This window comes from Cherax quadricarinatus, chromosome 25, assembly GCF_038502225.1.
Source record: "Cherax quadricarinatus isolate ZL_2023a chromosome 25, ASM3850222v1, whole genome shotgun sequence".
NCBI classification, from domain to species: Eukaryota; Metazoa; Arthropoda; class Malacostraca; order Decapoda; family Parastacidae; genus Cherax; species Cherax quadricarinatus.
The window spans coordinates 1,028,522-1,141,021 of NC_091316.1; the positions used below are offsets into that span (position 1 = coordinate 1,028,522).

The window sequence follows — 112,500 nt, forward strand, 5'->3', positions numbered from 1 at the left end:
GATGACCCCGAATCGCGCTGTCTCCCATTGCGACCTGCAAGACTCACGGACATCAACCAAATTTTTGGGGGGGCCAGAAAACAATATGAAGTTCAACATGGAAATTTAAATTACCAGATTTTAAAAACATGGAAATTAAATCTTCATCGGGTACAAAACAAATTCTCACAAAAAAAAAACCCAAACGTAAAGACCTGGGAGTGATCATGTGGGGGATCTCCCCTTCAAGGACCATAACTTTTATCAATCATCTGCTAGAAAAATGACAGGATGGATAATGAGAACCTTCAAAACTAGGAGGCCAACCCTATGACCCCTTGGCCCGTTCATCTGGGCGGGAATTTCCCCCTAACGCCCTTTTGGAGGTGAATGTGCTAGAAAATGGGAAAACCCTTTCCCGGCCCCATAACAATAAAACCCCTCAATTCTGGGCCGGGGTTCCTAAACCTTTTTCCCCGGGAACCCAGGCGGAAGTCATGATTATATACACCTGGAAAATCGAGTGAATGGAGACTAATGGTATTTGGGACCTGACGATCTGTTGGAGTGTGAGCAGGGTACTATTTAGTGAAGGGATCCAGGGAAACCAGTTATTTTTATATAGCCGGACTTGAGTCCTGGAAATGGGAAGTACAATGCCTGCACTTTAAAGGAGGGTTCGGGATATTAGCAGTTTGGAGGGATATGTTGTGTATCTTTACACGTATATGCTTTTAAGCTGTTGTGTTCTGAGCACGTCTGCAAAAACAGTGATTATGTGTGAATGAGGTGAAAGTGTTGAATGATGATGAAAGTATTTTGTTTTTGGGGATTTTCTTTTTGGGTCACCCTGCCTCGGTGTGAGACGGCCGACTTGTTAATATATATATATATATATATATATATATATATATATATATATATATATATATATATATATATATATATATATATATATATATATATATATATATGTCGTGCCGAATAGGCAGAACTTACGATCTTGGCTTAAATAGCAACGCTCATCTTGCCATATAGGACAAGCAAAAATTTGTGTATGCAATAATTTCACAAAAATCATTCTGAACCTAACGAAAAAAATATATTTCATTGTGTTTGTTTAGTATTAAATTATTGTAAAGGTATTTAAAAACTATTTAGTTGGGTTAGGCTAAAATAAATTGCGCTTGTTATAATGAGGTTAAGCGGGGCCAGGAGCTGTGAATCGACCCCTGCAACCACAAATAGGTGAGTACACACACACACACACACACACACACACACAAACAGGGTGATGGTGGACACACTGGCTGAGGTGGCAAGAGCTCACTCGAGCAGAGCAAAGTTACTGGTAATGGGCGATTTCAACCACAGGGAGATCGACTGGGAAAACCTGGAGCCACATGGGGGTCCCGAAACATGGAGAGCCAAGATGATGGATGTGGTACTTGAAAACCTCATGCATCAACATGTCAGGGACACAACCAGAGAGAGAGGGGAGGATGAGCCAGCAAGACTGGATCTTGTGTTCACCCTGAGCAGTTCAGACATTGAGGACATCACTTACGAGAGGCCCCTTGGAGCTAGCGATCATGTGGTTCTGAGTTTTGACTATATAGTAGAGTTACAAGTGGAGAAGGTAACAGGAACTGAAGGGTACAGGCCAAACTATAAAAGGGGGGACTACACAGGTATGAGAAACTTCCTGCAGGAGGTTCAGTGGGACAGAGAAATGGTAGGAAAATCAGTAAACGAGATGATGGAATATGTGGCAACAAAGTGCAAGGAGGCAGAGGAAAGTTTTGTTCCCAAGGGAAACAGAAATAATAGGAAGACCAAAACGAGTCCTTGGTTTACCCGAAGGTGTAGGGAGGCAAAAACTAAGTGCAACAGAGAATGGAAAAGGTACAGGAGGCATAGGACCCAGGAAAACAAGGAGATTAGTAGAAGAGCCAGAAACGAGTATGCGCAGATAAGGAGGGAGGCCCAGCGACAGTATGAAAACGACATAGCATCGAAAGTCAAATCTGACCCGAAACTGCTGTATAGCCACATTAGGAGGAAGACAACAGTCAAGGACCAGGTGATAAGGCTGAGGAAAGAAGGTGGAGAACTCACAAGAAACGATCAAGAGGTATGTGAGGAGCTCAACACGAGATTAAAGGAAGTATTTACAGTAGAGACAGGAAGGACTCTGGGGGGACAGACCAGATGGGGACACCAACAAGGAATACACCAACAAGTGTTGGACGACATACATACAGATGAGGAGGAGGTGAAGAAACTGCTAAGGGACATCGATACCTCAAAGGCAATGGGACCGGACAACATCTCTCCGTGTGTCCTTAGAGAGGGAGCAGATATGTTGTGCGTACCACTTACCACAATCTTCAACACATCCCTGGAAACTGGGCAACTACCTGAGGTATGGAAGACGGCAAATGTAGTTCCCATTTTCAAAAAAAGGAGACAGAAAAGAGGCACTAAACTATAGACCTGTGTCATTGACGTGTATAGTATGCAAAATTATGGAGAAGATTATCAGGAGGAGAGTGGTGGAGCACCTGGAACGGAACAGGAGTATAAATGCCAACCAGCACGGATTCACGGAAGGCAAATCCTGTGTCACAAACCTTCTGGAGTTTTATGATAAAATAACAGAAGTAAGACAAGAGAGAGAGGGGTGGGTTGATTGCATCTTCTTGGACTGCAAGAAGGCCTTTGACACAGTTCCTCACAAGAGATTAGTGCAGAAGCTAGAGCATCAGGCGCATATAACAGGAAGGGCACTGCAATGGATCAGAGAATACCTGACAGGGAGGCAACAACGAGTCATGGTACGTAATGATGTATCACAGTGGGCACCTGTGACGAGCGGGGTCCCACAGGGGTCGGTCCTAGGACCAGTGCTATTTTTGGTATATGTGAACGACATGACGGAAGGGTTAGACTCAGAAGTGTCCCTGTTTGCAGATGATGTGAAGTTAATGAGGAGAATTAAATCTGATGAGGACCAGGCAGGACTTCAAAGAGACCTGGACAGACTGGACACCTGGTCCAGCAAATGGCTTCTCGAATTTAATCCTGCCAAATGCAAAGTCATGAAGATAGGGGAAGGGCACAGAAGACCACAGACAGAGTATAGGCTAGGTGGCCAAAGACTGCAAACCTCACTCAAGGAGAAAGATCTTGGGGTGAGTATAACACCGAGCATGTCTCCGGAAGCACACATCAATCAGATAACTGCTGCAGCATATGGGCGCCTGGCAAACCTGAGAACAGCATTCCGATACCTTAGTAAGGAATCATTCAAGACACTGTACACCGTGTATGTCAGGCCCATACTGGAGTATGCAGCACCTGTTTGGAACCCGCACTTGATAAAGCACGTCAATAAACTAGAGAAAGTACAAAGGTTTGCAACAAGGTTAGTTCCAGAGCTAAGGGGAATGTCCTATGAAGAAAGATTAAGGGAAATCGGCCTGACGACACTGGAGGACAGGAGGGTCAGGGGAGACATGATAACGACATATAAAATACTGCGTGGAATAGACAAGGTGGACAAGGACAGGATGTTCCAGGGAGGGGACACAGAAACAAGAGGCCACAATTGGAAGTTGAAGACACAAATGAGTCAGAGAGATAGTAGGAAGTATTTCTTCAGTCATAGAGTTGTAAGGCAGTGGAATAGCCTAGAAAATGACGTAGTGGAGGCAGGAACCATACACAGTTTTAAGACGAGGTTTGATAAAGCTCATGGAGCGGGGAGAGAGAGGGCCTAGTAGCAACCGGTGAAGAGGCGGGGCCAGGAGCTAGGACTCGACCCCTGCAACCACAAATAGGTGAGTACAAGTAGGTGAGTACACACACACACACACACACACACGTATGTGAGTCACAGTATGGGCTGCTACTATATATTTGTTAGTAATACACTTGGAACTATAATTTATAACTTACTCTAATGAAACATTAATGAAATTGTAAACTACAAGTTATGTCAGCTATTCAGTCGTAATTTAGCTACCTGTTCCTTTAATACTAGTCTGACCAGACACTTATACACATACATACATACATACATACATACATACATACATATACATACATATACATACATATACATACATATACATACATATACATACATACATACATACATACATACATACATACATACATACATACATACATACATACATACATACATACACACATAAATACATACATACATACATACATACATACATACATACATATGTGAACGACATGACGGAAGGGATAGACTCAGAAGTGTCCCTGTTTGCACATGACGTGAAGTTAATGAGGAGAATTAAATCAGACGCGGACCAGACAGGTCTACAAAGAGACCTGGACAGGCTGGATGTGTGGTCCAGAAACTGGCTCCTAGAATTTAACTCCGCCAAATGCAAAGTCATGAAGATCGGAGGAGGGCAAAGAAGACTGCAGACAGAGTATAGGCTAGGTTTACCTGGAGTTTACCTGGAGAGAGTTTCGGGGGTCAACGCCCCCGCGGCCCGGTCTGTGACCAGGCCTCCTGGTGGATCAGCGCCTGATCAACCAGGCTGTTGCTGCTGGCTGCACGCAAACCAACGTACGAGCCACAGCCCGGCTGATCAGGAACTGACTTTAGGTGCTTGTCCAGTGCCAGCTTGAAGACTGCCAGGGGTCTGTTGGTAATCCCCCTTATGTGTGCTTGGAGGCAGTTGAACAGTCTCGGGCCCCTGACACTTATTGTATGGTCTCTTAACGTGCTAGTGACACCCCTGCTTTTCATTGGGGGGATGTTGCATCGTCTGCCAAGTCTTTTGCTTTCGTAGTGAGTGATTTTCGTGTGCAAGTTCGGTACTAGTCCCTCTAGGATTTTCCAGGTGTCTATAATCATGTATCTCTCCCTCCTGCGTTCCAGGGAATACAGGTTTAGAAACCTCAAGCGCTCCCAGTAATTGAGGTGTTTTATCTCCGTTATGCGCGCCGTGAAAGTTCTCTGTACATTTTCTAGGTCAAAGGCTGCAAAACTCACTCAAGGAGAAAGACCTAGGAGTGAGTATAATACCGAGTACATCGCCAGAAGCACACATTAACCAGATAACTGCTGCGCATATGGGCGCTTGGCAAACCTGAGAATAGCGTTCCGGTACCTCAGTAAGGAATCGTTCAAGACTTTATATACTGTGTACGTCAGGCCCATACTGGAGTACGCAGCACCAGTTTGGAACCCACACCTGGTCAAACATGTCAAGAAATTAGAGAAAGTGCAAAAGTTTGCAACAAGGCTAGTTCCAGAGCTAAGGGGAATGTCCTATGAAGAAAGGTTAAGAGAAATCGGTCTGACAACACTGGAGGACAGGAGGGTCAGGGGAGACATGATAACGACATACAAAATACTGCGTGGAATAGACAAGGTGGACAGAGACAGGATGTTCCAGAGATGGGACACGGAAACAAGGGGTCACAGTTGGAAGCTGAAGACTCAGATGAGTCAAAGGGATGTTAGGAAGTATTTCTTCAGTCATAGAGTAGTTAGGAAGTGGAATAGTCTGGCAAGCGATGTAGTGGAGGCAGGAACTATACATAGTTTTAAGACGAGGTATGATAAAGCTCATGGAGCAATGGGAGAGAGGACCTAGTAGCGGTCGGTGAAGAGGCGGGGCCAAGAAATGAGGCTCGACCCCTGCAACCACAATTAGGTGAGTACAATTAGGTGAGTACAATTAGGTGACTACATCCATTCTTACATACATACATACATACATAAATATATACATGCACACAAAGTTGCCAGGAAGTGAAACAGTCTGGAGAGTGGTGTGGAGGCAGGAACCATACAAAGCTTTAAGAAGAGGTACGATAAAGCTCACGGAGAAGGGAGAGAGTGGACCTAGTAACGACCAGTGCAGAGGTGAGTACACAGGAGAAGAGTGGTGGAGCACCTAGAAAGGAATGAGCTCATACACGACAACCAGCATGGCTTCAGGGAAGGAAAATCCTGAGTTGTTCCATAAGCACCTAAAGTCAGTTCCGGATCAGCCGGGCTGTGGCTCGTACGTTGGTTTGCGTGCAGCCAGCAGCAACAGCCTGGTTGATCAGGCTCTGATCCACCAGGAGGCCTGGTCACAGACCGGGCCGCGGGGGCGTTGACCCCCGGAACTCTCTCCAGGTAAACTCCAGGTAAGGTAATAGAAGTAAGTCAAGAGAGAGAGAGAGAGAGAGAGAGAGAGAGAGAGAGAGAGAGAGAGAGAGAGAGAGAGAGAAATGTGCTAGGACCATTGTTATGGAATATCTACTTCAATGCCCTTCTTCATCTCATCCCAGAATTCCATGTATATGCAGACGACTGTACCCTGACATTTACTTATCCAAGAGAAAACAATGCCAGCTGATCTAAGCTACATCAATCACCAGCTAAGAGCTATATCAGCTTGAGGAAACCGATGGCAAGTAACATTTGCACCTGAGAAAACACAAATAATGATGGTCTCTAGATACCATGACGGTAATGCTGGAGCAGTAGTAAGTATGAATGGGAGAGTATTGGTACCTGGGGGAAGAAGTTGATATTCTTGGGGTGAAATTTGACTCCAACCTGGCCATGAAGAACAATGTTGTAAATCTTGCAAACAAGGCAGCCAGGAAGCTTACAGCACTTCGACGTATTTCGCATCTGCTTGACAGTAAGGGTTGCAAGATTCTGCACGAGGCACAAGTACGCTAACACCTTGAGTATGCTCCACTTTCTTGGTTTGCCTCCCCCCTCTCTCTCTCATCAGCGACTGCTTGACTGAGTAGAGAACAGAGCAAGACGTCTCATCTCTCGCCTCTCTCTTCCTTTGCAACAGCACCGTGTCTTCCTTTGCAGATGACACCCGAATCTGCATGACAGTGTCTTCCATTGCAGACACTGCAAGGCTCCAGGCGGACATCAACCAAATCTTTCAGTGGGCTGCAGAAAACAATATGAAGTTCAACGATGAGAAAGTTCAATTACTCAGATATGGTAAACATGAGGAAATTAAATCTTCATCAGAGTACAAAACAAATTCTGGCCACAAAATAGAGCGAAACACCAACGTCAAAGACCTGGGAGTGATCATGTCGGAGGATCTCACCTTCAAGGACCATAACATTGTATCAATCGCATCTGCTAGAAAAATGACAGGATGGATAATGAGAACCTTCAAAACTAGGGAGGCCAAGCCCATGATGACACTCTTCAGGTCACTTGTTCTATCTAGGCTGGAATATTGCTGCACACTAACAGCACCTTTCAAGGCAGGTGAAATTGCCGACCTAGAAAATGTACAGAGAACTTTCACGGCGTGCATAACGGAGATAAAACACCTCAATTACTGGGAGCGCTTGAGGTTCCTAAACCTGTATTCCCTGGAACGCAGGAACGCAGGGACTAGTACCGAACTTGCACACGAAAATCACTCACTACGAAAGCAAAAGACTTGGCAGACGATGCACCATCCCCCCAATGAAAAGCAGGGGTGTCACTAGCACGTTAAGAGACCATACAATAAGTGTCAGGGGCCCGAGACTGTTCAACTGCCTCCCAGCACACATAAGGGGGATTACCAACAGACCCCTGGCAGTCTTCAAGCTGGCACTGGACAAGCACCTAAAGTCAGTTCCTGATCAGCCGGGCTGTGGCTCGTACGTTGGTTTGCGTGCAGCCAGCAGCAACAGCCTGGTTGATCAGGCTCTGATCCACCAGGAGGCCTGGTCACAGACCGGGCCGCGGGGGCGTTGACCCCCGCGGTAAACTCCAGGTAAACTCCAGGACCCATTCTGGATAGACCTGTCATTTCAACAGAGCCTTCAACGCGGGAAGGATGTGGATCTGAGATCATTTATCCCCACGATGACACGAGTCTGGAAGACATTTGTACAACATTATGATGTCAACGAGAAAAAGTCAGTTGGTCATATGGAAATGCTGGCCCACAGATGGCTCCAACATCATCCCGTTCCCTACTTGTATGTTTCAAGACAATATAAATGCTTTCAAATTTTGCTGATGTTAGTAACAGCACTAAGCTTGTCAATAAAGTTAGGAATCCTTAACTTGTAAACAGCCTGTCAATAAAGCTAGGGATCCTTAACCTAACCTTGTCAAACCCTGTGCAAAGAAAAAAAAAGGAGGGATGGGTAGACTGCATCTTCTTGGAGTGTAAGGAGGCTTTCAGTATAGTGCCACACAAGAGACTGGTTGAAAAGCTAGAGGAGCAGGAAGGAACAGCAGGGGAAGTACTGCAATGGATCAGGAATACCTGACGATGGAAACGTCTGCTGGTACGTGATGATGTGTCAGAGTGGGAGCATGTTTCGAGTAGGCTTCCTCAAGGGCCAGTCCTAGGTCTGGTACTGTTTCTAGTATATGTGAATGACATGACAGAAGGGATAAATTCAGAGGTGTGCCTGTTTGTAGGCGATGTGGACGAGGATCAGATAAGCCTGCAAGAAGATTTGGACAGACTGAAAGCCTGGTCCGACAAATGGCTCCTGGAGTTTAACCCCAGCAAGTGCGAAGTCATGAAATTTGGGGAAGGTCAAAAAAGATCGCAGACAGAGTACAGCCTAGGAGGTCAAAGGCTGCAAAACTCACTCAAGGAAAAGGATCTTGGGATGAGCATCATACCGAGCACATCTCCTGAGAAGCACATCAACCAAATACCTGCTGCAGTATATGGACGCCTGGCAAACCTAAGAATAGCGACATCTAAGTAAGGAGTCATTCAAGACACTGTACACTGCGGACGTCAGGCCCATATTGGAGTATGCAGCACTAATATGGAACTCATACCTGATCAAACACGTCGTGAAATTAGAGAAAGTGCAAAGGTTTACAGCAAGACTAGTCCCAGAGCTAAGGGGTATGCCCTACGAGGAGATGTTCAGGAAAATCAACCTGACGACACTGGAGGACAGGAGGGACAGGGGTCACATGATGACGATATATAAAATACTGAGAGGAATGGACAAGGTGGATAGGGACAGAACGTTTCAAAGATGGGACACAGCAACAAGGGGTCACAACTGGAAGTCGAAAACTCAGATGAGTCACAGGGATGTTAGGAAGTATTTCTTCAGTCATAGAGTTGTCAGGAAGTGGAAAAATCTGAAGAGTGATGCAAGATCCATACACAGCGAGTGATTTTCGAACTTGCACACGAAAATCACTCACTACGAAAGCAAAAGACTTGGCAGACGATGCAACATCCCCCCAATTCAAAGTTTTATTCTCTATAAGGATTACAATGCTGAGTTTACAGAATTTGGTTATTGTGTGGTTTACATGTAGTAAAATAATAATTACAGAGTGTACCACTAGAACACCTAGCATGGCTAGGCATTTCGGGCAGACTTATATTAAATCTTAAGTTTAAAATATTACAAAATTATGAGGTAAGCTGGTATTATGGCTAAGTGACTAAATACTAGTTGTGAGTTTAGCAATGTGAATGCTTTTGTTTTGGCACTATACATAGTTTCAGTATTGGAGTATCACAGGCCAACTTATAACTAGTTAAGATTCATTATTTTGAGATTGAGATTGATATTTCTGTTTATGGTCAAATGGGTGAGTGTGTGAACCACCAGGTGGTATTCGTATTATTAGTTGACAGGGTGTATCAGGGAGATAAGATGTTTTCTGATGGTAGTTTTGAAGGTGATAAATGTGTCTGCAGTTTTGGAATTTTCAGTTAGGGTGTTCCAGATTTTAGGGTCTTTGACATACATTGAATTTTTGTAAAGGTTTAGTCGGACACGGGGAATGTCATAGAGATGTTTGTGTCTGGTGTTGTGCCTGTGGGTTCTGTCACAACTATCAAGAAAGCGTTTTAGGTCAAGGCTAATATTGGAATTTAAGGTCCTGTAGATGTAGATTGCACAGTAGTAAGTGTGGATGTACTGAACAGGGAGTAAGTTTAGATCTATGAAGAGTGGGGGGGTGTGTTGCCAGGGATGGGATTTAGTGATTATTCTTACTGCGGCTTTTTGTTGGGTTATTATTGGGTTATTATGAAAAGCAGGGGTGTCACTAGCACGTTAAGAGACCATACAATAAGTGTCAGGGCCCGAGACTGTTCAACTGCCTCCCAGCATACATAAGGGGGATTACCAACAGACCCCTGGCAGTCTTCAAGCTGGCACTGGACAAGCACCTAAAGTCGGTTCCTGACCAGCCGGGCTGTGGCTCGTACGTTGGTTTGCGTGCAGCCAGCAGCAACAGCCTGGTTGATCAGGTTCTGATCCACCAGGAGGCCTGGTCACAGACCGGGCCGCGGGGGCGTTGACCCCCGGAACTCTCTCCAGGTAAAACTCCAGGTAGCTCTAAGAAGAGATTCGATAAAGCTCATGTAGAGGGGAGAGAATGGACGTAGTAGCAACCAGCGAAGAGACGGGGCCAGGAACCACAACTACATGAGTACACACACACACACACTGTGGTTCGTACGTTGGTTTGCGTGCAACCAGCGCAGTAACAGCCTGTTTGATAAGGTCTTGATCTACCGCCAGGCCTGGTCACCGGGTCGCGGGTGCGTTGACCCCCCGGAACACCCTCCAGGAATGCATCAATAAGGTGCACTCTCTGCACCCGGAACACCCTCCAGGTATACATCAATAAGGTGTACTCTCTGCACCCGGAACACCCTCCAGGTATACATCAATAAGGTGTACTCTCTGCACCCGGAACACCCTCCAGGTATACATCAATAAGGTGTACTCTCTGCACCCGGAACACCCTCCAGGTATACATCAATAAGGTGTACTCTCCGCACCCGGAACACCCTCCAGGTATACATCAATAAATTCAAATTCAAATTCAAATTTTATTCTCTATAAGGATTACAATGCTGAGTTTACAGAAATTTGGTTATTGTTTGGTTTAACATGTAGTATAATTGAGATTACAGAGTGTACCACTAGAACGCTTAGCATGGCTAGGCATTTCGGGCATACTTAGTTTTATTCTTAAATGTAAAATATTACAAATTATGAGGTAAGTTGGTATTATGGCTAAGTGACTAAATACTATTTTGTGAGTTTAGCAGTGTGAATGCTTTTGTTTTGGCACAGTATATAGTTTCAGTATTGGAGTATCACAGGATTCATTATATTAAGACTGAGATTAATATTTCTGTTTATGGTCAAATGAGTGAGTGAGTGTAAGTGTGAACCACCAGGTGGTATTCGTGTAGTTAGTTGACGGGGTGTATCAGGGAGATAAGATGTTTTCTAATGGTAGTTTTGAAGGTGATGAATGTGTCTGCAGTTCTAGAGTTCTCAGGTAGGGTATTCCAGATTTTAGGGCCTTTGACATACATTGAATTTTTGTAAAGGTTTAGTCGGACACGGGGAATGTCGTAGAGATGTTTGTGTCTGGTGTTATGCCTGTGGGTTCTGTCACAACTATCAAGAAAGCGTTTAAGGTCAAGGTTGATATTAGAGTTTAAGGCCCTGTAGATATAGATTGCACAGTAGTAAGTGTGGATGTACTGAACTGGGAGTAAGTTTAGATCTTTGAAGAGTGGGGGGGGGGTGCTGCCAGGGATGGGATTTAGTGATTATTCTTACTGCAGCTTTTTGTTGGGTTATTATTGGCTTTAGGTGTGTTGCTGCAGTTGATCCCCAAGCACAAATAGCATAGGTGAGGTATGGATAAATAAGTGAGTGGTATAGTGTGAGAAGGGCATTTTGCGGCACGTAGTATCGTATCTTGGAGAGGATCCCAACCGTTTTGGATACTTTTTTGGATATATGCTGGATATGGGTGCTGAAATTCAGGTTATTGTCAAGGTATAAGCCTAAGAATTTTCCCCCATTATTTCTGGTAATTAGAGTGTTGTCAATCTTAATGTTAATTTGTGCATCTCCTGCTCTGCTACCAAACATAATATAGTAAGTTTTGTCAGTGTTAAGCGTAAGTTTGTTGGCTGTCATCCAAGTCGATATTTTAATCAGCTCCTCATTCACAATGGTGTTAAGGGTGGCAAGATTAGGGTGAGAGATGACATAAGTCGTGTCATCAGCAAAGAGAATGGGTTTTAGGTGTTGGGATACGTTTGGTAGGTCATTGATGTATATGAGGAAGAGCAGGGGACCAAGGACACTTCCCTGCGGAACTCCAGTATCAAGTGGCCGTGTTGCTGATGCTGTCTTTAATGGTGACGTACTGATACCTATTAGTAATGTAAGATTTGAAATAAGCAAGCGCATGGCCTCTTATACCGTAGTGGTCAAGTTTGTGGAGTAGGATTTCGTGGTTTACTGTGTCAAAAACTTTTCTTAGGTCAATAAAAATTCCTAGTGGATATTCCTTATTTTCCAGTGCTGTGTAAAGCAGATCTAGCATTTTTATGATTGCATCATTAGTGCTTTTATTTTTCCTGAATCCAAACTGGCAGGGGTTGAGTATGTTTTGAGCCGTTATAAATGAATACAGTCTCCTGTGCACAAGTTTCTCAAAGATTTTGGATAGCAATGGTAAGTTAGATATTGGCCTATAGTTGTTTAAGTCTGTAGGGTCACCACCTTTATGTATTGGTGTAACCCTTGCCATCTTGAGTAGTTTCGGGAAGGTGCTAGTCTCTATTGACTTGTTAAAAAGTAATGAAATAGCATGCGAAAGGACATGGGCCGCTCGCTTGTACAGTAATGGTGGGACATGAGACAGATTCCCCGAGTTATTTTTAAGTGACTTTATGATCTCAATGACTTCCGTGGGCTCAGTTGGTGCAAGATAGAAGGAATTAGGGAAATTTCCATCTAGGTAGTCCCCAGCATGGGCATTGGTATGTGGGATTTTACTGGCGAGATTAGATCCTATGTTTGAGAAGAAGTCGTTTATCTTGTTAGCTGTGTCAGTGGGATGTAGTGGTGTTTCATTAGGTTTAGTTAGGACAATATTCTTGGTTTTTCTCAGTTTGTGGGTCCCTAGAATCTGAGAGAGTGTTTTCCAGGTCTTTTTTATATCTCCTCTAGTGTCTGTGAATCTACTGGAGTAGTATAGTTGTTTGGCTTTTTTTATTACTTTGGTGAGAGCTGATGAATAGTGTTTAAGAATATCTTTGTGTATTAAGCCCTGTCTATATTGCTTTTCATATTGGTGTTTCTTGTCAATGGATTTCAGAATGGTGCTGGTTAGCCATGGGCAACCAAGCCGTTTGTTTGTGATCTGTTTTGTTTTTATAGGACAATGTTTGTTGTATAGTCTAAGTAATTTGTTAAGAAAGATGTCTGTCCAGTCATCAATACCATTGGCCTTGGAGAATTCTGTAGGCCAATCAACAGTCTCTAGGTCAGCTGTGAACTTCCTTACTGAGGCCTCGTCATGGAGTCTAAATGAGACTTTGTTGTATTCAAGTGGTGGTTTACTAATGTTTGTCAGGAGGAAGGTAGGGTAGTGGTCTGTAGTGCTATCTGTGATTATCCCTGATTTAAGGGGGGCTAGTATATTGGTCCATATGTGGTCTATTATGGTTGCACTTGTCTCAGTGAGCCTGGTTGGTTTAGTTATTGTTGGTATGAGAAGTGTGTTGTTCATATTGTTGATGAAATCAGTTACAGGCTGATCATCTAGTAAGCCAAGGTTGATGTTGAAGTCTCCAGCTAAGAGAAGGTGGTGCTTATTCATTTGTCTGTTTGTTATTAGTGACTTTAATTTCTCACTGAAATTTGGGATGTTTGTGTGAGGTATCCGGTAAATGGCACCAATTGTTATAGGCGTCTTAAGGTTTTTTACAGTAAAATTAGCAAAAATGTATTCCCCATATTCATCACTAAAGCAAGTGGTGCTAAGACAAGATAATTGGTTAGAGTAATAGATTGCAATACCACCCCCAACTTGGTTTGTTCTGCAGTTGTGAATTGCTGTGTATCCTGGTAGAGGGTAGATATCTATTGTGTCCTGCTTAAGCCAGGTCTCAGTAAGAATAATGCAGGAGAAGGGTGTCTTTAGTGATTCAAGGAGTGCTAGGAGGTCATCATAGTGTTTGCTTAAGGACCTGATGTTGTAGTTTAGTACTGATAGACTTTTAGCATTGTTTAGGATAATGGTGGCTTGTGATGCTGTGTAATAAAGGCAGTTACTTTCCAATAGGTTTTGATTGGGTGTCAGATTATGGAGGTTTAGATCAGGGTCAACGTGATCAATCATCTTCTAGGTTTAAAATTATGGTTATTTATATCCTGTGTTGTGTGTTGAGTTCTACTACTGATATCTGTAGTGGTTGGAAGTTTGGACAAGTATATAGCTAGAGTATTTTGGTCATGTAGGGTATAGTCACTACTACACATAATGAAGTTGATGTTGTCTGTGTGTTGTGCTGGAATGAACTAAAGTACAACTAGGTATAAACTAGTAATATAAAAATACAAATTAAAAATAGAACAAGACTCTCACTTGTAATTGCACTAAGGTCTAATAATGACTTTTGTGGAGTCTCTGTTTTTGAGCTAGAGTGAGCTAAAGTACAATAGGTTTAATCTAATAATATAAAAGTACAAATTAAAAATAGCACTATTCTCTTACTAGTAATTGCACTGTGGTCTAATATAGTGAATTTGGTATTGACTATGCCTTGAGGTAGAATAAGGTGTATGTCTAGATGGATTTGTAAGATAAACTTTATTTAGGTTAAATATGAGAAATTTGTAAACACTGCCATTAAGTCTAAAAAGAAAATATAAAGAGTTAATGACCCCGGAAGGGCTACTAACCCCCTGGGAGGGTTACTAACCCCGCGGGAGGGTTACTAACTCCTCAGGAGAGTTACTAATTCCGCGGGAGGGTTACTAAACCTTCAGGAGGGTTACTAACTCCGTGGGAGGGTTACTAACGCCGCGGGAGGATTACTAACCCTATGGGAGGGTTACTAACCCCGCAAGAGGGTTACTAACCAGCAAGAGGGTTACTAACTCTGCAAGAGAGCTATTAGTCCAGCAGGAGGGTTACTAATCCCATGTGAGGGTTGCTAACCCCGTGGAAGGGTTACTAACTCCGCGGGAGGGTTACTAATCCCTTGGGAAGGTTACTAACCCCGTGGGAAGGTTACTGACCTTGCGGGAGTGTTACTAACCCCGTGGGAAGGTAACTGACCCCGTGGGAGTGATACGTAAGTATACACAAATACAGTTACATAGCTTATCAAACATAGTAGCATATGTGTAGAGGACCTAGGATATTCCAAAACAGTCAGAGTGACTTATTTCCATTCGAGTCCTTTACAAACCCTGTGGGAAGGTTACTGACCCCGTACGGGGGTTACTAATCCCACGGGTGAGTTACTCCCCCAGGGAGGGTTGCTGAACCCCTAGGGAGTTACTGATGCTGTGGGAGGGTTACTGAACCTGTGGGAGAATTACTGACCCTGTGGGAAAGTTACTGACACCGTGGGAGGGTTACTGACCCCTGTGGGGGGGGAGGGTTACTGCAAGTGGGAGATTTACTGACCGTGTGGGAGAGTTACTGACCCTGTGAGAGGGTTACTGATTCTATGGGAGGGTAACTGACCCTGTGGGAGGGTTACTGAACCTGTGGGAGGGTTACTGACCCTGTGGGAGAGCTACTGACCTGCGAGAGGATTATTAGTGTGGGTTACCATCTAAGGGTTGGGTTATGAACCTCGAGGGTGGGTTAACCCTTGTGAAGGTTTACTAACCCTGAAGGGTGGATTATTAACCCAAAAGATGGTTATTAACCCCACGGGTACGTTACTAACTCCGGAGAAACTAGAAGGGCTGGTTACTAAACCCACAGGAGGGGTATCAACCACGAGGATGGGTTACTAACCCCACAGGAGGGTTACTAGCCACGAAGATGGGTTACTAACCCCACAGGAGAGTTACCAGCCATGAGGATGGGTACTAACCCCACAGGAGGGTTACCAGCCACGAGAATTCTGAAACAGGCTGGTGTGTGCTGACATCACTGAGGAGATTTAAAACTTCATTGAGTAGCACCACACTTGCTCCTTAGTCAGAGGTTGTAATATCATTGTTGTTAGCCAAGTCCCTGAGTGTTTGGATGTATCTTCTGGGAATGAACGGTCTTGAAAGCTCTTTAGTCGCAGCAGTGATAATTCCTTGAACATAACCTTTATGAAATTCGGAGTCCCCGAAAAGTTGGTCCTTGGTTACCTTGTCCACCAGATGATGTTACTTCAAAGCACCCAACCTTTTCTTCAAAAGGCTCGTAACATCTTATGGAAATCAGAACAAAGCAAGAAACTACTAAAACTTTTACCAGGTCAACCGAAACCAACACACCTCTATGGTCTTCCTAAGACACATATGCCTGGCATCCCACTACGTTCTATCACTTCGGGAATAGGGAGCACACCACACAGATTAGCTGGCCACCTTGGCAAATACCTTTCAGCACTTCTGGGCACCATTAGTCAGCCCACCTCAAACACTCAGGTGACCTCTCTCGAATTTTCAACCTGAATGTTAAAAACAAAATTATTATAATGCAAATAAGAAGTGCTAAACCTACAAGGATCATACAGCGCTGCCTGGCAGGGAAGGATGCAGGGGTATTGGGTAGCAAGAGGGAGAGGGATGATTATTAGGATGATTTCAAGGCAGGTGAAATTGCTGACCTAGAAAATGTAGAGAGAACCTTCACGGCGCGCATAACGGAGATAAAACACCTCAATTACTGGGAGCGCTTGAGGTTCCTAAACCTGTATTCCCTGGAACGCAGGCGGGAGAGATACATGATTATATACACCTGGAAAATCCTAGAGGGACTAGTACCGAACTTGCACACGAAAATCACTCACTATGAAAGCAAAAGACTTGGCAGACGATGCAACATCCCCCCAATGAAAAGCAGGGGTGTCACTAGCACGTTAAGAGACCATACAATAAGTGTCAGGGGCCCGAGACTGTTCAACTGCCTCCCAGCATACATAAGGGGGATTACCAACAGACCCAGTACCAACAATACCACCAGTCCGACGACATTCTTCTTTGCAAATATACAGGGTCTAAAGCCAGCAACAAAAACAAAATACCTTTCATCCGTGGACTGCTTGCAGAGGCAAAGGCAATGTTCGCGGCTTTCACTGAGACCCACATAAAGGATCACTTGGACAACGAAATATGGATCTCAGGTTACAACCTATACAGATGTGACAGAGTGAACAGGCAAAAGGGGGGGGGGGATTGGCCTGTACATTGCAGAGTCACTTGTTTGCACAGAACTGCTAAATGCCTCAAATGATGTAGTGGAAGTTTTAGCAGTAAAGGTCGAGAACCAAAACCTAGTCATTGTGGTAGTCTACAAGCCTCCGGATGCAACATCCCAGCAATTCCAGGAACAGCTGTTAAAAATTGACTACTGTCTGGAAAATCTTCCAGCTTCTGCACGTTGAAGATTGAGACACTTATGCAGCATATGGGAATCTTTATTCAGGAAACATTTCGCCACACAGTGGCTTCATCAGTCCAATACAAAGAGGAAGGCGTAAGGAGAGGAGGAGCATGAGGTAATCAGTCCCTCAGCCTGGAGTCGATGTGTTCAGTCCATCACTCTTGTAGAATGTACAGCATAGGGCCGTAGACGTTGCTTATATACTGTAGTGAGGTGCGGTGAAGCAGGCGGAGGCGGGGTCATAGTGGTACCATCCACTAGTCGAAGTAGGTCTTCGTCCAAAGGTTGAACAAGTGTTGAAGAATTCTTTGTAACAAGGTCCCATGATGCTGCAGTGTCTGACAGTTGTGATGAATGGTTTGAAAAACCGACAATCTTCAACTTGTCGGTTTTTCAAACCATTCATCACAGCTCCTGCACCCAACATCTTGCTCCTGGGGGCTTTCAACTTAAGGCACCTAAAATGGAGGAATATAGCAAATAATATTGTTGCAGTAATAACACCAGGAGGCAGCTCTGATGAAAACTCACACTCACATGAGCTTTTAAATCTCTGCACAAAATTCAATTTAAACCAGCAAATAATAGAGCCTACTAGACTGGAGAATACACTAGACCTCATCTTCACTAACAATGATGATCTGATAAGAAATGTCACCATATCAAAAATAATATACTCAGATCACAACATAATTGAGGTTCAGACATGTATGCGTGGAGCCCCAGACCGACATAATGAGACTAGTCACGAGGGAGCATTCACCAAATTCAACTTCAATAATAAAAACATAAAGTGGGACCAAGTAAACCAAGTCCTAACCGATATAAGCTGGGAAGATATACTAAGCAACACAGACCCCAACTTATGCCTAGAACAGATTAACTTGGTGGCACTCGATGTATGCTTATTCTCTAAGAAAAAGGAGGAGTAGATGTAAAATAGAAAGAGACAGGCGCTCCCTTTACAGGCGACGGAAAAGAATAACAGAGCGGCTAAAAGAGGTCAATATATCTGAAATGCGTAGGGAGACACTGGTCAGAGAAATAGCAAGCATCGAACTTAAGCTAAAGGAATCTTATAGGAGTCAGGAATCGTGGGAAGAACTAAAAGCCATAAATGAAATCGAAAGAAACCCAAAGTATTTCTTCTCCTATGCCAAATCAAAGTTGAGAACAACGTCCAGTATTGGGCCCCTACTTAAACAAGATGGGTCCTACACAGATGACAGCAAGGAAATGAGTGAGCTACTCAAGTCCCAGTATGACTCAGTTTTTAGCAAGCCGCTAACCAGACTGAGAGTCGAAGATCAAAATTAATTTTTTATGAGAGAGCCACAAAATTTGGTTAACACAAGCCTATCCGATGTTATCCTGACGCCAAATGGCTTCAAACAGGCGATAAATGACATGCCCATGCACTCTGCCCCAGGGCCAGACTCATGGAACTCCGTGTTCATCAAGAACTGCAAGAAGCCCCTATCACGAGCCTTTTCCATCCTATGGAGAGGGAGCATGGACACGGGGGTCGTCCCACAGTTACTAAAAACAACAGATATAGCCCCACGCCACAAAGGGGGCAGTAAAGCAACAGCAAAGAACTACAGACCGATAGCACTAACATCCCATATCATAAAAATCTTTGAAAGGGTCCTAAGAAGCAAGATCACCACCCATCTAGAAACCCATCAGTTACACAACCCAGGGCAACATGGGTTTAGAACAGGTTGCTCCTGTCTTTCTCAACTATTGGATCACTACGACAAGGTCCTAAATGCACTAGAAGACAAAAAGAATGCAGATGTAATATATACAGACTTTGCAAAAGCCTTCGACAAGTGTGACCATGGCGTAATAGCGCACAAAATGCGTGCTAAAGGAATAACAGGAAAAGTCGGTCGATGGATCTATAATTTCCTAACAGAACACAGAGAGTAGTCGTCAACAGAGTAAAGTCCGAGGCAGCTACGGTGAAAAGCTCTGTTCCACAAGGCACAGTACTCGCTCCCATCTTGTTCCTTATCCTCATATCCGACATAGACAAGGATGTCAGCCACAGCACCGTGTCTTCCTTTGCAGATGACACCCGAATCTGCATGACAGTGTCTTCCATTGCAGACACTGCAAGGCTCCAGGCAGACATCAACCAAATCTTTCAGTGGGCTGCAGAAAACAATATGAAGTTCAACGATGAGAAATTTCAATTACTCAGATATGGTAAACACGAGGAAATTAAATCTTCATCAGAGTACAAAACAAATTCTGGCCACAAAATAGAGCGAAACACCAACGTCAAAGACCTGGGAGTGATCATGTCGGAGGATCTCACCTTCAAGGACCATAACATTGTATCAATCGCATCTGCTAGAAAAATGACAGGATGGATGAGAACCTTCAAAACTAGGGAGGCCAAGCCCATGATGACACTCTTCAGGTCACTTGTTCTATCTAGGCTGGAATATTGCTGCACACTAACAGCACCTTTCAAGGCAGGTGAAATTGCTGACCTAGAAAATGTACAGAGAACCTTCACGGCGAGCATAACGGAGATAAAACACCTCAATTACTGGGAGCGCTTGAGGGTCCTAAAACTGTATTCCCTGGAACGCAGGTGGGAGAGATACATGATTATATACACCTGGAAAATCCTAGAGGGTCTAGTACTGAACTTGCACACGAAAATCACTCACTACGAAAGCAAAAGACTTGGCAGACGATGCAACATCCCCCCAATGAAAAGCAGGGGTGTCACTAGCATGTTAAGAGACCATACAGTAAGTATCAGGGGCCCGAGACTGTTCAACTGCCTCCCAGCATACATAAGGGGGATTACCAACAGACCCCTGGCAGTCTTCAAGCTGGCACTGGACAAGCACCTAAAGTCGGTTCCTGACCAGCCGGGCTGTGGCTCGTACGTTGGTTTGTGTGCAGCCAGCAGCAACAGCCTGGTTGATCAGGCTCTGATCCACCAGGAGGCCTGGTCACAGACCGGGCCGCGGGGGCGTTGACCCCCAGAACTCTCTCCAGGTAAACCCCTGGCAGTCTTCAAGCTGGCACTGGACAAGCACCTAAAGTCGGTTCGTGACCAGCCGGGCTGTGGCTTGTATGTTGGTTTGCGTGCAGCCAGCAGTAACAGCCTGGTTGATCAGGCTCTGATCCACCAGGAGGCCTGGTCACAGACCGGGCCGTGGGGGCGTTGACCCCCAGAACTCTCTCCAGGTAAACTCCAGGTATGGAGTGCAGCAGGGCAGTGGATAGTGTAGGGGTAGAGGGTAAGAACATAAGAAAGAAGGAACACTGCAACAGGCCTGCTGACCCATGCAAAGCAGGTCCATGTTCCCCCCCGATTAGTCCAATGACCCACCTAGTCAGGTTACGGCATCAAACCTAATAGCACAAGCTAGTCAGGTTCAACTCTCACCCACCCACACCCACTCATGCATTTATCTAACCTATTTTTAAAACAAAACAACGTTTTAGCCTCTAACTGTTCCACTCATCCACAACTCTATTACCAAATCAATGCTTTCCTATATCTTTCCTGAATCTGAATTTTTCCAACTTGAAACCATTGCTACGAGTCCTGTCTTGGCCGGAAATTTTCAGCATGCTATTTACATCCCCTTTATTTATTCCTGTTTTCGATTTATACACCTCGATCATATCCCCCCTAATTCTACGCCTTTCGAGAGAGTGCAGATTCAGGGCCCTCAGTCAATCCTCATAGGGAAGATTTCTGATACATGGGATAAACTTTGTCATCCTCCTTTGTACATTTTCCAGTGCATTTATATCCATTCTATAATATGGTGACTAGAACTGTGCAGCATAATCTAAATGAGGCCTAACCAAGGATATATAGTGTTGAACAACAGCCTGAAGATTTCTATTATTTATACTTCTAGATATGAAGCCAAGGATCCTGTTAGCTTTATTGCGAACACTAATGCACTGTTGTCTTGGTTTTAGATTACTGCTAACCAGAACTCCTAAATCCTTTTCGCAATCAGTAGTATTAAGATCTACATTATTTAGTTTATATGTGGCATGGTTATTTTCCTGTCCAACATTTAGAACTTTGCATTTGTCTATAACAAACTGCATCTGCCACTTCTACGACCATTGCATCAGTCTATTCAAATCATCCCGGAGTGCTCTAGTGTCCTCATTAGAATGAATTGGACGGCCTATTTTGGTGTCATCAGCAAATTTGCTTATGTCGCTATTTATTCCCGCATCTATGTCGTTTATGTAAATTGTGAACAATAACGGGTCCAACAATGACCCCTGTGGAACACCGCTTGTGACGTGCCTCCATTCTGATTTCTCCCCATTTATGCAAACTCTCTGCTGCCTATTTGTCAGCTATGCCTCTACCCAGGAAAAATTTTTCTCCTATTCCATGTGCCTTAAGTTTCCTGAATAGCCTCTGATGTGGGACTCTATCGAAAGCCTTACTGAAGTCCATATACACAATTACACTCACTCACCCACTGACTATAAACCCAGAAATACTAATCTTAAAATAATAAATCCTAACTAGTCATAAGTTTGCCTATGATACTCCAATATAGACACCTTGTACTGTGCCAGAACAAAAGCATTCACATTGTTAAACTCACAAATTGTGATGTAGTCACTTAGCCTTAATACCATAATCTGTAAGGATTTAATGTTAAGAATTAATCTAAGTCTGCCCAAAATGCCTAGCCATGCTAGGTGTCCTAGTGGCCCCCTCTGTAATTAGTATATTATAACATGTAAACCACACAATACCCAAAACCTGTAAACCCCACATTGTAACCCTTAAGAGAATAAACTTGAATTGAATTAAACCGAATTGAATTGAATTGAATATTCATTACTATGATCTACCTCCTCAAACACCTTAGTGAAAAAGTTAGTAAATTCCTAAGACAGGAACGCCCCTTTGTAAAACCGTGTTGAGATTCATTAATCAGTTTATGCCTATCAAGATGGCTACGAATTGCTTTGGCAATTATTGATTCCATAAATTTTTCCACTATGGAGGTATGGCTTATTGGTCTATAGTTCGAAGCTAAGGACCTATCACCTGCCTTGTAAATAGGTATTACATTTACCATTTTCCACTTATCAGGCACTATGCCAGTTTGTAGTGATATGTTGAAAAGATTAGCCAAAGTTCCTCTTTACATTCCTTTGACACCCTTGCAAACAGTTCATCAGGGCCTGGGGATTTGTTAGCTTTTAATTTCTCTATTTGTCTGAGAACCATGTCACCAGTTACCACAATCATGCATAGTTTATTATCATCTTGTTTTACACAATCTATTATTTCAGGAATTTCGCTAGTATTTTCCTGGGTAAAAACTGAGAGGAAGTAGGTATTGAAAATTTCACACATATCCTTATCACTATCAGTGATCTGACCAGAGCTACTCTTAAGTGGGCCTATCTTGTCTCTAATCTTACTTCTGTATACCTGAAAGAACCCTTTTGGGTTAGTCTTCAAATCCCTTGCGACCTTAGCGTCATAATCCCTTTTTGCTTTTCTTATTCCTTTTTTTCATTTCTCTCTTTAATTGCTGTCACCAATCATTGCAACACTCTTTAACAAATCCATCGAATCCTCTACAGTTCTCAAAATAGCGAGGGTCACCCTGATACATAGAGGAGGAGATCAAGCAGACTTGAATACCTATAGGCCAATATCCAACTTACACCCTCTCTCTAAAATCTTTGAAAAACTAATTCATAAGCGAATCTATTCCTACCTCATCTCCCACAAGATACTCAACCCCTGTAAGTTTGGGTTCAGGCCTAATAAAAATACGAATGATGCTAACACAAATATACACTGCACTCTAGAAAAAAAGAAGTCCCATTGGGGATCTTCATTGACTTACGTAAAGCTTTTGACACAGTTGACCCCTGATTTGCTGCACATAAAATTATCACTTGACGTGCTGTTGGAGTGTGAGCAAAGTAACATTTATGAAGGGATTCAGGGAAACCGGCAGGCCGGACTTGAGTTCTGGAGATGGGAAGTACAGTGCCTGCACTCTAAAGGAGGGGTGTTAATGTTGCAGTTTAAAAACTGTAGTGTAAAGCACCCTTCTGGCAAGACAGTGATGGAGTGAATGATGGTGAAAGTTTTTCTTTTTCGGGCCACCCTGCCTTGGTGGGAATCGGCCGGTGTGATAATAAAAAAATAATAAAAAAAAAATTATCACACTATGGTATAAGGGGGCACTCCCTCAACTACCTAAAGTCTCACCTTAGCAACAGAAGCAAACTCTTCCACACAGTCAATTACAGTTGGTGTCCCACACGGAAGTGTCCTTGGCCCTCTTCTCTTTCTCATTTACATAAACGACCTACCAAATGCATCGCAACTACTGAAACCCACACTATTTGCAGATGACACTACATACGTCTTCTCTCACCCAAGCCCAGTCATACTAGCCAATACTGTAAATACCGAATTACAGAAAATATCTACCTGGATGATGATTAACAAATTTACTCTCAATATTGACAAAACCTACTACATTCAGTTTGGGAACAGAACTACGTACATTGTTCCTCTAAACATAATGATAAACGGATCACCTATCACAAAGCTCACATAGGAAAAATTCTTAGGACTCCACCTTGATAATACTCAAATTTCAAACACATGTACAACAAATTTCCAAGAAAATCTCCAAGACCGTAGGCATACTATCGAAGATACAGTACTATATTCCACAGTCAGCCCTCCTGGCCCTATATCACTCACTCATTTACCCCTATCTCACCTATGGAATTTGTGCATGGGGCTTAACAACAATAAATCATTTCAGACCATTAATTACCCAATAAAAGGCTGCAGTCAGAATGATAACAAATTCCTACTCCAGGCAGCATACTCCACCAATATTCAAAACTCTAAACTTACTCACCGTACAACACATTCATACTTATTATTGTGCCTACTACATACGTAGAACACTAAACTCGGATATAAACCCTCCCCTCAAACTTCTTCTTACCCACCTTAACAGGCAATGAGCATCACAGCGATCGGATAAGGATGGAATATTCGTCTCTGCATAAAGGCTCTCAACCGCTGAATTTATCTGGTCGCCATAATCGAGTTTCGATAAAATTAGGGCTGAATGTAGTAGAAGGAGAGTTCTATGATCAGCCCCCATGGAAGATGAGCGGGTGTTTTAAGGAGGTGCTGCCGGCTATAACAAGTTGCCTTCAGAGAGGTAATGTGAGGTTTCCAGGATAACCTACCATCAAACAGAAGGCCGAGAAACCTGACCGTATCACGTTCTGGGATACATGAGCCATATAGGCACAATAGGTGATCAGAGATGACAGAACATCTAGTGAAAGTAATTTGGTGAGTTTTAGTACTAGAAAAGTTAAATCCATGAGTGGTGGCTCAATTGGAAACAGTTGAGAGAAAAAAAAAAAAACATACCACGAGTGGGATTTGAACCCGCGGTCAGAGTCTCAAAACTTCAGACCGTCGCGTTAGCCACTGGACCAGCTACCCACAATAAGATTCATCCAACTAGGTATATTTCTACACCATAGGAAGGTTAGCATAGGCACCACTGTGACCACAAATGCAAGTTTTTACAGACGAATCTCCAGCTAGCGTGGCCGTGACGAACTCTAGCTCAAGTCCCCTCAAAGCCGTTAACATGACTCACGAAATCATAATGACACGATTGCAAACAAACCATACCACGGGCGGGATTTGAACCCGCGGTCAGAGTCTCAAAACTCCAGACCGTCGCGTTAGCCACTGGACCAGCTAGCCACAATAAGATTCATCCAACTAGTGGCTAACGCGACGGTCTGGAGTTTTGAGACTCTCTGACTGTGGGTTCAAGTCCCGCCCGTGGTATGGTTTGTTTGCAATCGTGTCATTACGATTTCGTGAGTCATGTTAACGGCTTTGAGGGGACTTGAGATAGAGTTCGTCAAGGCCACGCTAGCTGGAGATTCGTCTGTAAAAACTTGCATTTGTGGTCACAGTGGTGCCTATGCTAACCTTCCTATGGTGTAGATTATTATAATAAAAAAGAAGCGCTAAGCCACAAGGGCTATACAGCTCCTATGGTGTAGAAATATACCTAGTTGGATGAATCTTATTGTGGCTAGCTGGTCCAGTGGCTAACGCGACGGTCTGGAGTGTTGAGACTCTGACCGCGGGTTCAAATCCCGCCCGTGGTATGGTTTGTTTGCAATCGTGTCATTATGATTTTGTGAGTCATGTCAACAGTTGAGAAACTGCAATGAGGTGACAGTGGCTGCACAAGCTATAGCAAAGTCATCAGCATAGGGCGATGACCAAATATTGGATGGAAGAATAAAGGCCAGATTATTAATAGCCAGGTGAAAAAGTGTTGTGCTCAGAACACACCCCTGGGGGAGATCTTCAGCTTGGACAAAGTCCAGGGAAAGCATATTATTAACCTGAACACAGAAACGTCTTTCAGTTAAGAAGTTCTTAAGGAAAAATGGTAAATTGCTTCAGAGGCCTAAGGAGTGGGCTTGGGCCAAGATATTATACCTCCAAGTTGTGTCATATGCCTTTTCAAGGTCAAAAAAGATGGTGATAACTGAATGGTTATTGGCAAAGGTATTATGGACATACGTATCTAAGCATAGTAAGAGGTCAATAGTAGGACGGCCCTTACGAAAGCCATATTGACTAGTGGAGAGACTGTTGTCTCTCTCTAAATACCACATCAAACATTTATTTACCATATGTTCCACCACCTTGCAAACTGCACTGGTAAGAGCAATGGGACGATAGTGGGAGGCATCATGTACCGTAGTACCAGGTTTGCAGAAAGGGAGAACAATGGCAGATTTCCACAGCTGGGGAAGAATTTCTTGTGACCAAATAAAATTAAAGAGTCGTAAGAGGACTGCAAGGGCCGACCGATGTAAATGCTGTAGCATACGAATATGAATGCCGTCAGGCTGAGCTGCCGATGACTGGCAAGCTGTGTGTGTTGCCTCCAGTTCCAGAAGTGTAAAAGGCACATTAAGATTCTTCTCTGATAGAAGAAAAGTTTAAGGGCTCTAACTCTCTGGCAGACTTTGAGGAAATAAACGAGGGACATATATGAAGCCCCTGAGAGATATGGACAAGTTGATCACCAATTTTGGTGGCAACATCAAGAGGGTTTGCGATATCAACACTGGCAATCCGAAGAACAGGAGCCGGGTTGGGAGAGTATTTACCACTCAATTTCCATACTTTTTTCCAGACTGCACTCACATAGGAAGCAGAAGTGACGGTAAAAACACAATCCTGCCAGCAAGTGCGTTTAGCATCACGGATGACACGGCAAGCGACTGCTCTCTTCTGCATAAAATCAAGGAGTCTTTCTGTGGTTCTACTGTACCAGTACCTGCTCCATGCAGCATTTTTCAAATGTACTGCCCGAGCATAAGCAGACCACCAAGGCACGCACTTCTGAGAATGCCTGCCCTAGATTTGGGGTATAGAATGTGAAGCTGCGGTTAAAACTGAGGTCGAGAAGAGGTGCAAAAGCTCATCAATGGGGGGACGAAGAAGGAACCTCACTAAAAGCAGTTAGATGTGAGTAAAGGTCCCAGTTTGCTCGGTCAAATTGCCAGGGTGGGTTACGAGGAGGTGGTGAATACGAAGAAGCAAATATGACTGGAAAATGATCGCTGTCATGCAAGTCCGGGAAGACAGATCAGGTGAAGTCTAGTACAGCTGAAGAAGAGCAGACCGAGAGATCGATGAGAGAGAATGAGTACGAAGATCAAAATGAGTGGGAGTACCCGTATTTAAAACATGGAGGGGAAGAGAAGCGAGAAAAGCCTCCAACTGAATGCCGCGGGAGTTAGTGAGACCCCCCAGAGGAAATGGTGGGCATTAAAATCCCCAAGTTACAGAAGTGGTAGTGGTAAGGAAGAAAGCAGAAATGCAACATCTGGGATAGATAATGCCCGAGAGGGAGAGAGATACAAAGAACAGATTGTATACCACTTATTCAAGTGGATATGGGCTGCAGTGTAATGCAGCGAAGTATGAATAAAGAGCTGACGGTATGGAATACCAGTGTGTATAAGAAGTGCACTTTCATTAAAGGATCCATCGGGAAAAGGATCCAATTAATATAAGAAATCATAGCCAGAGATGGGATGGATAGCAGTGGAGTGTAATTTGGGTTCTTGTAAACAAAAAAAAACAGGGAAAACTGGGAGAGTAACACCTGAAGCTCACCCCAGTTACCTCTAAGGCTGCGGATATTGCACTGTAAATAAGTCTGTGGAGACAAAGAACTTTGTTTTTGGAAGCAAAGAGGGGAATGTATGAGAGTATAGTTTTACCAATGCTCTTATATGGGTGATGAATGTTGCAGTGAGAGGAAGGCTAGAGGCAGTGGAGATGTCATGTCTGAGAGCAATGTGTGGTGTGAATATAATGCAGAGAATTCGTAGTTTGGAAGTTAGGAGGAGGTGCGGGATTGCCAAAACTGTTGTCCAGAGGGCTGAGGAAGGGTTCTTGAGGTGGTTTGGACATGTAGAGAGAATGGAACGAAACAGAATGACTTTGAGAGTGTATTAATCTGTAGTGGAAGGAAGGCGGGGTAGGGATCGGCCTAGGAAAGGTTGGAGGGAGAGGGTAAAGGAGGTCTTGTGTGCGAGAGGCTTGGACTTCCAGCAAGCATGGGTGAGCATATTTGATAGGAGTGAATGGAGACAAATGGTTTTTAATACTTGACATGCTGTCAAACCCTGATCCACCATAAGGCCTGGTCTCAGACCAGGCCATGGGGAGCGTTGACTCCCAAAACCCTCTCCAGGTAAATGTGGTACATTATGTTAACATGCACATTTTCATTAATCCATCTATGATATATTTTCAAAATTATATAACACTATACATAACATATAAAGATGATAAATACACTCCACAGCAGAATAAATAAACATGAGATGTGGTAGCCAGACGACTTGTACAAGTGATGGCAAGAACGTTTTCTCTAGTCCAACATAAGATTATTATAATCCAAAAAGAAGTGCTAAACCACAAGGGCCATACAGCACTGCAAGGCAGGGAAGGAAGCGAAAGTATCGGGTGGCAAAAGGGAGAGGGATGATTAGTAGGTTATGGAGGACAGCAGGGCAGTGGATAGTGCAGGTGTAGAGGGTAGCAAGCGAATGAGGTAGAAAGGGCTGTGGGGAGTGCCAAAGGCATCATCATCAGAGTTTGTGGAGTAAATCAGTTGTCAAAAAGTCAGTGACAGAGTCCGGATTAAAGGAGGGTCCGTCAGCAGGAAGGGAAGGTAAAGAGAGAGCAGCAGAGCGGAGACGACGTTGGAGGTAAATTCTGCGTGCTCGTTGACAGAGTGGGCAGTCTAACAGTGTGTGGCTAACAGATACTGGAACCTGACAATTCTCACAGAGAGGAACAGGGCGCCTCTCCATGAGATACCCGTGAGTGAGACGAGTGTGGCCAATGCGAAGATGGGAGAGAGTAGTCTCCCAACCTCGACACTGATGACAAGAAGATGGCCAGTAACCCAGACTCAGTTTAATAGAATGAAGTTTGTTATTGAGCAGATCAGATCAATGTTGTTACCAACAGGTGTGAAGGTGGGTAGCAATTACAGCAAAATAGTCCATGAATGGAACACCTATATGAAACTGGAAGGTCATGTACTGCTGACCGTGCAGCAATGTCTGCCTATTCATTGCCCTGTACGTCAACATGACCAGGGACCCAACAAAAAACTATCTTTATGCTTGGTAGAGATTCGGTGTAACCAAAGTTGGATACGGAGAACTGGGGGATGAGGTGTATCAAATTTTCGTATAGCCTGTAAAGCACTAAGGGAGTCTGAAACAGCCACAAATCGTGACACAGGCATAGATGCAATACGGATAAGTGCTACAAGAATGGCATACAATTCAGCATTAAAAATGCTAGCTGAGGATAGTAAATGCCCTCGCACGACACTGTCCAGAAACACTGCCACAAATCCGACACCATCAGAAGACTTAGAGACATCTGTGTATACAGCGATGGTATGAGAATAAGAGCGGAAGTGGTCAAGAAAAAGAGAGTGGGGAAGCTACCGTAGGCAGTTGGATTTTCGTGCAAGGGAGTGAGAAAGAAAAGACTCGAACAGCTGGAACTTCCCAGGGGGGCAGGGAAAAGTGAGATGTGACATGAACATAGAAAGGTGGTAACTGAAGGGAAGACAAGAGCGAATGTAGGTGAAGAGAAAAGGGATGGAGTAAACAGGGGCGATGAACAAATAATGTCTACTAACATAGGTGACTATTCTATATATGGAAGGGCTGCAGAGATCATGAGAGCAAACATAGTAGCGAAGGCAATGGGCATCACGGTGCTCGGACAAGGATGGAATATTCGCTTCAGCATAGAGGCTCTTAACAGGGAAAGAGCGAAAAGCACCAAGGCATAAATGTAATCCCTGGTGATGGATGGGATTAAGGCTAGAGAGAGTAGTAGGAGAGGCCGCTGAATAGATCTGGTCACCATAATCGAGTTTCAATAAAATGAGGGCTGTATGTGGGCGAAGGAAAGTTCGACGATCAGCTTCCCATGAAAAATGAGCAAGGGTTTTAAGAAAGTTTAGCCGGCTGTAACAAGTTGCCTTCAGAGGGGTAATGAGAGGTTTCCAGGATAACCTACGGTCAAAGAAAAGGCCTAGAAACTTGACTATCACGTTCAGGGATACGTGAGCCATAGAGGTACAAAGGATGATTGGAGATGACAGAGCGTCTAGTGAAAGTAATTTGGTGAGTTTTAGTAGTGGAAAATTTAAACCCATGCGTGGTGGCCCAATGGGAAACACTGTTGACCGCACGCTGGAGAGAAATTGTAATGAGGTGACAGTCAGTGCCTGCACAAGCAACAGCAAAGTCATCAACATAGAGGGATGACCAAATATTGGATGCAAGAGGAGAGGCCAAATTATTTATAGCAAGGAGAAAAAGTGTTGTACTCAGAACACATCCCTGGGGGACACCTTCAGCTTGGACAAAGTCCGGGGACAGCATATTATTAACCCGAACATGGAAATGTCTGTCAGTTAAGAAGTTCTTAAGGAAGGATGGTAGATTGCCTCGGAGGCCTAAGGAGTGGGCTTGGGCCAAAATATTATATCTCCAAGTTGTGTCATATGCCTTCTCAAGATCAAAAAATATGGCAATAACTGAGTGGTTATTTGCAAAGGCATTAAGAACATACGTATCTAAGCATAGTAATGGGTCTATGGTAGAACGGTCCTTATGAAAGCCATATTGACTAGTGGAGAGATTGTGTCGTCTCTCTAAATACCACATTAAACGTCGATTTACCAGACATTCCATCACTTTGCCAACTGCACTAGTAAGAGCAATGGGACGGTAGTGGGAGGCAACATGTCCCGAAGTACTTGGTTTGTGAAGAGGGAGAACAATGGCAGACTCACAGCTGGGAAAGAACTCCGTGACCAAATAAGATTGAAGAGTTGTATGAGGACTGTAAGGGCTGACTGATGTAAATGTTGTAACATCCAAATATGAATGCTGTCAGGTCCAGCTGCCGATGATCGGCAAGCTGAGAGTGTCGCCTAAAGTTCCGGAAGTGTGAAAGGCACATTGTAAGATTCTTCTTTGAAAGAAGAAAAGTCTAAGGGTGCTAACTCTCTGGCAGACTTCGAGGAAAGAAACGAGGGGCATAGATGGAGCCCCTGAGAAATATGGACCAGACGATTGCCAATTTCAATGGCAATGTCAAGACGGATTGCTATAGCAACACCGGCAACCTGCAGAACAAGAGCTGGGTCAGGAGAGTATTTACCACTCAGTTTCCGTACTTTTTTTCCAGATTGCACTCAGAGGAAGACGAAGTGATGGTGGAAACAATCTCACCAGCAAGTGCGTTTAGCGTCACAAATGACACGGCGAGTGACTGCTCGCTTCTGCTTTAAATCAAGAAGTCTCTCTGTGGTTCTATTGTACTGGTACCTGCCCCACGCAGCGCGTTTCAAATGTACTGCCTGAGCACAAGCATACCACCATGGCAAGCACTTCTGAGAATGCCTGCCTAAGGTTTGGGGTATAGAATGAGAAGCTGTGGTTAAAACTGACGTCGAGAAGAGGTGTAAAAGCTCATCAATGGAGGAGGAAGGAACATCACTAAAAGCAGTTAGTTGCGAGTAAATGTCCCAATTTGCTTGACCAAATTGCCAGCATGGGCAACAAAGAGGTGGTGAATATGAAGGAGATGTAAGAATGATTGGAAAATGATCGCTGTCATGTAAGTCCGGGAGAACAGACCAGGTGAAGTCTAGTGCAGTGAAGGAAGAACAGACCGAGAGATTGATGCAAGAGAGAGTATGAGTACGATGATCAAAATGGGTGGGAGTATCCGTATTTAAAACATGGAGGGGGTGAGAAGCGAGAAAGGCTTCCAACTGAATGCCATGCGAGTCACAGTGAGACCCCCAGAGGAAATGATGGGCATTAAAATCGCCAAGTAACAGAAGTGGTGGTGGTAAAGACGAAACAAGAAAGGCAAAACCTGGGATAGATAATGCCCGAGAAGGAGAGAGATACAAACAACAGATTGTATACCACTTATTCAAGTGGATACGGGCTGCAGTGTAATGCAGCGAGGTATGAACAAATAGCCGACGGTACGGAATATCAGTGCGTAGAAGGGCACTTTCATTAAAGGTCCCATCAGAAAAAGGATCCGAAGAACACAGTAAGTTATAGCCTGAGATGGGATGGAAAACAGCAGAGTGTAATTTTGGTTCTTGTAAGCAAACGCCAACAAGGGAAAACCGGGAGAGCAACATCTGAAGCTCACCCTGATTACCCCTGAGGCCACGGATATTCCACTGTAAATAGGCCATGATGATCAACGAGAAAGATACCAGGAATTCACAGTTAAGGGTACCTATGGACTGGAGGGGTTAGAAAAGTCCATATGTGGTGGCAGCAGAAAACGTTCAAGCAGCGAAGAAATGGAGTGCTGCAAAGAAAGGAGTTGCGCAGATGAAGGAGAGGGAAGAGAAGGGACAGGAGGTGGATCAGTGTCCATTGATGGTTTAGTTTCTTCAATATATTCTGAGATAGCTTCAAGTGTTTTGGAAGTCAAAGACGTTGTATGAGAGACAATATTGGAGATAGGAGGAGGAGGTTGAGTAAAGATGGGGACAGCAATGGACTGTACCAAAGTAGAGGGGGATGAGGGTGGAGGGCACTGGAGAAGTGGGGGAAGAGACAGAAGAGGAAGAAACTTGGTAGGGGACAGGGGAGGAAGGCACCGTTCGAGGAGAAGGGTGAACCTCCACACTCGTAACAGAGCTAGTGAGAGGTGAAGAAACAGATAGACTGGAAAAGTAAACTGTGGAGGCAGAAGGGAAGGAGGGGTTAAATGAGATTTGAGCAATGGGGATTTTTTGGACTTCTGAGAAGCAGAGGGGCAATTGGGAGGAGGTGTTATATGAGGTCTTGTCGATACCGGGGCTTGTGAGGGAGAACATGAAGAAGTGAGAACAGACTGAGGTGTTGAGGTAGGGACATCCGAGCCTAGGACAGCAAAAGAATTAGAGACAGGAGTGATGATGGAAGGGGTAACCACAGAGGAGGCTGCAGAAGATGGGACCCCAGAAGTGGGGGATGTTTAGAAACACGAGAATAAGAAATACGGGTCTCTCTCCCTTGGAGGCGCAGATGAGAAACTGCCATAGCATAAGGGAAACCTGCTTCTTTGAGGCAACGGATTTCTTGCTCATTTAAGTAGACTTGGCAATGGCGAGCAAAAGAAAGGTGAACTTCCTGACAATTAAGGCAAGAGGGAGGTGAACTATAAGATGTATTAGAATGATCATCGGCACCACAGACTGGGCATTCGGCTCTAGATCTGCAATATTTCACTGGGTGACCAAATCGCCAGCAATTTCTACACTGTTGTGGTGTAGGGATCACCTTTCGAACTTGTAAATGTCCTGCTACATAAACAGAGGCTGGGAGTTCACGGCAGTCGAAAGTTAATCGAGCCACATTGTAAGGATATCTCTCCGCCCATGGGCAGGAAGGACATAAGTGTCTACTTTGAGGATTGGAAGGTCCTGGAGTTCCAGCTGTTCGAGAATGTCATCGCCACATGTCGTGAAATTGTTGGACAATGGTATGGGGCAGAAAGACAGTGCCACTGCAAGAATTGAGGGAATGATAGTGATAGGATAGGAACAGTATCGATATGTGAAAGAAGAGAAAGGTCATGAGCTTGGTTAGCATTCTGGACAGTAATGATGCATGTACTGCTCTTGAGAGTGTGGAAGGATATATCTACCAACATGGTGTAGGAATGCCTTGCCAATACTATGATCGGAAAGAGAGGCAGTAGAGGAAGTGGGTCGTAAAGTAAAGAATTTAATCCATTGTGCAGTTCGAAACTGATCGTGGAAAAGGGAGCGAGTGATGGTTGGTCGTTTTGGAGGAGGGCGAGAAGTAAGCGAAGAAGTGGCATCAGGTAACTGTCATGGGCGTTTTGGAGTGGGACTGGAGTCGGTCCAACGTGGGACGGGCCGGCGATTCGAAAATTGCCACACTGTAGATGGAGAGGCCAGAAGCATAGTCAAAGGAGAGCGGAGGTCAGACAAATCGAAGGAGTCAGTCGAAACCCTGGTACCTGAAGCGGGCGATGAAACAGCACCAGCAAGAGGTACAGAAGCATTAGAAGTGTCCGAAGAGTGGTCAAAAAATGAGGCAGGGTCAGAACAGGGTGCGGTACCAATAAGGGGCCCAGGGGTAGCAAGTTCATGGACCAGGGCTTCCATGGTTAGGCTGCTTCTCTTTGTTTTTAAGAAAAAAAAAAGAAAGAAAAGAAAATAAAAATAAAAAAAGGAACAAAAAAAGGGGGAAATGGGGAGGAAAAGTTCCTACGAGGAATGAAAGGGCCGGATATCTCCCTCCGCTCCCAAGAGGACCTCGACACCGCAAGTAGCACAGATGCGGCATGGAACCTGTGCCATACCCTGCCCTTCATGCCAGTAAACCAGCAATCCAGGATAGCAACCTCACATCTGAGCTACCTCAGTTAACAAAAGAGAGGGCGGCTGGATATTCGCCACAAAGCATACCTCCTTGGCCACCACCCCCAGAATCCAAAAGGCGGCCTCCAGAGATACACCCGTCGCCTGAAAGACACCCAAAGCCACCCTCCGGGAGACCAGAGAGGGATCGGGACATCCCCAGGCGATCGAGATTCCACGGCAAACTACACCACTGCCAAGAACCTCAATGGAATGGGATGGACCCCGGTACCCTTCCCCCTAACTAGGAACCAGTGTGCATGTGGGAAGAATCCCACAGGCCAAAAAGAGGAAGGGACGGGGAGGAGGAAGAGGAAAGGGAAAAGGGAGGATGGGATAGGGAAGGGGGGAAAATTAGGTTCGGTCTGAGGAAGGAGACCAACAGATCTAATTCCTCAGACCAAGAGCCTCTTCAAAAAAAAAAAAAAAAAAAAAAAAAAAAAAAAAAAAAAAAAAAAAAAAAACTCACAACTTGTACAAAATGTAACTTCTACACAAACCAGACATGTTCACCTGGTTTGTTTACAAAACTTACGTATGCCTGGTTTGTTTACATAACTCCGCGAGTGTCCTCTCTTGTGTACTCATTCTCTCTCTCTCTCTCATTTATTCGTTTTATCTCGTTTACTCACCTCAGAACCTACATTAAGACTACAAATATTTTAAGGTAAGTAATGAGTGAACTGTATATGCATTTTATAGCTATGGACACTTAAATGTCATAGAATATTATGTGTAGGTAGGTTGGCCGCCTGGTATGGTAGCCTGGCTGGTTACCATATATACCACACTTGATTTCTTACAATAAACACTACTCATCTCACCCTAGATTAAGACTACAAATATTTTAAGGTAAGTAATGAGTGTACTATATCTGTGTTTTACTTTATTATTGTTTTTTAATGCCTAGTTCTATTGCTAAATTAATATATGTTAGTGTAAACTTGTTATCTAGTATTTCTATGCATTTATAAGTGGAAAAAAAGGGCGTTCCACTTTACGGTCATTTCCGCTTTATGGAGGTAGCCTGGAACCTAACCTGCCATATAAGTGGGGCCCTACTGTATTTCCTGATCTGTTGTCTGGAGTAGCAAATGTATATATTGACAACTGGCTTATGTGACCAAAACCATGTAGCCCCCTGTATTACATTTGATTTCTTAATTTATTATTTAGGTGAATATACAACTACACCATTTGGTTAATTGTTTAATTTAATCTCTGACACACAAATAATAAATTTTAATAAATTTAGTAAAAATACATAAAATTCTAAAATGATAATAAAAACTAGCAAAACATCAAGGATACTGAACTTAATACACTGGAATGTATACATCAGAATTTTTTAATGTTATGCCAAGAGGCTTTGTGCACTTTACTATAAAACCACCAAATACAAAACAATGATTATTCAAAATTATACACACACACACATTAATATAGTATTGTAACAGTACTAATTACAGGTACTGTACTTATACTGCCTTCTTTATTGCACTTGACACCTCTGAAGTTGTTCATAATTTTTTAGATACAAATGCTGATCTATTGAAACATCTGACTAGGAATTACTTTTATTCCACCAAAATTATCCATTTTACAACCAGAAGTCCTGGAAAATAAATGCAAGGAGTATCTCCCACTATAAAATTTGAACTTTTATTTCTATACAAAAGATTTTTTTACATAATATTAATATCTATCTGTTCAGTGTAAACAATTAATCCAAGTAATTCATAATAAAGTTAATAAAATGTGAGGAGTAGTGGGCACTGAAGCTTCAGCCTTACAAAACAAGGGTCTACAACTATACCACGACTGAAACTGCCATACCGGTCCTTATTAGAGGGTAATCAGCTGTTCCACTGGCCAGCTTACTTTTTGAAACATTTTACATTATACTGAGTGTGTTATTAGCATTTGTAGTTGTATTTTAGTAATATGTTAGTGCAAGGAGCACTTAAGACTCAATGTTAAAGTTGTGGGAGAGTATGGTAACACAGGAGATAACATTCAGTTGAATCCTGATCAATTTTATTATAGCTGGCATTACTATTATCTGGTATCTGGGCCTATTTTATTAAACCTTGCAACTCAATGTATATTATGTAAGACTTTTTCCTTATTTAATATCAGTAATCACTGTGAATAAATATGTATATTATTATTATTATTATCATTCCAATGCATAAGGCAACCACATTTTGTTTTGATGATGTGAGGGTATGTGAGAGCCCCAGTGTGTTTCTCTAGCTGCTGTGTGAAGCTAGCCTGTCACAGACACTACTGTTAAGATTTATTTCTCCAGTACCTACTCAAGTCCTAGAGTATATCAGGACAGGATTCCTGGGCACGTGATGGGTTTAGGAGTGTTGCATTTATGTGTGTAAGCCATGAATACTTAATTATTATTATTATAATCAAAAAGAAGTGCTAAGCCACAAGGGTACCATGAATACTTAAGCATGGCCAGCTATCAATCTCTTTTTTGTTAAGTCTCTTTTTTGTTTAAGTCTGATAGCTAGTTTGTTAGATTTTTACATAGTTGGCTTCAGCTTGAGGCCTAGCACAGCCACTACTGGAAATGTCCAGTTAACTTTAATTGTAGTATTTTCATTGATGTACTTATCTTTTTGGCCAGAATAATACCATAGCACAGTAGCCAAGATAACAAAATTACAAGTGATATAACAATCTTCAGTACAGGTCTCCCTCAACATTCGCGAGGGTTAGGGGATCAAGAGCCTCGCGAATGTTGAAAAACCGTGAATGTTTGGTGCCCCAATATATTGTAGGGAAATATATTACAATACTGCTTCCTTAACTTGTTGAACCATGAATAATCATAAAATACATGAAAACGTCGTAAATTGTACTAAAGATATACATGTTATGCTTTAATAACGTATGTTATTTAATAACATGTATGTTATTAAATACCACAGACTCCACCACTGCGAGTCCCTACTACCCTCCCTCCGACCCCCGCAACTGGCAGGCAGCCCTCCCACCACTCAGTGTGGTGAGTGTTTTGTTTGTTCATTATTTGCTATTAAACTACAGAATAATTAATGTAAACCCATTCATGACTGCATATTGGAATGGCTATTAGTAAAGGCATTAGACAGTGACATCATGTGTTTACTCTTGAACACGGCAAAGAATCGAACATTTCTGCTATTGCTAATAATAACAATAGTAATAATAATAATAATAATAATAATAATAATAATAATAATAAATACGATATAATTGAAGAAGGAAATTGTACAAAAATACAAGGGAGTGGTTGACATCATCATCAGTGTGACTTTGTTTATGCTGGAGTGAATATTAGTCTCCCTGCTCTTCCAAACATTTCACAATAATTCAGCGGTTGAGGCAGTGGTATTTAATAACATATATGTTATAAATAATAATAGTACATATTATTAATAACATGTATTATTATTAACATATATGTTATTAAATACCATTGCCTCAATCACTGCCTCTACCACTCCAGTCACACTCAATCTACAAGCACCAAACACAATGAATTATTGTGAAATGTTTGGAAGAGCAGGGAGACTAATGTTCACTCCAACATAAACAAAGTCACATTGACGATGTGTCAACCACTCCCTCGTATTTTTGTACAATTTCCTTCTTCAATTATATCATATTTATTATTATTATTACTATTGTTATTATTAGCTGTAGCAGAAATGTTTAATTCTTTGCAGTGTTCAAGAGTAAACACATGATGTCACCGTCTAATACCTGTCCGAATAGCCATTCCAATATGCAGTCATGAATGGGTTTACATTATTTATACTGTAGTTTAATAGCAAATAATGAACAAACAAAACACTCACCACAGTGAGTGGTGGGAGGGTTGGCTGCCAGTTGCGGGGTCGGAGGGAGGGTAGTAGGGACTCGCAGGTGGCGGGAAACTTAAATATGATTTGGCGGCTGGGAATTTGGCGGTTGGGAATTCGCGAATGTGTGAAGCCTGTGAAAGTTGAAAACGTGAATGTTGAGGGAGACCTGTATACTCATACTTCTGTGTGAGGACTACTAGGTACTGATGCTGCTGCCTTACACACAGAAGCCCACAACTACACCATGACTGAGTCTGCCAGATCAGTCTTCAGTATACTCCTCACGTAATTTCCTATTTTCATAATAGAGTAAAATTCTCATTATATAAATTATATATAAACTAAAATTAAAATGTCAAAAGTCACTATAGCATTAGCAATATAGAGACAGAAAAAAGAACCGGTGGTACGGTCATCCAGGGGTCTAGGGAAAGGATCCATCTAGTTTTAGGCTGGGGTCAAAGGGCAATACCACATTCTCTATAATTAGTCTTAATTTTTTTCCACAATTTGTATAAAGTGAATATCAAAAATACAAGTCAAAACACTTTTTTAAATCTCCTTTATATTTTTGCAATGCCTGTTGAATTTTTAGTCAGAGTATAAACTGATCTTAATTTGCCAGTTTAATGGGTGCTCTGTTACATTACTAATGTATTTAAAATTTCCAAATAAATATGTATTACATATTAACTTGTAATGCTATCATAGTACTGTGCATTTGTAAAGTGATACATTGTTCTAAAGATTCTTTTAAAACCATACAAAATATAAGTGACTGATTTAATTCACTAAAATGCAGCTTACCTAATAATTAACAGTAAAAAAAATAATCTCTCAAATCTAATACAGATGGCATGTCATGAGTGTGTGTGCATATCTAAACCAGTAATGTGCAAGATTTAACATGAACACGACAGACAGCAACTGTACATCTTTACTTACTACTGTACACATTACAACTCTATAGCCTTGGTATTTATATCTTGACAACTACACTCAATAAACACCAATTAATATTTTCTTAGGTATTACTTATTTTCTCTATTGTATTGCACATATTTCTACTGTGGGTGCAATTAAAGCTACAGATCAAGCTTTCAAACTGTGAACAGCTTAATTACAAAAACATATTAAAATGCAAGATTTCTAAAAAGTATGATAACTGCAAGCTTGTCCAACACTTGTTACTTACACTGTCTCGAAACCAACAGGCAGAAGATGAATTCTATTAATGATAACAGATCATTTACAAATATTTTCTTCATACAAATTTTAACAACTGAATAATAAACAAATTACTATTTAATTTTTCATCCAAAATCAAATTGCTATGTTTCTAATATTTACTACAGTACCATAATTTTGTTTTAACCTCACTTGCCATTTCACAAGAAGGTACAGTGACTCTTGAGAAGAAAAAAACATTCGTCTACCCACACAGTAGAGAAGTTAGACAAATTATTGTTGCTGTACACATACTGAAGACTTGTTCTGTAGGGTGCAGCAATTCACAAAACACTGATGCATGTACAATGCTTTACTATTAGTTTTCATAGGTTGAACTGCACTTACAAGGCAAGTCATCCTGAATTACAATATAGTTGATAATTAGACTAAAAGAATACTTATTACTTGCCTATAAATAACATGCTTCTGAAAAAAAAATTTACCACTGAATATAAAAAATCAAAGATGCCATGAAATAATGAAAATGTTACATCATTAAGGTACATATTCTATTATCTGATACTACTACCAAGGTTGTAAGTAAATGAAAATGCTTCTCAACTCATTTTCCAATATTTTTGAAGAAAATTAATGAAGTAACACTGAAAACATTAAAAACTTCATGAAGCCTCTGAGGAAAACTTTAAACTTCTCCCATTTAAGCTGAGCCATCTGGGTCAAATCTGTATGTTATAACCTCCTGTGCAAACTACAAAAAAATCTAATTAATAAATCCATGAGAAATGGCTTGCAATTAAACTGTAATATGATCATAATTCAAGAAATATTTACAATACCATTAATTTAGAATTAAAGAGTTTATTTACTGCATATTTTATATTGGTATAGTTTGACTGTTGAAAGAGACTGCAGTTCCTACCACCATGTATAGAGTGCAAGACTTCCAACATCTTAATGAAGATCTTATTTTGCTAATCGCAAATGAAAAAGAAGAGTACTAAGTATTATACAGATGAGTGTGGCTTAAATTTTTTGCTTAGTAACAGAGTACAACTTTTATTGAAAGTCCATGAATTTCATATTGGAAAGCCAGTGAAATAATCAAGAGAACTGTAAATTACAGTAATATTGCCTCGTGGTGATTTTGTAGTAGACAAGTTGTTTGTTAAATATAGTAAAGGACAATGCATATTTTTAAAGTGAATCAGATACAGAATTCGAAAACTGGAAAAAATGGGAAGAGGTTATCAGAGAAACGATGAATAAAGAAAAAAGTTACTTATACTGGATGAATAGAATTAGGATGTACAGTGTGCAGATGAAATAAAATACTGATATAGGAAAACAGTGGAAGTAGTGCAGGAACTTTAACTGAAGGAATTTTTTTTAAATCTACTGGACAGTGAGAAAGAGGGTACTGAATAAATACAAAAATTTTAAGTAAATGATAACATTAGCTTCACAGTACCTGTTCATTTTATTATTTATGAATTTATAAAAATTATTTAATGCTGAAATGTTGAGAGTTACATGTAAAACTGACCTGCATTTCAGGAATTCTTCTGAAGGAAATGATACCTGTACTGATGATATTGCTAGTAATTTATATTTTTATATGGCATTCATATAATGTATAGCAGGAAAGATCCTGCAGAAACATATGCAGTAATTATCAGGAAAGAAATCACAACAAAATGCATGACTGTAAATATAAAAAAAATTACGAAAAAATAAGCAGTAAAAGCAGAGCATTTACGTGTGTTTACACAGACATTCCTCTGACGATGATGTGTGTAAGCACATGAACAATGCTTAGGTTTTTCTATTTTTTTTTCCCCCACTTTTTTTTTTACAGTACTTATCATAAATGACTACCTACAAAAATAAAATACCATAACATTTAATACCAGTTATTTAATTACAAACTTTAATAATATGGGGGGAACAATTCAATAACACAAGTAATGCTGCACCATTACACATGGGATGAATGACACAAGAATTTTTTTTTCAACAAACTAGTTGTATCCCACTGAGGCAGGGTGACCTAAAAAGAAAAACAAAAGTTTTTCTTTTTAAATTTAGTAATTTATACAGAATTTTAATTCAATTATTTTTTATTGCTTAATGTTTTATCAAACATTAGTCTGATAAGAGGTAATTATAACAGGTATGTTTGATAATTATAAATCCTGATATAATTTGGAAAAAAAAAATCTCTTTTAAAAATTTAATTAGGATAAAGTTTATGACTTACTATTACTAGCTTATAAGAAATCCAAACACAGCTACTTCTCTATTTAGTACTGCAGTACACTGTATTTTAAGGAACATTTTCTTCTGACAGGCTATTCTAGTGTACTTTTTGTTATAGCATGCAGTCATTTGTGTAGCAATATGTCGTCTTACTTACAAACCAATCACAAAACTAAAATTTTTTTATTTCATCAAAACTTACTCCAGTCCTAAATATTTGCTGTGCAAGAGATCCACCACAAATGATTACACATGTTCACCAAGTCAATTAACAGTAAATCTACTGGACCTTTAAAAGGTATACAGTAAGTCTTAAAAGGTAAATACTAATTTAGTGAAGGAAGGTGAATACAAAATAATGTTTGTGCTGTCTAGCCTGTACTTATGTGCACTGGAAAGTATTTTACTAATCTTTTATATCATTTATCCTGTGAAGGGAAGAATTAAATAACTTTTTAATACACTGTATTAGAATGAATATAAATAACAAAAAAAAAAGGCACAATACCGTGACTGGAGCGATACACAAATAACCAGCACATAAAAGAGAGGAGCTTATGACGATGTTTCGGTCCGACTTGGACCATTTACAAAGTCACACTAACGAGAAGGAGAGCAGGAAGGGTATATATAGGCAGAAAGTGGTAGTGGTAGTAGTAGTAGTAGCAGCAGTAGAGGTGGAAGTAGTAGTGGGGAAGTAAAGAGGAGGATGATTCCTCCTTTTTCTTCTTCTCCCTCTTCCCCTTTCCTCTTTCTTTTTTCTCCTCTTGGTTGTCTTTCTTCTGCCTTGTGGTTTTTGGTCCTTCATTATTTATTTTTTATTATTTCTCCCCCTTCTGTGTTATTGCTCTAACCCTCTGTGGGCACCTAGCTCCCTTGCAGTGCTCCTCTTTCTGAGTATTTGACTGGCTCCTCCTCCTTCCCCACTACCATTTCCTTCCACCTTGACTACTACTACTACCACTACCACTTCCTGCCTATATATACCCTTCTTGCTCTCCTCGTTAGTGTGACTTTGTAAATGGTCCAAGTCGGACCGAAACGTCGTAAGCTCCTCTTCTATGTGCGGGTTATTTGTGTTAGAATGAATATACAAGTCTAACAAATACTGTATTAATAAGAACAACTTAAATGAGAAATACTGTAAATATGTATGTAAAGTTTACAGAAATGCAAAACCTAACAGGTTATCCCTGAAGAAAATAATTAATATCTGTATTTGGTAGCAGGTGATTATCTTTTAAAGTCTGTTGGACTGTTAGGTTTAAAGTCTGTCGACTGCATGATGTTTGTTAAGGCTGCATATTACCTAAGCACCACTAAATAAGAATACTTGAATTTCTAAAACAGATATTAAAGTAAACTGTGTATAATGAGAGATATACACTTCTCGGTATACATTTTTAAGATTCCTTTGTTAAAAAAATGTCTCTTACCAAGTTAAGTGTTACAAGAATATTAACATCAGGTACTTTACCTCTATACATTATTTCTTATTTTTCTACTAAATAATTAAAGTAAAGTTTGTACCTTTACTGAAGGCTCTCATATGTAATATGAACCCTATGTTTTGCTGTTTATATTTTTATGATTTAATCCACAATAAAACATAGCATTTATCAGGTCATACTTAGCATTTTACCAATGATGCAAGATGGATAATATAAATAAGTCTTTCCCTGAAGCCATTTTACTTCTCTAAGGCTATAGGACCCCATATATTGCACCAGAGGGAAATCATATGTACATATGTCTTGGGTTGCCAAGGCAGGGTGACTCCAAGAAGGAAATACATTCTCCAACATTCACTCAATTGCCGTCTTTCCAGAAGTGTGCTGATGTCACAATCAGATCACCGCTCTGCCTGCAACATCACTTTCCTCCTTCAGAGTGCAAGCACTGTATTTCCTACCTCCAGGACTCAAGTCTGGCTGACTGGTTGCCCTGAATCCCTTCATAAATGTTACCTTGCTCACACTCCAACAGCATGTTGTCATAAAAACCACTTGCTTCCACTCACTCCTAACTAACACATTCACATGTGCTGTTAATGACCAAGCTCCCTCCTATACAAAACCTCCTTTACCCTCCTCCTCCCAACCTTTCCTAGGGCAAACCCTACCTCTTCTTCCCTCCACTACACATTTATACATCTTCCAAGTCATTCTATTTTGCTCCAACCTCCTGAAATGTCTAAGCCACTTCAATAACCCCTCCTCAGCCCTCTGAATAATACTCTCACTTGCATATTTTGGGTACACAGATTCTGCACCTGTCCATGCGAGTGATTCCCACCACCATTTATATATACGTACACTGCTTCCCTACATTTGCATAATCAATTATAAAAAAATGAAAGAAGTCTAATTATATATTGTATACAGTACCTACTTCCTATACAGTGTGCATTAGTTTAGTTCATAAAGCTGCATTTTGTGATAAATAAAGGAGGATGTATGAGGGTGTCAGCAATGTTTATATCTGCTTGTCCCTCCCTCCTCACCACTCTCTACTCTTTACTCTTTTTATTATTGAAATGTGAGGGGGAAAAATTTTACTGTTTAATTTTTTATTTAAATAAATTATTAATATGAATCACATAGTTTATGTCTACACAAGCATTCTGGTAGTCAATTTCACAGCAGAAACAGAGAATCTTGGGCCACCAACCCTTAAGCCCACCAATAACAGCAAGGTATGGAGATGATCTAAGGTTTTCTTTATTTTGATAATTTTTTTTTCATGTTCTTTGGGATAGCTTGTATTCATTGTTCCTACAGAAATACATAACCCAATATTCATTTAATAAAAAATAATGTTTTATGGCCATTAATATACTATGGTGTTTACAGATGATGGCTTTAGGAACTGATAGTTGCTGAACTACCTGTCATAGGGTATAGACAGACAATGGTTATAAATGACCATAATTTTTAAAAGGGTGGACCGGTAAGCCAGCGGAAGGCCTCGGTCAGATGACCAAAAGCTCCAAAGGCGGGTCATCATCTGACTAAGACCCGCGTCAGGAGACACTTGTCCTGTTTCCTGACGAACCTTACCTAACCTAACCTAACCTGTCATATCTCCTCACATTTCTGTATCAATAAGCAACAACAACTATAGTGTAAGGAATAGAAAACTATTATTTTTGAGACAAATTACAAATCTTTAAAAAAAAAAAATATCTGACATTTCCTTAGGTGTTAGGAACATAACCCAATCTTTCCCAGATGTTCTTCAGTTTATTTACATAATTTTTTAATTATACACCATTTTCAAGAACATAACTACAGTGTTAATGAACGCTCTATTGTACATACAAACATAAAAATGATGTATAAATCTGTGGTAAAAGGTGAGAGCAGAGGTCATCCCAGGAACAGTTGGAGGGACAGATTAAAGGAGTCTGAATTTTAGAGGCTCGAGCATTAAGCAAGCTTATTTGGGAGTATAAGAAGTTAACAGAAACAAGTGGTTTCTAACAGATGTGCTATTGTATGAAGGACATTCAAGGAAACCAGTTAGCTGGACTTGAGTCCTGGATGTGGCAGGGGCAGTGTCTGCACTCCAATGAAGGAGTGGCAAATGTTACAGTCAAGGGTAATCTGAACTGTGATGTCAGAACACTTCTGGCATGACAGTTAATGAATGAATGATAGTGGATGTGTTTTCTTCATTAGATCATCCTCCCTTGTTTCCTACTTTAAATAATAAAGATTTTTTATACAAATTAGAAATTATTTACAAGATGATGGCTAACACACCTGACCAAAATTGTATTTATATTACTGTACCCACTTTTTAATTTTTACAAACTATGGAATTCAAATTTGAACATAAAATGAAAATACAGTACGTACTGCACTGGTATATTAATTAGTACCCGTACATTAAATAAATAAATATATAAAGGAGAAAGGTAAACTGTAAGCTGGTATTTATTTACTTAACAATTCAAAAGGTCGAGTGACTGTATGAGAATCAGCTGCTCAATACATGGACGGGTCTCACGCAAGACAACTATGAATCTCTCAGACTTTCAACAGCAACAGGTCAGTCATGAAGATCATGTACGCTGCATATGATGAATTACAAATGCTTTGACTTCAAACACCCTCATATGATATACTGTATTAAAATTACCTACAAAAATAACTTTATACTGAGTAACTGATTAACCCCAAAAGTAATATACTACATGCAATATTATCTTTCTGATGGTCTTAGAATAAACTAAACTTGTAAAAAAAAAAAAAAATCCTAGTATAATATGCCTAGATTTGTTGCATCTTCTTTGGAATATGGAACAATTAAATGTAATTCATATACAGCAGTTTCCTATGTTGTTAAATAAAAACACCATAATCCCATTTCACAGGCAACTAACCAAGGGAAAGGAACATAATCAACTACCAATGATTTAAAGAGTTAAAACATAGTGAGTTTATTATTTTAAAAATATAAACTATTTTAATTAACGAAAATTTTCACTCATGTTACAAGCACAAAAGATGCACCAATAATGGTGTAAAACCTTTTACTACTATTTCCTTGATTTTTTATATTGTGTAATCTCAATGCAGTAGAGAAATGGTCACAAGGTTCAACATATAAAGTAACAATATATGCACCATAAACCCTAACATATCATTAGGTTATACTATACATACACCAAAGTAAAGTTAATAAAATTGAATATTCTTTGATAGCTTTTAAGTACTTTTTAAGTACTGCTGTATCCAAAGGTACCTTTCACAGTATATATGATACACTATTATCTGTTTTGAATATGCACCACCTGATGCACACATCAAGACTAAATCAGACAAATATACATCTACAGTGAATATATAATGTACTGAACAAAATCATCCACTGAACATAAAATCTATACCCTCCCTTCTTTTGGTCTATGTTGGAACAATACTTCCACAATACCAGGATCTGCCAGAGTTGATATATCACCGAAGTCTCTATCTCCAACAGCAATTTTACGCAGAACTCTTCTCATTATCTTGCCTGAGCGAGTTTTCGGAAGTCCAGGAGCAAGCTGCATGAAATCGGGTGTAGCAAATGCACCAATCTTGGATCGCACTGGAAGAATAATTATTTATAACAAAATTTTTATTACTCAATTTATAACCTTGAAAGATGTTTACTTAGCATGACATAAAAGCAACAGTTTAAACATAAAGATTAACAATTGAAAATATTTATCACAATTGCCAAATTAAAAATTCTGTATACTATATATCCTAGCTTTTCTCTTACGAGAAAAATGGGTGTCCAGCAATATTTCCTGTAAATACACAATACCACATTTCATGATAATTTTTATGGGTTATTTCATGTTTAAGAGCAATTATTTGAGATGGAATTTTCAACAATGCATAAACATTATTAACCAGACTTGAGTCCTGGAGGTGGCAAGTGCAGTGCCTGCACTTTAAAGGAGGGGTTTGGGATATTGACTTTTTGGAGTGACATCTAAACTATTACATCTGGGTGCTGCTGCAAAGTCAGTGATTTTATGTGAATGATGGCAAAAGTGTTGAATGATGGTGAAATGTTTCTTTTTTTTTGGGGGTCACCCTGCCTTGGTGGGAGACAGCTGATATGTTAAAAAAATAAAGAATTAATTTCAAGATTTTATAAGGATTATCTTCCCTAGGATGCAGCTCACAAAAGATGAATAAATTCTAGGTGTACAGTAACTACTAGGCAAACAGGGGCAGGGAAACAAAAATAAATTTAACTTGCACAATATGCATACAGTATACACATTAAACTAAAATAAATGAGTTTTTCAGAAAAGAATGAGGATTATTTGTACCTTGTTTCAGCAAATTGTTTAATCTGCATTATAAGTTTATGTAGCTTACTGGAAGTTCTTACCTTTATTTTTGAGTTCTGCAACCAATTTGTCGGTATACTCATTGCCTTCAGCCAGTGTGACATAACAGTAAAGGCATTCGCCTTTTACACTATGTGGTCTTGCAACTACTGCAGATTCTGCTACAGCTGGATGCTCCACAAGTGAACTCTCAACCTGAAAAAAGGAGTTTAACTGGGATAAACTATGCAGTTATCTGCAGTAAACCTGACTACAAAAGCTACAGTATTTCATTTTAAAATATCATCTGTTTAGTGATCTTGTTATAGCAGAAAATAAAGGAACTAGCCTAGGTGGGGTCAAACTGATGCATGGTGAATTACTAGAAATGTTGAGCAATTTAAATATTTTGTATTAATGTTGTGAGACATAGAACAATGAAAGGAGAAATAAAGAAGCAATCAGCACAATGAAAAAGTGACTGAACCTGTAAGAAGGATTACAAGAAAAGGTATGAAAGTTACTATCAATGCTAGGAAAGGATGATTCTAATTTATATAAATGGCATGCCAGAAAGAGTAAAAAAAAAAAAAAAAATATATATATATGGGATTTTTTTTTTCAACAAGTCGGCCATCTCCCACCAAGGCAGGGTGACCCAAAAAGAAAGAAAATCCCCAAAAAAGAAAATACTTTCATCATCATTCAACTCTTTCACCTCACTCACACATAATCACTGTTTTTGCAGAGGTGCTCAGAACACAACAGCTTAGAAGCATATACACATAAAGATACACAATATATCCCTCTAAACTGCCAATATCCCGAACCCCTCCTTTAGAGTGCAGGCACTGTACTTCCCATTTCCAAGACTCAAGTCTGGCTATATAAAAATAACATACATGTACAAGCATATATATACACACACCCCTCTGGGTTTTCTTTTATTTTCTTTCTAGTTCTTGTTTATTTCTTCTTATCTCCGTGGGGAAGTGGAACAGAATTCTTCTTCCGTAAGCCATATGTGTTGTAAGAGACAACTAAAATGCCAGGAGCAAGGGGTTAGTAGCCCCTTCTCCTGTATAAATTATTAAATTTAAAAAGAGAAACTTTGGTTTTTCTTTTTGGGCCACCCTGCCTTGGTGGGCGGAAGAAGAAGGAGGAGGAGGAGGAGGAGGAGGAGGAGGAGGAGGGAGGAGGAGGAGGGAGGAGGAGGAGGGAGGAGGAGGAGGGAGGAGGAGGGAGGAGGAGGAGGGAGGAGGAGGAGGGAGGAGGAGGAGGAGGAGGAGGAGGAGGAGGGAGGAGGAGGAGGGAGGAGGAGGAGGGAGGAGGAGGAGGGAGGAGGAGGAGGGAGGAGGAGGAGGGAGGAGGAGGAGGCGGAGGAGGAGGAGGAGGGAGGAGGGGCAGGGGGGAGGAGGAGGGAGGAGGAGGAGGGAGGAGGAGGAGGGAGGAGGAGGAGGGAGGAGGAGGAGGGAGGAGGAGGAGGGAGGAGGAGGAGGGAGGAGGAGGGAGGAGGAGGGAGGAGGAGGGAGGAGGAGGGAGGAGGAGGGAGGGAGGAGGGAGGAGGAGAGGAGGAGGAGGAGGAGGAGGAGGAGGAGGAGGAGGAGGAGGAGGAGGAGGAGGAGGAGGAGGAGGAGGAGGAGGAGGAGGAGGAGGAGGAGGAGGAGGAGGAGGAGGAGGAGGAGGAGGAGGAGGAGGAGGAGGAGGAGGAGGAGGAGGAGGAGGAGGAGGAGGAGGAGGAGGAGGAGGAGGAGGAGGAGGAGGAGGAGGAGGAGGAGGAGGAGGAGGAGGAGGAGGAGGAGGAGGAGGAGGAGGAGGAGGAGGAGGAGGAGGAGGAGGAGGAGGAGGAGGAGGAGGAGGAGGAGGAGGAGGAGGAGGAGGAGGAGGAGGAGGAGGAGGAGGAGGAGGAGGAGGAGGAGGAGGAGGAGGAGGAGGAGGAGGAATAATAATAATAATAATACCGAGTATACAAGAAAAAGTGTATGGTAGTGTTATTATTGAAAGAATTAGAGGTGAGACAGAGAGTAGGATTGTGGATGAGCAAGGAGGTTTTCGAGTGGGTAGGGGATGTGTAGATCAAGTGTTTACATTGAAGCATGTATGTGAACAGTATTTAGATAAAGGTAGGGAAGTTTACATTGTATTTATGGATTTAGAAAAGGCATATGATAGAGTGGATAGAGGAGCAATGTGGCAGATGTTGCAAGTATATGGAATAAGTAGTAAGTTACTAAATGCTGTAAAGAGTTTTTATGAGGATAGTGAGGCTCAGGTTAGGGTGTGTAGAAGAGAGGGAGATTACTTCCTGGTAAAAGTAGGTCTTAGACAGGGATGTGTAATATCACACTACACATACATATACACATTTATTTATACACACTCATCTGAGTTTTCTTTGATTTTATCTTAATAGTTCTTGGTCTTATTAATTTTCCTTTTATATCCATGGGGAAGTGGAATAAGAATCTTTCCTCCGTAAGCCATGCGTGTTGTAAAAGTCAACTAAAATGCTGGGAACAATGGGCTAGTAACCCCTTTCCTGTAAAGATTACTAAAAAGAATAAGAAGAAGAAAATTGTCAAAGTGGGAAGTCTAAATGTGCGTGGATGTTGTGCAGATGATAAGAAAGAGATGATTGTGGATGTTATGAATGAGAAGAAGCTGGATGTCCTGGCTTTAAGTGAAACAAAGCTGAAGGGGGTGGGAGAGTTTCAGTGGAGAGGAATAAATGGGATTAGGTCAGGGGTTTCAAATAGAGTTAGAGCTAAAGAAGGAGTAGCAATAATGTTGAAGGATAAGCTATGGCAGGAAAAGAGGGACTATAAATGTATTAATTCAAGGATTATGTGGAGTAAAATAAAGATTGGATGTGAAAAGTGGGTTATAATAAGCGTGTATGCACCTGGAGAAGAGAGAAGTGTAGAGGAGAGAGAGAGATTTTGGGAAATGTTGAGTGAATGCATGGGGAGTTTTGAATCAAGTGTGAGAGTAATGGTGGTTGGGGATTTCAATGCTAAAGTGGGTAAAAATGTTATGGAGGGAGTAGTAGGTAAATTTGGGGTGCCAGGGGTAAATGTAAATGGGGAGCCTTTAATTGAGCTGTGTAGAAAGAAATTTGGTAATAAGTAATACATATTTTATGAAAAAGAGGATAAATAAATATACAAGGTATGATGTAGCACGTAATGAAAGTAGTTTATTAGATTATGTATTGGTGGATAAAAGGTTGATGGGTAGGCTCCAGGATGTACATGTTTATAGAGGGGCAACTGATATATCGGATCATTATTTAGTTGTAGCTACAGTTAGAGTAAGAGGTAGATGGGAAAAGAGGAAGGTGGCAACAACAAGTAAGAGGGAGGTGAAAGTGTATAAACTAAAGGAGGAGGAAGTTCGGGTGAGATATAAGCGACTATTGGCAGAAAGGTGGGATAGTGCAAAGATGAGTAATGGGGGGGTTGAAGAGGGTTGGAATAGTTTTAAAAATGCAGTATTAGAATGTGGGGCAGAAGTTTGTGGTTATAGGAGGGTGGGTGCAGGAGGAAAGAGGAGTGATTGGTGGAATGATGAAGTAAAGGGTGTGATAAAAAAGAAAAAGGTAGCTTATGAGAGGTTTTTACAAAGCAGAAGTGCAGAATATATGGAGAGTAAAAGAAAGGTAATGAGAGTGGTGAGAGAGTGCAAAAGGAGAGCAGATGATAGAGTGGGAGAGGCACTGTCAAGAAATTTTAATGAAAATAAGAAAAAATTTTGGAGTGAGTTAAACAAGTTAAGAAAGCCAAGGAAAAATATGGATTTGTCAGTTAAAAACAGAGTAGGGGAGTTAGTAGATGGGGAGATGGAGGTATTAGGTAGATGGCGAGAATATTTTGAGGAACTTTTAAATGTTAAGGAAGAAACAGAGGCAGTAATTTCATGCACTGGTCAGGGAGGTATACCATCTTTTAGGAGTGAAGAAGAGCAGAATGTAAGTGTGGGGGAGGTACGTGAGGCATTACGTAAAATGAAAAGGGGTAAAGCAGCTGGAACTGATGGGATCATGACAGAAATGTTAAAAGCAGGGGGGGATATAGTGTTGGAGTGGTTGGTACTTTTGTTCAATAAATGTATGAAAGAGGGGAAGGTACCTAGGGATTGGCAGAGAGCATGTATAGTCCCTTTATATAAAGGGAAAGGGGACAAAAGAGACTGTAAAAATTATAGAGGAATAAGCTTACTGAGTATACCAGGAAAAGTGTACGGAAGGGTTATAATTGAAAGAATTAGAGGTAAGACAGAATGTAGGATTGCGGATGAGCAAGGAGGTTTCAGAGTGGGTAGGGGATGTGTAGATCAAGTGTTTACATTGAAGCATATATGTGAACAGTATTTAGATAAAGGTAGGGAAGTTTTTATTGCATTTATGGATTTAGAAAAGGCATATGATAGAGTGGATAGAGGAGCAATGTGGCAGATGTTGCAAGTATATGGAATAGGTGGTAAGTTATTAAATGCTGTAAAGAGTTTTTATGAGGATAGTGAGGCTCAGGTTAGGGTGTGTAGAAGAGAGGGAGACTATTTCCCGGTAAAAGTAGGTCTTAGACAGGGATGTGTAATGTCACCATGGTTGTTTAATATATTTATAGATGGGGTTGTAAAGGAAGTAAATGCTAGGGTGTTCGGGAGAGGGGTGGGATTAAATTTTGGGGAATCAAATTCAAAATGGGAATTGACACAGTTACTTTTTGCTGATGATACTGTGCTTATGGGAGATTCTAAAGAAAAATTGCAAAGGTTAGTGGATGAGTTTGGGAATGTGTGTAAAGGTAGAAAGCTGAAAGTGAACATAGAAAAGAGTAAGGTGATGAGGGTGTCAAATGATTTAGATAAAGAAAAATTGGATATCAAATTGGGGAGGAGGAGTATGGAAGAAGTGAATGTTTTCAGATACTTGGGAGTTGACGTGTCGGCGGATGGATTTATGAAGGATGAGGTTAATCATAGAATTGATGAGGGAAAAAAGGTGAGTGGTGCATTGAGGTATATGTGGAGTCAAAAAACGTTATCTATGGAGGCAAAGAAGGGAATGTATGTAAGTATAGTAGTACCAACACTTTTATATGGGTGTGAAGCTTGGGTGGTAAATGCAGCAGCGAGGAGACGGTTGGAGGCAGTGGAGATGTCCTGTTTAAGGGCAATGTGTGGTGTAAATATTATGCAGAAAATTCGGAGTGTGGAAATTAGGAGAAGGTGTGGAGTTAATAAAAGTATTAGTCAGAGGGCAGAAGAGGGGTTGTTGAGGTGGTTTGGTCATTTAGAGAGAATGGATCAAAGTAGAATGACATGGAAAGCATATAAATCTATAGGGGAAGGAAGGCGGGGTAGGGGTCGTCCTCGAAAGGGTTGGAGAGAGGGGGTAAAGGAGGTTTTGTGGGCGAGGGGCTTGGACTTCCAGCAAGCGTGCGTGAGCGTGTTAGATAGAAGTGAATGGAGACGAATGGTACTTGGGACCTGACGATCTGTTGGAGTGTGAGCAGGGTAATATTTAGTGTATCTTTATATGTGTATGCTTCTAGACTGTTGTATTCTGAGTACCTCTGCAAAAACAGTGATAATGTGCGAGTGTGGTGAAAGTGTTGAATGATGATGAAAGTATTTTCTTTTTGGGGAGGGTCACCCTGCCTCGGTGGGAGACGGCCGACTTGTTGAAAAAAAAAAAAAATTCAGGGAAACCGGTTTTCATATAGTCGGACTTGAGTCCTGGAAATGGGAAGTACAATGCCTGCACTTTCAAGGAGGGGTTTGGGATATTGGCAGTTTGGAGGGATATGTTGTGTATCTTTATATGTGTATGCTTCTAGACTGTTGTATTCTGAGCACCTCTGCAAAAACAGTGATAATGTGCGAGTGTGGTGAAAGTGTTGAATGATGATGAAAGTATTTTCTTTTTGGGGATTTTCTTTCTTTTTTGGGTCACCCTGCCTCGGTGGGAGACGGCCGACTTGTTGTAAAAAAAAAAAAAAAAAAAAAAAAATTGGGGCCATGATATTATATTCTATATGGAGTTTATTATATTGTATCAGGTCACTTTTTATATGTATCTTTATATATGCTTCTAAACTGTTATATCTGGGCATGTCTGCAAAAACAGTGATTATGTATGCGTGAGGTAAAAATATTTTTGTTTTGGGGATTTTCCTTCTTTTTGGGTCACCCTGCCTAGGTGGGGGGTGGCTGACTTGTTGAAAAAAAAAAATTGTAATTTTTATTCACACAAAAAATAGAAGATTTACTGTTATGCAGACTACTGCCTTATCGCAATAATTGTATAAATAATATCAACCCATTCATGACTCGAACACTTCTACTTTGAGCTCAATTTCAAGGTACTTTTCATTGTGAAAGCAATCAAAATCATAATCATATCTATTTCTGTAATATATCTTCCATTCTATCAAATGAGACCAAAAAACAAGAATACAACCATAAAAACCATTTGAAAATGCCACTAAGGGGTGGCTAATTGCTGAGAAGTGAACTCCATTATTTATGCTCCGATTTCTTTCATTTTTGGTGTACGTAAAGAAGCATCTTTCCATTATACATTGCCCAAGTTTCAATAAGATAGTTCAACAAACAAATGAGATCCAATTCCCTAGATCAAGAGCAAGAGCCCCTCACCAGCATCAAGGAAGCTCCCTTGAGGTCCGCTCACTTTTGAAAATTTCGCTCGCATATGGAAGCAAAAAATTGACCCATTGACTGCTCGTATTTGGAAAAACTTGCACATGGATGCACTTGCAAGTAGAGGTTCCACTGTACATGTACTACAACCTCTGGAGATCTAAAAAAAAAATCATTAAAAAGAAAATATCTAAAAGTAAATCACTACAAGCACAGTTCTACTTCTGCAACTGCATATAGGTAATTAAACAAGTAGTAGTCATTTACTCACTTTCATTGTTACATTCAAACCCTATTACCAGTACATGGTTTGGCTACTTTTAAACTGTTACTTTTATGAAGCCAAAGTTTTAAGTTTATGTATATTACCTATGTAGGACACTAACCTGAGCGGTAGAAAGAAGATGACCAGAGACATTTAACATGTCATCAATACGTCCAGTGACCCATATATAACCATCCTCATCTCGCTTGGCACCTAAGCACAAGGAAAGAAGTGATGTACAGAATGCCATATTCTACAAATAACATAAATCATATTCTTAATGTTAACTGACTAGTAACAAGATTATTCAAACCTAGAGGCCACCTGCAATTAGATATCTTAGATATCCTAAGAGATCTAATTAAGCAATTGGGATAACAGCTGTACAATTGTGACTTAAGATGTGTGCAGACTTCTCATGGCAATTCATATTGGAACATAAAAGCATTTTCCAAACTATAAATATTCTTTCTTGCTGCTATCTTCATGTTTCCTTTAAAACACTGAGAGTTTCACAAGAAGGCAGAGCAGCCCAAAGAAGAAAACAGCTACAATCACTAATTCTCTAGCTGTGTAATGTATTACAAAACTATAGACAGAAATGATTTTTACATAATTTCTGGGAAGCAGTGAGAAAATCTCCTTACTGCCAGGTTATTGGCAAATTAGTAATAGCAGTTATCTGATAAGTGAATTATAGAAAAGCATTATAGTTTATTTTATTCACTAAGCCCATGTGGGTCATTCGGTGTGAAGATTAGTGGAGACATGATCATTCACTTGCTCTGAAACTCTTATGCATATTCATATACTCAACTCTCAACCTTGCAGGCCAGTAATACTATTTAACCCTTAAACGGTCCAAAGAGATCGATGTTCAAATTCGTAGTGCTACAAAAGCAGAGAGAGTGGGTGAGATGTTAACAAATTTTGTTGAAAATAAGAAAAAGTTTTGGAGTGAGATTAACAAGTTAAGAAAGCCTAGAGAACAAATGGATTTGTCAGTTAAAAATAGGAGAGGAGAGTTATTAAATGGAGAGTTAGAGGTATTGGGAAGATGGAGGGAATATTTTGAGGAATTGTTAAATGTTGATGAAGATAGGGAAGCTGTGATTTCGTGTATAGGGCAAGGAGGAACGACATCTTGTAGGAGTGAGGAAGAGCCAGTTGTGAGTGTGGGGGAAGTTCGTGAGGCAGTAGGTAAAATGAAAGGGGGTAAGGCAGCCGGGATTGATGGGATAAAGATAGAAATGTTAAAAGCAGGTGGGGATATAGTTTTGGAGTGGTTGGTGCAATTATTTAATAAATGTATGGAAGAGGGTAAGGTACCTAGGGATTGGCAGAGAGCATGCATAGTTCCTTTGTATAAAGGCAAAGGGGATAAAAGAGAGTGCAAAAATTATAGGGGGATAAGTCTGTTGATATAGGTAGTAGGTTGGTAGACAGCAACCGCCCAGGGAGGTACTACCGTCCTGCCAAGTGAGTGTAAAACGAAAGCCTGTAATTGTTTTACATGATGGTAGGATTGCTGGTGTCCTTTTTTCTGTCTCATGAACATGCAAGATTTCAGGTACGTCTTGCTACTTCTACTTACACTTAGGTCACACTACACATACATGTACAAGCACATATATACACACCCCTCTGGGTTTTCTTCTATTTTCTTTCTAGTTCTTATTCTTGTTTATTTCCTCTTATCTCCATGGGGAAGTGGAACAGAATTCTTCCTCCGTAAGCCATGCGTGTTGTAAGAGGCGACTAAAATGCCGGGAGCAAGGGGCTAGTAACCTCTTCTCCTGTATATATTACTAAATGTAAAAGGAGAAACTTTCGTTTTTCCTTTTGGGCCACCCTGCCTCGGTGGGATACGGCCGGTGTGTTGAAAGAAAGAAAGAAGAAGTCTGTTGAGTATACCTGGCAAAGTGTATGGTAGAGCTATTATTGAAAGAATTAAGAGTAAGACGGAGAATAGGATAGCAGATGAACAAGGAGGCTTTAGGAAAGGTAGGGGGTGTGTGGACCAGGTGTTTACAGTGAAACATATAAGTGAACAGTATTTAGATAAGGCTAAAGAGGTCTTTGTGGCATTTATGGATTTGGAAAAGGCGTATGACAGGGTGGATAGGGGGGCAATGTGGCAGATGTTGCAGGTGTATGGTGTAGGAGGTAGGTTACTGAAAGCAGTGAAGAGTTTTTACGAGGATAGTGAGGCTCAAGTTAGAGTATGTAGGAAAGAGGGAAATTATTTCCAAGTAAAAGTGGGCCTTAGACAGGGATGTGTGATGTCACCGTGGTTGTTTAATATATTTATAGATGGGGTTGTAAGAGAAGTAAATGCGAGGGTCTTGGCAAGAGGCGTGGAGTTAAAAGATAAAGAATCACACAAAGTGGGAGTTGTCACAGTTGCTCTTTGCTGATGACACTGTGCTCTTGGGAGATTCTGAAGAGAAGTTGCAGAGATTGGTGGATGAATTTGGTAGGGTGTGCAAAAGAAGAAAATTGAAAGTGAATACAGGAAAGAGTAAGGTTATGAGGATAACAAAAAGATTAGGTGATGAAAGATTGGATATCAGATTGGAGGGAGAGAGTATGGAGGAGGTGAATGTATTCAGATATTTGGGAGTGGACGTGTCAGCGGATGGGTCTATGAAAGATGAGGTGAATCATAGAATTGATGAGGGGAAAAGGGTGAGTGGTGCACTTAGGAGTCTGTGGAGACAAAGAACTTTGTCCTTGGAGGCAAAGAGGGGAATGTATGAGAGTATAGTTTTACCAACGCTCTTATATGGGTGTGAAGCATGGGTGATGAATGTTGCAGCGAGGAGAAGGCTGGAGGCAGTGGAGATGTCATGTCTGAGAGCAATGTGTGGTGTGAATATAATGCAGAGAATTCGTAGTTTGGAAGTTAGGAGGAGGTGTGGGATTACCAAAACTGTTGTCCAGAGGGCTGAGGAAGGGTTGTTGAGGTGGTTCGGACATGTGGAGAGAATGGAGCGAAACAGAATAACTTCAAGAGTGTATCAGTCTGTAGTGGAAGGAAGGCGGGGTAGGGGTCGGCCTAGGAAAGGTTGGAGGGAGGGGGTAAAGGAGGTTTTGTGTGCGAGGGGCTTGGACTTCCAGCAGGCATGCGTGAGCGTGTTTGATAGGAGTGAATGGAGACAAATGGTTTTTAATACTTGACGTGCTGTTGGAGTGTGAGCAAAGTAACATTTATGAAGGGGTTCAGGGAAACCGGCAGGCCGGACTTGAGTCCTGGAGATGGGAAGTACAGTGCCTGCACTCTGAAGGAGGGGTGTTAATGTTGCAGTTTAAAAACTGTAGTGTAAAGCACCCTTCTGGCAAGACAGTGATGGAGTGAATGATGGTGAAAGTTTTTCTTTTTCGGGCCACCCTGCCTTGGTAGGAATCGGCCAGTGTGATGATAAAAAATAAAAATAATTTTCAAATATAACAAAAAAATGTAGATAAAAGTTTTTTACACATTTTCAAATGTAAAACAAAAAAGAAGATCTACATTTTTTACATACTTTCAGATGTTGAAAAAACGTATATATACGTTTGGACCATTTAAGGGTTAAAGTACAGTGATAGTTACCATCTCCAGTGCAGTAGAAACCTTGGAATTTCTTGAAATATGTAGTTTCAAAGCGCTCATGATTCCCATAGACAGTGCGCATAATACCAGGCCAGGGTCGCCGGAACACCAAATAGCCCTCTCCTTCACCCTTAATTTCTCTACCTTCTTCATCTAACAAGGCCACCTCTACTCCAAAGAATGGAAAAGTCTGAAAAAATAAAAAAAGTGTTTTTAACTGCCAGAAACAATACTGACGACATTGTAAACTCAAATGCCACATATACCTTACTAACCCTTCATGAAAAAGTGGTAAATGGCAGATTCCCTCTCCTTGCAGTTTACCAATGATCAATTTTAGACCCAAATTTTATGGGATCTTAAGTTTTTGTATATGAGGCAATAACAAAATGGCACAACTACATCAAACTTAATACAGGCAGACCCCACTTATACAGCAGGTTAAGTTCTGGGCTACTGCTGTAAAGCGAAAATTGCTGTACTGTACAGTGAAACAGCTTTTTTCACTTTCAAATGCACATAAAAGCCTGATAATGTGTATACACCGTCATATATATAGTCACACATTACTTACCTTAAAACATTTTTGTCCTTAGCTTATAGTAAGTGGTGAATATATTTATTGTAGGACATATGAATAAATGAAGAATGAGTATAACTGAAAACTGCCGCATTAGTGAAATGCCGTAAAGTGAAGTGCTGAAAAGCAGGGCCTGCCTGTACATACAAGAATAAAACAATTCAACCTAAGGAAGAATTACTAGAAAGATTTGGAGTTAACAAATTATCTAAATTCTTAGGCTGTTTCTCCAAGGGATTCATACATTTTTAACTAATGATTTGCATGATAACTTACAGCAGATCCTGGTTTGGTAGGTGTGGCACCAGGCAGTGGAGTTAACACATGACCTCCAGTCTCTGTTTGCCAGAAGGTATCAACTATGGAAACGTTGGAGTCACCCACCACTCTGTAGTACCACAGCCAGGCCTCAGGATTAATGGGCTCTCCAACACTTCCCAGGACTGTGAGGCTTGAGATGTCATACCTATTTAGGGAATATATTAATTTAAGAAGTTCCTACCTGTAGTCTGTGGAGGGAATTGTGAAAGGCAATCAGAAGAGGATAACAATATAGTTTAACAGAGTAATATAAAATACTTTTTTTTCATATCACTTTTTCCAAATGCATTATGAAATTCATACTTTGAAAATCTTAAAAGTAAACTTCTAAATTTTTAATAACAGAGTTTATACTTTGCATTTGAAATGGTTATATACCATGACACTGCCACAAATGAAAGGAAGGGAACAATAAGTTGTATTATTTACAAAGCAGTAGAACTGCTCGTTTACTTGGTGCCTTTAATGTGAGTTACTAACATCATTATTAATTTGTTGCCCCCATTACTAATTTTGGCCTACATATGAGAGAATGAGTATGTATGTATGTGCAGTGTAGGATGGAAAAGCAAACATTTGACCTTGTGTTTAATTGAAAACAGAAGGTTTGAGGTGTTTTCTAGGATGGGTTTTATGGTTTTATTGACTGTTTCTTGAAATCATTGATAGAATGGAAGATATACTACTAAAACAGATGATTTTGATTAGTTTCAGGATCAGAAGTAGCTCAAAGTAGCAGAAATATTTGATTTTTTCCAATTTTTCTGAGGATGGATAGGGCCCCTCTACACCCCCAGTCTGTTTTTCTGCTTTTAACAGGTCTGCTTCAATTATTGGTGTGAGGTTTTGTAGCAGGAATGATGTCTGGTGGGTGGCCACAGCAACACCAAGTAATGCAATTACACTGGACTTAGCTCAACCAGTATGGTGACAAATTTCATTTATGGTTACCTTTTCTTTGAGGACAGAGCAATGAAAGAATAGAACACCTTATCATACTGCCATATGCAGGTGCATTGAGAGGTGGTACATATTGCAGTCTCTTGTATTAAGAGTTGACAGATACCTCTAGAAAACATTCATATGAAATATAACATCAAATATGCAGTATGAATCCAGAATGTTTTATGTTATTTATAGTGGAGGCTGCACCATCTTTATGTATGATAGCACCCCTATCACAAGAAAAAAAAAACAAAAAAAACTAAATGGCTTGCTGAGAAAAATACTGAGATTTTACAGTGGCCAAGAAATAGTCCAGACCTCATTCCTAATGAGAATGCCTAGAATATCATGAAAAAAAGTTCATGGAATCCTGCTACATTTAATTCATGTCGTCCCTGCAGGAGATCAAGGACATATGGGTTAATCAGTTATCCACTGATAACTTCAGGGATCTTAGTGAAAGCATATACAAATGGCTTAATGGTTATCAAGGCCAAGGAGGAGATGACAAAATATTAATGTAAGCACCAAGTATTACAGTTTCTGTTTTATAATATTGATACTGTTGCTTTTAAAAATTTTATATTAAATGGGAGGTTCAGATTATTTTTATGAGCAACTTAATTTCTGCATGGAGAAATGATACTAGTTGGACAACAAGTAAGGGACACAATGTGGTGAGAGGCACACTGTGTCCCACTTAGTGGTGGTGCTAAACAGAAGCTTGGGGCAGCTGAAGCCCTCCCCCCTAAAAAAAAAAAAAAAAAAAAAAAAAAAAAATATTTAAAAATAGTAATAATAATCATAAAGATGTTTCAGAGCAAGAATGCCAACCCTACCAGTATGAGAATTTTGGTGTTGCCCCTGGTCCCAATGTTGATGGATATGATAAATTTTATTGTGAATCAATTAATTACCAACTTACTTTTTTATAGGTTCATCACCAAACTTCATGAGTGTTCTGATCGCAGTAGGCGCTGTGTAAAACTTGGTTACCTTGTATTTTTCAATAATTTCCCAGAAACGGTCAATATGTGGGTAAGTGGGCACCCCTTCAAACTGCAAAGGCAATCAGATAAACAATAATTGTTTCTTTCTGCCACCATAACATATTTAACTACGAAAAATCTTATGAATTTAAAATATAAAAAAGTAATAATCATTTATATGATGGCTGATAGCATGTAATGAACACTTGTCAATGATAAGAGAAAAACCACACAAGGTGATAACAAAACCCACAAGGTGACAATAAAATATACAAGGTGACAATAAAACCCAAAATACAATAAAACCCACAAGGCAACAATAAAACACAAATTGTGACAATAAAACCCACAAGGCAACAATAAAACACACATGGTGACAATAAAACCCACAAGACAATAAAACCCACAAGGTGTTGATAAAACCCACAAGGTGACAATAAAACCCACAAGGTGACAATAAAACAAACAAGGTGACAATAAAACACACAAGGTGACAATAAAACACACAAGGTGACAATAAAACCCACAAAGTGACAATAAAATACAAGGTGACAATATAACACACAAGGTGACGATACCCACAAGGTAACAATGAAACCCACAAGACAATAAAATCCACAAGGCTACAATAAAACCCACAAGACAATAAAACCCACAAGGTAACGATAAAACCCACAAGGTGACAAAACCCTCAAGGTGACAATAAAACTCACAAGGTGACAATAAAACCCACAAGGTGACAATAAAACCCACAAGGTGACAATAAAACCCACAAGGTGACAATAAAACCCACAAGGTGACAATAAAACTCACAAGGTGACAATAAAACCCACAAGGTGACAATAAAACCCACAAGGTGACAACAAAACTCACAAGGTGACAATAAAACCCACAAGGTGACAATAAAACTCACAAGGTGACAATAAAACCCACAAGGTGACAATAAAACCCACAAGGTGACAATAAAACTCACAAGGTGACAATAAAACACACAAGGTGACAAGAAAACTCATGACATGACAATAAAACACAAGAGATTTTCTGTACATTTAACCTTGCAAATGAGGTTGTTTTCAGTAGATGTTGAAGATCTCAAGTTGGTGTTTCAAATAAATAGCAAATCACTTTTGTGCATTTTGTCAACACATGCGCATTCTCTCGACATGCATGCATGTACAGTACTGGTAATTCAGTATATCAATATATACTGTACTGTATGTGTATATATACAGTATTACAATTTATATTATGTATATTTTCAGTACTGTAGGACTGTTTTAACCCCTTGACTGTCACAACCCCAAATCCTGAGGTGTCTCCTGGTGTCGCAAAATTTCCAAAAAAAAAAAATATTTTTTCTTATGAAATGATAGAGAATTTTCCCAATTGTAATGACACCAAAAGAACGAAATTTGATGGAAAACTGATGGAATTATGTTCTCGCGAAATTAGCAACCTTGGCAATATTTACGATTCAGCGATTTCATCCACTTTGAGCCCTATTTTCAGCTAATTCCATTATTCCAGTCGACCAAACTCATACCTATTTCTTTAGAACTCCATTTTTTCTATCGACTGAGTACAAGAAACTGCCCATTTACCGATTTCAACTACCCAATAACGTGGTCAGAAATTTGCAATTTGGCCAATTTCATGAATATTAAAAAAATGACAATTTCAAAACAGGGTCCAGAATGAACAATGCAGACATTCCTGGTTCTAAAACAACATTTTCTTTGTTCATCAGTCATGTCTCCAGGCTCCTCTGATATTACTCTTGCTTTCTATTTTGAATTTTTATTCAAACAAAAAATAGAAGATTTACTGGTATGCAGACTACTGCAATATTGTAATAATTGTATAAATAATGTCAACCCATTCATGACTGCATATTAGAATGGCTACTTGGACATTTATTGGAAAATGACATCATTTGTTTACTTTTGAACATTGGCAAAAATCAAACATTTCCCCTACTTTGAGCTCCATTCAAAATCACCTCTATTTCTATATGTTTTCCATTCTATCAAATGAGACCAAGAAAACGGGAATACAACCATAAATACTATACGAAAATAGACCACAAAGCCGGCATTTTAATTAAAAAAAAAAAAAAAAAAAAACGGTCCGAGTTCTTTTTTTTCATTATGCACTGCATGCTGCAGGATTTTTTTTTATATGGTGCACACTGACCACACAGACCCATTCTCTCGCATGTGGGCCTACCAGCTTTTTCCTGCTTGATTTGAAGCCGCTAGAATTTATGAGTATATATACGTCAAAAACGGTGGCTCGTAAGACGTATATATATGACCGAAACAGTCAAAGGGTTAAACAAAGAAAACACACACACACACACACACACACAAAAAAAAAAAAAGTCAGCAGGATTTGAACCCAGGTCACCAGCTTTCCAAAGTATAAATAGATGACAAACTCATGCCTAAAACCACTCAGCTACAGATGCCTCAAAACTTTGGGTGGCCAGCCAGAACACTAGTCATGTTCCCCTTGAACCTAAGATGTCTCCCAACATGGAAAAATTGTATTTTTTCCACAAAGAACAACTTTAAAACAACTGCAACTAAACACATATAGTGTGTATTTGACCACACAATCCATATTCTTCATGTAACCTAATTTCACTCTCTCCCACTTCTATTATATAACAATGTGTGAACTACATAAAATTTCATCATTCATCTATCACACTTTTAGCTCAATTTATACTGGTTATCCTGAAGAGATATACAGTTATTTTTATTATGTATTGGACCTAATATTCGTGCATCATCTGTAAACATTCATTTACCTTTTATTCCTACCAGTAAATCATTTACATTAATTAAAAATGTTAATGGGGCATGTGTAGATCCTTGTATACACCTATACTTACCAAGACTGATGTAGCATTATTTAGCATAGGTCCATAGGTTACATATGAGTGACCGGTGATCCATCCAATGTCAGCTGTGCAGAAATAGACGTCTCCTGGATGATAGTCAAAAGTGTATTTGAAGGTTGTAGCAACATACAACATGTATCCACCAATGGTATGCAACACTCCTTTGGGCTTGCCTGTGCTGCCACTGTTTTAAGAACAACAACTCAGCATTTTAAAAATATTACCCTCTGATCAGTATTAATAACTAAATCACTGAAATTTTTTAATTCATCACAAGTGTATGAGTATGTTTGTTCACTACAGCTTTATACACACATGCATGAACAAGAAACATGAGCTGTCATTTACTTTATACAAATCAAATAACTACCAGTAAATTTGATAAACACATACAGTTACTTTTTGCTGATGATACTGTGCTTATGGGAGATTCTAAAGAAAAATTGCAAAGGTTAGTGGATGAGTTTGGGAATGTGTGTAAAGGTAGAAAACTGAAAGTGAACATAGAAAAGAGTAAGGTGATGAGGGTGTCAAATGATTTAGATAAAGAAAAATTGGATATCAAATTGGAGAGGAGGAGTATGGAAGAAGTGAATGTTTTCAGATACTTGGGAGTTGACGTGTCGGCGGATGGATTTATGAAGGATGAGGTTAATCATAGAATTGATGAGGGAAAAAAGGTGAGTGGTGCGTTGAGGTATATGTGGAGTCAAAAAACGTTATCTATGGAGGCAAAGAAGGGAATGTATGAAAGTATAGTAGTGCCAACACTTTTATATGGGTGTGAAGCTTGGGTGGTAAATGCAGCAGCGAGGAGACGTTTGGAGGCAGTGGAGATGTCCTGTTTAAGGGCAATGTGTGGTGTAAATATTATGCAGAAAATTCGGAGTTTGGAAATTAGGAGAAGGTGTGTAGTTAATAAAAGTATTAGTCAGAGGGCAGAAGAGGGGTTGTTGAGGTGGTTTGGTCATTTAGAGAGAATGGATCAAAGTAGAATGATATGGAAAGCATATAAATCTATAGGGGAAGGAAGGCGGGGTAGGGGTCGTCCTCGAAAGGGTTGGAGAGAGGGGGTAAAGGAGGTTTTGTGGGCGAGGGGCTTGGACTTCCAGCAAGCGTGCATGAGCGTGTTAGATAGGAGTGAATGGAGACGAATGGTACTTGGGACCTGACGATCTGTTGGAGTGTGAGCAGGGTAATATTTAGTGAAGGGATTCAGGGAAACCGGTTATTTTCATATAGTCGGACTTGAGTCCTGGAAATGGGAAGTACAATGCCTGCACTTTAAAGGAGGGGTTTGGGATATTGGCAGTTTGGAGGGATATGTTGTGTATCTTTATATGTGTATGCTTCTAGACTGTTGTATTCTGAGCACCTCTGCAAAAACAGTGATAATGTGTGAGTGTGGTGAAAGTGTTGAATGATGATGAAAGTATTTTCTTTTTGGGGATTTTCTTTCTTTTTTGGGTCACCCTGCCTCGGTGGGAGACAGCCGACTTGTTGAGAAAAAAAAAAAAAAAAAAAAATACAGTTCGGTCATATGTCTGAATGTGCGTGGATGTTGTGTGAATGATATGAAAGAGATGATTGTGGATGTTATGAATGAGGAGCTGGATGTCCAGGCTATAGGTGAAACAAAGCTGAAGGGGGTAGGAGAGTATCAATAGGGAGAAATAAATGGGATTAGGTCAGGGGTTTCAAATTGAGTTAGAGCTAAAGGAGTAGCAATAATGTTGAAGGATAAGTTATGGCAGGAAAAGAGGGAATATAAATGTATAAATTCCAGGATTATGTGGTGTAAAATAAGGGTTATAGAAAGTGTTTATGTATCTGGAGAAGAGAGAAGTGTAGAGGACAGAGAGAGATTTTGGGAAATGTTGAGTGAGGGTGTGGGAAGTTTTGAACCTAGTGAGGGAGTACCTGTGTTGGGGATCTCAATGCTGAAGTGGGTAAAAATGTTGTGGAGGGAGTAGTAGGTAAATGAAAATGGAGAGCCTTTAACTGAGCTAGGGAGCCTTTAATTGAGCTATGTGTACAAAGAGGCTTGGTAATAAGTACAGTGGTACCTTGACTTATGAGTTTAATTCGTTCTGTGACCCAGCTCATAACTCAATTTGCTTGTATATGAAATCAATTTTCCTCATTAAAATTAATTGAAATGCCATTAATCCATTCCAGCTCCCAAAAAACTACCCCAATTTTTTTGTTACGGGTTTTTAAATAAGAACCACCTTCACTAGTCCACCCACCACTATCTCTACTACACCTACCACCCTCACTACTCCACCCACTGCCATATCTACTCCACTCACCATTATTACTACTCCATCCACCATCCTCCCTACTCCACTCACCATTTTCACTACTCCACCCACCACTATCACTACTCCACCCACCACTATCAGTATTCCACCTACTGAAGGAACCTCTGTGAGGCAGATAAATATCACGGGGGCATTCCTTAATGTTTCTGGAGAAACTGAGTGTTGAAATGGAGGTTACCTCTTCCCCAGATTTATATGAGAACCAAACAAGGGACGAGGTGCCTCACTACAATCTGGGATTAGTGTGGGAGTATTATCCTTCCAGTTATGTCTTGGAAGAGCATGTGGGATGGGGCGAAGTACAGTGGACCCCCGCATACTGTTGGCATCACATAACGTTAAATCCGCATACCGATACATTTTATCGCTAAGATTTTGCCTCGCATACCGCTAAAAAACCCACTCAACGCTATTCGTCCGAGACGCGTCTAATGTGCGGCCTGAGCCAGCCTCACATGTTCCGCCGGTGGCATTGTTTACAAGCCAGCCTCCGCGGTAACATCCAAGCATACAATCGGAACATTTCGTATTATTACAGCGTTTTTGGTGATTTTATCTGCAAAATAAGCGACCATGGGCCCTAAGAAAGCTTCTAGTGCCAACCCTGTGGTAAAAAGGGTGAGAAATATTATCGAAATACTGTGGTACCATGGTCAACTGCTGATGCTGCTGCTGCTGTAGCACTGTCAGCTGCTGCTGCTGCTGTAGCACCGTCAGCTGCTGCTGCTGCTGTACCACCGTCAGCTGCTGCTGCTGCTGCTGTCGTACCAACTGCTGCTGCTGTAGCACCGTCTGCTACTGCTGTAGCACTGTCAGCTGCTGCTGCTGCTGTAGCACCATCAGCTGCTGCTGCTGCTGTACCTCCATCAGCTGCTGTGGCTGCTGTACCTCCATCAGCTGCTGTTGCTGCTGTAGTACCGTCTGCTGCTGCTGTAGCACTGTCAGCTGCTGCTGCTGTAGCACTGTCAGCTGCTGCTGCTGTAGCACTGTCAGCTGCTGCTGCTGTAGCACTGTCAGCTGCTGCTGCTGTAGCACTGTCAGCTGCTGCTGCTGTAGCACTGTCAGCTGCTGCTGCTGTAGCACTGTCAGCTGCTGCTGCTGCTGCTGTAGCACCGTTGTTGGTGTGGCTTATTGAGAATACCAAGAAACAATTAACCCCAGAGGGTTAGCCACCCAGGATAACCCAAAAAAGTCAGTGTCATCGAAGACTGTCTAACTTACTGTCTAACTTATTTCCATTGGGGTCCTTAATCTTGTCTCCCAGGATGCAACCCACATCAGTCGACTAACACCCAGGTGAAGAGGGAAAAATGCCTGGAACTAGTGCTCATACTGGTGAATTTAAAGCCAGCAAAGGTTGGTTTGAGAGATTTAAGAATCGTAGTTGCATACACAGTGTGATAAGGCATGTTCTGGAAGAAAATGCCAAACAGGACCTACAGTACTCAGGAGGAAAAGGCACTCCCAGGACATAGTGTCTCATCAGTCATTGCTGCATCTTCAATAAAGGTGTCATTTATTCTTCATTTAGTAGAGTAGTACATGCACAATATATATTGTGCATGTACTACTCTGCTATTGTGCATGTATCCTTCTCTTTGTGTGTAGGAAAATGTATATTTCATGTGGTAAATTTTTTTTTTCATACTTTTGGGTGTCTTGCACGGATTAATTTGATTTCCCTTATTTCTTATGGGGAAAATTCATTCGCATAACGATAATTTCGCATAACAATGAGCTCTCAGGAACGGATTAATATCGTTATGTGGGGGTCCACTGTACAGTGGGACCTCTACTTGCGAGTTTAACCCTTTGACTGTTTACGCCATATATAAACGTTTTACGCACCACTGTTTCTGATGTATTTATACGCATAAATTGTAGTGGTTTTATAAAGTTTTTCTTCTTCTCTTTTTTAGTAAATGTCTACAGGAGAAGGGGTTACTAGCCCATTGCTCCCGGCATTTTAGTCGCCTCAAACGACACGCATGGCTTACGGAGGAAAGATTCTTTTCCACTTCCCCATGGACAATAGAAGAAATAAAGAAGAACAAGAGCTATTTAGAAAAAGGAGAAAAACCTAGATGTATGTATATATATATATGCATGTCCGTGTCTGTGAAGTGTGACCAAAGTGTAAGTAGGAGTAGCAAGATATCCCTGTTATCTAGCGTGTTTATGAGACAGAAAAAGAAACCAGCAATCCTACCATCATGCAAAACAGTTACAGGTTTCTGTTTCACAGTCATCTGGCAGGACGGTAGTACTTCCCTGGGTGGTTGCTGTCTACCAACCTACTACCTATTGTGTAAATTGAATGTGTAAATTCAAGAATTATATGGATTAAAGTAAAGGTTGGATGTGAAAAGTGGGTCATAATAAGCGTGTATGCACCTAGAGAAGAGAGGAATGTAGAGGAGAGAGAGAGATTTTGGGAGATGTTAAGTGAATGTACAGGAGCCTTTGAACCAAGTGAGAGAGTAATTGTGGTAGGGGATCTGAATGCTAAAGTAGGAGAAACTTTTAGAGGGTGTGGTAGGTAAGTTTGGGGTACCAGGTGTAAATGATAATGGGAGCCCTTTGATTGAACTTTGTATAGAAAGGGGTTTAGTTATAGGTAATACATATTTTAAGAAAACGAGGATAAATAAGTATACAAGATATGATGTAGGGCGAAATGACAGTAGTTTGTTGGATTATGTATTGGTAGATAAAAGACTGTTGAGTAGACTTCAGGATGTACATGTTTATAGAGGGGCCACAGATATATCAGATCACTTTCTAGTTGTAGCTACACTGAGAGTAAAAGGTAGATGGGATACAAGGAGAATAGAAGCATCAGGGAAGAGAGAGGTGAAGGTTTATAAACTAAAAGAGGAGGCAGTTAGGGTAAGATATAAACAGCTATTGGAGGATAGATGGGCTAATGAGAGCATAGGAAATCGGGTTGAAGAGGTATAGGGTAGGTTTAAAAATGTAGTGTTAGAGTGTTCAGCAGAAGTTTGTGGTTACAGGAAAGTGGGTGTGGGAGGGAAGAGGAGCGATTGGTGGAATGATGATGTAAAGAGAGTAGTAAGGGAGAAAAAGTTAGCATATGAGAAGTTTTTACAAAGTAGAAGTGATGCAAGGAGGGAAGAGTATATGGAGAAAAAGAGAGAAGTTAAGAGAGTGGTGAAGCAATGTAAAAAGAGAGCAAATGAGAGAGTGGGTGAGATGTTATCAACAAATTTTGTTGAAAATAAGAAAAAGTTTTGGAGTGAGATTAACAAGTTAAGAAAGCCTAGAGAACAAATGGATTTGTCAGTTAAAAATAGGAGAGGAGAGTTATTAAATGGAGAGTTAGAGGTATTGGGAAGATGGAAGGAATATTTTGAGGAATTGTTAAATGTTGATGAAGATAGGGAAGCTGTGATTTCGTGTATAGGGCAAGGAGGAATAACATCTTGTAGGAGTGAGGAAGAGCCAGTTGTGAGTGTGGGGGAAGTTCGTGAGGCAGTAGGTAAAATGAAAGGGGGTAAGGCAGCCGGGATTGATGGGATAAAGATAGAAATGTTAAAAGCAGGTGGGGATATAGTTTTGGAGTGGTTGGTGCAATTATTTAATAAATGTATGGAAGAGGGTAAGGTACCTAGGGATTGGCAGAGAGCATGCATAGTTCCTTTGTATAAAGGCAAAGGGGATAAAAGAGAGTGCAAAAATTATAGGGGGATAAGTCTGTTGAGTGTACCTGGTAAAGTGTATGGTAGAGTTATAATTGAAAGAATTAAGAGTAAGACGGAGAATAGGATAGCAGATGAACAAGGAGGCTTTAGGAAAGGTAGGGGGTGTGTGGACCAGGTGTTTACAGTGAAACATATAAGTGAACAGTATTTAGATAAGGCTAAAGAGGTCTTTGTGGCATTTATGGATTTGGAAAAGGCGTATGACAGGGTGGATAGGGGGGCAATGTGGCAGATGTTGCAAGTGTATGGTGTAGGAGGTAGGTTACTGAAAGCAGTGAAGAGTTTTTACGAGGATAGTGAGGCTCAAGTTAGAGTATGTAGGAAAGAGGGAAATTTTTTCCCAGTAAAAGTAGGCCTTAGACAAGGATGTGTGATGTCACCGTGGTTGTTTAATATATTTATAGATGGGGTTGTAAGAGAAGTAAATGCGAGGGTCTTGGCAAGAGGCGTGGAGTTAAAAGATAAAGAATCACACACAAAGTGGGAGTTGTCACAGCTGCTCTTTGCTGATGACACTGTGCTCTTGGGAGATTCTGAAGAGAAGTTGCAGAGATTGGTGGATGAATTTGGTAGGGTGTGCAAAAGAAGAAAATTAAAGGTGAATAGAGGAAAGAGTAAGGTTATGAGGATAACAAAAAGATTAGGTGATGAAAGATTGAATATCAGATTGGAGGGAGAGAGTATGGAGGAGGTGAACGTATTCAGATATTTGGGAGTGGACGTGTCAGCGGATGGGTCTATGAAAGATGAGGTGAATCATAGAATTGATGAGGGAAAAAGAGTGAGTGGTGCACTTAGGAGTCTGTGGAGACAAAGAACTTTGTCCTTGGAGGCAAAGAGGGGAATGTATGAGAGTATAGTTTTACCAACGCTCTTATATGGGTGTGAAGCGTGGGTGATGAATGTTGCAGCGAGGAGAAGGCTGGAGGCAGTGGAGATGTCATGTCTGAGGGCAATGTGTGGTGTGAATATAATGCAGAGAATTCGTAGTTTGGAAGTTAGGAGGAGGTGCGGGATTACCAAAACTGTTGTCCAGAGGGCTGAGGAAGGGTTGTTGAGGTGGTTCGGACATGTAGAGAGAATGGAGCGAAACAGAATGACTTCAAGAGTGTATCAGTCTGTAGTGGAAGGAAGGCGGGGTAGGGGTCGGCCTAGGAAGGGTTGGAGGGAGGGGGTCAAGGAGGTTTTGTGTGCGAGGGGCTTGGACTTCCAGCAGGCATGCGTGAGCGTGTTTGATAGGAGTGAATGGAGACAAATGGTTTTTAATACTTGACGTGCTGTTGGAGTGTGAGCAAAGTAACATTTATGAAGGGATTCAGGGAAACCGGCAGGCCGGACTTGAGTCCTGGAGATGGGAAGTACAGTGCCTGCACTCTGAAGGAGGGGTGTTAATGTTGCAGTTTAAAAACTGTAGTGTAAAGCACCCTTCTGGCAAGACAGTGATGGAGTGAATGATGGTGAAAGTTTTTCTTTTTCGGGCCACCCTGCCTTGGTGGGAATCGGCCGGTGTGATAAGCAGGAGAAAGCTGGTAGGCCCACATGTGAGAGAATGGGTCTCCATGGCCAGTGTGCACCATATAAAAAAAATCGGGGAGCCAGTGGTGCATTGTGGGAATGCCATTTCAGTTGTCCTTTTTCAGCATGCTTAACGGTAAGAAATATGTGAGTCCCCAGCAAATCTGGGAGTCTTCTCTTCTCAAGTGATGCTCTAACACAGATGGAAGTGTCAGTGAAGATCAATTTCATGATTTCGAGGAGTTTCACACCAAAAGCAATGGAGGAGGAGGAGGGGGAGGAAGAGGAGGAAGAGAAAGAGAAGGAAGAGAAAGAGAAGGAAGAGGAAGAGGAGGAAGAGGAAGAAGAGGAAGAGGAAGAAGAAGAGGAGGAGGAGGAGGAAGAGGATGAGGATGATGAAGATGAAGAAGAGGAAGAAGAAGAAGGAGGAGGAGGAGGAAGAAGAAGAAGGAGGAAGAAGAAGAAGAAGGAGGAAGAAGAAGAAGAAGAAGGAGGAAGAAGAAGAAGAAGGAGGAAGAAGAAGAAGAAGAAGGAGGAAGAAGAAGAAGAAGGAGGAAGAAGAAGAAGGAGGAAGTAGAAGAAGGAGGAAGAAGAAGGAGGAAGGAGGAGGAGGAGGAAGAAGAAGAAGGAGGAAGAAGAAGGAGGAAGAAGAAGAAGGAGGAGGAAGAAGAAAAAGGAAGAAGAAGAAGGAGGAGGAAGAAGAAGAAAAAGGAAGAAGAAGAAGGAGGAAGAAGAAGAAGGAGGAAGAAGAAGAAGGAGGAAGAAGAAGAAGAAGGAGGAAGAAGAAGAAGAAGGAGGAAGAAGAAGAAGGAGGAGGAAGAAGAAGAAGGATGAAGAAGAAGAAGGAGGAAGAAGAAGAAGGAGGAAGAAGAAGAAGAAGGAGGAAGAAGGAGGAGGAGGAGGAAGAAGAAGGAGGAGGAGGATGAAGAAGAAGGATGAAGAAGAAGGAGGAAGGATGAAGAAGAAGGAGGAGGAAGAAGAAGGAGGAGGAAGAAAAAGGAGGAGGAGGAAGAAAAAGAAGGAGGAAGAAGAAGAAGGAGGAAGGAGGAGGAAGAAGAAGGAAGAAGAAGAAGAAGAAGAAGGAGGAGGAAGAAGAAGGAGGAGGAGGAGGAGGAGGAAGGAAGGAGGAGGAGGAAGAAGGAAGGAGGAGGAGGAAGAAGGAAGGAGGAGGAGGAAGAAGGAAGGAGGAGGAGGAAGAAGGAAGGAGGAGGATGAAGGAGGAAGAAGGAGGAGGAAGGAGGAGGAAGGAGGAGGAGGAAGAAGGGAGGAAGGAGGAGGAAGAAGGAAGGAGGAGGAGGAAGAAGGAAGGAGGAGGAGGAAGAAGGAGGAGGAAGAAGAATGAGGAGGAAAAAGGAAGAAGAAGAAGAAGAAGAAGAAGAAGAAGAAGAAGAAGAAGAAGAAGAAGAAGAAGAAGAAGAAGAAGAAGAAGAAGAAGAAGAAGAAGAAGAAGAAGAAGAAAGAAGGAGGAAGAAGGAGGAGGAGGAAGAAGATGGAGGAGGAAGAAGAAGAAGGAAGAAGAAGAAGAAGGAGGAGGAAGAAGGAGGAGGAAGAAGAAGGAGGAAGAAGAAGGAGGAAGAAGGAGGAGGAAGAAGGAGGAGGAAAAAGGAGGAAAAAGAAGGAGGAAGAAGGAGGAGGAGGAAGGAGGAGGAGGAAGGAGGAGGAGGAAGGAGGAGGAGGAAGGAGGAGGAGGAAGGAGGAGGAGGAGGAAGGAGGAGGAGGAGGAGGAGGAGGAGGAGGAGGAGGAGGAGGAGGAGGAAGAAGAAGAAGAAGGAGGAGGAAGGAGAAGGAAGAAGAAGGAAGAAGGAGGAAGAAGGAAGAAGATGATGAAGAAGAAGATGTTCCCTTGAAGCATGGAAAACAGTTCACCCATGACAGTGACAAGATAAGGGGAGATAAGATCTGATAAGAGCTGACGTTTGATGAGCATAAAAGAGGGTGGAGGGAGGGTGCAGCTGATAAGAAAAGATTAGATGACCATCCCCCTCCCTCTGTTTTTGCTGGTACACAAATATTTCTGTCTGTCTATTTGTCTGTCTGTCAAGCTCCCTTCTATCTGTCTAGCTCTCTGTCTCAGAGAGCCACAAGACTGCGTCATCACATTTACTCATATCTTCAAGCACAGTATAGCACTTTGTCTGGATTTCTTGGGTTATCCTAGGTAATTTACACTATGTATACTTGTATTTATATGTACCTGTGAGACAGAGATAGACAGATAGAAAGAGAGACAGATTGAAAGAGATAGAATGAGGGAGAAAGATAATTAGATAGAATGGAGGGGAAGCAGCATCCGACCCCATTGTTTTGACAGGCGGGAGGGGGAGTGAGTAATGAGACAATATGTCATTTTGACAGCTGCTGACTCCTGACTTGTAAGAACATAAGAAAGGAGGAACACTGCAGGAGGCCTGTTGGCCCATACTAGGCAGGTCCTTTACAATTCATCCCACTAACAAAACATTTGCCCAACCCAATTTTCAATGCCACCCAAGAAATAAGCTCTGATGTGAAAGTCCCACTCAAATCCAACCCCTCCCACTCATGTACTTATCCAACCTAAATTTGAAACTACCCAAAGTCCCAGCCTCAATAACCCAACTAGGTAGACTGTTCCACTCATCAACTACCCTATTTCCAAACCAATACTTTCCTATGTCCTTTCTAAATCTAAACTTATCTAATTTAAATCCATTACTGCAGGTTCTCTCTTGGAGAGACATCCTCAAGACCTTATTAATATCCCCTTTATTAATACCTATCTTCCACTTATACACTTCGATCAGGTCTCCCCTCATTCTTTGTCTAACAAGTGAATGTAACTTAAGTGTCTTCAATCTTTCTTCATAAGGAAGATTTCTAATGCTATGTATTAATTTAGTCATCCTACGCTGAATGTTTTCTAACGAGTTTATGTCCAATCTGTAATATGGAGACCAGAACTGAGCTGCATAATTTAGGTGAGGCCTTACTAATGATGTATAAAGCTGCAGTATGACCTCTGGACTTCTGTTGCTTACACTTCTTGATATAAATCCCAGTAATCTATTTGCCTTATTACGTACGCTTAGGCATTGCTGTCTTGGTTTAAGGTTGCTGCTCACCATAACCCCCAAGTCCTTTTCGCAATCTGTATGGCTAAGTTCTACATCATTTAACTTATAAGTACAGTGGACCCCCGGTTAACGATATTTTTTCACTCCAGAAGTATGTTCAGGTGCCAGTACTGACCGAATTTGTTCCCATAAGGAATATTGTGAAGTAGATTAGTCCATTTCAGACCCCCAAACATACACGTACAAACGCACTTACATAAATACACTTACATAATTGGTCGCATTCGGAGGTGATTGTTATGCGGGGGTCCACTGTACTAGGGTTATGGGCACTCCCGAGCTTCAGAACCTTGCATTTATCTACATTGAACTGCATCTGCCACTTTTCTGACCAAGAATAGAGTTTGTTTAAATCCTCCTGAAGTTCCATAACATCTACGTTTGAATCAATTATCCTACCTATCTTTGTGTCATCGGCGAATTTGCTCATATCACTAGTAATTCCCTCATCAAGATCATTGATATATATTATAAACAACAACGGGCCCAAGACTGATCCCTGTGGGACGCCACTTGTTACAGATCCCCACTCGGATTTAACCCCATTTATGGACACTCTCTCTTCCTGTCAGTGAGCCATGACTCGATCCACGAGAGCACTTTTCCCCCAATGCCATGAGCTGCCACTTTCTTTAACAGTCTATGGTGCGGAACTCTATCGAAAGCCTTACTAAAATCTAAGTAAATAATATCAAATTCTTTATCGTGGTCAACAGCCTCAAAAGCTTTACTGAAGAAAGTTAATAAATTAGTTAGACAAGACCGGCCTCTTGTGAATCAAGCTATGCTTATCGAGATGGCTTCTTATAATCTCGGCTATAATTGACTCTAGTAATTTGCCTACAATTGAGGTCAGGCTTATTGGGCGGTAATTTGACGGTAACGACTTGTCCCCTGTTTTAAAAATAGGAATTACATTAGCCATCTTCCACATATCAGACACTACACTTGTTTGAAGAGATAAATTAAAAATATTAGTTAATGGTTCACAGAGTTCCATTTTGCATTCCTTAAGAACCCTTGAAAAAACCTCATCAGGACCCGGCGACTTATTCTGCTTCAGTCTGTATCTGCTTCACAACCATTTCACTAGTGACTGTGATATTACATAATTTAGCCTCTTCTAGCCCACTATAAAAATTAATTACTGGAATAACGTTAGTGTCTTCCTGTGTAAAAACTGAGAGAAAATAATTATTAAAAATCAAGCACATTTTATTCTCTTTGTCAGTAAGGTGCCCATAGTTATTTTTAAGGGGACCTATCTTATCTCTAACTTTTGTTCTATAGACCTTGAAAAAACTTTTTGGGTTAGTTTTAGAATCCCTAGCAACTTTAATTTCATAGTCCCTTTTAGCTTTTCTTATCCCCTATTTAATGTCCCTCTTAATGTCAATATACTGACTCATAAGATGACCCTCACCTCTTTTGATACTCCTATAAATTCCTTTCTTATGCCCTAGTAGATATTTGAGCCTATTATTCATCAATTTTGGGTCATTTCTATTTGATCTAATTTCTTTATATGGGATAAACGTTCTTCGAGCAGCATGTATAGTGTTCAGAAAACTGTCATATTGATAGCTCACTTCATTACCCCAGTCAACAGATGATAAGTGTTCTCTAAGCCCATCGTAATCTGCTAAGCGAAAATCTGGGACTGTTACTGAGTTATCGCTACTATCGTACTTCCATTCAATGCTAAATGAAATTGATTTGTGGTCGCTAGCACCCAGTTCCTCTGAAATTTCTAAATTATTAACAAGGGATTCATTGTTTGCCATAACTAAGTCAAGCAGGTTATTTCCCCTTGTAGGTTCTGTCACAAACTGCTTCAAAAAACAATCCTGAACTACTTCTAAGAAGTCGTATGATTCTAAATTCCCAGTCAAGAAATTCCAATCAATATGACTAAAGTTAAAGTCTCCTAGAATTACTACATTATCGTGCCTTGTGGCCTTAACAATTTCCTCCCATAGTAGTCTCCCTTGGTCCCTATCTAAGTTTGGGGGACAGTATATCACTCCTAAAATCAGTTTTTCATGCCCCTCTGAAAATTCTATCAAAACAATTATAAGCCACACACTCGCACACAAGACAAGCTTGCTGAATGGAGATAATAGCAGTTATATGAAAGTATCTAGTGACTATATATGTGTATATATATATTATATTATATATTATATTATATTATATGATATTGGCAGTTTGGAGGGATATGTTGTGTATCTTTATACGTATATGCTTCTAAACTGTTGTATCCTGAGCACCTCTGCAAAAGCAGTGATAATGTGTGAGTGTGGTGAAAGTGTTGAATGATGATGAAAGTATTTTCTTTTTGGGGATTTTCTTTCTTTTTTTGGGTCACCCTGCCTCGGTGGGAGACGACCGACTTGTTGAAAAAAAAAAAAAAAAAAAAAAAAATAAAAAACACAACTGCCTGCTAATACTTTGAAGAAAACTGCTCAGGCGAGGTGTTTTGTCTTTGCACATAAAAAAAAAGTCCACAAAAATGCACACACACTGGTTTTATGTGTGAGGAGTGTAAAACACCATTGTGCATGAAAACATGTTTCAAAGAGTTCCACAAGCTGCAGAACTTCTAGGAATATGTTTGGTGACTGTACATTGGTATATATATTATAGAACAATAGTAATGAAAATTTTTTTGTATTGTTTGTTTTTGTAAACAAGTTTTGTAAACAATATATTGATAATTATGTTTGTGTGTTTATTGTGTTGTATACAACGAGTGTATATATGTACATTGCACCTTATTTTGGTCTCATAGGCCACATAAGTTATGTGAAAAAATAAATTAGTGAAAAAAACAAAAAGCGGAGAGCATGCATAGTCCCTTTATATAAAGGGAAGGGAGACAAAAGAGATTGTAAAAATTATAGGGGAATAAGTTTACTGAGTATACCAGGTAAAGTCTGCATGGGGAAGTGGATCAGAATTCTTCCTCTGTAAGCCATGCATGTCATAAGAGGTGACTAAAATGCTGGGAGCATGGGGCTTGTAACCCCTTCTCCTGTATACATTACTAAAGTTAAAGAAACTTTTGTTTTTCTTTATGGGCCACCCTGTCTCGGTGGGATACGGCTGGTTTGTTGAAAGAAGACAAGGTAAAGTGCACAGTAGGGTTATTATTGAAAGAATTAGAGGTAAGACAGAGAGGAGGATTGCAGATGAGCAAGGAGGCCTTACAGTGGGTTGGGGATGTGTAGATCAAGTGTTTGCATTGAAGCATATATATGAACAGTATTTAGATAAAGGTAGGGAAGTTTTCATTGCATTTATGGATTTAGAAAAGGCATATGATAGAGTGGATAGGGAAGCAATGTGGCAGATGTTGCAAGTGTATGGAGTAGGTATTAAGTTACTAAATGCTGCAGAGAGTTTTTATGAGAATAGTGAGGCTCAGGTTATGGTTCGTAGGAGAGGGAGATTACCTCCCGGTAAAAGTAGGTTTTAGACAGGGATGTGTAATGTCACCATGGTTGTTTAATATATTTATAGATGGGAGTTGTAAAAGAAGTAAATGCTAGGGTGCTGGGGAAAGGAGTGGGATTAAATTATGGTTAATCAAGTACAAAATTGGAGATGACACAGTTATTTTTTGCTGATGATACTGTGCTTATGGAAGATTCTAAAGGAAAGTTACAAAGGTCAGTAGATGAGTTTGGGAGGGCGTGTAAAGGTAGAAAGTTGAAAGTAAACACAGATAAGAGTAAGGTGATGAGGGTATCAAATGATTTAGATAAAGAAAAATTGGAAATCACATTGGAGAGAGGGAGTATGTAAGAAGTGAATGTTTTCAGATATTTGGGAGTTGACTTGTCAGCAGATGGGTTTATGAAGGGTGAGGTTAACCATAGAACTGATGAAAGAAAAAAGGCGAGTGGTGTGTTGAGGTATCTGTGGAGACAAAAAAAAAATGTTATCTATGGAGGCAAAGAAGGGAATGTATGAAAGTATAGTGGTACCAACACACTAATATGGATGTGAAGCTTGGGTTGCAAATGCTGCAGCATTTATATAACATTCAGAAATTTGAAATAGTATTTCAAGCAAACTTTTGTAACACTTCAGCCATTTCCTACCAAGGTAAGGTTAACCAAAGATGGAAAACACATTCACCATCACTCATTCCCAAGCTGTCATTCCAAAAGTGCACAGACTTCACAATTTAAATAACCCCCTCAGAATTACAAAATCTCCAGCCATTCTTCAAAGTGCAAGCACTGTACTTCCTAATTTTAGAACTTACATCCAGCTACCCAGTAGCCTCGAATCCCTTGATCAAATCCCAATACCTGTGCAAAACATTAACTACCACAAACCTGGTATACAGCATGAAGAGAGGATCTTCAGTATCCATCCACACAGGAGGACATTCACTGCTTAAATTACTGATTGCTTTATGCCACCACACATCTATACTTGAATTCCAGCTGACCTGTAACATTATTTATAGCTTTGAGGTGGTCTCCAATTCTTTAACAATTTATTGTTAATACGTATTAAGCAATTTCTATGTTGCATATATTTAAGGCCTGAATTATCAGGCTTTTACTGGTAATAAATAAATACTGTTTGATAACTGATATTTTCTGAAAGCCAAAACTCACAAACACTGATAAAGTTTAAAGAGTAATAACACTATATTAATAAATTAATAATTACAATAAAAAATATAATTATCTATTAAGAAAGTAAAGAAATTATAGTAAAATAACTAAAGAAATAATAATATTTATGAGAAAAAAAATACAGTAAGTAGAGAGGTTTATAGTTCATGTGCATCCGGTGATCACAAGAGGATCTGTCTTTCATCCCCAAGCAAATTATCTCACAAAAGCAATTTTATAGAATAATAATAAAATATTACTTTAAAATTTCTAAATTTGGAATATTTTCTAAAACTGAATTTCTCAAATATTTATGAAAAATTCTTGCTTAATTTTTCAATTGGTTAGCCATGATGCAGCTATAATCACCCAAAACTTTCACATATTTTGAAAAGCCATGTCACTTTTGAGAAGACCAGTCAGATTTTGACCAAACTATTCAAGTATGCTGGTGATGTACTGTGACCAGACTAGTTATGTCTGATAAACTGTGACCAAATTAGTTATATCTGCTAATGTACTGTGACCAGACTAGTTATGTCTGCTGATGTAGTGTGACCAGACTAGTCAGGTCTTGTAGTGACAAGATTAATCACTACACAGTTGTACAAGAATAGTTCTTTTCAGTGATGGCAAATAAGAGTATATACTAGAGCATATATGGAATGTCTAATTTTTGTTTATATAAAGGATTAACACATGTTTGAAGATGCAAGTTGTGGAATTTATAAAGCACTAGAAATGATTGCTTATTCATTATCATCATTAATCAGTTGCCATCATTACCAATGTTCAGATGTCTTAACAATTTACTATTATCTATACCAATTTCTTGTTATTTTGACAACAAACTCAAAAAATTCCGAATCCATTAGCTGTGGACCAAACCATATACGCAATTCATTCCAAGTTATAGTCTCCACGTATTTTGCTTTATGCTATTCTCAAAATGGTCACAGGCAGACTATACTGTCCAATTCCAATAGGAGGCTTCATTTTAAGACAATTAGAAGTGCTTGTTGGGACATTTTTTTAAACATACAGTGCTAGTCACGGCATTATGCTGGGCGAGTGCCCTGGCATAATGTTGTGACAAAAATCAAAGGCCTACCATACAGGGGAGTCTTGTTTCGTCAGTGCATTATGCCGGGTAGCAGCTGTTAGTATGACGCCATGGCCTGCCGCCACACTCCACAGTGACTTCTCAGTGCTCACGTGGCTGCCGTGGTGAGAGGAAGTGTTGCACTTTTCTCTCTCATTCGCCCCATCTTTTATTTGGTGTTCCCTTTGGTTTTGGGACTATGTATACATAGTTTGATTATGGGTAAAAGGAAGTCTTTAACACCTGAAACTATACCTCAAATAACAGGGTTTCACAAAGCTGGGCAACAGACAAAAGAAATAGTGGAGAATGTTGGTGTGTGTGAGTGTTCAGTGAGGAACTGGGTGCATAGTTTCAAGTCTGGTGGCGGTGTTGAGCTACCATCTGCCAAACCTCGGCCTGGCCCCTCGAAGACATCTGTTCATACCTTAACTGTGTTAAAGCAGCAGTTAGAGAGTACATCTAAGATAAATGCTAGAGAATTGAAAGAAAAGAACCCACATCTTCTCTCAGAGGTGTCTGTAAAAACTGTTAACAGACATGTGCCATAACTGGGCTACAGTAGTCACCGCCAGGTTAAGAAACTGATCCTCTCCAAGCCACAGAAGGAACATAGGCTGGATTATGCAAAGAAATATCTTCACTGGAATTCTCAACAGTGGTCTGAAGTACTCTGGAGTGATGAAGCAACCTTCATCACCTGTAACCATGGGGGACATGTGTGCCAGCCCAGAGGTAGTGACCCACTAGACCCACGCACACCTGTGGGACCACTAAACACCCAGACTTGCTCGTGGTTTGGGGGTGTTTCAGTGCTCAGAGTGTTGGTGAACTCATTGTGCTTCCCAAAAACCAGTACATAAACCAGTATAATTACCTGAAATTATGTGACAATTTACCTGAGGTGTGGGGCTATAGTTTTTATGCAGGATGCTGCACCGTGTCATACCGCCAAATCTGTAGTTCAGTGGCTTAAGGACTGTGAAGTGAGGTTCTTTAATGACTGGCCAGGCAATTCCCCAGACCTAAACCCAAGTGAGAACCTCTGGTCAATAGTAAAAAAATTTACTGGGCAAGGATATCAGTTCCATCCCACAGCTGGAAGCTGCTCTACATGAGGCATGGAATAATATACCTCCCCAAACCCTCAAAAATTTGTGGGAGTCTTTTCCTATACGGCTGAGGGTCGTGATTAAGTGTAAAGGACGCAGCACCAAGTATTAAAACCTCAGTAAGTGTGCAAATATATATATTATATTCTTTCATGGTATGTGTTTGTGTTTTGGTACATGGGTGGGGAGGGGCGGCATACTGTCGTGACTAGCACTGTATTTGAAATTTCAGCTGAAATATGCCTATAAATAACAGAATCGAAGTTATAATGCAGAGAAACACAAGTTATCATTTCTAATCAAACTTTCTCTCTGAATTGCATTTAAATGAAAATTAAAAAAAAATGCACTCTTAAGATAGTGCAGAAATGAAACATGGAAAAATAATGGGGGGAAAAAAAGCATAAAGCATGTCCCTACTACAGATACAAAATACTGTATGTAATAAATGTACAAAAAAAATAACCAATTAACACTTATTGTAATACTGTACATTAAGAACATTATTTACAGTTATCCACAATGACTTAAGCAAATAAAATGTGCTGAGAGTTATTCAAAGGTGCTGATGTTCAATTACAAATGTTGTGCAGATGTATCAAGCAACAATGTACAGGTGCATGAGGTATAACAATAAAACTATTCTCAGAGCTTAATTTCTCTGCTTTAAGAAAATAGTCACTTCTAACATTCCCCAAAAGTGAAATGTTAGTTGCATATATTGTACTGTATATATATTGTACTGTATATATATATAGTGCTGCATAAACACTCACAGGTAAGAAACATTCAAGCAGTTTAGCATATTATCACTAAGTCCTCCCTTATTAAATTTCCCATACCAAAGTAACACCAAATTATTACTTTTGTAGCATCATATCTGTTTCAGGGCTTCACCTCAAATCTATTAAAATGCAAAGTGGGTAATAAGTAGGATCAGGGGCAGTTCTCGTTCTTTCTCTCTCTATCAAAAAAAGAAAAAAGCATAGACTACTACATTAAGGATGGTCATTTGAGGAAACCTGCAGACAACATTAAGTAAATAAGGAGAAAAACCCTATCAAAATGAGCTATTACAAGAAACATTACAGGATGTAATGGTCAAAAATTTAATGAATAAAGTATATTCATTAAATTTTGTGAGAGTTATAGTTTGAGTGAACTGAGATACAGAGATTCATGTGGCAGCTCACACTAATGTATGGGTAAAATTATGAAAAATACTAGCAGCATGAAATTTTTTGTGGCAATGAAATACATAATCAGAGATGCATATTTAATACACATCATTTTGTGTAAGGAAAAAAATACATTTAAAACATCTTTAGATACAAACACTATGAAACCACAAGGTATATCACAAAAGAATAAATTATTTTGATGTAAAGAAAAAATTAAATGAATTTTCAAGAATAAATCTCCTTAAAGAAGAGATGCTGATCAACTAACTGACAAAAAACATCTTGCAAATCCCTGACAGTTAGATTATTATTATTATTTTTTTTTATTAGCACACTGGCTGATTCCCACCAAGGCAGGGTGGCCCGAAAAAGAAAAACTTTCACCATCATTCACTCCATCACTGTCTTGCCAGAAGGGTGCTTTACACTACAGTTTTTAAACTGCAACATTAACACCCCTCCTTCAGAGTGCAGGCACTGTACTTCCCATCTCCAGGACTCAAGTCCGGCCTGCCAGTTTCCCCGAATCCCTTCATAAATGTTACTTTGCTCACACTTCAACAGCACGTCAAGTATTAAAAACCATTTGTCTCCATTCACTCCTATCAAACACGCTCACGCATGCCCGCTGGAAGTCCAAGCTCCTCGCACACAAAACCTCCTTTACTCCCTCCCTCCAAGTTTTCCTAGGCCGACCCCTACCCCACCTTCCTTCCACTACAGACTGATACACTCTTAAACTCATTCTGTTTCGCTCCATTCTCTCTACATGTCCGAACCACCTCTGGACAACAGTTTTGGCAATCCAGCACCTCCTCCTAACTTCAAAACTACGAATTCTCTGCATTATATTCACGCCACACATTGCCCTCAGACATGACATCTCCACTGCCTCCAGCCTTCTTCTCGCTGCAACATTCATCATCCATGCTTCACAACCATATAAGAGCATTGGTAAAGCTATACTCTCATACATTCCCCTCTTTGCCTCTAAGGACAAAGTTCTTTGTCTCCACAGACTCCTAAGTGCACCGCTCACCCTTTTCCCCTCATCAATTCTATGATTCACCTCATCTTTCATAGACCCATCCGCTGACATGTCCACTCCCAAATATCTGAATACATTCACCTCCTCCATACTCTCTCCCTCCAATCTGATATTCAATCTTTCATCACCTAATCTTTTTGTTATCCTCATAACCTTACTCTTTCCTGTATTCACCTTTAATTTTCTTCTTTTGCACACCCTACCAAATTCATCCACCAATCTCTGCAGCTTCTCTTCAGTATCTCCCAAGAGCACAGTGTCATCAGCAAAGAGCAGCTGTGACAACTCCCACTTTGTGTGTGATTCTTTATCTTTTAACTCCACGCCTCTTGCCAAGACCCTCGCATTTACTTCTCTTACAACCCCATCTATAAATATATTAAACAACCACGGTGACATCACACATCCTTGTCTAAGGCCTACTTTTACTGGGAAAAAATTTCCCTCTTTCCTACATACTCTAACTTGAGCCTCACTATCCTCGTAAAAACTCTTCACTGCTTTCAGCAACCTACCACCTACACCATACACTTGCAACATCTGCCACATTGCCCCCCTATCCACCCTGTCATACGCCTTTTCCAAATCCATAAATGCCACAAAGACCTCTTTAGCCTTATCTAAATACTGTTCACTTATATGTTTCACTGTAAACACCTGGTCCACACACCCCCTACCTGTCCTAAAGCCTCCTTGTTCATCTGCTATCCTATTCTCCGTCTTACTCTTAATTCTTTCAATTATAACTCTACCATACACTTTACCAGGTACACTCAACAGACTTATCCCCCTATAATTTTTGCACTCTCTTTTATCCCCTTTGCCTTTATACAAAGGAACTATGCATGCTCTCTGCCAATCCCCAGGTACCTTACCCTCTTCCATACATTTATTAAATAATTGCACCAACCACTCCAAAACTATATCCCCACCTGCTTTTAACATTTCTATCTTTATCCCATCAATCCCGGCTGCCTTACCCCCTTTCATTTTACCTACTGCCTCACGAACTTCCCCCACACTCACAACTGGCTCTTCCTCACTCCTACAAGATGTTATTCCTCCTTGCCCTATACACGAAATCACAGCTTCCCTATCTTCATCAACATTTAACAATTCCTCAAAATATTCCCTCCATCTTCCCAATACCTCTAACTCTCCATTTAATAACTCTCCTCTCCTATTTTTAACTGACAAATCCAGTTGTTCTCTAGGCTTTCTTAACTTGTTAATCTCACTCCAAAACTTTTTCTTATTTTCAACAAAATTTGTTGATAACATCTCACCCACTCTCTTATTTGCTCTCTTTTTACATTGCTTCACCACTCTCTTAACCTCTCTCTTTTTCTCCATATACTCTTCCCTCCTTGCATCACTTCTACTTTGTAAAAACTTCTCATATGCTAACTTTTTCTCCCTTACTACTCTCTTTACATCATCATTCCACCAATCGCTCCTCTTCCCTCCTGCACCCACTTTCCTGTAACCACAAACTTCTGCTGAACACTCTAACACTACATTTTTAAACCTACCCCATACCTCTTCGACCCCATTGCCTATGCTCTCATTAGCCCATCTATCCTCCAATAGCTGTTTATATCTTACCCTAACTGCCTCCTCTTTTAGTTTATAAACCTTCACCTCTCTCTTCCCTGATGCTTCTATTCTCCTTGTATCCCATCTACCTTTTACTCTCAGTGTAGCTACAACTAGAAAGTGATCTGATATATCTGTGGCCCCTCTATAATACCCTATACATACCCTACCAAATTCATCCACCAACCTCTGCAACTTCACTTCAGAATCTCCCAAGAGCACAGTGTCACCAGCAAAGAGCAACTGTGACAACTCCCACTTTATGTGTGATTCTTCATCTTTTAACTCCACGCCTCTTGCCAAGACCCTCACATTTACTTCTCTTACAACCCCATCTATAAATACGTTAAACAACCACGGTGACATCACACATCCTTGTCTAAGGCCTACTTTTACTGGGAAATAATCTCCCTCTTTCCTACATACTCTAACTTGAGCCTCACTATCCTCGTAAAAACTCTTCACTGCTTTCAGTAACCTACCTCCTATACCATACACCTGCAACATCTGCCACATTGCCCCCCCTATCCACCCTGTCATATGCCTTTTCGAAATCCTTAAATGCCACAAAAACCTCTTTAGCTTTATCTAAATACTGTTCACTTATGTGTTTCACTGTAAACACCTGTTAGATATCCAGACAATATTCAGATTTTTTTTTACCTGGTAATAGCTGAAAAATTGCAAAGGTTAGTGGATAAGTTTGAGAATGTGTGTAAAGCTAGAAAGTTGAAAGTGAACATAGAAAAGAGTAAGGTGATGAGGGTATCAAATGATTTAGATAAAGAAAAATTGGATATCAAATTGGGGAGGAGGAGTATGGAAGAAGTGAATGTTTTCAGATACTTGGGAGTTGACGTGTCGGCGGATGGATTTATGAAGGATGAGGTTAATCATAGAATTGATGAGGGAAAAAAGGTGAGTGGTGCGTTGAGGTATATGTGGAGTCAAAAAACGTTATCTATGGAGGCAAAGAAGGGAATGTATGAAAGTATAGTAGTACCAACACTCTTATATGGATGTGAAGCTATTGTGGTAAATGCAGCAGCAAGGAGACGGTTGGAGGCAGTGGAGATGTCCTGTCTAAGGGCAATGTGTGGTGTAAATATTATGCAGAAAATTCGGAGTGTGGAAATTAGGAGGTGTGGAGTTAATAAAAGCATTAGTCAGAGGGCAGAAGAGGGGTTGTTGAGGTGGTTTGGTCATTTAGAGAGAATGGATCAAAGTAGAATGACATGGAAAGCATATAAATCTATAGGGGAAGGAAGGAGGGGTAGGGGTCATCCTCGAAAGGGTTGGAAAGAGGGGGTAAAGGAGGTTTTGTGGGCTAGGGGCTTGGACTTCTAGCAAGCGTGCATGAGCGTGTTAGATAGGAGTGAATGGAGGCGAATGATACTTGGGACCTGACGATCTGTTGGAGTGTGAGCAGGGTAATATTTAGTGAAGGGATTCAGGGAAACCGGTTATGTTCATATAGTCGGACTTGAGTCCTGGAAATGGGAAGTACAATGCCTGCACTTTAAAGGAGGGGTTTGGGATATTGGCAGTTTGGAGGGATATGTTGTGTATCTTTATACGTATATGCTTCTAAGCTGTTGTATTCTGAGCACCTCTGCAAAAGCAGTGATAATGTGTGAGTGTGGTGAAAGTGTTGAATGATGATGAAAGTATTTTCTTTTTGGGGATTTTCTTTCTTTTTTGGGTCACCCTGCCTCGGTGGGAGACGGCCGACTTGTTGAAAAAAAAAAAAAAATAGCTGATATCCCACATCAGCTCATTTCAAAGCTCAGCCCTATATTAGGTATTCTACTATCACCCAGGGTTCCACCCATAACAGTTGACCAATACCTAGGTACTAGAATCTATTTGCTGTTAGGCAAACAAGAACAGCAGGTGTAAGGAGTCCTGCCCTTATGTTTTATCCTCTCTCATAACTGAAAAGAAGGAAACAAAATGGTGTGCCATATCATGTCAGACATGTCTGAGATTGTCTTACAAGACATGTTAATCTTATTAGCAGGGAGAGATATTAGCATTCTTAATAGTCCAGGTGACTAACTCATGTTTTTGCTATTACCAAGAGATGCTATCCTGAGAGTCCAAATAGCAGATCCTTGGGTGAGTTAGCAAGTGACCATTTTCTATACAGAGATTAAAGAAAAAATATATACCATACTACCAATACAAAGTATACCCAATTCCTAAACACAGTTTTAAAATTGCATCATAATACACAATACTCAAATTAATATACAGAATATACTGTATACATATCAAACCTCAAACTATTTACAAACAATATAAGAATGAATTGTATTTGTATTCATTATATGCAGTTACTATATAAATACAGTATATTTTGTTCTATATTTAAAGTTTCTGAAGAATCAAAAGTGTATTAGGCATCTACTATATCTATATGGACTCTTATTATAACAATACTGAACACTTAAGAGTTGGGGGTAATCCTCTACCCTATATACAATTCATGGGGTAAATTAAAATGAGCTTAAGAAAACATTGCCATGAACAGAACGTGTGCAATAACCAAAGACTAGAAGGCAGTGGAGTAGAAGAGATCCCATTATGCAGTCCAACATTTATACTGTAGTTTTGAATGTTTCATATTGTACTACTACCTGAAAGTTGCCCTGCAGATTCCACACCATTGAAGGTAGGTTGATATCGGCGATATCGGGAGTCGGAGCAGCAGGTGAGGGAAGCAGTAAGGGAACATGGAGAGGAGATTTCATTGAAGGTGGCAATACAATCTCAAACCACACTCATCTACATTTTACAATCGACTTATGACAAGACAATTACTTTATACAACCATCACAGGTGAGAGCTGATGCTGTTTAATGTAAAAACACTATCTTGCTCTACTTCTGCCATTCTATACTTTCACTTAAATATTTATGTACTTTCACTAATTTATTCATTGTTTTATGCATATAGTAATAATAATGACAATAATTCTATTAACAAATAGAGAGAATATGAATATGAGTATGCAGATTTTTTTAAATAATAGTATTTTCTATATGAATATATTATCAATACAAATGATCTCATAACGTGAACAAAAAAATGCAGAAAACTCTGAAAGTTAACGTCACAAGTCGGCTGCAAGTAGAAATCAAGATGCAACTGTTAATTACTTTCGTGAGTCTACCATAATCAAATATTAGGATCTAAGAAATTTACTAACTTTTTTTAATAATCTAGAATGCTATTTTCATCAACACAAAAATAAAACCAGACAAGGTCTTGCTAAAGAAAATAATATCCCTTAAACATGCAAAAAACAAAAGAATGGGTTAATTATCTAGTATATGCAGTAGACTTCATTAAAATGTATATACTTAAATGAAGAGATTTATTGAATATACAAAAAGGGCACGCTACTTTTAAAATATGAGAGAGGAGACACAATATTCAATAGTAAATTTAACACACTGATACTAATTAAAAGAAGGCATAGTCATCAGGCTGAAAATCATGATTACTATCACAACTGTGAACTACCAATGTTTCTGTTTATAAATAATAAAAAAATGGTCCAAGTCGGACCAAAACGTCGTCGTAAGCTCCTCTCTTCTTTGTGCAGGTTATTTGTGTGTGTTTCTGTTTATGTTGGATACTTATTGAAAGTTAAGTATAAATACAAATATATTACTGTAATATAAAAAGAATTCAGTATTTTGTAGCAGTATCTGAAGACATATATAAATGCATTTGGTAAATTTACTGCTTATTTCAATCAGTGAATGCATGCAATATTTCCACTTGCAAAGTCCTTTATTTTTACTTAGTTCGTAATGAAAACACAGATGGATAACACACTCAAGGTTAAAGATAATTAAGTACCTAACACAAATTGTATTCATCTAATTTTTAAATTTTCATTACGTTTGAAGCCCTATTCAAAAATGTTCAATACATAATGCTGTATTTCACATTTCTAATTTTATGAGTCTCTGCTTATTATTTGTAAGATTATAATTTGTAATAAGCTATACAGTAAAGTATACATCCGCCTTTGGAACACACTGAGTACACACAACTTATGATCACCATCCACAGACGCGTCTTTACTTTCAGACAAAACATTTTACTTGGCAATGCTCAAAGAAGTCTAGAAAATGAAGGCTCGTCCTTGAAAAACTTTTTCTCTACATCACTTAAGAAACTGTATAGATGGTCCTTATTCATATTCAAACTTCCTATCGCATAAATGTTAAATTTTTTTTGAATGTCTACGGAGGATTAGTTACAAATAGTAAAGAGTACAGTATTTGTATACATTACAGTCTGGGAGAATAAGATAAAATCACCAATAATTGCATGTTATCCAGGTAAATGAACTAACATCTCACTTGTCAGGGGTCACTGATTCGAGACTTAAAGAGGCTTTAAAAAAAAATTGGTGTGGGGTTTTTTGAGATATGAGCTGTTGGAGTGTGAGGAAGTTAATATTTTGTGAAAGATTCAGGGAAACTAGTTAGCCAGATTTGAGTTCTGGAGCTATGAAGTACAATGCCTGCACTTTAAAGGAGGGGTTTGGGATATTAGCTGTTGGGAGTGACATCTGAACTGTCGTATCTGGGCACCTCTGCAAAAACAGTGATTATGTATGAATGATGGTGAGTGTTTCTTTTTTGAGTCACCCTGCCTCAGTGGGAGATTGCTTACATATTAAAAAATAAGATATACATATGTACAAACTTTCTTCTTCTGTCAACAAAGTGGTCATATCCCACGAAGGTAGGGTGACCTAGAGAAAAACGAAAGTTTCTCTTTTTAAATTTAGTAATATATACAGAAGATTCTGGCATTTTAGTTGCCTCTTATGGCATGCATGGCTTACAGAGGAAGAATTCTTTTCCACTTCCCTTTGGAGATAAGAGAAAATACGTAAAGAACAAGAATTATTACGAAAATAGAAGAAAACCCAGATGGGTGTGTAAATATATATGTGCACATGTGTGATGTGACATAAGTTTAAGAAGAAGTAGCAAGATATACATATCTGTTATCTTATGTGCCTGAGATAGAAAAAAGACACCAGCAATCCTATACATATATATATGTACTTTTTTTTTTTTCAACATGCTGGCTGTCTCCCAAGGCAGGGTAACCCAAAAAAGAAACACTTTCACCATCATTCACACATAATGTTGGTAGAATTACCGACAATATGTAAAGTAAAAGGACACAAGTGCAACTTATGCGACATTTTATTGTGGGAACGTTTCGCTCTCCAGGAGCTTTGTCAAGCCGTTACGGCTTGACAATAAAATATCACATTAGTTGCACTTGTATCCTTTTACTTTACATCATTCACACAATCACTGTCTTTGCAGAGGCACAAAGATACGACAGTTCAGATGTCACTCCTAATAGCAAATATCCCAAACCCCTCCTTTAAAGTGTAGGTATTGTACTTTCCACCTCCAGGACTCAAATCCATGATTTATTAAATTTATAAATATATACTCTACATGAAATTAATATTTTCAGATGGCATGATCCAAAACTCAAATGGTCTGTGTGTAACTGTTGATTTTTGTTTTCAGAAAATGAAGAAAGGGGATGTAAAATGCAACACGAACAATCATAAGTAAAATGTACAAGTTTATTACAGATGCAAAAGAAAATGCACCTTATTGTATTTAAAAATAAATACTGCATGCAAAAGGTTTCAGGGAGAGGTTTTAGTATAAATGAACAACAGGTGATCTAATGCTGCACATGAGCTCTAAGTGATGAAACCAAACCTGTTTTTTCTTACCAGTGCTCACTACTCTGCAGGATCTACTACGTGCTTTCCAATTACTATTTAATGATAAAGACACAGTACAGACTAATTCTAGATGAAAATTTAATTTTAGCTTATAATTTGCTACACACATTATCTCTAACAATACATTGTCACTTCTTCCAAGTGGGTTTACATGAATCATACTCCACTTTTCTTTTCAGGTAAACACAAGATCCAGAATGGAGAGTGTACTGCCTTCTCTAACCTAAGTAACCTCTACTGTGTTGTTCCATAAATGATTCCACCAACAAACTGAGGAATTTATTTGCTCATTTATTTTAAATTTTGGCCTCATAAGCTATCAAGTCTATTTCTTTGTGCAGTAAACTCTTGGTTTAGCAGACTAATAGACTAACAGTTGATAGTAATAGCAACTGTGATGGATAGACAAGATTGTTTTGCTGTAATTGCAACAAAACAGACAATTCTGTATCCAGCAGACCTCGTCCATGGTTTCCGAATCAGCAGATTCTATCAGGCATGTCCAAAGTCCTTTATGAGGATCATTAAACTAAGGGGTTACATACTGTATTTACAATCCCCACTATAATTATTTTCATTTCATCTCGTTGAGCTTTTTTAACATTTTGAGCAGTCCATTATTTAACAGTTTTAGACATCAAAAAATGAATGAGCTTTTCCTCCTTGAATTTCCACCTACAGCATATCACTGAAAACTTTTATTTGCATTTCACTGACTAGCAGAGAATTTTTTTACGAACACTTGTATCTTTTCAAACTATTATTTCACCATAATAAGTGATTTATTTAAACCAAAAACTTTTAAATATAATTTCATGTAAATTTTTAAGGTATGTTATCACCCAGTTCCTTCCTATTTAATATACATCTTAGCTTTTATTTTCTTTATAATAACCTACCTACAAAAGATTTTTATAAATTTGTTTTATACTTATCTTTGCTATTATTATTTAATTATCTATTGCCACTTCTTCTATTTGTTAGGCTAAGGTTGATACTTATGTGTCAAATTCCAGCTTTACTTTCCTGTCACAGATCTTTTCTGAGAGTGATGGTCTTGCACTCTCTCTTCTTACTTGAATGTACTGCTTCATGACCATTACCAGTACTTTTTTCTTTATACAGTGGAACCTCTACTTGCGAGTTTAATCCGTTCCATGACCTTGCTCGCAACTGGATTTGCTCGTCTGCAGAGTCAATTTTCCTCATTTAAATTAACTGAAATGCAATTAATCCACTCCAGTGGAATTCTGTACTTCAATAATTTCGCTAATATCAACTCTACGGCTTATTTATCTATCTCACTTCATCTAATATGACATAATAAACAATATAAATAACATAGAAACCTGATATATACTCTAAAATGAATAAAATATGTAATTATATATGTGGCAGCGGCAGCGGCCGACAAGAGTTTGTCTGGAGACAGGACAAAATGTTCCTTGAATATTTTGCTATCATCAACTCTACGGCTTATTTATCTATCACAGTTCATCTGATATGAAATAATAAACAATATAAATAACATAGAAACCTGATATATACTCGAGAATGAATAAAATATGTCATTATGTAACAGGTGGAGGCGACCACAACTGCTCCCTCTATGTTGTGGTAAACACTGCCATCTAGTGATGGCCTTTTGAAGCCATCTATTATTATAATTATTATTATGTAGAGAAACTTTTGTTTTTCCTTTTGGGCCACCCCGCCTCGATGGAATACAGCCGGTGTGTTGAAAGAGAGATTATTATGCAGTACATTATTATTTATATGTATTATTATGCATATTATTATTATTATTGTATTATATTATACTATTATTATTATATGTATTATTATTATACATATTATTGTTATAATTATTACAATGTAAATAACTTATAATTTTTATTCCCACAAAAAATATAAGATTTACTGTTATGCATTATTGCAATAATTGTATAAATAATGCTAACCCATTCACAACTGCATATTGGAATGGCCAGTGACATCATTTGTTTGCTTTTGAACATAGCCAAGGTGGCCTGGTGGCTAAAGCTCCCGCTTCACACACGGAGGGCCCAGGTTCGATTCCCGACGGGTGGAAGCATTTCAACACGTTTCCTTACACCTGTTGTCCTGTTCACCTAGCAGCAAATAGGTACCTGGGTGTTAGTCGACTGGTGTGGGTCGCATCCTGGGGGACAAGATTAAGGACCCCAATGGAAATAAGTTAGACAGTCCTCGATGACGCACTGACTTTCTTGGGTTATCCTGGGTGGCTAACCCTACGGGGTTAAAAATCCGAACGAAATCTTATCTTATCTTATCCTACGTTAAGCTCAATTTCAAGGTACTTTTCGTCATGAAAGCAATCAAAATCATATCTATTTCTGTAATATATCTTCCATTCTATCAATTGAGACCAAAATAACGAGAACACAACCATAAAAACCATATGAAAATACCGCTAAGGGGTAGCTAATTGCTGAGAAGTGGACTCCATTATTTATGCTCTGATTTCTATCATTTTTGGTGCAAGTTAACCCTTTGAGGGTCGACAGGCCCTCTCCTAGATTTGTTCTCAGGGTCGGCCAAATTTCAAAAAAAAAAAAAAAAAAAAAAAAAAAAAAAAAAACAACATCTTATGAAAAGATAGAGAATCTTTTCCCGATCATAATGACACCAAAAGTATGAAATTTGATGGAAAACTTACGGAATTATGCTCTCGCGAAGTTAGCGGTCTCGATGATGTTTACGCATTGGCAATTTTGCCCACTTTGATCCCTATTTTTGGCCAATTCCTGTGTACTAGTCGACAAAAATCATAACTATTTCTCTAGAACTCCATTTTTTCTATTGAATGAGTACAAGAAACCACCCATTTACTGATTTCAACTATCCAATACAGTGGTCAGAATTTAGCAATTTTGCCAATTTCACACAAATTTCAAAAGATGCCAATTTCCAAATAGGGTCCAGAATAAACATGTAAGACATTCCTGGCACTAAAATAATATTTCCTCTGTTCGTTAGTCACATCCCCAGGCCCCTCTTATATTTCTTTGGCTTTCCACTTTCAATTTTTATTCTTACAAAAAATAGAAGATTTACTGTTATGCAGACTACTGCATTAGTGTAGAAATGGTATAAATAATATCAGCGCACTTGTGAAAGAATATTAGACTCACCAGTTGATGTGTATTGGACGCTTGGCATAATTTGTTTACTTTTGAACTTTGGTAAAAATCGAATATTTCTGCTACTTTGAGCTCAATTTCAAGGTACTTTTCATTGTAAAACCAGTCAAAATCATCTCAATTTCTGTAATATGTCTTCCATTCTATAAAATGAGACCAAGAAAACTAGAATACAATAAATACCATACGAAAATGCAGTGCAAAGTCGCTGTTTTATTCCAAAAACACGGTCAAAGTTTTTTTTTTCTCATTATGTACTGTGTGCTGCAGGATTTTTTTTTATACCGCGCACACTGACCACATAGACCCACTCTTTCATATGTATGCCTACCAGCTTTCTCCCACTAGATTTGAGGGCGCTAGAATTTAGGCGTACTAGTACGTCAAAAACCCTGGGTCGTAAGCCGTACTAGTACGGCCGAAACCCTCAAAGGGTTAAGAAACATTGTTCCATCATACATTGCCCAAGTTCCAATAAGATAGTCCAACAAACAAATGAGATACAATTCCCTAGATCAAGAGCAAGAGCCCCTCACCAGCATCAAGGAACCTGCCTTGAGGTCTGCTCGCTTATGGAAATTTTGCTTGCACATGGAAGCAAAAATCGACCCATTGACTGCTCATATTTGGAAAAACTCGCACGTGGATGCGCTCGCTAGTATTAGTTCCACTGTATACAGAAAGGCCCCTCTTTACAGCGCTTCGCTAATGCAGCGATTTTTCAATTATACCCATTCTTTATTTATTCAGACTCCTACAATAAATATATTCACCACTCACTATAAATTAAAGACGAAAATATATTAAGGTAAGTAGTGTGTATACTGTTTATGCATTTTTTAGGCTGAACTCTAATGCTCACTTAATATATGATAGTGTAAACATGTTATCAGGCTTTTATATGCAACTTAAAGTGAAAAGGTTATGTTTCACTTTACAGCAGTAGCCTGGAACCTAACCTGCTGTATAAGTGGGGCCCTCCCTTAAAGTACTAGAATAAATTTTTATAAAGATTTTTGTTTTAGGCTTGGTCTCAAGTTATTGTACTTTACTTAAAATTCTTGAAAAGGACACAGCTATTCAGTACTATATATTTATATATATAGTAGTGAATAAACTTCCTTTCTCAAACCAAGCAACAGTATCTAATAATTATTTGTAGTTAAACTTTTAATGTGGAAAATAAAACATCAGAAACGGGTGAAAAACCAATTATGTACATAAACTAGTGTGGTAGAAAATTAACTTTATAAAAACTACTCCCAAATTCCATTTTTAAAAATATATATAAGCTGTTTCATGCTATCTCTACACTTTCCTTACTGCTTAATAAAACACTTAATTTGGTTAAATCTAGAACCAATAATCAATAGAAAGAGAGAGACAGAGAGAGAGACAGAGAGAGAGACAGAGAGAGAGACAGAGAGAGAGAGAGAGAGAGAGAGAGAGAGAGAGAGAGAGAGAGAGAGAGAGAGAGAGAGAGAGAGAGAGAGAGAGAGAGAGAGAGAGAGAGAGAGAGAGAGAGAGAGAGAGAGAGAGAGAGAGAGAGAGAGAGTGAGAGAGAGAGAGAGAGAGAGAGAGAGAGAGAGAGAGAGAGAGAGAGAGAGAGAGAGAGAGAGAGAGAGAGAGAGAGAGAGACAAACCTGGTCATCAAAATGAGTTTTTTTGGCTGGGTTCCCATTGGCTGTGCCATTGGATGCAGCTTGTGGTGATGTAACATTCTTCATGTGTTGTACAACCAGGTTCATCTTAACTTTCAGCTTTTTTGACTGACATATTTTTAGCGCTGGAAAACATCAACAAGTTACGGTAACACTTGTGAAAAATATAAATACATGTATTCATCTTAAAAAATTAGCACTGTATTGCTCATGCTTATATAAATACCACAAGGGATTTTTTTTAATATTAACTTGCTGTTTTGTTAGAAATGATGAAATAAACACTGTACGTGTTAATATGGAACAATAAGCAATCGGCTGTGTGTACACATATGCATGCATGTATGCACTCACACAAGTACGAAGGGGACAACAGAGCGATGGTGGACACACTGGCTGAGGTGGCAAGAAGAGCTCACTCGAGCAGAGCAAAGTTACCGGTTAGGGACAATTTCAACCACAGGCTGATCGACTAGGAAAACCTGGAGCCACATGGGGGCCCCGAAACATGGAGAGCTAAGAAGATGGATGTGGTACTGGATGTGGTACTTCAAAGGGACCTGTCAGGGACACTACCAGAGAGAGAGGGGAGGATGAACAAGCAAGACTGGACCTTGTGTTCACCCTGAGCAGTTCAGACATTGAGGACATCACGTATGAGAGGTCCCTTGGAGCTAGTGATCACGTGGTTCTGAGTTTTGAATATATAGTAGAGTTACAGGTGGAGAGGGCAACAGGAATCGAATGGGAAAAGCCAAACTATAAAAGGGGGGACTACACATGTATGAGGAACTTCCTGTAGGAGGTTCAGTGGGACAGAGAACTGGTAGGAAAGTCAGTAAACGAGATGATGGAATATGTAACAACAAAATGCAAGGAGGCAGAGGAAAGGTTTGTTCCTAAGGGCAATAGAAATAATGGGAAGACCAAAGCGAGTCCTTGGTTTACCCAAAGGTGCAGGGGAGCAAAAACTAAGTGCACCAGAGAATGGAAAAGGTACAGGAGGCAAAGGACCCAGGAAAATAAAGAGATTAGTCGAAGAGCCAGAAACGAGTATGCACAGATAAGGAGGGAGGGCCAGCGACAGTACGAAAACAACATAGCATCGAAAGTCAAGTCTGACCTGAAACTGCTGTATAGCCACATAAGGAGGAAGACAACAGTCAAAGACCAAAGAAAGTGGGGAACTAACAAGAAATGATCAAGAGGTATGTGAGGACCTCAACAAGAGATTTAAGGAAGTATTTACAGTGGAGACTAGAGCGCAGGTAAGAGAGATATATCATAATCTACACCTAGAAGATTCTGGAGGGACTGGTCCCTAATATGCACACAACAACCACTCCATACGAAAGCAAAAGACTTGGCAGGCGATGCAACATACCCCCAGTGAATAGTAGGGGCGTCACTGGTACACTAAGAGAAAATGCAATAAGTGTCCGGGGCTCAAGACTATTCAACAGCCTCCCACCAGCAATAAGGGGCATTACGGGAAGACCCCTGGTTGTCTTCAAGAGGGAGCTGGACAGATACCTAAAGATGGTGCCGGATCAGCTTCTGCCAGGATGATGACTAATAAACTTACCCTGAACACTGATAAAACCTATTTCATTCAGTTTGGAAACAAAACTCCAAATGATCCAATTAACATAACGCTAAACGGATCACAGAGAGAAAATTCCTAGGTATCCACCTTGACAGTAGCCTTAAGTTCCAGACACACATACAACGAATCACCAAGAAAATCTCCAAGACTGTAAGCATACTTTCAAAGATAAGGTACTACGTTCCACAATCAGCTCTCCTGGCACTGTACCATTCACTCATTTACCCTTATCTTACATATGGAATTTGTGCATGGGGATCAACACATCCAATCACCTAAAACCCCTAATAACCCAGCAAAAGGCAGCAGTAAGAATGATAACAAATTCCCACTCCCGCCAGCATACTCCACCAATTTTCAAAAGTCTGAATCTGCTTACCATTAAGAACATCTATACTTATTCATGTGCCTACTACATACACAGAATAATACACGCAAATATAAACCCTCCACTCAAACTTCTCCTCACCAACCTAAACAGGACACATGACCACAACACAAGAAACAGATCTCTTTTTGATATATCTCGTGTCCATATCACACTGTGTAAAAACTCTATGCACATAAAGGGCCCCAAAATATGGAATTCATTACCAGAAGATATTAAAGTAACCCAGCCTGAAAATCAATTTAAGACTCTTCTCAAAAGCCACTTAATCACCCTAGACTAAATGCTAAATACTCAGTACACACATACTTACGTACTCCCACATCATAACTTCAACAATCACTTTGAACCTTTTATCCACTGTTGACAGGAATATAATCGAATCATTGTTTTCACAAAAAACATTTTTGAATATATGAATATATCTTTTGTCTTATACAAATTAGATTCATTTATAATTAATAATCTACTGTACAACTATGAAATAATTACTATCCTACTGTACAACTATGATATACTTCTTAGTGTTAAGTAGACTGTAAGCCAATAATGTTAAGTTGGCCCATAATGCCAAGGCATAATAGAGGCTCTCTTTGTATTGCATCCCACTATTGTAAATACAAAATCTCAATGTACTGTTTGCAAAGACATAAAATAAATAAATAAATAAATAAACAAGTGCTGGATGACATACACACAACTGAGGAAGAGGTGCAGAAGCTGCTAAGTGACCTTGATACCTCAAAGGGACCGGACATCTCCCCATGGGTCCTTAGAGAAGGAGCAGAGATGCTGTGTGTGCCACTAACCACAATCTTCAGCACATCTCTTGAAACTGGGCAACTGCCTGAGGTATGGAAGAGGGCAAATGTAGTCCCCATTTTTAAGAAAGGAGACAGAAACGAGGCCCTAAACTACAGACTAGGGTCACTGAAGTGTATAGTATGCAAAGTCATGGAGAAGATTATCAGGAGGAGAGTGGTGGAGCACCTGGAATGAACAAGATTATAAACGCCAACCAGCACGGATTCACAGAAGGCAAATCCTGTGTCACAAACCTTCTGGAGTTTTATGACAAGGTAACAGATGTAAGACACGAGAGAGAGGGGTGGGTTGATTGCATTTTCCTGGACTGCAGGAAGACCTTTGACACAGTTCCTCACAAGAGATTAGTGCAGAAGCTGGAGGATCAGGCGTGTATAAGAGGAAGGGCACTGCAATGGATCAGAGAATACCTGACAGGGAGGCAACAACGAGTCATGGTACGTGATGAGGTATCACAGTGGGCGCCTGTGACGAGCGGGGTCCCACAGGGGTCAGTCCTAGGACCAGTGCTATTTTTGGTATATGTGAATGACATGATGGAAGGGATAAACTCAGAAGTGTCCCTGTTCGCAGATAATGTGAAGTTAATAGAGAATTAAATCGGATGAGGATCAGGCAGGACTACAAAGAGACCTGGACAGGCTGAACACCTGGTCCAGCAATTGGCTTCTCGAATTCAACCCCTGCCAAATGCAAAGTTATGAAGATTGGGGAAGGGCAAAGAAGACCACAGACCGAGTATAGGCTAGGTGGACAAAGACTGCAAGCCTCACTCAAGGAGAAAGATCTTGGGGTGGGCATAACACCGAGCATGTCTCCGGAAGCACACATCAACCAGATAACTTCTGCAGCATACGGGCGCCTGGCAAATCGTTCAAGACACTGTACACCGTGTACGTCAGGCCCATACTGGAGTATGCAACACCAGTCTGGAACCCACACCTGGTCAAGCACGTCAGTAAATTAGAGAAAGTGCAAAGGTTTGCAAAAAGGCTAGTTCCGGAGCTAAGGGGAATGTCCTACGAAGGAAGGTTGAGGGAAATTGGCCTGACGAAACTGGAAGATAGGAGGGTCAGGGGAGACATGATAACGTTATGCAAAATACTGCGAGGAATAGACAAGGTGGACAGAGACAGGATGTTCCAGAGAGGGGACACAGAAACAAGGGGTCACAATTGGAGGCTGAAGACTCAGACGAGTCACAGGGATGTTAGGAAGTATTTCTTCAGTCATAGAGTTGTCAGGAAGTGGAATAGTCTAGCAAGTGATATGGTGGAGGCAGGAACCATACATAGCTTTAAGACGAGGTATGACAAAGCTCAGGAAGCAGAGAGAGAGAGGACCTAGTAGCACTCAGTGAAGAGGCAGGGCCAGGAGCTGAGTCTCGACTCCTGCAACCACAATTAGGCGAGTACACATGCAAGAAAGTCCTAGGAGTGAGCATAGAACTCAGCATTTCGTCAGAGGCTCACATCAATGGCATAACCTCTACAGCCAATGCTTGCCTGGCAAATCTAAGAGTACCTTCAGGAATCTCAACAGTTTTTACAAGCACTTTATACAAAATGTGTCAGGCCTATCTTGGAGTACACAACAGGGCTGTGGAGCCGAGTTGGAGTCAGAGTCGGAAGCAACTCTTGGGTTACTGGAATCAGAGTTGGAGTTGGCAAAATATAATTAAAGGAGTTGGAGTTGAAGGCGCCATAAATAAAGGAGTCAGATTTGAAGGTTTTGTGTGGTGACTCCACAGCCCTGGTATGCAACACAGCATGGAATCCACACCTGAGGAAGCATGTTAAGAAACTGGAGAAAGTGAAGAAGTATGCAACAGTTTGTGTTCCAACTCAGACCAACATTGTTGGCAGTGGTCATGGAGTTGTGGAAAAATCACTGAAAAATAGTCCAAGAAAGAAACACTCCTGTGGAAAAGTGGAAAGTTATGGACAGCTGACCGAGCTAACTCATTTTAAAAAATTCAAACAAGGCACTGATGTCTTTTTGACTGACAGGCATGTGCATATGCACACACACGTGCACAAACACATGCGCGCACACACGCACGCGCACTCACTCACTCACTCTCTCACACACACACACACACACACACACACACACACACACACACACACACACACACACACACACACACACACACACACACACACACACACACACACACACACTCACACACTCACACACTCACACACTCACACTCACTCACTTTGTCGTAGGGGTTCGAAAGGAGATAAGATGGATAAGGTAAACTCACTTGTTGGATGGTAACGATATATATTGTCAGACTGTGGATGAGAGGTGGGAGCCCAGGCCTGCCTTGTTCTGCCTGCTTGGATGTCTATCCGCGGAGTTAGAGCGGGGCAGCGCCTCTCACTCACTCATGCTGTATCCCATGACGTCATACAGTCACTCGGCCTAGGGATCTTCTATATAAAGCACATGGATGGTACTATGATACTCAGCTAATCTATACATCATATACAAGGGGATCAGCAACTATGCTGACAAACCGGGGAGAGTCATCCACTCCCCCGAGTTTGTTTATTCCTCCAGTAAGAAAGAACCGATCCCTTGTGTTCTGGTGTGATTCGATTCCTGCTCCAGGAAGATCTTATTCTGACTGTGTAGCCACCAGCACCCATTAGCGACTTTGTAATGAGCCAAGAATTACTGTATCGAACAGTCGAGTTGAGTACTCCTAGCAGAAGAGTTAGTAATTCCACAGTCACTGGTGAATGTAGCTGTATCTTTTGTAGATACTCATTCAGACTGTCCTCAGTCAAGGAATGTGTTAGCTATTGCAGAGGAATTCGATCCTCCCAGAGATGATAACCATTCTGCATACGTAAACCTTACCCTCGCAGAATTGGGTTTAGATGTAAACAGCCTGTATAATTAGATGTCAAAGATGAATGAAACTGTCAACTGTGCATCTTGCTATTAGCTGATCAGTTTGTCAGAATTTTTGTGTTCACGTTCCCTCCGAGTTCTGAGAATTTATGATCTGTGTGCACCAGATTTTGCTGTTAATTACTTTCACTTTGTAAATATATATTTATTCTTCCTCAGAATCCGTAGAGTGCATGAATACAGATCGATCGATCAATTCCATCCATATTGTACAATGATTTGTTCTTATAGTTTGTAATGCATTACGTTAAAACTCATTACGTTAACACCCATTACAATGAAACTCATTACGTTAAAAGTGGTTACGTTAACACCCATTATGTAAAACTCATTATGATACCATCCATTAGTTCTAAGTTACATATGTCTTTATATAGAAGACCCCTAGGCCGAGTGACTGTATGACATCACGGGATACAGCATGAGTGAGTGAGAGGCGCTGCCCCGCTCTCACTCCGCGGATACACATCCAAGCAGGCAGAACAAGACAGGCCTGGGCTCCCACCTCTCATCCACAGTCTGACAATATATATCGTTACCATCCAACAAGTGAGTTTACCTTATCCATCATTCTCCTTCCGAACCCCCACAACACACACTCACTCACTCTTACTCTCTCTCTCTACATTTACAGCATAATGTGTGTCTGGCTGATTCAGATCATTGCCCTCACAGCTCGATCCTAAACAGGACCTCCTAAATTGGCAAGGAAATATTACACAAATAACGCACAGGAAAGCAAGGTGTACACTGAACATTAGTAGCTCATAAGGTTTACTTACCGCCTTGTATGTTCATGATTAAAAAAAAAAAAAAAAAAAAAATCTTGCTGAGTGCAAAACATTTAGTATATTTCCATTTGACTAAGTGAGAGACGTTAACACATCCCTCAATGGTTGCTCTTCAACCAGCTTACTACCTGTCAGCTACTCTTATTATTTAATATAAATATGTATAGTATTATAAGATAATTTTTTAGTTGTACAGTGGAACCTCAAAAATCGAACGTATCACATATCGAACGTTTCGAAAATAGGACCATTTTTTTGGACAAACTGTGTCCCTATTATCGAACGCACCCCTATTTTCGGACCGCCGGGTACGGGACCTGTCTGCCACCCGCTCTGTCCGCGTCCCCGCGCAGGCGCCGTGAGCAGTCTAGCTTTGTTTATGCTTGAGTGAACACTAACCTGTGCTCTCATTCACGCATTTTACAATTATTTCGTTGTGTTTAGTGCTTGTGGGGCTGTGAAATAACTTGCTAGTGGTACCCCTGTGGTAAAGAAAGTGAGAAACACCATAGATGTGAAGAAGGAAATAATACAGTAGTATGAGAGTGGTGTGAGACTTGTTGAGCTTGCCAGGATGTATGGGAAAAACAAGTCGACCATCGGTTCTATCCTGTCAAAGAAAGAACAAATCAAGGAAGCTGATGTTGCGAAAGATATTAATATAGGGAGTGGATGAGGTGCCTTCTTCAAAGATTAAGGAGATTTGTGCCAAGTGGAATGATGTCCAAATGTTTGTGCAGAAGTACCACCCTGAGCAAGCTGAAACAAGCTATCTTTGCAACAAGTTCAGTGACAGAACCATGTCCCATTTTAGGGAAATGTTAAAGAGGCATCAGAAACAGAGGACTGTGGACAGTTATTTTGTGAGACAGGGGTCCAGTGACTCTCAAGCTGGTCCTAGTGGCATTAAAAGACAGAGAAGGGAAGTAACCCCAGAGAGGGCTTTACCTGAAGTCCTCATGGAGGGGGATTCTCCTTCCAAATACTAACCCCAACTCCCTCTCTCCTCCTCCCTATCTTCCAGATGCCATCACCAATCTTCAATAATGGTAAGTAAAAATGTTATTTTATATGTATTACTATACATAATTAAAAACTATAGTATTTGTTGTATGTAAAACTGTAATTAATCTCTATAAAATGTATTTTTTGTGTGAATATTTTTGGGTTTCTGGAACGGATTAATTGTATTTCCATTATTTCTTATGGGAAAAATTTTTTTTTTTTCAACGAGTCGGCCATCTCCCACCGAGGCAGGGTGACCCAAAAATAAAGAAAATCCCAAAAAAAGAAAATACTTTCATCATCATTCAACACTTTCACCTCATTCACACATAATCACTGTCTTTGCAGAGGCACCCAGATACTACAGTTTAGAAGCATATATAACATACTCCTCCAAACTGCCAATATCCCAAACCCCTTCTTTAAAGTGCAGACAGTGTACTTCCCATTTCCTGTACTCAAGTCTGGCTGTATAAAAATAACTGGTTTCCCTGAATCTCTTTATTAAATATTACCCTGCTCACACCCCAACAGCTCATCAGGTCCCAAAAACTATTCGTCTTCATTCACTCCTATCTAACAGGCTCACACATGCTTGCTGGAAGTCCAAGCCCCTCGCCCACAAAACCTCCTTTACCCCCTCCCTCCAACCTTTCTGAGGATGACCCCTACCCAGCCTTCTTTTCCTTACAGATTTATACGCTCTCCAAGTCATTTCACTTTGATCCATTCTCTCTAAATGACCAAACCAACTCAACCCTGCTTCAGCCATCTGGCAAATACTTTTAGTAACTCCACACCTCTTTCTAATTTCCACACTCCGAATTCTCTGCATAATATTTACACCACACATTGCCCTTCGACAGGACATCTCCACTGCCTCCAGCCACCTCCTCACTGCAGCATTTGCAACCCAAGCTTCACGCTCACCTAAGTGTGTTGGTACCACTATACTTTCGTACATTCCCTTCTTTGCCTCCATGGATAATGTTTTTTGCCTCCACAGATATGTCAACACACCACTCACCTTTTTTCCTTCATCAATTCTATGGTTACCCTCCTCCTTCATAAACCCATCTGTTAACAAGTCAACTCCAAAATATCTGAAAACATTCACTTCTTCCATACTCCTTCTCTCCAATGTGATATCCAATTTTTCTTTATCTAAATCATTTGATACCCTCATCACCTTACTCTTATCTATGTTCACTTTCAACTTTCTAACTTTACACACCCTCCCAGACTCATCCACTAACCTTCGCAAATTTCCTTTAGAATCTCCCATAAGCACTGTATCATCAGCAAAAAGTAACTGTCAACTTCAATTTTGTACTTGATTCCCCATAATTTAATCCCACTCCTCTCCCCAACACCCTAGCATTTACTTCTTTTACAACACCAACTATAAATATATTAAACAACCATGGTGACATTACACATCCCTGTCTAAGACCTACTTTTACTGGGAAGTAGTCTCCCCTCCCTCTCTTCTACACACCCTAATCCGAGCCTCACTATCCTCATAAAAACTCTTTACAGCATTTAGTAACTTATTACATATTCCATATACTTGCAACATCTGCCACATTGCTCCTCTATCCACTCTATCATATGCCTTTTCTAAATCCATAAATGCGATGAAAATTTCCCTACTTTTACCTAAATACTGTTCACATACATGCTTCAATGCAAACACTTGATCTACATGTCCCCTTTCCACTCTAAAGCCTCCTTGCTCATCTGCAATCCTACTCTCTGTCTTACCTCTAATTCTTTCAATAATAACCCTACCAAACACTTTTCCTGGTATACTCAGTAAGCTTATTCCCTTATAATTTTTACAATCTCTTTTGTCCCACTTCCCTTTATATAAAGGAACTATACATGCTCTCTGCCAATCCCTAGGTACCTTCTCCTCTTTCATACATTTATTATTTTTATTATTTTTTTATTAACACACTGGCCGATTCCCACCAAGGCAGGGTGGCCCGAAAAAGAAAAACGTTCACCATCATTCACTCCATCACTGTCTTGCCAGAAGAGTGCTTTACACTACAGTTTTTAAACTGCAACATTAACACCCCTCCTTCAGAGTGCAGGCACTGTACTTCCCATCTCCAGGACTCAAGTCCGGCCTGCCGGTTTCCCTGAATCCCTTCATAAATGTTACTTTGCTCACACTCCAACAGCACGTCGAGTATTAAAAAACATTTGTCTCCATTCACTCCTACCAAACACACTCACGCATGCCCGCTGGAAGTTCAAGCCCCTCGCACACAAAACCTCCTTTACCCCCTCCCTCCAAGCTTTCCTAGGCCGACCCCTACCCCGCCTTCCTTCCACTACAGACTGATACACTCTTGAAGTGATTCTGTTTCGCTCCATTCTCTCTACATGTCCGAACCACCTCAACAACCCTTCCTCAGCCCTCTGGACAACAGTTCTGGTAATCCAGCACCTCCTCCTAACTTCCAAACTACGAATTCTCTGCATTATATTCACACCACACATTACCTTCAGACACGACATCTCCACTGCCTCCACCCTTCTCCTCGCTGCAACATTCATCACCCATGCTTCACACCCATATATGAGCGTTGGTAAAACTATACTCTCATACATTCCCCTCTTTGCCTCCAAGGACAAAGTTCTTTGTCTCCACAGACTCCTAAGTGCACTGCTCACCCTTTTCCCCTCATCAATTCTATGATTCATCTCATCTTTCATAGACCCATCCGCTGACACGTCCACTCCCAAATATCTGAATACATTCACCTCCTCCATACTCTCTCCCTCCACTCCGATATCCAATCTTTCATCACCTAATCTTTTTATTCACATAACCTTACTCTTTCCTGTATTCACTTTTAATTTTCTTCTTTTGCACACTCTACCAAATTCATCCACCAACCTCTGCAACTTCTCTTCAGAATCTCCCAAGAGCAGTGTCATCAGCAAAGAGCAACTGTGACAACTCCCACTTTATGTGTGATTCTTTAACTTCTAACTCCACGCCTCTTGCCAAGACCCCTCGCATTTACTTCTCTTACAACCCCATCTATAAATACTACATATATTAAACAACCACGGTGACATCACACATCCTTGTCTAAGGCCTACTTTTACTGGGAAATAATCTCTCTCTTTCCTACATACTCTAACTTGAGCCTCACTATCCTTGTAAAAACTCTTCACTGCTTTCAGTAACCTACCTCCTACACGATACACCTGCAACATCTGCCACATTGCCCCCCTATCCACCTTGTCATATGCCTTTTCCAAATCCATAAATGCCACAAAAACCTCTTTAGCCTTATCTAAATACTGTTCACTTATATGTTTCACTGTAAACACCTGGTCCACACACCCCCTACCTGTCCTAAAGCCTCCTTGTTCATCTGCTATCCTATTCTCCATCTTACTCTTAATTCTTTCAATAATAACTCTACTATACACTTTACCAGGTATACTCAACAGACTTATCCCCCTATAATTTTTGCACTCTCTTTTGTCCCCTTTGCCTTTATACAAAGGAACTATGCATGCTCTCTGCCAATCCCTAGGTACCTTACCCTCTTCCGTACATTTATTAAATAATTTCACCAACCACTCCAAAACTATATCCCCACCTGCTTTTAACATTTCTATCTTTATCCCATCAATCACGGCTGCCTTACCCACTTTCATTTTACCTACTGCCTCACGAACTTCCCCCACACTCACAACTGGCTCTTCCTCACTCCTACAAGATGTTATTCCTCCTTGCCCTATACACGAAATCACAGCTTCCCTATCTTCATCAACATTTAACAATTCCTCAAAATATTCCCTCCATCTTCCCAATACCTCAAACTCTCCATTTAATAACTCTCCTCTCCTATTTTTAACTGACAAATCCATTTGTTCTCTAGGCTTCCTTAACTTGTTAATCTCACTCCAAAACTTTTTCTTATTTTCAACAAAATTTGTTGATAACAAATTTTCATACATTTATTGAACAAAAATACCAACCACTGCAATACCATATCCCTCCCTGCTTTTAACATTCCTGTCATGATCCCGTCACTTCCTGCTGCTTTACCCTTTTTCATTCTACGTAATGCCTCACGCACCTCCCCCACCCTCACGTCCTGCTCATCTTCACTTCTAAAAGATGTTATACCTCCCTGGCATTTAAAAGTTCCTCAAAATATTCCTGCCATTTACCCAATACCACCAGCTCCCCATCAACTAACTCCCCCTACTCTGTTTTTAACCAACAAATCCATTCTTTCCTAGGCTTTCTTAACTTATCTCACTGCAAAATTTTCTCTCCATATACTCTGCTCTTCTTATAACATTTCTGCTTTGTAAAAACCTCTCATAAGCTACCTTTTTCTCTTTTATTACACCCTTTACTTCATCATTCCACCAATCACTCCTCTTTCCTCCCACACCACCCTCCTATAGCCACAAACTTCTCCCCAACAATCTAATGCTACATTTTTAAAACTATTCCAACCCTCTTCAACCCCCTCATACTTGCACTATTCCACCTTTCTGCCAATGGTTGCTTATATCTCACCCTAACTTCCCCCTCCCTTAGTTTATACACCTTCACCTCCCCCTTACTTGCTGTTGCCATTTTCCTTTTGTCCCATCTACCTCTAACTGTAGCTACAACTAAATAATGATCCGATATATCAGTTGCCCCTCTATAAACATGTACATCCTGAAGCCTACCCATCAACATTTTATCCACCAATACATAATCTAACAAACTGCTTTCATTACATGCTATATCATACCTTGTATACTTATTCATCCTCTTTTTCATAAAATATGTATACTTATTACCAAACCTCTTTCTACACATAGCTCAATTAAAAGCTCCCCAATTTCATTTACCCCTGGCATCCCAAATTTACCTACTACATATTCCATCCACAACATTTTTGCACACTTTAGCATCGAGATCCCCAACCACAAGTACTCTTTCACTTGGTTTGAAACTCCCCATGCACTCACTCAACATTTCCCAAAATCTCTCTCTCTCTCCTCTACACTTCTCATTTCTCTAGGTCCATAAATGCTTAATATAACCCACTTTTCACATTCGACCCTTATTTTACACCACATAATCCTTGAATTTATACATTTATATTCCCTCTTTTCCTGCCATAACTTATCCTTCAACATTATTGCTATGCCTTCTTTAGCTCTAACTCTATTTGAAACCCCTGACCTAATCCCATTTATTTCTCTCCACTGAAACTCTCCTACCCCTTTCAGCTCTGTTTCACTTAAAGCCAAGACATCCAGCTTCTTCTCATTCATAACATCCACAATCATCTCTTTCTTATCATTCGCACAACATCCACGCACATTCAAACATCCCACTTTGAAGGTTTTCTTTTTAGTAGGCTATATGGGAAAAGGGGTTTCTAGCCCATTGTTCAAGGCATTTTAGTTGACTTTTACAACATGCATGCCTTATGGAGGAAAGAGTCTTATTCCACTTCCCCATGGATATGAAAGGAAAAGCAATAAGAACAAGAACTATTAAGATAAAATCAAAGAAAACTCAGATCAGTGTGTATACAATAAACGTGTACATGTATGTGTAGTGTGACCTAAGTGTAAGTAGAAGTAGCAAGATGTATCTGCAATCTTGCATGTTTATGAGACAGAAAAAAGACACCAACAATCCTACCATCATGTAAAATAAATACAGGTTTCCATTTTACACTCACTTGGTAGGAGGGTAGTACCTCCCCGAATGGTTGCTGTCTACCAGTATGGACAGAATATGGACAGAAAAAGAAAGGTTAAGAGAGTGGTGAAGAAATGTAAAAGGAGAGCAAATGAGACAGTGGATGAGACACTATCAACAAATTTTGCTGAGAAGAAGAAAGTTTTGGAGTGAGATTAATAAGTTAAGAAAGCCTAGGGAAATAAGTGGATTTGACAATTAAAAACAAGAAATAGCATTATTACATGAAGAGTTGAAAGCATTGGGAAGATGAATGGAATATTTTGAGGAACTGTTAAATGTTGTTGAACATAGAGAAGATGTGATTTCAGGCACTGAGCAGGGAGGTATAACAATTTGTAGGAGTGAGGAAGAACCAGTTTGTGTGTAGAGAAGATGCATGAGGCAGTGTGTAGAATAAAAGGGGGTAAAGCAGTTGGGATTGATGGAATAAAGACAGAAATGTTAAAAGCAGGTGGGGATAGTTTTTTGGAATGATTGGTGCATTTATTTAAAAAAATGTATGGGAGAGGGGAAGGTACCTAGGAATTGGCATAGAGCATGTATAAAGGAAAAGGGGACAAAAGAGTGCAAAAATTACAGAAAAATAAGCCTGTTGAATTCTAGGTAGTAGGTTGGTAGACAGCAACTGCCCAGGGAGGTACTACTGTCCTGCCAAGTGAGTGTAAAACAAAAGCCTGTAATTGTTTTACATGATGGTAGGATTGCTGGTGTCCCTTTTTCTGTCTCATAAACATGCAAGATTTCAGGTACATCTTGCTACTTCTACTTACACTTAGGTCACACTACACATACATGTACAAGCATATATATACATACCCCTCTGGGTTTTCTTTTATTTCCTTTCTAGTTCTTGTTCTTGTTTATTTCCTCTTATTTCCATGGGAAGTGGAACAGAATTCTTCCTCCGTAAGCCATGCGTGTCGTAAGAGGCGACTAAAATGCCGGGAGCAAGGGGTTAGTAACCCCTTCTCCTGTATGTATTAATAAATTTAAAAGGAGAAACTTTTGTTTGTCCTTTTGGGCCAGCCCACCTCAGTGGGATATGGCTGGTGCGTTAAAAGAAAGAAAGAAGCCTGTTGAATATACCTGGTAAAATGTATGGTTGAGTTATTACTGCAAGAATTAAAAGATGGAGAACAGGATCACAGATGAACAAGGAAGTTTTAGGAAGGGTAGGGGGTGTGTTGACTAAGTGTTTACAGCGAAGCACATAGGTGAACAGTATTTTGATAAGGGTAAAGAGGTTTTCACTGTATTTATGGATTTTGAAAAGGCATATGACAGGGTGGGTAGGGGGGCAATGTGGCAGATGTTGCAAATGTATGGAACAGGTGGTAGGTTACTGAAAGCAGTTAAGGGCTTTTATGAGGATAGTGAGGTTCAGGTTAGAATATGTAGGAGAGAGGGAGATTATTTCAAAGAAGGTTATCTGTGGAAGCAAAGAGGGGAATGTATGAGAGTGTGGTGGTAGTAACACTCTTATATGGGTGTGAAGAATGGGTGGTGAATGTTGCAACAAAAAGAATGCTGGAAAGCAGTGGAGATATCGTGTCTGTGTGCAATGTGCAGTGTGAATATAATGTAGAGAATCAATGACTTGGAGACTGGGAGGAGATGTGGGGTTTCTATAGCATTAGCCAGAGGGCAGAGAAAGGGTTGGTGAGGTGGTTTGGACATTTAGAGAGGATGGAGCAAAGTAGAATGACTTAGGGAGCATATAAATCTGTAGCAGAAGGAATGCAGGGTAGGGGTCATCTGCGAAAAGGTTGGAGAGAGGGGGTAAAGGAGGTTTTGTGTGCAAGGGGCTCCAACTTCCAGCAAGCGTATATGAGCATGTTAGATAAGAGCGAGTGGAGACAGGAAGTACAGTGCCTGCACTCTGAAGGGTGTTGATATGTTGCAGTTTTTTAAATGTAGTGTAAGCACGCCTCTGGCAAGACAGTAATGGAGTGAATGATGATGAAAGTGTTTCTTTTTTTGGGGGGTCACCCTGTCTTAGTGGGAAACTGCCTATGCGTTAACCAAAAATAAGAAATATACAGTATTAATAATGCGAAAGTATTAAATAGTGCAATATAGTATACCATCATCAACTATCTCCTTAAGAGCAATGAGCTTAGGTCCCCTCCACACAGCATCAGCAGTGATAAGAATGCTGGTCTGGGCATCCAACATGCGCTCTGCCAGACTCTCAGCAGAGTATCCACCAAACTGCAAATAAAACATGTCATTGGTTTCATTAGGTTATCCTAGGTTAAATCTTAATTAATTTATCACCACTGTACTCTTGTTATAATCATGCACATAATGCAGTCATTGTAGAAATTTATAAAAGTCTGCAAAGCACGTGAATAAAGCATAACTAATCTTTTGTTTGCTAGTTTTACAAAAGCAGTGTTTGAAGCTAATGCTGTTCAAGGTTTAAAGCCATTTTGTATATTCACTTAATATATTTCCTTGCAGCAACTTAAGTTGAAAGATAAGGATTTCAAAAGTATCTACAATGTAATTAAAAAATATTTAACAAAATGAAAAGTAAGGCAAATCAGTTAAATTATGAAATGATACTTGATGAGTTGAACATTTAAGTGGTCAGTTACATGTAAATTAGTCATTACAATCTCACCAAGCCTGAAGATTAAAATGGCATTACGTACTATTTTATAGCAATAATTTAATCACCTTAATTTTATCATAAGAGGTGCTACTTTGAGAATGACAAGTAAAATACAATACTTTTCATTACTGTACAAAAATAGAAGATAAAGCATTATCATAGGAGGAAGAAATGTACAATGCTGAATGTAGGATCTATACCCTGCAACCTGCACATGCCCAGAGCCTGCACTACTCCTGCTCTCTCTCTCTCTCTCACCTTTACCACCATCTCTCAGTTACACCCACACTAATACCTGCATCCCCTGTTCTCCTTTTATCTACCCCCCACCTCTCAGGTCTTTATCGACTACACCCACACGTACATGCACCCTCCACTCTTGTATGTTTACATTTCCTGCCCTCTTTCACCCACACCCACACTTTCTCAGTATCAAATGCAAATAGTCTGAACATTTATTACTATATCATGTTTTCCCTCTGGTCTCTATCCTCTAATGTCACTAGGTTAATTTCCTTTAGTCTCTCATCACAGTTCGTTTCCTTCACTCTGGAACAAGTCTTGTTAAAAACCTCAAAACTTTATCCAGCTTCTGGATATGGTTTATTAGGCGAGTGTCCTAAACTGGTGTTACATACTCCAAGATCAACTTGATATAAGTTTAAAAGTGGGTTATAAACTACTCTGTCGAGATTCTTCAA

The 112,500-nt window shown here is 40.2% G+C and overlaps 1 protein-coding gene across 4 annotated transcripts; it reads right to left on the reverse strand.

Annotated features, from left to right (window-relative positions):
* Positions 1-43,140: 43,140 nt before the first annotated feature.
* Positions 43,141-111,474, reverse strand: AcCoAS (acetyl coenzyme A synthase). Of its 4 annotated transcripts, none has more exons than XM_070088533.1 (11): positions 111,267-111,474; positions 95,870-96,012; positions 87,872-87,886; positions 78,909-79,024; positions 63,880-64,072; positions 60,920-61,053; positions 59,005-59,194; positions 58,149-58,338; positions 54,675-54,766; positions 47,688-47,841; positions 43,141-46,886 (listed from the first exon to the last, which is right to left on the reverse strand). In XM_070088533.1, exons 1-11 carry the CDS (start codon positions 111,406-111,408, stop codon positions 46,681-46,683), a joined length of 1,575 nt encoding a protein of 524 aa, XP_069944634.1. In that variant the 5' UTR covers positions 111,409-111,474; the 3' UTR covers positions 43,141-46,680. The 4 variants fall into 4 exon arrangements, with proteins under 4 accessions (XP_069944634.1, XP_069944635.1, XP_069944636.1 ...); XM_070088534.1 differs by having other exon boundaries at positions 87,875-87,886; positions 111,267-111,473; XM_070088535.1 differs by lacking the exon at positions 87,872-87,886 and having other exon boundaries at positions 111,267-111,472.
* Positions 111,475-112,500: the final 1,026 nt, after the last annotated feature.

Excerpts from the sequence above, each read along its gene's own strand:
- AcCoAS (XM_070088533.1), bottom strand. The coding sequence starts at position 111,408 with ATGTTTTATTTGCAGTTTGGTGGATACTCTGCTGAGAGTCTGGCAGAG. Across the intron at positions 61,054-63,879 it reads ATAATGCTACATCAGTCTTG|TTTGAAGGGGTGCCCACTTA; the intron begins GTAAGTATAGGT and ends TTGCCTTTGCAG. Across the intron at positions 54,767-58,148 it reads TTTCTACTGCACTGGAGATG|GTGCCAAGCGAGATGAGGAT; the intron begins GTAACTATCACT and ends CCTTGTGCTTAG.